Source organism: Aphelocoma coerulescens, chromosome 5 (genome assembly GCF_041296385.1).
Source record: "Aphelocoma coerulescens isolate FSJ_1873_10779 chromosome 5, UR_Acoe_1.0, whole genome shotgun sequence".
NCBI classification, from domain to species: domain Eukaryota; kingdom Metazoa; phylum Chordata; class Aves; order Passeriformes; family Corvidae; genus Aphelocoma; species Aphelocoma coerulescens.
Window position 1 is genome coordinate 4,108,146 of NC_091019.1, and position 143,106 is coordinate 4,251,251.

A 143,106-nucleotide genomic window follows, 5' to 3' on the forward strand; every position below is an offset into this window, starting at 1 on the left:
GACCTCTTACACTTGAGACAACAGCTTCATGGTTATTGTCTGGCTTGTGGTTTGGAGCCACACTGGAAGGTTTGGATTTCTTACCCAGCTCCTTTCCCTGCCCCAGCCTGTTTTATTAACATCAGCGAAGACCAGGCATATGTTTCAGACAAATTCTGAAGTGCCTCCTTCACAGCTACCAATGGATTTAGGCCCATCTCTGCTTGCTGCACAATTCCTTTGTCCCCTGTTGTAGCCTGGCATTTCTGCAGTGTGATGAAATGAATTCAGATGAAGAGCACGGCTACTGACGTGCTGCCCACCCCGAGTGACTCGGGCACATTCAGCTTTGTTACTGTGACCTCCCAAGCCCCCTGGATCTATCTTTGTAGACAACACCATCACGAGGCATCAAAAAGTGCAAGGAATGTGCTGTGTTTCAGAAACTTTTTTTTTTTCCTTTTAACTGCAAGCAAAGGGTTGTAATAAGAAAGTATTACATTGCATTAACAGGCATGTCACTGCAAGCAAAACCAGTTTCACGTCTTGGGTAGTTTGAGAAGCAGACAAATACCGTGACTGTCTTTTCCTTCTTGATGTCCTTGTATAATTGATCTTGAGCAAGGAACTTTGCATTCCAGCAGAAGCCTGGATTAAAAACCTAGACCAACAACAGTCAGCCATCAATCTTGAGGCAATCTATCCTATCTGCAGCCATTTGTATCACCCATTAGCTATTCAGTAACTCAGGAAGAGATCATCTTTCAAAGAGAATAAACTCTCAGCGCATATCCCCATTCATTCCTCCTATTCTTTTGCTAATTCCCATCTATTACTCCCTCAGCACTTGCAGTGAAATCCCATGCTCATTGCTTTGGTCATATTTATATAACACATGACTGAGCATCAGAAAAGAAGAAATAACTGCTTTGTTTTTTTCCACATACAATTTCCAGTAAAGATTTGAGGGAGAATTTTCCAAAAATATTGCAGACCAGGATGCAATAATAACCTCCAGCATGCATCCATACCTATGCGATTCTCACCTTAATCCATTTCTCCTGACATTGTTCCTGAAGTGCAATGTGGTACCAGGAGAAACAGAATTAAATTAAATTAAATTAAATTAAATTAAATTAAATTAAATTAAATTAGACAGCACACTGTCACTGTGAGGGTCCTTTCTCACTGCCAAAGAAGAGTAAAATGAGAGGTTAGGTAAGATAAAGGAGACAAAGGCTTTGTATTCAAAAAGGCATCTCTGCAGAAGATCCTCCTCTTCAAAAACTTTGGAGCTGTCTTTCCTGTGTCTGAAAATACTCTCATTTTACACACATACATTTTACTGAGAAAACATTCAAAATTCACCTTGAAAGTCAGTTATGCTGCATGCCTGCATGGACCAAGGGCTGGGAGAAGGGATGCCCATTGCTGGATTTTTTTACTGCACCCTTGCCTCATCTAAAGACCCAAAACAGCCCCAAAACAGCCCCATCAGACAAGTTTCTGGCTGGAGTTGAGTCAGGATTGCAAACTCAGCCTGAATGTCTGCTCCTCTGTTCGTACATCAGTACAGAAGAAGAAAGAAACTATTCCCCTTTCCTGGGCTGAGACAGACTCCTTGGAGCCCGCTGGACACCAGCACATTATCCAGTCTGTGTCTTTAGAGCCAACCTAGAGCATCCACAGCCTGCTGGACTTCCTAAATAATTCTATTACTCAACACAGTCTTCTTAATTGTTTAGGTAGATTTTTCCAATTGTTAGCACTCCTCTGGGGTATTCCCATTGGAATTCTTGTTCCTGAAGATCAACAATAGACTAAAGCAACTTTTATTACTTTGGGACTGGTCATTAAGGTTGTTACATTGTTCTTCCTTCTTTTCAGATAGCAATTACAGGCTGTGGAGTGTTATTAGTTTGGGGTTTTTTGGTTCTTGTTTTTAGTACACTGCACTGAAGATCTTCCTGACCACATGAAGATTACAATTAAGTGGCTCATGATCTTTCACTTAGTGAACTTGGTTAACCACATCACATTCAGAACTCCAACTACATTTCTAAGCCACCAGGTTCACAGCACTTCATGTTAAAGCCAATAAATTGTTTCAAGAGATGCTTCTTCCCTTTTTATAAATTGAAGTCAACTTGATCAAGCCACAAGAGATGCAATTTTCCAAGTCCAGGGAAATAGTTTGGTGCCTAATCATGGCAGAAGAGTCAACCCTTACAGGCTCCTCTTTAAATTCCTAGTCTAAACAGTCATATTTCTTAGCCAGAAACAGCAACACCGAAATAAAAAGGTGTAAGTTATTTGACAGGGTTTATTTCTAATATAAAAAACGGGAATTAATTTATTTTTTTTTAATTTAAGAAGCATGCATTTTCTGGCTAGCTTCACTTTAAAAGAATTTCATATGCACAATTAAGATATTAAGCATGGGCCCAACCATGTTATGAATTTAAGTGTGCCAGTACAGACAAATCATTGGCACTTAACATTTCTGTCTTTAAAATCATCATAATTTGACTTCAGAGCACTGCAAAAAGCTAAAAAAAGATTTTAAGAGCTGGAAAATGACTTTTCTTTCCAGACTGTTCAGAGAACTGTACATTCATTGTACTTTTGAAAGCAATGTGACTTGTGAAACTGGCAACCTTCCCATCCATAGCGTCTTAGAGATGTTTATAGCACACGATATTTTAATTGCCTGGTGACAAAATTATTTGGAAATAGATCAGTTTCACAATGCATTTGCTCCATATTTTAAACAAAAAAAAAAGCATGAGGTCTGAATATTGCCAAGGTCTGGACATAAGCCTGACAAAACAACACAAATGTTGGGGGAAGATGTCCCTAGTCCATCACCCTTAGTGCATCCATGAATCCATACACACGAGCTTAGGTGTGGGTAGGGATTCACTCTGGCCAATAATTATCCAGGTGCATCACAGGCTCATAACCTCATGAGGGCCTGAAGTTTAACCCAGGCCATGTCTTCTTAAGGATGGTCTTCCCAAGTGAGCAGTGGCTGACCCAGACCAGTATTTCTCTTTTTAATTTTTTTTTTGGTGAATAAATCCATGGTAGCTTCTAAACAACTACTGCTATTTGAAATGGGGAGCTACTGGACAAAGAAGAGAGAGTTACTCAAAAAATGTATTAAGTCATTTTACAGTCAAATTACAACACTGTGGTCTGATTTGCATAAACCAGGCCACAGAATTCCATCCAGCAGAAAAACTGGTATTTTTTTGTGCATGTATGGAGGAATATTTATAACCTGGAGTCTCTCCCTGAACCCACAGGACTGACTGGATGTGAATGGTGTGTCTGCTGCCTTCTAAGCCAGATTTGCCATCTTGGTTTTGCATGTATAAAATATTCAAATGGCTTTGGATACACCTACTTGGGGGACTGGCTTTGACTCCATGTGGAACATTTAAACCTGGACTCTTCCTTAACAGAACCAGTATCGGACGTGGCCGTGTAGCCAAACTCCTGCAGCTTTGGAATTTATGCCTCACTTTCTCTAAGCCCATGCACATAAAAAATCCAATCTGTCAACCACAACACCAACAAATTTGCTCTTTACATCCCACCTTTTTAAGAGGTAGTCAGAAAGGCTGATTCACTTGGTGAGCACGTTCAGCAGAGAGGGGAAAAGAATAAAGTGGTTTTATGCTTTTCATTGCCACTTTTTAATTTGGAAGGTCCTTCCATTTCCCAAGATTTTGGGTTTTTTGGTCTTATTTTCAAGTTACCTTACCAGGACTCACAAGTAACCTTACAAGGCATTTTGAAGTTAAAAATCAGGGAAAAAAAGTCTCTTCAGTACAATCCAGAGCTTTAGACTCTTGAAACTGTGTGCAAAGGCTAAGTTTTTTTGGTTTATTTTTTATTTTACAAAGCACATGAAATATACACTGTACTTGATAAATGCACAACTCAGGGCATTTGATCCAAGTCCCATTTACTGCACTTGGCTACTTACAAACTTAGGTCCTGCTGAAATATCTGAAAGCTAACCCTCTCATGAGCATGAATTTGATTTACAGCAGCTGAAGTTCTAACCTGTAGAAGAGCCTCTCAAATATTTGTATATAGGAAAAACGTGGGCCCCACTCCTAAACTGGGATTTTACTGGAATGGCGTGGTGGAAAAGGAGTTGCACCAGTGTTCCTCGCCGTATTAGAGATCATGTTTTGTCAATGGGGACTGACCTTTAGCTGTACCAACACTAGTAGGTGTCACTGTAATTTATTCCTTCATGGGATTTCCTCCCTGGTACTTCCCCAGCTCCGTGGCCTTGTTCATCAGCTCAGTAGTGCTTGTAACGAAACATGCCCATATATTCCACGTCACATCCTTACCTGGAGCAAGGGGAGCCAGACACCCTGAAATATGGAATGTGCATTAGCAAGCATGCTCCATAAAATTTCAAAGCCTGAGATCTTTTCACAGCCTGACAGATTTTCCCATCTAGCTTTCCACATTCCTGGTGTAACCCAATACAGGCACTGCAGGCTGAATGATAAACAGAGACTCCTTCAGGAAACCTTGGGAAAGTGGAGCCTCAGAATATTACACTTTGCTCTGACTATTCCACAGGTGACTGAAGGCTGCACAGCCCATTTTCTGAAAAGACAGGCAGAAGAATTAAAAATGGGACCAAAAAAGTAACTAAAAGTATCTGGCAATGACATAGCACCACCCTCAAACACTATCTTTTATGAAAAATAAAAGTATTTCAGTACTTTCCGATCCTGGAAAAAGCAGAAGCAACATCTCAGCAGACACATGATTTAATATCAGTTTTGCATTAGCTGCATCAATGCATTTTATTGTAAATAAATAAAACTTAACTGCAAACCATGAGAAGCATGAAGAGACATTTCTGCTAATTGACTCACTCCTAGTTTTGCTATTTACCAGCTGTGGCTTATACATATATATTACTGCCGGCCTGGGCCCTAGGGTATATCACCGTGTCCCGCAGCCATAGGGAGGAGGAGGAGAGAAGATCCAGCAGGCAGGAATTGTGCAGCAAGACTGATTTATTTAATTATTTTACAAACTATTTTATAGACCTTTTTCTTCATAGTCTAATTAGACAAAGGATCAGCCACCCCTTGGGGTGATTGGCTAAAATCCTAAAACATCCATTGTCAAAATATTTTTCTACTATACCATAAACAAGACTTTTCAAGGTTGCAGGTGGTTTGGTTGTTTACATTCCCTGCCACCTCTTCTGTGAGAGAGAAAAGTCTCTCATGGACTTAGAAACTAGCAAGAAAATCCTTGCTAGCAGCATTTTTGTATCTACACATATACCCACTGCAGCCACAGGCAATGTGCATCCAGAACTCAGAAAGCACTCAGAAAACTTGAGCCTTGCCACGGCCAGCACACACCCACTGAGCCAGGCTCTGAGCAGTGCTCAAACCACACAGAAACATCCCAGAGTGGAGCCAGGGCAGGTACCCACTGCCAGGCTCCTCCAGGTCAAACCCCAGGGGAAAGCAGAGCATCTTCAGAGCTGCTCCGCTTCCCTTCAGCTCTCGGTGGCTCAGAGCTGGCACAGGTTTCAGGCATTGTTGGGATATTTTGACCACACTTATGGCTTTGCACCCTTTGGAGCACAGGAACAGAGGGGCAGCAGAGGATTGCCTCAGTCATAAAGTGACTTTTGTGGTGCAAATCCAAAGCAAAACCTCCAACAGCACAGGCAGGAGCCCGGGCCAGGATGACTAATAAGGACCTTCCGAGCAGCCACTGCACATAGTGAGAGCACAAAGCACACAGGCTTTTCAAACAAAATTGTGCATAATGGGCCACAGCCACGGTGCCCACGTTAGAGCTGGGAAAGCTTCAGCTGGTACTGTTTGCAGTAGCTGTTGGGATCAAAAGGGGGAATGCATAGTTCCCAATCTTACAAAAACCTGTCGCATCCGTTATTCCATATTATCTGCTAAAAACAAACAGGCAGCCAGGTTTCTGGCCATGGGCTTGGGCAAAGCACTGGACTGGGACATGCTCTCATCAGCTGTTATCCTTGTTTATGGCTGGACAGCAAAACCAGATCCTACTGCCTCTGCTCCCTCCTCACGCTACACTGTGACACCAACAAGATGACAGAACAGTATTTCCAGGCTGGATCTTTAAGCAGCCAAAATCTGCAGATTATTTTTAAGATTTCTGCTGCTTTTGGTGATTAAAAAAAAAAAAATGCTTGCAGGAAACAAACTGAAATGCTGTCATCCAAAAAAAATTGATGTCGTGTTCTTTAGATTCACCTAATTTAAAATTCCATGCAAATGGAGAAAACAGGTTTGTTAATTAATAGATACCAAGTACAACGTGACATCCACTCTATTGAGGTCAAGGTGCTACATGGCTAAGCCAAAATTCTGATACTTAGTACAAACCATAGGCGTGTCAACACTTGATTTAATCTGGGAAATTATATCCCCTGTACTACAAAACAAAACAAAACAAAACAAACAAACAAAAAAATTATTTCCACTGGTGGAAGTAAATATTGGGAAGTAACTGACAATTCAGGAGACCACATTTTTCAGTGATTTTCACCTACATAATGCAATGAGCTATGAGTTGCATAAGAACTTTGAGGATTTCTAGCTCTCCTATAAATGAAATCAGTGTGATCTGAAGACAAGGAAAAAAATAGGTCCTGGAAAGGTTTCTCCCTTTCCACACACATCACCAGCAGCGTTGATCCTAGCCAGTGATGTATTTCTGGGAGATACAATTCCCAGGTAATGGGCTGAGGGGGAGCTTGGAAAGAACCAGGACCCCAGTTCTGCTGAAAAAATATTAATATTTAAGAGAAGAAAACTTCTTTTACTTCACAAAGATATCTTTACAGTTTTGATCTAAAGAAACTGATAGAGACACAGATTGCCCAGAACACATTTCTACAGAAGATCCATTTCTACATATAATTACATCAAAAGGTTATACATTTCATTGTCATTATCTGTAGAACTCATTTTCTTGTTAATAACACTAACACTTAGATGACAGAAACTGAATTCATCACTGATAATCACGTACTATTTTGCACCACAAATAAATTTATCTGGTTTTAAGGTAGAGAACTACACTTTGAATAACTCTACATTTTTGGAATCCAGCCTGAAACCTTGAAATTTTTTTCCAAAATATAACTATGTCAATAAAAATCTCAAACTAATCAGCACAGAAGTTACACAAACTCTTAGCTACAGACAAACATCATGAGTAGAATTTGGAGGGAGACTAATTCCCCCAAGCACACCAGAAAAGTGGTAAGCATCTTTATCTTCATGTCCAGTAAATCTTTTCCTGACTTACCGAAGAATAATCATTCTTGCACGATTGAAATAAATTTGAAATAACTTTTTTTCTTTTTTTCTGTTTTTTTTTTTTTAAGTAAGCCACAACTTGAACTTTCCAATTAATTCCCGGGAGCCACGAAAATGCCTGATGTAACACTGCAATTTTAAAATCATCTGTGGTCACTGAAGCTGACCAAGCCACCATGTGTGCACACAATCTCCACCAGCAGTTGAAGACCAAGCTGCAGAACAGGTGATGTCACCATGTGGAGGCCTTGACTGCTAAATGAGGTCAACTGACAGGCATTATTCTGAAGGAGGGGGACAAAGTGGGAAGAAGAGCCAAGGTTGGAGAGGAAGCTTTAGGAGGCTGAGCAGCAGCTTCACGGGCAAGCTTCTATTGTGCTCAGAAACAGAAGGAATTTGACATATGACCTCTCCTAGCAGAAACCCAAGCAGCATCTCCAAAGTAGGCAGTGAAGCATGGAAGTGCACTGGCCACACGACAAAGAGCAGATAAACCAAGACACACCGGATAAACAGATAAACAGGGGCTTCCTGGGTGTCTCTGGGAAACACCCAAAGATCCATGCTTTGAGAAACAGTGCTCAGATATCCTGCGGAAAGTTCTGAACCATCACTGAGACTGCTCCAAAACCCTCCAAATTCACAGATCTTTTTAGAGTTTTGTGACCTGCTACAAGCCTGATTCTTGTATCAAGCCACATTCATGTTCCCCTCCCTCTTTATCTGGGTAGGTGTCATTTTCTATTGTGCCCATTTGTGGCCAAACAGGCCGTTTCTACTTCAAAAGAGCAGTTAATGAACACTTTCCCCCATTATTATGGCTGCTAAAGGCCTCAGTCCAGAAGCAGAGGTGGAAGCATTGATGACAGCCATTCCCAGCACAGGGAGTGAATCTCCAAAACATCAGGGTTAATCCGGAATGACTGCTTGCTCCAGCTGCATCCAGTGAAATGGGCAGCTTTGCTTACCAACAACTCCCCAGACAGACACTCCCCATTCAACAGATTTGTGCAGTAGGGAATGCTTTGCTTGTGTGGAACACTTACCACCACATTGCTCCAAGTTTCCTTTTTGAACTTCACCCGCTGTGTGCAAGCTGAGCATCTTTAGCTCCTCTGAAAAACAGCTTGGGTACTTGAATTCTAAAAACAAATAATACCTGAGCCTCTGGAAGCCTGCTCAAGCAAGTCTATCCAGTCGATAAAACAATCTGAGCAGAATCCCGAGTTGTCTCCTTGCCCGGTTTTGGACCAGCAAAGAATGAACAATCGAACTCCATTACCCAGGGATTTGAAAAAACAGTCTTCAAAATGGGGTGGATCTGAAAGTGGTTTCCCTTCACCAATACCTTGACTAGTGGCTTCTTCTGCCAATTATATGACTCAGAGGCAGGTGAAGGGGAAAGACCTGACTGACCTGAGACCACTAACAATGAATCCTGTCGAATGGATACTTCGTAATAAATTTCTCCTGGTTGCATTGTAAACTCTCACATGCAGCCTGAGGAGAGGTAAGTAGGTTTCTTTCCTTTTTTTCTAGTTGGCAGAGGATCCTACTCATGGTCAGTTGCTCGGTAACAAGTTTCTCTGGCTACAAAATAAATATTCCACATCTGAAATATTTGAGAAAACACTGTTTTTCCTAACTACATTCCACAGTATTTGGACCATGGGGTTTCCCAGAATAGTCTAAAATGTTAACAGGGTTACACAAAGGACGACCTCCAATTAGATTATTGCTCTAAGAGAGATACAGATCCGTCCCCTCTGCTCACATACTCTTTAAATAGTATGTTAAACCTACTCCAGGGTCTGGAGCTCATGTAAAGAAGTTTAACTGTCTAGGAACAAATTAGCTGGCTGGATCCTGTGCCCTTTTAAACGTAGGCGTGGTGGAAGACATTTTGCAGGGACTGAAAATCTGGAAGTCGCTGTGCTCGGTCTGAGGCGCCCGCCAAGGAAAGCACGTCTAAGGAAAGAGACAAGAGAGCAAGACACAAAACCAGATATCCCATCACTAGGGATGCTCCTGGAAAAACCTGCTCTGGGATCAGCATAGAAAGTGTGGAAGTCACATGTCTGCAGGCAGCTCCCAGTTCTCCCTGCTGTCCTCCTCTCCCATCCTTTTAGCACAACACTGCTCTGTCCAGGACACAGCCAATAGAAGCCAGCTCTTCCAACCCTCTGAAAACATTTGTCCCAGTGACCTATTCTAAATAACATAATGGACAGATTCTTATTGTTCAAATGCAAAGAGAAATACTGTAGCAGAGAAGAACCCTGCAGAATCAGCTAACTCTGCACCCTTTCCCATCATAATGACAGGGGATGTCTACAAAGAGACTAAGAATAGGACAAGCATTTGGTGATGCTTCTTTAATATCCTTTTCAGCTCTCAGCACTCTCTAGCACAAGGATTTCCTGCACTTAATAGCCCTTGATGAATCCTTCTTCCATGAATTTGTCTTCATACAATGACTAGGGAGGAGAAACAACTAATTCTAGGTTTTATGATTTGGTAATAATTCCCAGGAAAGAGCACTAATTATTTGGAGGTTTTTTATAACCTAGTGGCAAAGAAAAAGACATTATTGAAAGAACAAAATAGAGACTCTCCACCTCATAAGCATCAGTTAGAAACTTGGCTGAAGAGTTGTAAGGCTGACAATTCTCGAAGGGCAGGCAGTCAGGAAATGGTTCTAAACTCACACAGGATAGACCTAGGTTCAAATATTCCTTTAAATACAGGACCCAGGTTTCAAACTCACCTGGGCCTTTCCAAAAAGAAAAAAGAGATTTAGACATGTACCACTGATATGTGGTCTGAGGATCTAAGGCCAACACGCAAAATTAAAAGCCTCCCACACATGCCTAAATGCTGTGGGTGTTTCCATTCTAAATAAATGTATTTAAATTTCTTCACACACCCAGAGCACTCACATCTCAGAGATGGAAGCTCCACATCTATGGGATAGTCAGCTATGAAAAGGGTCTGGAAAATAAGTGGGACTATGCATATCTGGGCACTCATTAGCACCTTAGAGACAAGCAACTATTGATTTCTTCACATACCTATGGGGAGGTAAAGATACTTTCCCTCCATTTTGCTATACTCATTTGCCAAGGAGATTAGTTTTCCAAGATATTCCTGCCACATTTGCTGGACAGGATGGTCAGTGCTTGCTTAATAAGTTCTCACGTTTTCTTCTTTATCAGCACTTTCTCCTCCTCACAGAAATAATTTCCTTCTAATTTTCTTCCATAATGTGTGTGTGTTTTGCAAATGTTGATTAACACTTTTCCCATATCTGCATTATCTCATTTTGCAATTAAAAAAAAAAAAAAAGGTACAGGGGAATTCCTCCTTTTGAATCTACTTATTTTACATGTCTTACTTCAGATTCTCAGAATGTGGTTTCTCAGTGTACCAGTTAGTTTGTTAAACTGGCACTACTTTATTTGTTAAACTGACAAGCTGCAGTTTATGGTCCTTAGCAAATAGCAAACTAGCAAATAAGCAAATTAGACCCAGGATCTTCAGGTAAGCAGCATCAAAGCAAAGAATAAATATCTCTAAGTGTTTTCACTTAGAACTCAATGATGGACAAAGACAGGATTAATTTCCTCAACACTGTACTCAAAACTTAAGTCTTCCTAAGCTCTGTATTTCATAGTCTATCACTCTATTTCTGGGATATTCAAAGCATTGCTCCTGCAAGCTTCAGACCCAGAGCATTTCATCCTGTGCAACAAATGAGCAAAAGAAGCTGTCATGATACTCAGGGAACAGAGCAGAAGTTGTATACAAATCCTTAATTCTATTACTTTCTTAATGTCAGTGCTCAGCTCTGTTGCATCCTATTAGTACAGCCCTCTAGATGCTCAGCACACAATGCTTCACCAGCCAAAACAAAAATTTGCTGACAGGCAAAAAAAAGGATGATACTTAGGTTCCAGGATTTATATCAATGTTTTAAAAGAATAGTGATTCAAGCAAACGTTTTATGCAGTTCTTATCCCCTTGACAGTTCCCTGGACTTCCTTGTTCCAAGTAAAAGCACTTTGCTAAATAAGTGTTAGCCTCCTGATTTCAGTCTGGTCATAGAGTCATAGAATGTTTTAGGTCATAGATTTCCCAACTCCACTTTCATCCTGTCCAAAATATCCTGATTTCATCTAGTGTGCCTTCACTCTCACTCACTCCTAGAGCCAGTTCTCCTACATGGTGCAGTCCAGATTGCCTTTCACTAACTATGCATGGCCCACTTACCCTCTTTACCTAAAACCTTACTGTAATTCCTTTTTCTCCCTGCCAGTTTCTTTATCCTCATTTCCCCACGTCATATCTGATCTTCTACCCCTTGAATCTGTGGTAGGTAGCTACAAAATTTTCTTGATGTGAACAAGAGTTACATATCCCTGACAGGGCTCAGTAAAAATTTTCTCCCAGAGTGGGACAACTACAACTTTTCAGGAAAAAAAGTATTGCCAATATTTTTGTAGCATGGGTAAAACAATGTGTTTTCCCCTAGTCTTGTTCTTGGAAGACATTAAACTGTTCTGGCTGAAACTGTCTGAAGAGAATTCAGACGGAGGCAGACACCAAATGAAACATGGAAAAATTTAGTTTGAAAAGCTACTTTGACAAAGTTGTGAACAGCTGAAAATAGGCCTTTAGGGCTGGAAGGGCCTGGCAGCCTTAGCAGTAGATGCTGTTACAAGCCCTGCCTGCAGTGAAAGGGCCACCCTCTCAGGTCACCCACTTTGGTGGCAAACAAGCATAACCCAACCGCCTTTCTGGAGTAACTCCGTGTCCCTGCTAACTAACCAGGACAGGACTTCTGCCATTTAATTGTCCAGCAGTTTGACACCTACATGAATCCTGACAGGGAGACCCTAACAATACTTTCCCATTCCCTAGGGCCGTGACACGGAACATGAACACGGGTTAAGAGATTTCCCGGTTTATGAGGTGGCAGTTCATTGAAACAGTTGGTGACTGGGCCCCCAGATGTCCAGATTCCCTCTGTGAGAGTCAGTCATAGCCCTACTTGTGTCTTCAGCTTCTCCTCCCCGAATTTGGCTGCAATGGACCTACCTAAAGTAATTAGGCCACCTGTTGCATCGCCAGATCCGTTTAAGGAAACCCTTCAGCACTCTGGTTTACACAGTTTGACAGGAATTGTTTAAGTGGGTACCAGTGTAATGGAACTGAAAAATGAAATCATGGAATTATTTTAATCAATAAATATAATTACGTGCTCAGATGACCATGAGCTTGTCTGTAATTAGTCCTCCATACCATAATGCAGTGCGTAAAATGCCGACTTTTTGCACATTACACAATGTGGGATGGGAATTGCATTTGCAGATGAACAGGATATTTACAACCAACTGAGTTTTTACAGCTTAGAAAGATCTTTCAGCCCTAGTTAAAGGGAAAAAAAAAAGAGCATCAACACTGGAACTTGAAAATGCATCAACACTGGACAATGAAAATTTGGTTTTATTGGTACTATTGGTACCACGAAAACAGTTGCCATAAATTAGCACAGCCCTAAAACAGACCAGTTCTGCATCCATACATCATACAGTTTTATTTTTGGTTTATATGTATGAACATAGTCTATTTTAATATATATTCATATACATATATATATATATGTGTATCTAACCCCATCTTAAAGGTTCTTCAAAATAATGTCTTCAAGAAAAGAGTGGGGTTTCTTCTCAGTAGGTTACATAGTCATTCTGGCAACTGCTTGGCATGTTAATGATATAAATTATTAAAACATACCAAATACATTAACATACAGTAGATTTTAATCTATATATAAAAAATACAATTAATTTTACATTAGCAAGGATTTAAATATCGCAGTATTTCACTTTTATTTTTCTCTTTCTTTACACATACCATTGTTTCATGTCTTGAAAGGGGGCTCCACCCTGCAATCTTCATTCACACTGTCCACAGCTCAAACCTGACATTAAGCACTTATTTATTTTTAAATACATATCCTAAAGGCAAAAAAATCAATAGTGCATAAATATCTTTTAAATGTCTAAATCTCAGCAGAGTGCTCCATAGGATCCCACCAGGAAATACCAGTGGACAATTTCACATCATACCACACTTAAAGGGCTTAGATTTTTATTATCTGCATGAAAAGAGAGAGGGCAAAGACCTATGGGAATAAAGAGGAAGATCTCAATCTCCTTTATATTTTGCACTCTTGGAAGTCTGATAGTCCGAATTTTGTAATGCAGGATAAACAGGGATGGCTTTCCACATCCTGCAGGATGGGATAACAACTATATGAATGCACAGAAATTAACCAAGTTTCTGTTAAAACTGCTTTGAATGCATGAGGATTTTACAGGCATCAAGATCTAAATTAACTCTTCCGTCAAAATTTTTTATAATTATTAAATTAATTAAGTGTGCCTCAAAACATGGATGTTCTAATAAATTTGGCCAGACCACCCTTATAATTAGAGTGCAACTCACGTGACTCAAGTAAGGTCCAAATCAAATGTTCTAGATACACAAATACCAATGGAACCAGTCCATAGGATATGGTCCATTACAGGACCACATGCTCTGATTTACAGGGGAAATTTGAAATCCTGTCCTGCAGGGATAAACAAATCAAAGTTGTGAATTCCCTACCGGTGTCAGTTCCAACATCCCCAAATGTTAAAGGCAGTAAGCCACAACTTCACCTGTAGCCCTTCTCATTACATCCACACTTTTAAACAATTAATACAAACATGACACTGCCAAATGCAACTTCAATGTGACAGAAATAAAGAATTTAAAGATTTATTTCTTAAAGGCAGTATCAATTTCTCCACAAGCTTTGTTTTGCACACAACAGCTCAGAATAGCGATGATTAACTGAAAGAAGAAAAATGGATCACTGTGCCTATTTTTCCAGTTACTCATTATCAAAGGTATGTCTGCACATAAAGTAGACAACATTTCACTTTCCCTTTGTGGCTTGCTGGTGTTGGGGAAGCAGAAAAAGGACAGAATTATCATTAAAATTAAGAATCACAGAAACAGACAAGGGGTTAGTTACATCTACATATAATTTATTGTCATCTGGCAGGATTTCAAACTCATGACATGCACCTTCAAGCATTACAGGCTGTTTTGTAGACTGGTCATCCACCATAAATAAAATCTGAGGCTGAAATCAATTGACCTGACATTTACCCTGTTCCACTGCCTAAGCACATACCAGCTTTCATGTCTGATTTTTAGGAGGCTTTAAAATACAAAATGATAAGAGCTGATGAACAGTTACTAATGACAAGCCTGTAGGAGTGTGTGAGTCATAAATGGGCCAGAAACTCTGTATGGGAATACTGTAGGCTTTTACCTAGCTGAACTCTGATATCATCATGTGAGCTACCAAGAGACACAGAAATAAGTATATGAAGCAGTAAAGCAGTAACCTTCATTTTCACATGAGATAGAAGATGATCAAACAAAAAAAGGACTTTTTTTAAGAGTGACTGGGCCAAGGATAGTGCATTTCTCAGGCAAGGTAATACAATTTTCCTATCTTTACTGTAGAAAAATTCAGTTCTCAAAAGACAGTATTACACTGAGTTGCCATGAGATTTAGGTTTGACTTAATATAACTATTTTAAGTTATTTTGAAGAAGACAATTTACTCAGAAAAATTTATTTCCTTTTGCCAAGGAACTTAACCAAGAACGTTCAAGTCACTTTGTCCTTGGGCAAGTAGTCAAATCCTCCAGTGTCCAAGCAGGGTGCTTATTTAAGGCTAGAGATGAAGGCCCCTTGCAGGGCTTTGGTGTCAAAACTCACTCATTTTGTCACCCCATCTGTTGTTGGTGCTGAAGCACAGCCAGAGTCCATCAGACGATCTCTGAGACACAAATCCATGGAACAGATTATTCTGGTGGTATCCACCTTGTACTGGTACTCAGATATATCTCTTGCTAAGAAATGTGAATATTTGGCAGGTTATGGTCAGCTAAAGCCATTCAGTCAGTTTCAGATCTGACTGGGAAGAGCCATGAGGAATTTGGTAACAAATCAACCAGCCAGCTAAAAACCCGCTCCTGCCGGCCCACAGGGTGGCACGTGGACACTGAGCACTCTTGGGTTGCCCAGGAAGAGGGCTCCTTCCAGCTTGTCCATATCATTTAATTGGCAGAAGTCCACAAGTCTGTTCCCAACAGTAAATTCATTCCAAAGTTGGATAGGAAGTCATTTGACTCAATCAGTTGTCATCCCTTCCCCTCCGTCAGCGTGAGGCTTTCTGCAGAATCTTCACTTGGCTGGAGTCTCAACAGGTCATTTCTCTCTCATCAGATCCCAAGGTAAAAGCTGCTCTAGCTCCATTTACCTTATCCAGCTCTCCCCATTGTCAATTCAAATCTGAACGAGGCTTTTGAAGTCCCTTAGTCCTCTTTTCTTGTGTCAGGAAACCTTCGGGACAGTTTATAATCTATATAAGCACTAAGACAGGACCACAAAATGAATCGTATTAATATAATTACAACCAGTAAAACCATCAAAAGGACTGATTCCATATTTAAGCTAGAATAATGAGGTAATGTGAAAAAAATACTCTGGGAGATCTAATTATATAATGCAGTATTCAGTTCTGCACGGCCAGCCCAGCAATTCCTCTAACATTCCAATCAAAGTGATCTCACTAGCATGTGAGAGAAGAGTCCAGCTGACAGATTTGGGACATGTAACGTACTATTTAGTCAAGAGGCCCCATGTGCTATTCATAAAGAATTAACAACTCTTATATTGACAATGACAGTATTGTCAGAAGACCTTTGGAAGGGGGAAAAAAACCTCCATAAACTCCGTCTCTGTGAAGTTGGACTTTTTTTTTTTTTTTGGCCCCTTTTTTCCAATGCTGATGTAATCTCCAAACATCTCCAGCAGCAGCTGCTCAGCGAAACCAGGCACCTTCTCCCTAGTCCCTTTCAGCAGCACACGCAGCACTTTCCAGCTCCCTCAAGACAATCAGGGCCTTTCTTTCACCAATTAGCTATCACTTCAAGAGTCCTGCGCTGTCCAACGAGCTCTTAAGAATGGTCTTTGCAGGAAACAACACTGGAGGAGCTTTTTTTTCCCCCCTAGACAAATGAAAAGGGGAAGAAGGGGGGGGAGGGGGAGACAAAAAAGCACAAGAAAACAAATCAGAACACAGAAGCTGTCCAAAATGCATCGCTCATTTAGTACATTGACAAATGCAGAAATGTCCTCGAGAGCCAAGGCTAGAGCAAAGCACACACACACACACACACAAATGTTCCTGCTTTCTTTAGGAGATAGTTTGTTTAGTCGAATATGTTAAAAAGGTTTCATAGAAAGAAGTGCTCTTGTTACAGCAAGTCTGAGCCGTGCAAACTAAAAGGGAACAAAACTCCTGTAAGATTATGCTCTGTTTCCTTATTTGGCTCTCCAAATGTAAAGCAGCATTATTTGAAGTAGACATTATAGGAAAGAACTCGGTTTAGCTCACTTTAAATATGGATGGGTTGATAAAATGAGTAATTACTGGAACTGCTAAGATCTTTTCAGACTTACTAACCAGCAAGCTTCTTTCCCCAGAAACTGCACTTTCCGTCTAAAAAGAAATTAAAGCCTGATTTGGAGACGTAAAGCTTTGGGAATTCTACATTCTTTTTCCCTTAAATTCAGGGAATAGGTACAGTAATACCTTGAGGTCCTTGTAGATGCCAAGTCCTCATTAGAATTAGTACAAACTCCAGGACCCAGTTCAAGAAGAAAACAAGGAACTTTGATGTTTAAGCAATTCATTGCCTGGGCCTGGACATGTAGAGTTGTGAAGGCAAAATTGGGAAGGATCAGCAGTAAGTGAAGTGACTTGGATGTGGTTCAAGCAACAGCCCGGAGTCAGAGTTGCTTCCCTGATTTTCAGAAATTCTGCATTAAACCAAATGTCAAACCAAAATACTGACTGTCAGTATCCTCTCAGAGTATCACTTTCTGGTCAAATTTGTCCTGGATTGGGGTAACCTCATGAAAGCCAACACCTTGCCTTCTACGCAGCCAACAGAAACAGATTTACACTGCAGTTTGAAAAAAATAAAATAGTCTGTTCCCTTTTTTTGGCTGTGTATCAGAAGCAAAGCCCTGGGCTTTGTAAGCAGTTAAATGGCAGAGCAAAGCAAATACTTTCAGGGGTTTCAGGAGTTTGTTCACACTAATGGGTGCTCTCAACTACCACATGGATTCTTTCATGGAGGTGGAAAGTGTCAGAACTGGTCAGATTGCTTAAAAGGAAAGAAAGTCTGACATATTGCCCTGCATGCATTTATGAAGGAATGGGAATCAACTCAAATTCCTCCGCACAGGAAGGTTCAACCAAGGGATGAGTACACACAATCATGACTAAGAAGGAATCTTTGAGGAGGTGCACCAAACAATGCCTTTTTATACCTACAGATTCCAAAAGCTGCTGGGTTTAAAGGAGCTGCTCCATTCAACTAGCAAAGATTTTGCTGAAAGAATGCAGCAGGCTGGACAGAACAGATAAATATATATATATATGTTACTAGGGTCATCTATGGCTACAGGAAAAAGGATGAAAAGGGCCCAAAAGGTCTACCAGCTTGCCCTAAAGTAAGATCGACTATGTCATCCCTGACAGCTGTTCCTCTAACCTGCTCTTTTAAGATACCTACGCCCACACAAATGAGAAGAAAGGAAATCGCCATCTCGTCTGAAAGGGATTTCAGCAGGAAAAACACTTGGACGAACTGTTCAGTGGCTCTATCTGCTGCAACACAACCCCTGCAAGACAGGAGCTCTACATTATTTACTCGCTTGGGCAACTGGCTCATTTTGTAGCTGTACAATTAATTACTGGTTGAGGCAACAGTATGTGAATTTTTTTTAGAGAAGCAGTAACTTTGTGTTGGCCCATCTGGATGGGTCCAATGAAAGCACATCTTTTGTGACAGCCCTCTTCCTCCAGCCTGGTGCAGTGCTGCTGTCTGTGCTCCAGCAGGATTACTGAAAACCACCGATTTCAGCATTAGCTGTAATCCAGCACATCCCACGCCTTGGCCACCAGCTCCAGCTCAGTCTGTTAGCGCCCAGAAGCCCGGCAGCTATTTAAGGGCACGCCAGGCATGAATTGGGGCTTCATTCCAGTGCCAAGGGAACAACAGGTGCCTCCTGCTCCCCGGGCCCATCAGTGGTTCTCAGCTCCGCCGGCTCCGGCGATCCCCGCGAGGTGTCAAAGCCGGAACAGAGGCGGCACATCCCTGGCGCCTGGCACCGGGATGCGCCTGGGACAGGCTGACACAAAGCCAGGGGAGCTTCCACGCCGGCTGCCCGGGCAATGGCAGCTCCCTGGCTCCGCATGCCACGGCTGTCAGCTTGGCACTCTGCATTTATTCACACACAGGAATGCTGCCCAAGATGGAAGGACAGTGCTTTCCTGCTTGGATTTCACTTCTTGGGACAGATTTCCTCCCACGGAAAATTAATGGCACGGCATGAGCAAGGCGAATTTAAATGCCAGATGAAAGCTGGTGTGGCTGGATTTTAGAAAATGCAGTTTAACATGGGTAGTTGTTCTTCCCCTCTTTGCAAAGTATTTTGAGAATGAGTGAGGAAAAGCACTATGTAAAGCCTACACATTGAGCATTATTATTTGGATTTTCCCAAATTTACTTTTTCACACAACAGATGTTCCTAATGTCTGGCACCATTTTTAATGATGTGCCTTTTTTGAAGAATGTGTGCTGTATCACCCATAAAAGCATCCTCTCTGTTCAGAGTTTATTTTGTTAAAATCGTTTTTCAGCTAGTCATCTCTCTAGGGAGCAATGACATGATAGAACAGTATTTCTGACGGGTGATATTTTATTACTCACATATGTTTTCATCACATAACCAACATTACTACCCTATTCTGCTGTAAATATTTATTAAAACCCTCTAATTTGAAACTACTTCCAAGACAAATTTTGTATTTTGTTTTTAAATTATCACATAATTAATTGTCCTGGTAAATGCCCATTGAAGAGCAGTTCAGGAAAAAAAAAGTACATATTATGCAGTCTTGTTGGCTTTTAAAATGTAAGGCAACAGATTTCACATCTCATTTTCAAATTCCCTTATAAAGGAATCTCCTAAAATGTCACTACATTCCCAAAATTTTAAAATAACAAGTAAAGTTACAAGCGACAAAGCAGATGATACAACAAGAACCATAAAACACCCACTGTTATCACCAGTTTGAAATAGATCCCAAAATATAAGTAAACTAGAATTAAAAAATAGAATATTTGACTTACTGCATTTTCCACACGTTCAAAAGTCAGGATATCTACCAAAGGAAACAGCAAAGGGTTGCAGGTGTCGGCAAGGCTAATAAGAAGTTCTGGGTTCTTTGTTAAATAAGAAAAAAGGAAAAATTCAAGACCAGCACTTATCTGTCTGAATCACGTGCCTTCTGTAGTTATCAGAGTCAAAAAGGCACCTTGCTCCAGGTTACGTATGTGAAACCTCCTGAGCAAGCATTCTATATCACACTGAAAACAAAATACCACTTAAAAAGAGCCAGATCAAGTAGCCACCGCTTTAGAGGACAAAATCTGACATTCAGAGTCAATTATTGCTCCACATAAGTTGTGATAACGTGCACATATCAAGATCACTCAGTGTTGCATAGAGTCAAAGCAAAGTCAACACCTGCCCCACTGGTTTTCTTCTGGAAAATCCCCAGCAAACACACTCCTCCCACCACAATGAGTTCGGTATGCCCATTTCCATAACCACGGAAAACAAGGCCAGAAAGAAGATACCTCATTTGTTACATATTTCTTCCCTTAAGACTAAGTTCAGCCTCCATAAAACCACAAGTGTTTGTAAAACTCCAGCTCATCCTCAAAGGTGTCAAAAGTGAGATTTAAATGCAACAAAAGAGCACAGATTGCAGGAAACAGCAATAAAAGTGAAGGAAAAGGACTAGAAGGAAATGAAACAAAACCTTATAAATCAGTCTTAAAAGTGATTACCTGAAGACATCTGTATTTCCAAAAAGACTTGATGAGACTTCTGCTGTCATTCCATGACCACCTCCATGTGCTGCTGGGTGGGGTGATGGTCAGCAGGAGACATCTTGGTTCCCTTTCTTTTATGGGAATTTTTACTAGGAATTGGAGCAGAACATGACCCAGCAGCACCAGAAGAGGTCACATAGATGCCATGATACCTAGTCACACCAATCAATTAAAAGACCAGTAATGTCCAGAATGTCCACCTAATTGTGAACAAACATAAAAATACAGAAATACTTGGTGACTCAATGGAAAAAAAACAGCCATAAATATTTAAGACTGATGTTACAAAGTTCAGAACAGCTTGTTATGGAGCAATTATTATCTCCTTAGTGATCAAAGAGACCATACACAGTTCACTATGTTTTCACACTCAGCTAGATGCCTAATTTTGGGGGTAGAAAGAACCTCAGGGGTTCTTGCTGGGGAAATTAAGGAATTATCACCAAATTTGACCAGGCACATTGATCTAGCCCTAAGCCAACCTTTCCTAGTGCTCTCCTTGCATCAGTAGATTTCCCCCCCCCCCCCACTGAATTCACAGAATTCACATCAACACAGCAGAGAATTTAATGAGTACTATTTTTGACAGAACAATGTTGCCACAAAATGCCAGTTTTTCAACACAGAAAACTGGCAAAACATGCTTCAGTTTTGACAAAGTATTTGTCAAGAGCCGCTTTTCAGATCCCTGAAACTCCAGATCGGTACAAACCAGAGAGATCACAGCCTTCAAACATTATGCAGTCGAGGCACTCATGCATAAAAGCACAGTTTGAGCCTTTTGACGAGTGCTATGGTCACCTATCTCTGGGCTATTCCCAAGCTTCCCTTGACTTAAAACCCTTGTTTCCTTTTCACTGGGTACAAACCAGACTGTGACTTTCAGAAATGTCACAGGATGGAAAACTCCCTTCCCTGTCATCTGTAACTCCATGTCTTTGGCACATCAGATCACTTGGACGATGCTTCACCTGTGCTCTACCAAAACAAGCTCAGATCCAAACCTGCCTCTGGTTTACAACTAAATTTGGGTGTTTCGGTCATCCTTTGTTTTGACAGCACAAACCAGTACAGATAGAAGCAAACAATGACACAGCTGCCATTTGCCTACAAGGTCCACCATGTGACAAACTTAACAACTAAAGAAAAATCCAAACTTTCTAAAACTTACCATAAGCAAAATGTGCTTTGGCGAATTACAGACCTTGGAAACGACTTGAAGATTATATCACCCCACTCATAAAATGCATTTATTGAAAAGAACTGTAATCCTTTATTAGTGATGGAAGGCAAACATTTCACATGCTGCACTGACACTGCTCCAAACCTCCTTTTTTCTATTCAAGAATGAAAGTCGGGCTTTCAGCAAACTACGTTGTGTTTTGAAGAAGTTTTTCATTCTACTAACAGGTTATCCTGCTTACTTTGAAAGTCTCTTTGCACACAAAAAGAAGGGGAGCTGGGGCAAAGAAGGAAAGAAAAGAGTCCATTTGAAAAAATTACACTGCTAGATTACAAGAGTTGAAAGCTGGTATGTAACTTTGCTCCGGGTGATCAAACTGCTAATCAGGAATGCTGTCGGGAACAGAATGGAATTCCAAATAAATTAGCCATGTCCAAGAAGCCAATACAACACAGGATTAAGGCTCACAAAGAAAACAAATTTATTCAGCCTACTTTATCAGAATTCTTAATAATGTGTACTACTTTTTCTCATCGCAGTCTGAGCTCTTCCATTGGAACAGTGTGGAGAAGGAAAAATGAGTCACACTTCATAAATCTCCTACTCATACAGACACCTAAAAAATGTTACATAGAGCAAGACACACAATGCCATTATATATATAAATACATATGCTTATCACAGCCACAGTAGAAATGTGCAGATTTATTTCTCCGACTTTATTTCCGAGGTACCTGACCAAAGAAAAGACGCTACACACTTCTGTGAAAATCTACAAAGCTGAAGGAAAAGGTCAGAACTTCATTGGCCTCCAAGCTAAAATGAGTTTCAATACCATATTGAATAACTAACTACAAAAATAAATCTCTCTCCTCTATGACAATCCCATTGCATCATGTTTTTTACCAAGTATAACAAGAAAAGTTTGCAGCACCGTGGCTGAGGTACTGTCTGCAACTCAGAGCATGTTCTGTTTTCACCTCCAGAGAAACTCTTCATAACAGCCTATGCCAAAATCACAGGAACATTAAAAGATGGGCTTAAGCTTCTGCCTCTCCTTGAACTGGAACTTTAATCTTTATCAGGCTGGTTTTCCTCATCTGCGAAACAGAGATTGTAATAGGCTCTTACTGTACAATAATTTGAAGACAGTGCTAATTTTTTGAAGCATTTTTGTAGCAATAACATTAAAAACAATAAAAAAGGAGATCAAATACTCACAAGAAGTACTTCATGCAGAATCTAGACACATAGAGAGAAATCTTCCTATGATAGAAGTGCATGTATCATCTTGGCTTCTGAACGAAAGAGGTAAACCATAAACATATCCTCACTTCAAGCCATACATTGCCCAATACTCTCATTCACTGAAAACTGAGAGTGAGGACAGTACCACTTACATTTACACAACTTTGCCATATTTCCCTGAGAATCTGTTCATGCAGGGATTTCCTATTAAAAAAATTCATCAAGAAAACCACCAGCTGAGCGTGAGTGTTGGAGATTCATTTGGTTCCCAGCCATGGCACTGCCCTGCCTTCCAAATGACCAAACTGCACGAGCCATTTCATATCCATGGTTGGCGTGTTAGGTATTTTCCAAAGAATTTTTGTCCCAGCTAAGGGGGACTCCCTGTAAGACACCAGTTGCCTCCACTCCCCTTCCCATAATGAAACAAATTAAATGCTATTTACCATTACCACTGTATCTAGTATTTTATTCAAGCACAAAAGTATGTTTTATCAAGTGTGACTTACATTTATTTTTTTGTCAAGTGTTTTCTCCTCCCTGTAAGAAGATATTTGCATAAATATGGAAAGAAAAGCATATATTCCCAAATCCCCTTCTCTGGAACGGCACCTCCAGAGAGTGAGGGTCTGATGATGAAAGCCATTGCTGTACCATCAAGATATGTGACTGGAAGGGTTCTGTCTATACCTCAATGCCTCCATTAAATGCACATTAAAAAATGTTTGATTTGAACAAAATATTTTAAATTAAACGATGCTGTTTGCTCAGAAAAATAAACCAAGAAAGCAACAAGCACAAACAAAACTTTGCATGAAGACCAAGGAAGAGTGCTGATTGCCATTTTTAAAAGGGTCTCCTTGAATAGAAACCAAATTTTTATGATTAACTACTGAAAGAAATGTTTTGATTCAGGGACCAGCAGGACAAGACATTTTCCCAGAGCTTTGGAACACGTCAATAAACTGCTTCATGTCATTTGAGAAAACAATTGTGGCAAATGAACTAGTGGTCTAAGAAATGCTACCTTGTTCTACCTTGACCTGCCAAACAGGGCTGTGTACACTCTGCATTAATGGGCGATTCATGGGCTCGAGCTGAGCACACGTGCAAGTCCTTGAAGAGTCGGGGTGGATTTCTGCATTTCCAGGATACAGACCCCGGGTTTCTGAGGGAAGAAAAAGAGGATGGTTGCTGGCAATGAGCAGCACTGCTCCACTGACTGGCTCTTGGCTGATCGCAGGCCAAGGAGATGCATTCTGGGTTGCCACATTAAATATTTGGCTCTACAAAATAATACCCTAAGTTACAGTTCAATCAGCAAGTGCACTCCTCTTGTACCCTGAAAACAGCATGACAGAGGCACATCTGAGATTTAAAAAAAAAACAAAACCACAGAAAATAAAGCAAGTAGGTGAAAGGTAACTGTATCACTTTACAGACACAAGCTACCCTCTGATTACAACTAATTGAGATATTCAGCAGCCTTAAAACAATACCTTTTTTTAATCAATGTACCCAGACGGCATTCACAGCTTTTTGTGATGACAAATGCCCTTTGAAAGAGTTAATAGGCAAAGGTTTGTACTGGCAATGAATAGGGCTACCTTTAATTGATCCAAGAGCCTTAGAGAGCCGTCTTATAGCGTGATGATGTATTTGGGTTGCAAGTAGGCCAAAATAAGCATAAAGAAAATCTGTAAGACCATGAGACCTTTCATTTTTTCATTGCAGGGAGGGAAAGGGGGGGAACTGCTGAGGAAAATGAGAGAACTATGATGGGGTTATCTTTGTGCTCTGGCACTTAAAATAGATAAAACGACAGAAATTTTGAGGAAAAGAGAGGAAGTGATCAGGCCATAATTCTGAGAATAAACGTCAAGATGTACGGAAATGTACAAAACAAGGCTTCTTCAGAATAAAAAAAAAAAGCCATGAAAAAAGAGGAGATGACCTAATGGTATAAAGAAACATTGATTAAAGAAATACCCAGAGGGAGAAAGATATTCCATCAGCTTTAACAACCACTGCATGGCCATGCATTCCCTCTTAACTTCTCAAGTAAGGGGAGAAAAAAATATCTGTAGAAGAGGCAGTCACATGGATCCATTTATAATTTTCCCCCTTATTCTCTGCTCACCTTTTGCACAGTTTTGCTCAAGATGTACAGGAAATGTGCACACTAAAAGTGACTCACAAAACTAAACACGATGGGTTAGTAGTAAACATTTTACCCTGCGTAGCCAAAGAAGAAACAAAACAATCATTTTTACAAGGAATATAAAATCCATTTAGTCATATTTTTTCTTTATGAGACTGATTATACACTAGTATTACCTAGTAATGAAGGAAACAGTCTATCCATGCTTACACTAGTCTTTCATCAGAAACTCAGTTTTGGCAGAATCCCTCCCTCACACAGCAAAAGCTAAACAGATTTCCTTGAACTTTCACAGGTGCAAACTTTATGTCAAGGTAGAATTTTCTGGAAAGTCTGAGGCAAATCAGACGAGAAAATTCCTAGACTAAAAGACTATTTTCAAATGGAATTACTGTGCGAGTGTACTATCAACAACTCTGTTAAAAAAAATCAAATAGAAAGATGTTGGCCTCTGATATTTTCTTAGAAGACAGACATGGGAGGAGCTAGGAAAAAAAAGTTGACATTGCTCCTTAAAAATAAAGAAGCAGAGCAATAAAATATCCTGCTCCCATATATGCATCCAGATGCATTAGGAAAAGTAAGTCAAATCCAGTTTCAACCTGGAACAGGGAACAGACAAGCTGTTCTCAAATTCCGCTCACGTTGGTCATCCCAGAGCCATGAACGAGCCCTCTCTAACAGACACTAAACAGAGAAAGGTACAGAGTCTTCACTGTGGTCTGGGAAAAAATGAGGAATGAACTTACCTCTCCAAAGCAAAAGAACTCAGACAGGGTTCTCAAAACAGCAAAACAGCAATTTGCCTCCTGTGAGTCTTCCCTTACGGTACAAAGCTCTGAGGAAAAGAACAGATAAAAACTTCACATCACAACTTCCAGACATTTTCCCGATTAACCATCCTAAGCCCACATCAGCAACCACCACAGAATTACAACCACACCAAGGTGAGCACCAGCTGCATCCTTCACAAAACCCCTCACTTCAGGCACAAACATCAGTAGACAAGGAGAACCAGGACATGTGAACAGTGGCAACCTACTATGGAAAGTGGAGACGAGCTGTGCACAGCCTTGCTTACTTCGGTATGAAGAGGCTCAAAATACTGTGCTGTGTTTTGAGTTGCTTTCATTTAAAAAAAAATAATAATAATTTTGAGGAAGTCTTCTCTCCTTGTTCCACTCACTTTCAATTCAGACTCCTAGAATCTTCCGTTGTAGTTTAAAGCCAAAAGATTTCCTTCCACCTTATCAAGTTACATGTAAATTCTAGCTACCATGAGTTTTCTGAAAAGTAAACAAATAAATAAAAAATTAGGATATACAAGGATGTCTAAAGGATATCAAGTTCTCCAGGAACACTTCAAAATCAACTGCTTTTTGTGCAGAGGACAGCAGATGGATTGCCCATCCCGCTCCTCCCAAGCATGGTGAAGCACCAGTGTTTCATAAAATAGAAGTCAATCGTATCACAAAATAACTATGTCCAGTAGCTTCCTATCTGACAGAAAAAAATGGCCTTCAAAGGTCCCTTCCAATCTACTTTATGATTCCATTCTATGAACTGGTACAATCAGCTTAGTCGAGGGGCATTCCATACTACTGAAGATAGTATTTCTACTGCTGCCCTTGTGGACAGCCTACAGAAAAAGAGCCAATATTCAGATCCCGTTCACACACGTTCCATTTCACCAGAGAACACACTGAGGAGGGCACTTTGGTGGCACACACCAGCAAAACCTGAGCCATTTTCCCAAATGAAGCTTAAAGGGTGTTTACAGGTCTGTTTGTTTACACAGAGACAAAACACATCGCACCTGGAAGCACGAGTGGGAGCCAACAGAGCCCTACCAGGATGGCATCTCCCTACGGACTCAAACTGACCATCAATGCCAAAATTGTAAGAATCCCATATCCACGTGCTTATCTTCGACCGAGAAAATACTATACTGATGAGAAACCAAGGCACAGAAAGTCTGAATAGAAATGAACCCAGATTTTCCAAGGGGCATCTATTTTACAGCTGCCTCATAAAACTAAGAGAAACAACGTATTTTTAAAGCCAGCTCATGCTGTACTCTTGAAGGAATTTCTGTATGTGGTTAATTTTCACCCCTGCTCACACGTGCACATGCACACACCTTGAACAGTCGAAACAAAGACTTAAAGGTGGGGAAAGCTGATGAAGAAAGAGAAACAGGTTTTCTAGTGCCAGAGATGGACTCAGTTTCAGAGGGAAGATTAAAACTTATTAGTTTTTGGCCCTCATGCCAATGCTCACAAAAAAGTTTCCCAGGTTCCTTATAAACAGAAATACCCCTCCTGAATAATTTATATCTTTTAAAAGTGGTCTCCAGCAAGCTTTACCTTAGAGCTAGTTGAGTCTCTTTGCAAAACGTGCTGTTTAACTGAGATTTAACTAGACTGCCGTCTACAGGCTCAAACACAGGGAAATAAAACCCACAACGTTTTCCCAAAGGAGGCAGAAGGAGTTTTCATGCTGTATCCTAAGAGGCAACAGGTACAGATAAAGTTGTGCTTTCAGCTCTACCAGTATAAATCCTCAGGAACTCCACGCTGACAGAAACCTCCACCCTAAACTCTCCAAGGACTCTCCTCAGCTCAGCTGGGATACTAATGAAGCAAACTTTGATCCTCTTTTTTTCTAGAAATCTGCTTCACAATTCAACATCTTTGATGTAAATCTTTTAAAAGACTGTGATGGCATCAAGTCAGGGACAGGATGGAGGGAAATGTGTTTCTGACTCCTCTGTGGGGGGACCATTAGGAGGAGGGTTAATAGCCCTGGGCATGCGATCAAATTAAGGTTTGTGCCAGTTCCCCCCAGGCTTTCCCTTGCCATCACCAGCTTCTCCAGGCTGGGCAGCTCACCCTCATCTCACCAAAGACGGCTCTTAAACAGGAGCACGGCAGTCTGCTGGAAGGAAACAGAAAGATAATCACACAACTAACTTATATGGACAAAGTATGAAACAGGCCGAGGGAAGGGAGGGAGGGAGAGAGGGAGGGAGCCTTTGATACCTTCACCTTGGGAGCGATACAAACTTCATGTACATCCAGCTTAAAAGCTGGGAGGTGGGGGGAGCTGGAATTCGGACCTTCCCAACATGTGGATTGCAGCACTGAGGCAGCACCGAGTCTAAACAAGGCTGGAGTTAGCATTCAGAGCACACAGCCCGGCAGAGTATGGGAAAGGGATAGAGCAGCCCAAAGAGCTGGCGCCACGAACTGACGAGCAGAGCGCAAGTGATAAAGATTTACTGCGAGAGAGGAGGAAACAGTCCGCTGGCCCGATTAGAGCTGTGAATACCGAGTTGTTCAGGGAGGATTTTGCAGCTGACTGATCACAGGCTGTCGGAGCAGGCCTCGGACAACAGCTGCAAGGCTTGCTGGGCTGCAGAAACAAAAGGCGCCTAGCACGGTGCAAAGAAAGAGTTGACAGGTTGTTGTTAGCAGTGGCAAATGTGTGAGGTATGTCACTGTGTGTGAGACGGGCTGGGCTGGGGTGGTGGGGATGAAGGAGGGCAAGAAGCACAGGCAGCACTCAGAAAAAGGGGGGAGCGTCGCGGGGGAGGGAGCAGGGACACAGGCTTGGTCAAAGCGTTTTCCTAAAATCAGGCCGGTGTTTGTACGGAGGACAATCGCAAGGTCTGTTTACTGCTGCCAAGATGAATTAGCCCATCGTCTCATTTATAGGACGAATCCGGTGGCACAGACTATAAGGTGCATGGCATTAAAGGGACTAATTAGACGATTCCGGCAAATCTGAATTAAGACCCTTTCTTTCTTTGAAAGCTGGGAAGCATTTCTCAGGACTCCAGTCAGATGGCTTAGGTTTTGTTTGGGCTTTTTCTTTCTCTTCTGAGAAGGGGTGTCTTGTGCAATTCCCTAACTCATCAGGGTCTGCTCTAAATTCTGCTCTGAGCTTCAAAAACAGTTGTTAGGAAGCTGCTGGCATTTACATCATATCTAAAAAGGTCCAAACGAAAATCCCGGATTCTGCAGGAATTCAGGTCCCAGTCCATGGACAAACTTTACAGCTGGTCCCTCCTGTTAAGAGTGGGCTAAACCAGAAGCCCACATGAGAACATACCTGAGCTAAGAGCCTGCAGCTGAATTCTCACTCACACACACAAAACAAGCGAGGTCTTTCAAAAGCTGGCTTCTAATCTGACACCCACCCCCTTCAAATCCAGTGATTGCAGCCAAGCGCTTTTCCCAAGCAGCTCCAAGCTTTCTGGAGCCATGGTTCACTAAGCGTGTGAGTGCTGGGCAGGAATGTATCAATGAAACTCCGGAGATGATCAAAGACAGGAGCTGGAGAACAGGAGACCTTACTTTCAGCTCCCTGTTTGGCAAGTTTAGGATTCAGTTCTTGAAGTCTGGCAACATTTTACTCCAATTGTGACCAAAACAAAGTGTTCCAAACACCTCTGAAGCAGTGGTGCATGCTGTTTGCACACAACCACTATATTACAGTGGTCACTATTAAAATGTTTTACAAGCAGTTAAGGTTACCATGGCATTCACTGCATACTCATAGAAGGAAATACCATGAAAATCACAGAAACATCCAGCACTGCAAGCTGCAAATATCAGATGTTTCATAGTAATTAGTGACACTTTGTAAAGCATAGGCTTCTTGCATTTTAGCACACTTATCTATCACCAACGAATAGGAGACACTAAGAAAGTGCAGTGGCCTTTATAGTGTCCAATCAATTATACAAACAAACTTTATTTTGATTTTTCTCTTCTAAATGGTCTCTGGGACCCAGTTAGTCTAGTCCCAACGGGCAGCACTTGATACACTGTAAAGGGAATTCAGAACAAGAGGCATTTCAAGCCTTCTAACACAGCTCCTTTCTCCCAAAATATATATACAAAAACCAACCCAGTGTGCAGAATACTCCATCTAGGGGCAGAAATGTGACTCAAAATTTCCTTAGCCTTTGCTTTGACATGTGTTAACCTCATTCTACCAGGTCTGAGTGCATGAGAAATAATCAGACATTTCACAGAGGTTCCAAATAGCTCTTCCTCAGTATGAGTCCATAGATTTTTATTTTTTATTATTTTAAATACAGAGCTTCCAGCTTGAGTTTCTGCTTAAGAGTGATGAAGAACACAGGCACCACTTTTGTACATCTACTAGCAACTGGACTATACTTTAAATTACAAATATTATCCTAGGAACAATTTATAATCCATCATCCCCATATGCTCAAAGTTTTCAGCTGAATAAGGGTGGCCAGTGAGCTCAACTGCAAAGAATAATGAAATGCCTGAAGGACTACTTGTGTAACTATATTTTTGTATGTAATTGTGCTTCTACTGGAGTCAAAGCAAAGTCTGAATTTGACTGCCATGGGAGCAGAAATAATTTGTGGCAGAAGTATATTTCTGAATCACAAATTCTCTCTGTAGCTGGATAATTCAATATCATTTATGATTAATGTTAGCACGTGGAATTTGTTCACCAAATGTACTTGAGAGCAATGCATACAGTAGACAGAAGCAACAATTCACAGGCTCTGAGAAAACCCTGAAAATACAAAATAGTGCCTGTTAAGAACTTTTTTCTTTTTAGGGAAAAAATTAGTTGCAGAAGTATATCAAGCCTTGCCTTCCAGTGGTGTTTTCTTTATACAAATCGCTTTCAGCTGACAAGTCCTCACTGATTTTCCATAGTCAGCAATAGGTTACGGCTTGTCCGTAATGTCACAGCTTTCCACGGCACTGTGTCTTGCTCTTTGTCTCTCTGGTACAGAGAGGCTGCTTCTGAGGCTGCTGTAACACTTTGGAAAGTAATCAAATTACTTCCTACATTTGCTCTCCTTAAACACCTCTGCTTGATCCCCTCCACTCTTCCTGTTCAGCCTCTCAGTCGCGAACTTCATACTTCATAAATGCAGAGGTTAGAATTTTCTAGACACCACTTTAATTTTTCAAATAGCAATCCAATTACTGAGCAAATTGGCACATGTGCCTGGTTACATAGTGACTTGGCACTGCCTCCACTCGCTGCTGGCAGTGATGAATGTGTTCCCCCTCAGCCCTCCTCATCTATCTGCTCCAGCCTCAGAGCCAACACCAGTGACCACATAAGGAGAGTGCCTGGCAGCTGCAAGCCCGAGGTGCCAAGAGGCAGATTGTGTTCTGTAGCAGCAGGATCTGGGTCTGTGACTGGCTTCCTGGCTAGTCTTTTGTAAGACCTTTTCCATGGCCTCTAGGTTGGCTCTAATGAAGCCTGTAGAAATGCCTGCAGGGAGCTGGTATAGAAGTGAGTTAAGTCAAAGGTTTAATTTAGTTTCTAAAGTGAAGTGAATGTATATTGGCCTTCTCTTTCCACCCTGCAATTATATTCCTGCCACATTTATGTGAAAATACAGTATTCAGTCAACAATAGGAGTGCATTCCTGGGTATGTCTGCACCGCACATTGGGGCAAAGATCCCCAAGCCAGCCTCAATTAACTTCGCTGCAGAAGCAGGAGCAATATAGCCGTGTTTGCTCGCTGTGACACCCGAGCTAATTAACTATGTATGGCAGTAACAGAGCTTTACTGTTTCTGGCACCGACACTGCTGTCCCTGTGTGGCAAACTGCTACAGACATGCCAGCTCACTTGGAGGTAACCAGAGGGCTCCCCAGTCCAGTGCTGCTTTGCACTGCCCAGATACGTTTAGGAATACTCCAGGAACTGGCAGGAATTTGCTGGCCATCATGTGAGAGTGGCGAGGCTACAGATGTGGTTACAGTAAATGTGGACTGTTCCACTTCCATCCCATTCACATTCTTTCATTGCTCGCAACATGATGGTCACAGAGCATCTTTAAGTAATGTGCTGAGCATCTTGAGCAGCATCTGTCACATGTGCTGCTTTCTAAATATCTCACTTCCTCCTCTTGGGGCAAAAAGCTGGGCAAAGATACTTTAAAGTATTTCTCACACTTGGTTTGGTTTTTTTTTCCCCCCCCCAACAAATTTGGGTCTTAGCCATAAGTGAACTTCTTTAGACTATTTAAAAAGCCATTTTCAATTATTTCAATGAAGCAGATAAGGACTTTCCCACAACAGGATAGCTTCTCCCCATCTGTTTTTTTTATGATCCCCAAGAAATTAACTTTCTTAAAATAAACGAGTGCAGGTTCCAACAACCAGAGATGCACTATGATCCCTGTAATTCAAACAGGCTTTGGCGAAGGTAAAAACAAAACACAACTTGCCTCTTTCGGAATTCCACCTCAGGCATACCAAGAAGCTACTGGAGAGAATCAGAGTTATTTGTCCAGCAAATTTCTGATGCAGATGATAGTCTGGAAGATATCTGAGTGGACTCTGAACTGCACACACAAGAATTTTTCACCAAGTTTGCTTGCTTGGACTTTACTGTATGAGTTGGACTTTATGGGTACAGTTGTTTGTTACTGATGGAATTTTTCCTTTCCCTTTATATTTCTTCTCCTGAATCAGGTATTTTGACAGAGGTGCTTAATGAGATCCAAGTGGTTAGATTATATTTAATTAAATTATCCATGTTTATAATTTAAGAGCCTTGACCAGTGTCCATCATTTGAAATCTGTGGGTAGATAAGAAGCCCAAAGTCTTCTGTTGGCTTCCTAGATAAATAAGCCATGATCTAATTCCAAGAACCACCAAAAGTATACAAGGACTTTCTCTCCAAACCTAATCAATCACCCCAGCTCTCAAGACTGACTTTTCACAAAATACCAAACACAATGATAAATTTTAACACGTGTACCCCTTGAGCTATACCTCTGTACAAACACCCACAACTGTGATGCAGCAGTGTGGATTTTAATTGAGTATTTGATATCTGAGCATGACGTTTTTCCTCTGTGCTCTCAGTCTTTGCCACACCTTTGCATGGGTTACTTGGAGTCGCTTTAAACAAACACCACTAAATTCTGCACAGGCACCAGGCGAGGTAAAGTTACACACATTGCTGGTAGGCTTCATACCAGTTTTCAGGAGTTTCTACCTCTGCATTTCAGTGACGTTCAAGAGAAGCAAGAAAACCCCGGAGCTGTCGATGAAGTGCAACCCTACTGCCATCTTCAGTACCTTCTACGGGAGCAGGACACCGGACCCACACTCCTGGCCACAGGCCTGTAGGGCACAAGGAAGAGTTAGTTATGCAGAAGGGCACATGAGCATGTGCCTCTCACCAGGCATGTGAACGCCCCGCACATGCCAAAGTTAGCAACAAAGTTAGCCAAGCTGTGCTAGAGCTAAGCATGCACTTAAGAGCTTTGCTGGATGGCAGCCATTTACAGATCCACAATCAGTACAGAGACAAGGAGGCAGAGACTTCCTTTAATTGGTCCTCTGAATTCTCTTCCTGAAGACATATGCTTGGTTATTTCAATTAACATGTTCAGAAAAACAAATACTCTTCTTCTGATTACATCTCAGACACTGGCACATGTATCATTTTTCCTGGACTCCTTAATTTACCACACTTCCTAAAGATTCAGGGCCAGACAAACAACTGAAAATCAAGTGCAGAAAGCAGCTGGATTCTGAGAAGACAGAACTCCCAGTTCCTGTTTCCCTCTTGCGTTATCCTTGGTTTGTTTGAAGATGCTGGTGGGTGCTTGCCTGCATGTAATGATAACTACTAACAGCAGCTTGATGAATAAGAGAAGAGAAAGTGGAAAAGGAAACAATAGGAAAGGCATTAAGGGCACTAAGTCATTCTTTAAGGGATGGGCATTAGACATATGTTCGCTACTCCAGTCCCAGCGCAATCAAAGCTGTCCTGTGCCACTGCCAAAAACTGTAACAGGTGCCAGAAGATTACAGCATTGGTTAAATCCACTCTTAAGGCACCAGCTCAGGGAGTGATCCAAATCCCAGGAGCCAATGAACATCTTCCCCCAGATGTCAATTGTTTTCAAATAGCTCCACTCTTATTTCCAGTGTGATGCTGGGGAGGGGCAGGGGAATAAATAAATTTGGCTGCCAGGAGGCAATCCTCTGATTTCACCACTGCCAGCCTGGACAGGTGCCAAAGCCATGCACAGCCTCTCAAACACATTTGTAAGGCAATTAATATTTTATATTCACAATAATAAGAGAGCCTCATTCACACAGAACTATTAAGACAGTTTCTGGTTCCATTCTTCCCAGCACATTACAACGCCAACTCCATGCCAGCAGCAGCCACATGGCCTAAAGGTGCCAAGCTGGCAAGGATACTCTCTCTCAGCATTTGGCATCTAAACCCCTTGGCAAAGCCCTCAGCAGTTGTGCTTGGCTGGCTTCAGATTCGTCATGTGGTCAGGCTGCTGATAGCATGGGAGGGTGCTGCGTCCTCTGGGCACCATTTCACTTTAACACCTGTCTGATTCAGAGGAATGCGCGCACATGCAGAGCAAGATCCCTGCACAAATCCTCCCGGAGACCCAGAGCACATGCTCCATTTGTTACTGAAAGGGGTCGTTTCCTCAGAACCACTGTGCCTTTTTTTTTTTCCCCTCCCCTCTCCCCCTCCTCTTCCCCTTCACATATCTGTATACAGCCCTTGGAGGGTCCGACATCCTGCCATGCATTCCACATGTGTTGGAGGTTTCCTCTGTGAACCAGGAATACAAAACATTTTTGTATATAATGAAATCTCATATTTTACTGTGCTCATATAAAACCATTTCTTTGTGAATAAGACTCCTTTTATTTGTGACATTTTAATGATCTACAAATGTTTGGTATAGATGAAAGGAAATTATTATTTCCAGGTCACCTTGCAGTAATACTTTTTGATAGGCACCATAATTCCAATTAAATTGAGTAATAAGTGAGGGGGAAAGCCTTCAAATATTTAAAGTGCCACTGAAGCAGAAATATTTTGAAAGGAAAACATAAAAACAAGCATACATCTTTTACCACAAGCTACAGAATATCAGAGGAGCATAGATAAGAAAATTCAAAGCCTTTTTTCCACTGGGGACCACTCAAACTAATGCAGACCATAAGAATGCGACTCTGTGCCCCACAAACAGCACAGTTTTGTGTCACAGGATTGGGGCTGACTTGGTCACAAATTTATTGAAATAATCCCAAGACTGGTCCCTCAGAGATACCTGTCAAAAGCACAACTACCACCTTGGCAGAGGCAGCTCCCCGGAACGGCAGAGAAGTGCGTTGAGATGTCGCAGGGCACCTCCCCAAATCCCTGCCTGTCCCAAAGCACTACACCCACGAGCCTGCACTGGTTCTTCTGGTACATTCTGACACCTTTGAGCACAGTTATCTTTGGGTCAGACACCCTGAAGCCTGTGAAATACACGCAAGCCTTGGGTTGCTAAGCTCACATCACAAAATAGCTGCTATCGCTCGCTCTGGAGGGAAGGCTCAGCGTGCCCATCCCACCCCAGCTGGAACATCCAAACACAAGCCACGACTCCCGTGTTCCCCCTCAAGCCATACCCCTCTGCCTGTCACCTTGTACCGTGGCTTTTGGTTTCTATCAAGCTCAGGGCCCACAGACACCAGCCAGGGCCTCCCTGTTCTAGCACACAAACCCTGCTTGCTGCACGTAGTATGCATCTATCAGTACTCCTGTGTTTAGCCACGTGAGCTTTGCTTTTTTTAAATAAAATTTTTTTTAATTGCTTTGAGGGAGCTGATTTTTGTTGTTTTGTTGGGGTTTTTTTTACCTTCTTGAACAGTTCTTCGTTATTCAATCAGGAAAAAATCTTATCTCCCCCCCTCCTCTGATACACATGTTTTCTTCAGAACACTAGGGCAATATGTAGGATGGACACTGGGACCACGGCAAATTTAAGATCCAGCATCTTGGAGGCTTTCCTGGCCATAAGCCAAACCTTTCTGGAATGGAAAAAAGCTTTTTAATATGGCATTTTCAGTAAGAAATTCACTAGTTAACCCCGGGGAGGTAAGGAAATACCCCAACTTAAAATTATTATTCAGTTGCATATAAAAATGTTATTTTAGTTCATTTTTAGGACTTGCTGTAATTGCATTATTTTCCATTTCTTTTTCTCCATGACCTGGGCAGTGGATTTCATTGTGATTAAAGCACCTGGCTTTTGGAGCAAGGGAGACAAAAAATAAGTACCAAATAAACATATAAAACTCTCAAGCAACATTCCTGGAATAGTTCTTCTGTAAAGTACATGGCATGTTCAGAACACATGATTTCCTGGTACAAAGATTTTATTGGCTTCGCTGCTCAGTGTGGTCATCTCAGATGCATGCCAAATAAACCTTTCACACCATATTGACATTTATTTTTCATCTCTGGCTACACATCTACTCTTTCTAAAAAGCAAGTTCCCGACTCCTGCAGGAATTCCCAAGCTGAATGTTTTATCATCTCCCCTGGAAAAATGATAACCTGGAAGACAGCACTGCATGTTACTCTTGGCAACTAAAGTGGAAAGGAGTAAGTACAGGATTTTAGAAGATGCAACCAAAGAACAACAGCTGGGGAGGAGGGTTTGCCTCCATCAGGTTCCTGGCACCTTGTTTTGGCAGCATCCCAGCACCAGGTACCAGGAGCAGACTTGTTCTCAAACGAGGGCCAGTCAGAGTGAGCCCTGGAATGAGGGCACCCTACAGCATGGCTTGTATACAAGCCATGTGGAAGAGCAAGGAATGGAAAAAAAATTGATGTCAAGGTCAGAAAAGCCTCCAGTTTCAATACATACACGTAAACCTACATGGACAGACCTTGCCAGGTGTTTCCTTATCATAATGCACTTCCCCCTGTTAACGTGACTAAATAAATACAACTTACCCAAATCAAATCCTGACCATTTCCCCCTTTTAATCTTAATGAACTTTCTCAGGCTTATGCACTTTTTCAGCATGCAACGTAAAGTCAAGAGCTTCTTCATGAGAATGTGCCTGACTGGGAACTTTATTTTTTTAGAACAGTTACTGTGCCGTGACACAAGGGTAGAACACTGCTTTAAAGGGCTGCTGACTCTGGACAATTTATATGCTAATTCCAGAAATGATTCCTCCTACATTAAATAAGGAGCTGAGGAATGTTCCAAAGGTCTAGACAGACCATGCCATTAACAGATTGGGTAAATCAACATTAATACTGCCCACAGTATATTACACCGTGTGAACTTTCTTCACTGCCCACACTTTACTAATTTTAGTTCCGCGTGGTTCCTCAGCTGACTGGCCAAAATATAAACTACATCAGCTCCCTAAAGCCTCCCTGTGCCCATCTTGGCCTTGGACTCGCCTTTAATATTAAACTTGAGAAAAAAAATCCTGAATGGTCACACTTTTTTATTCAGGGTACGTTTATAGATGGTTTATAAAGGGTTAATAAATGATTAATAGATTATGAAAATATCAAAGAAGTATGGACAACTACAAACACTAAGAATAGCTGTCTGACACCCAATACTAACCAATCAGCCATTTAGGACATACATTCTAGCCCAAACTCCATCAGTGTGACGGCCGAGCCTGGCAAATAATTCAAATATCTTCAAGCTTGCTTGAGCATTGACAAGTTCTCCAGCATTTATTAGTAGTGTTCTGAGGCTATTAGACAAACCTGTCTCTGAATTTAGACTTTGAACAAACAAGCTGTTATAAAACCTTAGGCTACCAGAAAAATTTCCAGTTTTTATTTTACTTTCAATAAAAATGAGATTTACACAAATTTTCATATGGCATATGTAATGCCAATAACACAGAATTGAAAAACTCAAAATGCAACAAGCATCACTAAATGGATCATAAAGTAATAAGGTCAATTTAATTTTTAAAATTCCTTCTGTTTTTTGTACCTCAGCTTAATAGCTATGCTGCTAAAACAAGGCATTGATGCAAAGCATGATGCTAAGTGCCTAGTTGTCACAGAAAATAAATTTCATCTCATTTGGGACAAAATTTTGGGTTTAGAAATAAATCAGCATGCAAAGCATTTACAGCATTTTGTGCATTATCACGATGTGATGAGTTCTTGCAGTGTCACTCCCTGATAAACCCTAAGGCAGTAAATACTGTGAGGCACCTTCACATGACAAAAATCTGATTTCTTTGCAACTGAAGCAAGAGCTGCTGATAGGCTTTTCTTTCTTCTGCCCTCACCTACCTCCCTCCCCTTTTTTTTCTTCTATCTACTTAACTGAGGACTATACCAAATGCATGTGAATGACACAATCTCATAACTTTCTTAACAGACATTGCAACATTTTGGGGGCACAGAGCTGAATATGAAGTCAAAAGAGCACTGGGGAGGTACCTCCTCTCATTGAACTCAATAGCTGAACTTCCATTGAGTGCCAGGGGACTGAATTAGGTCTGTTTATAGTGTGGGTGCCAGCAAACTCTTTGTGCTTCATCACACACATCCCCCTAACCAATCACTGCACTATGATTTAATTATTTCATAGGAGCCACCTCTTAGCAAAGCACAGCCAGGTATGGAGTGCAAAAAAACCTACTGAAAACCAGTCCCAGCAGGACCCCAAGACCTGACAGAGGTAATAAATGCATCACACACAGCAAGAAAATGCTTTGCTATACCTGAGACACCTCAGCCAAATGACTCCTGATAATGATCAATGATGGCAAATTGGCAGCCGGGCTACTGGAAAAATTCCAAGTTTCACCTTCCAGCTACAGGAATGAGGAGGATATATGTGAATGTGATCTTTGGCAGGGAAAGGTACATTGTTTCATTGCTGTGGGAAAAATGCTTATTGCTCAAACATTTCCTTAAAATAAGATTACAATGAAACATTAGAGGTAGCATTATTAACAATAATCAACTTTCCTGGCTAAATGAAGAAAAAAAAAACCAAAACCTTTTCAAAACCTATCTCCAATCTGCAGGAAGAAAAAAAATGAAATCTAGTGTTTCACCCCTCGCTTTTTTTCTGATCACTTCAGCAGAGATGCTACTGCAAAGAGAATAGGCCTTTGTGTGCTTTGGGTTTTAAAAATCAAGGCAACCTGTTCTCTTTCCCCATCAACAAATGAGGAGGAGATTAATTGAAATTTTGAGGCTAGACTGTAACACCTGATATACTGAAAACAAGAACCCTCACACCTCAAATTTATTTCTGAATGGTGAACCTTGCACAGGAAACAGCTCGTGTCTGAAGAGAGACACAAAATGCATATGGCTTTAAAAAGGATTTGGGGATATGAGAATCCGAAATTGTTGCTGTGCTCCATGGAACAGAGAAAAACCTGAATGGGCTTTATAACCTTTGCATCAAAACCTAGTGAAAAGAACGTTGCTAAATACTCAAACAGGTGCTCTTCCTGAGAAACCACTAGTGAAGCTCATGCAGATGTCTGCTCCTAAGCACGCATGAACACGTATGTTTTACACAAATGTGTAAAACACCCTATGCTCCTCAACAGGAAGAAAATCATTCCAGAGTCAGAGCTCATCCAGAGGCTCTGACTCATCACTGTCCATCCAGTTTAGAGCCACCTTTCTCCCCTCCTTTCTCAGTCTTTTACCTCAGCTTCCTTCCAACATCCTTTACCTCCTGTGAAGGTTCAGCCAGCTTCTTTCCTCCATCAATCCTCTTAGTTTCCCCCAGAACATACCTTATCTCAACAGGAAAACAAAACACTGGAATTAATGTTATTTTGTCTTCCCTGTATGTCCCTCTCCTCATGCTGCCTTTTTAGGTTAAAGTTTCTTTATGACAGGGATTATTTACTGTTCTGTGTACTCATACACCACAGGCTGGAACTTAACCAGCCTCAAACCACTACTGAAAGAAATTGAGAATAAAAAGAGACTGCCTTTGTCCTAGGTAAATGCTCTCCAGAGTGATATCAATCATATTTATCCATCTTTGCAAAAGGAACCCCAGAAAGCACATAACAAACATGCCAAACATTATAGAACCTAAATCACCAGTTCTTTTGAAAAATATTTATTTTAAACAATTTGTGTAGCATGAAATGGAATTACGTTTATTCTAGGCATCTCTGATTAAATCATGGTGGAAATCTTATTTTTGAGTGTTGATCATTTATCTTTTCAGGGTCCTTAGGAGTAAATTCTACCTGTTCACAATTACTCCTTTCTCTTCATTGAGCTGCCTGAATACAATTAGAAAAACATTCAAATTGCAAAAATTTTCCTATGAAAGACCATAACTGGATATAGAAAAATTTCAAAATACTCAGGCAGACACCCATAAAAACATTTTTAAAATTGCTTCTGAACACGTTTAGCATCTAAATATTTTTTTACTGATAATTTGACAGCAACCATGTACTTCATTTTCTTAGTGGCAAAGCTCTTGGAAAATCCAGAAGGTTAGGCTACAGGTTTGTTGCCAATCTGTGTTTATCATAGAATCCTAGAAGAGTCTGGGTTGGAAGGCACCTTAAAGATCATCTCATGTCAAGCTCCCTGCTCTGAGCAGGGACACCTTTCACTACCCCAGGTTGCTCAGAGCCCCATCCAACCTGGCCTTGGACATTTCCAGGGATGGGGCAGACACAGCTTCTCTGGGCAGCCTGTGCCAGGGTCTCACCACTCAACAGTAAAGAATTCTTTTTAATATCTAATCTAAATCTACTCTCAGTCTGAATCTGTTCCCCCTTGTCCTGTCACACCATGCTCTTGTAAAAAGTCTCTCTCCATCTTTCTTGTAGGCTCTGTTCAGGTGCTGGAGGCCACAGTTAGGTCATCCCTAAGCCTTTTCTTCTCCAGGCTGAACAATCCCAATTCTCTCAGCCTTCCCTCCCAGGAGAGGTGCTGCATTACCTTGGTGTCCCACTTCTGGACTCACTCCAGCAGCTCCATGTCCTTCCTGTGCTGGGGCTGCAGAGCTGGATGCAGCACTGCAGGTGGGAGCTCACCAGAGTAGAGGAGCAGAATCCCCTCCCTCTACTGCTGCCCACGGGGCTTTGGATGCAGCCCAGGACATGGGTGGCTTTCTAGGCTGCAACTGCACATTCCCAGCTCATGTCCAGCCTGTCACCCACCAGCACCTCCAAATCCTTCTCAGCAGGGCTACTCTGGATCTGTTCATCCTCAGCCAGGATTGACACCAAGGGCTGACCTGACCCAGGTGCAGCACCAGGACTTGGTCTTGTTTAACCTCATGAGATCCCCAAGGACCCACTCCTCAAGCTTCTCCAGGTCCCTCTGGATAGCATCCCATTCCTCAGGTGTGTCACCACACTGAGCTTGGTGTCACTTGGAAGTTTGCTTTAGGGTCAAAGAAAGCCACAGTGACAGTCCCTGTTGTTTTCATAACACATCCCAGGCCTGACCAAAGGCCACTGAAACCAGGAGAAATCTTTCAGACCTTTAAGTGGACTTAGAATGAAGAAATAATTCACTCTGCTGCAGAACAGATAAAAGGCAATTTAACCACAAATTCTGCAGAGTAGGAGCTGAATTTCTACCACTCCTAAGGAAGTGGGAACTCAGAATCCCAGCCTTCTCATTGCAGGGAAAGCATGGGGTTATTGCAAGAACTAACCCATTCTGACATGCCAAAAGGATCTATTTTCTTTCCATGAAGCTCAGGTTTCCACCTTTGGCTACATTCTCAGAATGCAAAGTTCTATTTTTGACCCAACTCAGTAGGGCATGCAACGAGGAGAGTGGGAGAACTTTCCTGAATGTGCACCGAGCAGTCAGCCAAGGCTTCTGTGGAAAGAGACATCAGTTTCAGATCAAGATGGGCCATTACAGCCACCTTATCTAATCATCATCCCTCACACAGACCAGAAACCATCAGGCAGATCTAAAACGCTTAAAGCTGCACATTCCAGAAAGGCATCCACTTGGCAGCTCTGAAGTACAACAACAGTGCTTCAAAATGCCACACTTCCTTGGGAAGGGACATCTGATAATTTTGCTGTGAGCACTACTCAGCTCTGGAGAGGATGGACCAGCAAGGTTTGCAGCCCATAACATGAATTCAGATAGCACAGAGTGACAAACCCTGGCAGGAACAGCACAGTTTGAGTACTTCAGCTGTGAATTCAAGCTAAATGAAGTAGGTGATCAATCTTTCAGCCCTCTGCAGGTGAATTGAGGGAAACAAAACAGACAAAATGATTGAAGCACAACTTTATGAATAATACATAATCATTTCCTTTTATATAGGAATGAACTACATGAAGTTCCAGAGGTCTGTGGTACACTGGAAAGGAGGTGTAAACCCCTGATTTGTAACAAAGTGCCCCAAAAATGCATGAATGCTTTGATGACTTCAGGTACCCTCCTTCACAAGTACCTTCTTCCTTCTTCATTTGCTCAAGAATTTGGGTAGGGTCTTCCCTAATTGAAGGCTTTCTAGCTAAAACGAACTTTTGTGAAAATGGGCAAGTCATTGAGCCCAAAATTCAGCCTTTTAAACATGTGAGGTTTGGATGCACTTTTGCTGAATCCACAGCAGATCTGAAGGAACATCCAGAAATTCCTGCTAGCATTACTAGCAGGAATGGCCTTTGGTTGCAGTCACTTACAGAGGTTGTAAGGGCTCTGCAGTCAGTGCTGACCTTACAGATCCTCATGTTATTTTTTTAACATGATGGTTTCATGTCTCTTGGAGATTTGCCCTAAGATACATCCTTTGAAACAGGTACACGTGGAATTATCAGCCTGCAAACTGCCCTTCTCCCCAGCCCCTGGAAATGATCAAATATCTTTGACATGGGGAAGCTGAACTGGGAGGAAATGGTGATTATCCTCTTGAAGCAACCCCTAGAGAAGATGAGGATGTTATTGCAAACATGTGGGAAAAAGCAAGTTTTCCCATTGTCAGCATGCAAAATAGGCACAGGACAATAGGCACCATGATTTTTCTGTAGTCAGGTTGGCAAATCCTTGAATGCGAAGAAAATGAAAGCCAGAGGCAGTGTGTTCCAAAGAACTATTAATTAACTAAGGGTTATAAAGCTGAGATTTAGGCAGCTGACTCCTCAAAGAGACAGAAGCAGCCCAGAGTCTTGAAAAGAACATGAAACCTCAGTGTTAGAACAGGTATAATGTATTTCTCTAATAAAAGAAGTTTTTCCAGTATCAGCCTCTTTCCTCAAGCAGTGTCTTTGTCCAAAAGAAAATAAGAAAATTTTGCTACATGTATTCCAAATGAAAAAATGAGAACACTCCCATTAGTACATTTTCTATCACCATAATCCCAAAGTGGCCTCTAATAAATTCTCTTCAGATAAAAAGCTCAGATGTTGTTTCTACCGTCACATTCTCACGGATTACTGCATTCCTAGGTTAGACATTAGTGCCAAAGTGGGGTATCCTAAGAGTTTGTACATTTGACCTTCAGTACCACAGTTCCTGTCATTTCCAGTCCAACACCTGAATGTTCTGCAAAAGGTACACAAAACATGGAAGCAAATAATGAAACACTGCATAAGGGGACATTTCACCCATGTATAGGCAAATAAAAATAACCCCAGAGCTGTGTGGGTGCAACAATTAACAAGGGAGTTACTTAAACTAATAAGAGAAAAATTCAGGAATGAACTGAATTCACTGTAATTAAATCACTGCAGATAGAACAAGGATGATCTAATGTAATAACCTCATGACATCCGGTCCAAATACAAAGAGCCTTCCTATGACTGAACAGGTTTCTTTTCTCACATTGATTCTTACCTAATTTTCCAAGCTTTTCAGGACAAGGGACGTCTTAGTTACTAAAAGCTGAGAATCTCTTGCAATGATCTGTGCAAACAAAATAGCAATATCATTTTAGAGATACCTTTCTTCAGAGAGTTCCCAACAGTACTCACGCATGGTACAAAAACAGGCTTTATTAAACTCTGCAGGAGCCAAAAGCTTTATTCCTTGAAGAGGCCATATGCCACCAGTGAACAAGGGTTTAGGGCTCCTAGGGAGCTGGGATCCAGAAAATGCTGCCTCTTACTGGTGCAAGATCATAACTTTTGGAGATACAGAAGCAAGCACTGAATCCTGAGCTCAGTGAGAGCTTAGAAACAGGGCAGCTCTTGTTCAGAGCTTGTTCTTGTTTCTATGGGCTGTGAGCCTTGGTCTTGAACTAAACAGAAATCAGTGTAGTTCAGAAAAACCTCAGCATTAAGGCAAGATCTTCAGGCCAGACTGTAAGGACTGGTACCTGACATTCGGTGCTCATTAGGAGCAGTGAACCACAGAGGTCCCTCCCTATTTCAGGGACAAGCAATTCCCAAAGCCAGCCCATCCCTGATGCCTGCAGGAAGTCCATGGAGACAGTTTTAACTTCCTTATTCCCAGGCGAAGTAGCAAGAGAAAGATGTGAAATTCCTTCCAGTCACCGAGTTTCCACATTTGCAGTGACACTGCCCATAAAGTGGGGGACTGATGGCATTTCCATGGTGGTGACAGCAGAATGGGCAGTTAGAAGGTAAGAGATTTCCTTACAATAGGCAGCAACTCACTATTTTAAAAAAGCTAGCAAGCAAAGATGTAACTCCATAAAGGAAACAGGCATGTTCCTATGTATGCCTGCTGCAGTTTGTGTTCTCTTTACAGCCATGACACATTCCTTTGTGTTAGCTACATGGTGAGGTGCTAAAGGAAAACAAAAAACAAATAAAAACAAATGCTCTATCTCTTCACCCAAAACACACTTAGCTCTTAGTTCCAAAAATAGGATAGATTTTTGAAGTGCTTCAAGCACCATCCACATTATCCAAAAAGCCTAAATACTCACACTGTAGAACAAATATGGAGAGGTGAACTTCTTCCTAAAAGGATACAAATACTGTCCTGCTTGTCATACTTTCACTACAGAAAACCAAACATTACTAATAAAAACTATCACTTCTTCTGGCCACATTCACAGACCCACTTGATTCTTCCCAGTAGAAAAATTAATTTAGAACTTTAACGTGGCTTTATTCACACCAGCACCAAGATGTATCTCTTGGGAACAAGCTTGGTCTGTCAGGGATAGTTGCAGTAATCACATTAAAGCTCCTCACTATCACAGAGCAAACCTCACCTGCAGAGACACAGCCTTTATGTTTACATGTACATGCAGGTTTATGTATAAATATATATTTTTACATATATACACAGACACATACTCACATGCAAACACACTTTTGGAGAGAAATCTTGTGTCTCAAACACAAAAGGCCGTCTCACCACAAGTACCATTCTGAGATCTCATCTGCAGTTACCTACATCACAAACATGCAGAACTTCAGTTCTTTCTGGCTTTATTTTGCTGGGATGCCATGGCAAGTGGTAAATGCTCTGCTGCCACCCAATGACGTTTCCTGGGATTGTCCATTTCCCAAGACCCTTTTCTCCTACTCTACAACCAGGTTTTAAAAAAAAAAAAAAAAATCAGGTTAAATTAAAGGCAGCACTTAAAGCTGAAGCACTTTGCATACCTGTGGTGGCTTGGCCTCTGGAGAACACAGGACATCTCCACCTCTCTTCACCTGTATGCAAATGGCCCCAGTCCTTTTCATCATTCCGCCAACAGCGGCAAAACTTTATCTGAATTCCCAGTCACAAAACCATCATTGTGCTGCAGCAGTTAATTTTTACTGGTTTACAATGTACTTTCCTTTGCACAAGAGATAATGCCAGCTAAGCACAGCAAACCTTTCACCCAGCTGTTATTATGCTTTATAGGCCATCAAAGCGTTGATTTCGCAGCACTGTGTCAATGCCAGACACGCCGATTCCCCTCGCTGTTTCCACTGCTCAGCTCCTTTCTTTGCCCTCCTGACAAAGCACAACTTGTTTTAGTCCTTACTACTACATCTAAATTTAGTTTGCAATGCTGTATAAACACAAGTGGGAGCCCGCCAGGTTTAAGTGGAAAAGGGGAAATGCTGTAACGTGGGTCTTGAGGTTCACCCCACCTATAACTAAGTCCTCAGAAGTCTGAACACTTCAGCTTTCCTTGCAGTAAAAATAGACATTTGTAGAGTGCCAGTTTAAGGAAATCCAAGAAACTAGCCAAGTAATTTTTATCAATATGTATTTGCACACAAGAACAAGCTGTTCAGTTCTGAAGAATCTGCCCAGAGTTCCAGGGCAGCAACATGCGCATCTGCTCAAATTAGTATTATTTAACATTTGTCAGCCCAGAGTATACAATGAATTACTTTCAAATGTGGTTTACATTTTCAGTTATCAGCTTGAGCTAGTATAAAAGACCCTGACTGCTCAGTTGAGAATTTATTGTCACAGAGGAACCACAATTACAGGTTTAAAGGAAGCCCAGCAGTGCTTGATTTATTTTCACCTATTTCATTACTATTCTTGTTTTGGCACACAAGTATGTTCCTCTCACCAGAATATACAGGTTGTAGAATAATACACTAAAAACCTACAGGAAGGAAGAATTAACTTCTTTCCCAATAACCATCTACAAGAAAATGTGATCACTGCATTGAAAGCTAGACATTATTTCCAAAGCATTCTGTCCGCTGCTGCTCTCTGGGGTTCTCAAAGATCACAGATTGTTCTGAGACTCATTAGTGGTTAATGGTATTTAACTGTGAGACAACAAAACTAGACTTGGCACTTTATAAGAAGTGCCACTTTCATAAGCTTACATTTTCATACTCCAAGCACAGAGCAGAAGTGTTACAGATACAAACATTTTGGTACAAACAGATCTGTATTCTTGATAATTCACTGCCTCAAAAGATACCTTTTTATGTTTTGCCACTAAAAAACAAAACCCGATTGTATTCCAACCCCCTTGATTCAGGCCCCAGCACTTAACTATGCTGAGAATGTTCCATTAAGTGCATCCAGAAGTGCTGACCACACAGCCCAGCTTGCACGGTCAGTGTAAAATGGGGGCTCGAACTCCCTCTGCTGGCTAAAAACACAGCTAGAGAGTTTTTAAAAAGCCTCCCACAGAAAAAAAAAAAAAAAAAAAAAGTACATAAAAAAACTTCTTAAAAAATAAAATAAAGATAATCTTTATCTCTTCTTTGGGAATTTTCATCTTTTTAGTTGTTGGCACCTCAAAGTGATTTTGCAGTACCTGAAAAGAAAACTCCTGACCTCCCGTTTGTTGCTCCCATGAAACACCAGTCTGTGACTAGGAAGCTCTGCAGATAAATCCTGCACAACTTCCTTCTTTGTCAACAGATCACAGAGAGGATGGCAGCTGTGATGAAACACCAACCAGTCTGTACAAAAAAGACGGGAGAACTGCTGGGAAAAAAAAAATCCATCAACACAGTAGCAAATTAAGATGTATTTGACAAGAACCAAAATTACAAATTTAGGTCAAATTTACTGAGGAGAAAGGTCTACTAGAGGTAATGGAGTGGCAAATGGAGTTCAGTCCCCAGTCCTGAGATAATTTTTTGTGCTTAAAGTCATTTTGTCTCAGTTTCTTCCCTGGAAAGTGTTCCTTGTCTTCATCTATCTCAATTTCCAGAGAGAGGATTTCTGCCCCAAGGAGCCTACAGAGCAGATTCTGTCCCTTCTGTTATAGGTCAGATAATCCAGTTTTTTAAAACTTATTCCAAAATTATTTTGAGAGTGCTGCATCTGACCTACCACTACCTCGCACAGGAGTATTCATTTCCACATCACAATTAACCAGCCAAGATGATATTGCACAGTTAGAAAGACTGTGACAGCAACCCTATAAAATGACCTAAAGCATAAAAAGTAAAGCAGCCCTTGCTGGACAGGGGGCTCCATCCCATTAACCCCACTGGTCAGCCCAGCTCTGCAGGGAACAAATTCAAATGGCAATATTTTACACATACTCTACTTGAGCCTGAACACCACCACAAGGTACAAGACAGATTTATGTTTCCATGTTTTGATGGCTGCAGTATTTCCCTCAGCCATATAATGTAACAGTGGAGTCATTACCAAAAGTTATGGAAAAGCAGTGTCAAGGAGCACCATAACACCCCTCCATAGCCCCTCCTAAGGACACAAACCAGTGTAAATTTGCTGGAGGAGAAATTATTGTAGCAATGAAATAACAGAGCTAGATCCTCACAAATATTCCATCAACAGTTTGTTCTGTAAAATGATACAGCACAATGGTCCCTAAAGCATTAGTTCTGCTTTCTGGCAAGTTTGTTACCACACCAACCCGCTGGTGGCCACAGAAAATATAGCTGTCATATAACATAGTTGGGACAAATCTTTCAAAATTCCTTTACACAATGGAATTGCCTTCCTCTCAGTGGGATTCAGACATACATTGATGGGTCACAAACCTTTTAATCCAAACCACCATTTTATCTGTGTGGGATTGGGATTTAATTCAGCTCTTCCTCCTTTAATGAACTAGATGTGGTCCTCCCCAAACACCTGTTCATGAGTGTCTGGTGAAAAGCCAGGTAACACCTCTCTGTGCAGATCAGAAATGACACACGTGAAAATTTGGTGCAGAACTGCGTATGAGGTGGCTCAGACCTACATTCCACGATGTCCACCTATATAACGCATTCGAGCCTTAGAATATTTAAGCCTGAACCCAAACTTTCCTCATACCTCACTTTCCAATGTCTAGGCTATTCAGAAGTAGAGGATGCTGCTTTACAGATCTCCAGAGGACTGCGTCAGGGTCGCTCAGGAGATGAGAAGAGAACCAAGGGCTTTGGAAAACGTCAGAGGCAAAAGTTAATAGTCACTGTGGAGGGTCTCAAACAAGCAGATGTTTCAAACATGTGCCTAATTTTTAAGTGCTGAGTTTGATGGCAGTAGATGTTACAGTGGGCACCAACCCAAGACAGAGCTAAGGAGGAAAGGCTAGTGGACAAAACAGGAAGAAAAGCAGAGCATGAAAAACATTTTTTCACATGCTTTCTTAGTTTGTGTAATCTACCCTAGAGAGGCCTCAGCAAGCAAGTTAACTTCAGACCTTAATTACAACATGTGGGCAACATTATTGCCCAACAAAAAGTACATTAGACATTTATAATCTCATTTTATTAAATTTTCCTCCTCGTGGCATTTACTATTGGGTGTGTATGTGTGTGAGGTTAATACAAAAATCTATATTATATTTGTATATTAACAAGATTAAAAGCTCATCTGCGTGGCAGGTGTTGCTGTGGGCACACGCTTGGATTATGGATTAACCAACTCCTATCAAAAACTGGGGTCTACCACCAAATCTAAAGCAAGGAAGGCAGGTGCTTTTCCTGCTGATCATCCAGCTGAGGGCTCTGATTCAATTACATCAGGAAAGAATAGCTTTGCTTTCTTCATAAAATCTGATTACAGAAAGAAAGGGGCAACACCTCACACAACATAGTGAATCTTAAAGGACATCCTATTCCTCTATGGCTCCTTCTGCTGGCTACTTTGATCTAAGAGGTATTGTCTGGGCTTAACAACTTCACCTTTGATTTCACAGGGAACTTCTTTAGAGGTGTTTTCCTATAGCAGTTGTTCAAGTCTTTTCAGAGGAACTACCAATTATCCAGGATGCTGGGAACTAAACACTTGTAGTTTTGGTGAAACACAAGATTACTCTCACTGGTATTACAGGTATGGGAAGACACACTAAAGACTCAAGTTTTACTTTCTAAGATCAGTGCTTGCTAAAAAAAAAAAAAGAGCACTGTCAGCAGCTCAACATGTTTTGTGAGGAACCAATTCATTCCTAAAGGCAAGGAGACCTAACATAATGAAACCAGATTGGCTTCCCAGCTCACCTCAGAAGGAAAGCTCGATGTACAAGGCCATTGTTACACCACCACCACTAGCCAGTTCAATGCTATAGTGTTACAGTTTTTCAGCAGACACAAAAGCAGTTCTTTCCTAGGAGCTAACGAATCCAGTCTGCTTTTAGCCAGAATCCTCCACAATAACCCTAATTTTAAGCATAAAAATCAAAATCCCTTCTGGTCTTACCTAACGTGACAGGCTGTGTAACACAATCCTCACAATTCAACTCAGTAATTTCTGCATCCAGCCCAGCAACCTGTGGTCGTATTAGAGATCGTATTTCACATTACACAGACACACACACCTGCTACACAGCAGAACTTGGTCTTAAAAATGCACTCAATTTTCTATTTTGACATGAATTTCCACCTTCTCAAATGCTGATGATCCTTTGCCAGTGAGACTGTGCAGGGCAATTGGTCTCCTGGGCAGTTTTCCAAATTCAATATGATGCTGCAAGCACTCACCAGCTCTGACAAGTAAGACTGTTCACTCACCTCAAAGAGCAAAATACAAGAAGTACAAAGGAAGAGGAGGCTAAAAGCGTTTTTGAAGTGTGTTTCAGGTCCGACAGAAGACTGAAGCTGTTGTTTAGGATGATCATCCTGTATTTTTCCTGTAGTTTATACAGCTGAAGTAGTGACTTAATAACTAGAATCTATCAGTTTACTCCCCCTTACCAAACTTCCAGCACACATGCCAGCCTCAGCTCATCCCTACTAAATATTTATAAATAAGATGACAGATCAGTAATAGCCCTCCCTCCTCTTTTGATAAGATAGGAAATAAGTAGAGTTAGAAGTTCCGGGATTTTGGTTTGGTTTTTTTTTTAATTTTAAAACAAAGGAAAAAAGTTATATACAACAATAGGCAGCAGCAAAATTATAAACCAACTGATGTGGAAAAGTCAACATCATCTTCTAAACATGCAATTGAAGCTCACAGCTGGTGCAAAAAAAAAAAAGAAGGCAGTATTGTGTGTTAGCAAAGGCAGTGAGCAGGGACTGCAGGTTTTATTCTTAACTCTCCCACGGATTTCAAGCTCGGCTGTGGGCAGATCACCAAATATCTCAGCTGATCATCTACAAAATAAGGATAGCAATATTTTCCTATCCCAGCAGGATGTTTTCAGAAGAGTGCTTGGGAGGCACTCGCTGCAGTGATGGGGGCCTTGAAAGTCTCTGCACACAACAAAGACAACACCTGCTCAACTGGTTAATGGGAAAAAGATGACTGAGACTGTTACAAGGAATTTCTAGCATTAAAGGACAAGCTGCAATTGCCTCTGGCTTACAGTTAAGAAATTCAGCATCAGTGAACCATTTGCTTTATACAATTACTGTGAAAAAAAATTAAGTATAAGACTAGATAAGAAAATAATGCAAATAAACTACATAAGTGGCTGGAATTCTACATCAAAGGCACCATTTAGGTTTTAGGTTTATAGTGGGTAACACAGGTAGCTCATGACAAAACATCCTTTTGCTTCCTTTGGCAAACAAGTGCGTAGATGATGGAGGTAACTGCACATTACAGTTCTTCCTCCAGAATTGCAACAATTTTAGTTAACTAAGACACTTTGAAAAGCATTCATTATGCCTTGTGACTCCATTTTATACAGGCTTGAAGTTCTTCTCATATTCTCTGTGAAAGATAATGATAGGTGGCTCTTCCAGTGGCTTGCTGGACATATCCCTGTGTACTTAGTATTTGAAAAATGCCAGCTCAAGCTTGAGGGGGGTTTTTTCTGATCATCTTCTTTCCCATTATGCTGGGAAAATTGTAGCTCTACAAATATAGAAGAGGTCTTGAGTTCATAATGAAATATGAAGTTTATGATTAAGGAAGTCTGACGATCTGGTATCTATTCCTAAATTAGCAATAGATTTCCCGTGACCTTAACTTCATCATTAAATACTTCATGATCTATTTTATCTTTTAAAAAAAGAGATGGTAAGTCTGGAGGGTGCAGGAAAGAAATCAAGAAAGGCTTCAAATTCTACTCTGCCTTGGATCCAGGGAAACATCAGACCTACTTCAATTAACAAAATTAAACTTGTTAACTACTTCACCATTACCTTTGGTAAGGTAAGGTTTTGTAATATTAAGGTTAATTATTACATCATTGCTTTTTGTAAGGTTTTCTAGTTCTCCTAGGATTTTTGCAGCATCGGTCCCCTGGTAATAACTCTTGAATTCATTCACCAAACCAAGTTTGGAAGAAGACCTGAAGTGTCAGAGGTATGAGTGTCATGCATTTTGTGACATCTGGTAGCAGGCAGAGCAGAGTGCTCAAACTAAGTGTTCTTATCAAGGGAAAAATCAAATTATCCGACCTACTTGGCTTGTCAGTGAGCCAACACAAACTGGGAGAAGGGCAACACATACCCTCTTCTTGCCCAAAAAGCTAAGGGATGTAGAAATGAGATTAAAGGGAACCCAGCAGAGTGAACTGCATGGAGAACTACGGGGAGCTAGTGCAAGGTCAACTACCAGCAACACAGCACACACAACTCAAGCTCATCTTCCTGTGTGTAATGAGAAGCTGAAGGACCACAGTTTTGTTTTTGCTATCCCTACTTGTACAATACTTGCACGCTGTAAACATTTGTAAGCCATTAGCTGGATCCAGCAGCACATGCTGTAACAACAAAAGCTAGGTTTGTTACAGCCATGGGAATTCCTTCCAGTGAAACCACGGAGAGGTAGGCGGGACAGGATCTCAGGGAGCAGCAGAGCCACCACCACGCAGGGGCAGGTTCACAAACATCCAGACAAAGCTATAGCAGGTGACCATCAAATCCTTCCCAAAACAGCTCTCGAGCGAAGGGGAGTCTGCAACCTCCCAGATACAACGCTCAGCGTTAGGGAGCAGCCTCAAATCCAAACTACAGCTTCTCCTACAACCAGCAGAGATTACACAGCATCAACAGTTCACTCCTCTCAACCATTTACATATTTGAATATCGTATAAAAAACTATTTGCCTGTCTCTTGTTGATCTGAACAAATTATTTCCTCTGAAGTTCTTCTAAACTCACACCTTTCAGATGTCTTAAGACCTCTGTTACTGACCCGTGATGAACACCTTCTCCCAAATATTTAAAATGCAGGCCCCAAAACGGAAACAGCAGGGCCCTGACACTTTATTATGCCATAAATCGAGTCTCTCCTGATGGGAGAGAATTTGCTGAGAGTCCTTACAAGGCACTTAAAAGATAAAGCGAGACGTCTTCTGTAGTTTCAATGCTTCCAGATAGTTGTTTATTAAGTCTTATCAGAGGAACTGAGCCACTAGCGTGACCCAGGTACAGCATGGAAGGAGGAAAAGTAGGAATGAGAGCAAGAAAGCCTAATTATCAAGATTTACACAGCCTTTTAAAGACATTTTAACCAATAGTTACTAAATACGTACATTATTTTCACTTTCTTACCAATTATTCAGTAACACGACTAGGAACTGCGGAATTTTCTATCCAATCAATCCAAACTACTTTTACTGCAAAATATGGAGTGGTAGGAGAAGAAGATTTAGAGAACAACAACAATCCTCCATTTTGGTATTTTTTACTCTTATCTATATACTATAAAGAGGAGCCTAAAACCTCTAAAATTTTCACCCTGTGACAATCTTACATAGTAGTCTATCACCTAATTCACACCACTGTATTTTCTAGCTGTTGTCTGACTGTTGGTAATTTTTTCCAAGGTTTGAAGCTATACCAGTGTTGTCCAGGGGGGTAAAAACCCTTAAAAACAGGCAGAGAAATATTCTCGGCATTCTGGGTTCCTACAGGGCCCAAAGGGAAATGCTATTACAAATTACAGCAAAGCAATTCCTTTTGAGCTCTTTCAGATGATGTTAGCTCATTCAATTTGCATAATATTTGTCTTCTAATTCCACTTTTTCTCTGCTATGTACTGCTAAATTGTAACTGCATATTTATCTCTTAAATTTCACTTCAGTAATTTTGGTAATTTCCTCCAGTTTATTAAGGTCATTTTGAAACAGTGTCATAGAGTGTATTGCTTAGAGATGGATTACAAAGCCACCTTTACCCCTCCACCCACGAACCCCAAATTATTCCTACCCAGAGTTCACATAACAAAATGGCTCTGAATGTTTATAAAGACTGCAGATTAAGTCAAAACCATTGGTTCACTGAATCATTGACTTGTGGAAAGCTCCTAAGAGCTGTATGCATTTTTAATTAGACAAAAGTCTAGTGAAAGAAAAAAAAAATCATTAACACCTACATAAACAATGTAGGCAAACACCTGTTTTTATATTGTTTTCAATAAAACCCCAAGACAGAACACTGGAATGACTGGATCTGACTACAGCACAATGTTAAACTGCAAAAGCTGTGGTAACACCCTGTGGTACTCCTAATACACAGGCAAGTGAAAAGATAAACTATCTAGTAAGACAAGAGATAGCTCTAAAACATGAGGTGAAGGTAACTAATCTATAACCTGCATCATTTTCCTATAGGGCCTATTTTTTCTTCTAGCTTTATATGTTGTTTTTTATTTTTTTTTCCTGCACTTTAAGAAGTGTTGGAGGGATGCAAAGCAATATTCCCCAAAATGTGTCAAGTTCATAGTTAAGTGTGCCTGTGAGGTTCATCACTGTATTTCTGTATTTTTACTAAAAGAATTGAGAAGAATTCAGCTGAATCCTTCCTCTCCCTCCACTCCTAAATCTTAAAGCAATAAAAATTCATAGCAAATCAGGAAGGGGAAAAAAAAAATTACACGAGGAGTCTCAAATTAGCCTTAATTAGATGATTAAGGTCTTCCTTCAGAAGCTAGAAAAATCTGATCCCTGCTTTAATAACACAAGATGATCTTCTCTTTGCTTTGGCTTTCACATGCTCCACCTAAGCATCTGCAACAACCATTGTCAGAGACATCAGCTTGTTCCAGAACTGATTTTGTTCTGTCCTTCCTAAAACACCTTCTAAACCAGAACATGCTACCAAAGAATACCACAGACTCTGCTGAATTATGTGCAAAATCTGCCCCAGCTGAAATGCTGTGAGAATGCTTTTGCACTGATCTCTTGGGGAAAAGAGAGATGAAGGAATACCTGTTTTGCAGAGACTGAAAATGCAAATTAAAATCAACCTGCTCAAAACCACCAACGCTCAGTTCCAGTGAGATTTCACCTTAAAAACTGAGTGTATCAAGTACCCACAGAGGATGCTATGTGCCTCTAGAATTGGGAAGTAACAGAGCAGCATATCCTTTAGGTCTGCATATTGAAACCAAGCACTTGTATCCCACTTGCCTGTAACCTCCTCCAGGGGCCCAGCCTTTAAGTGGCAAAAACAATGGGAACAGAGATGCCGAGCACTGCAGGAATCAGTAGCGAGGTGTAGCAAGTAGAAAGGCAAAAACAAACCACAAGAATCACTTCAACACCCCAATTATTTTCACAGTTTAAGAAGAAAAAACTTTTTTAATAATGCAAACCCCAAATTTTACCTAATGATGTACATTCATTTTCATGATTTATACAATTATTGCATAAGATTTGTGGTCATTTACATCTTCCAGTTCAAGTGACATTAGGTAGCACAATTTTATATTAAATTCTAGTTACACTTCCAGTCAATTACACAAGTGTGAAACAAGAACAAGACAGACTAGTCCCTTCAGAATGCCTTCTCCACATTTTACCAGATGCAAACATGGCATAATGGAGACAGTTGTGATGTTTATGGTAATCCCACACCAATTTGTGTTGCTTTGGTAGATTGTAGTGTAATGTAATGGCAAAAAAAAAACAACAAAAAAAAACCAACAAAAAAAAAATCAACCACAAAATCCCGAACAACCTTAAGAGGCCATAAAAAATAGTGAAACTTGCAGGCTGATAAGAACAGGACACTTCCTTTTTGGCAAGGCAAAGCTACTTCAAGTATTCAGAAAAGTGGAAAACAAAAAAAAATTTTTTTTCGGTAAAAAGGTAAAATAAGACTGTTCAACCACTTATTAATAAGTCCCAATATACTGGTGGCAGTGGTTATAAATCATGCTAGAAGGAACTGAAACCATCCTGACATAAAGCCATACTGAACAAAACAAGCTCAAAACTAGAAAAACCGCATGCTGATGCCTTTACCGGCTTGCTGCGACGAGTGTTTTAAGTGCATGACTGAAAACAAGCATGATGATACCACTGAAACCAGGAACAGAGACAAGAGACTGCACACAGACAAGGGCATGTCTTAAGAGGCAGGATTGCAGAAGTAAAGAAAGATTGCAGGAGTAGCTCAGAACTCAGCTCACATTTGTTCTACACATACGAAAGCGACAACACATTTTGCTCCACAGCGCAAAGAAAATACAAGCAAAAGATAAAGAAACAGACAGGAATCATTAAGTAATTTGTGAACAGTGAGACCTCAAACACACCATCATCCTGGGTATTTTCCTCTCCTTCATCCAGGACAGAGAGAAAAGGCAAACAATGAAAAAAGAGGAAGAAAGGTACACAGGATGACTGCTTGGCACTCTTGAAAAATGTTTTTCAACTAAAAAAAATCAAGGGACTTAAGAATAGTAGCCAATTACCTCCCCCAAGCCTTTGTCAATACAGAGATGACCACAATAATGTGTATTTTGGTGACAAGTGTCTCAATGAGAAGGCAGTGCCCCAAAGGGCAGTTTCACTTTTACACATAAAAACAGTAGTTGTGGTAGATTCTATTCTTCATAGCAGTTTACAAATTGTGACAGAGATTCAAGCAAAAACACCTTTTTAGAGGAACACTATGGGATAATGAAAAGCATGTGGACACAGCTTACTGTGAATCCTCCATTTTGGATTTGCTGAGAAACTGATTTACCCAAAAAGTTTTACCCCGGGTGAAAGTTAGTGGTCCACAGCACGTGGTCCTTAAGCCATAAAAGAAAGTGATCCTGTAATACTGGTTGAGCACCTTCAACTCCCACAGGCTCAAATTAAAATTTCAACTGTTAAGCACTTTGATTATCCCATTCAACCTTTTTTTCCTCCCCTTCCCCCTTTAAGTGGGCGACTCCAGTGATCATGGTACAACATTCCAGCCAAAGCTCATTCCCCTCAGCTTTTTCATGGAATACGACACAGTGTAGAACAGGACTTGGAAAAAAGTAAAAGGAAGAGGTTCAGTAAAGAGCAACATGAGAACATTGACTCTAAAAGAGAGCTCAGTTTTACCACATTGAAAACCACGAGTGCAATTGCTCCAGCCCAGGTTCTGGCTGCTCTCAGTGACCAGAGTGGCACAGCCAGCATGAGCCCTCATGGAAAACAAAGAAAAACAGGGGATGTGCAAAGCAGGCAGTCCCTGTTGCTAAGCTGGAATCGATTGTGTTCCGACATGATTAACTCCTGAAAATTTGGTAGGATATGCTGGTGTCACATTACAATAAAAATAGTGTTTCAACTCTCACTACAGGAAGATTAAGGATTTTGTTCTGGTCCTGCCTAATCCATTCATGAATTGCAGGGCACAGCCCTTGCCACACTTGCCTGCCAGAAAAGGCAGCTCCATTTTCTTGTGCTGAAAAAAGTAGCAGGCTTAGTGGTTATAGAGTTCGTATTTTAAAGTGCACTGTCATTTTAAACAGACTTTCCCTATTAAAAAAAAAGAAAATAAAACCTTCTGATATCAACACTCTATAAAAATAACAGCTGCAATACTCCTTCTAAAATTGCAACTTAAAATCACGTCAGCCAGATCCAAATCTTTTCCAAAAAAAGATATGAACCCAAAATAAAAATCTTTCTGCAGAGAATTGCGAAGCAAAACCTCACATACTGTCCTACAAGCCCCTCTCCTAACAGCATCTCACAGAAAATCCATTCAGTTTCTTCCAGCTGACAACCTCAAGAAAACAGAGGTCTAAATAAATCAGTCCTTCCCACCAGTCACCTACATAACTGCAGGTGTGGGTGCTGGTGCAGTTTTTCCATCAACTCCTCCTCTGTAGGTTCTTCCAAAACATCTCTACAAAGAAAAAGCATGAGTTGTTAGGGGCAGCAAAGGGATCTTCCCAGTATTTGTTTCTGCAATGCACATACTGAGATGTAACGTGTGCTTGTTTCAAGAATGAAACAAGGAATTAAAATTACAATAAGCTGATGCTCCCTAAAGATGCATCTACTTGCAAGTGATCCATCCTCTACAGATGTGTCATGGAAACCAGCAGCTGTTTTCCCACAAGAAGCAGGGAAGCAATTTCCTGCACACAGTACAATACAACTGGAGGTCAGTGGATTTGTTTTCCTGAAAAAACTCCCAAATGAGAACATGCTCCCAGTGCTACTATTGAGTATCCAACGTGCACCAGAAGTTCCACTAATGCACAATCATCGAGTATCAACTCACCACCCACAATTTCATAATAAGCCAAGAACATGCATCACTTTCCTCATCATCCCTTTTCTTCTTTCCCTTGTTTTTTCCTCCCTCAGCAGTTGTTCCCCTCACCCCCAGCACCTCTTTTCCCATCCTGCTATAAGCATAAAGTATATGAAGGTTAGGCTACCAAATCAACTTAAAGCAGGCCTAACTAAAGCACTTGCTGAATTTCTCCAAACTAACAGATGAAACAGTTTGCTTCAGAGGGAGGAAACAGAAGACCTCTTGCAGCCAGCACACTTTTTTGAAAGCAGACAAACATACAAAACTACAGTGATTATCAAGTCCAGCCCAACTCACCTGAACATGAGTTCAACTGTCCTCTGGTATTCAATATCTGAAAGAGACTCTCGCTGGCAGCGACGGTCCCACTTGTGAATAAAGTTCTGAAATGTAAAAGGAACAGAAAAAAACATAAATGGTTCTTCTGATGGCACCAGAAAAGAGGTTATATCTGGTCACTATGTTTGCAGATAAGGTTTGAGAGGAGGGTGAGATTTGTTTTTACACAGTATCAGAGCACTGATTTATTCAGGCATCCCCTTATTTACTTGCTGCAGGTCACTACTTTACTCAGACCTTTGTTCAGCAATGAAGTAACTCTCTCATCACAAACTGAAAGAACAGCAGAGCAGAAGACAGCCCTGCTGCCTTCAGCTCCTAGCAAGGACTGCCTCCCCAAGACAACCGTGTGAACTACCCACGAGACTTCACCTGCTTTGAATTTCTTCCTCTTTAAAAACCCGACAATATATAAACATACTTCCAAGTCCAGGCATCACAACTTAAACTCAGCTACTGGTTTTGTCATGTTCCCTCATCCATTTTGAATAACTCTGACAAAAGAATACCTAGGGAGTAGGCATGCAGCTCAGGCAAAAAAAAAAAAAAAAAAAAGGAGAAAAGCAGTGATTTCCTGCTCTCCTGCTATGGAATGCAGCATCTTGGCTCTGCAACCAACCTTTGCCCATAGCCCTGCAGAAGCAAGCAGGTAGAAGATGTCCTAGACTGAAAGTTTGCCACTCTTCCTACTGCAATAAATTTTAATTCTCAGTAGAGTCAGCAATGGCAAGAACAGCTCCAAAAGAAACTTTCATAGGGTTTGAGATGGGGTGAGGTGCCCTCTACAGGTTCTCAGTTCCCTCCACTACCTATAAGAGAAGTCTACAGTGATGAACCCAGAGGAGATGGTTATGATTAGCATTCCCTTCATCATCAGAAATTTGGATTTGCAGGGAAGTATGCAATGAGAAACCAGCAGAACCACATGTTCTTCATGGCATTGTTTAGGCAACTGCACTCCCACAGCTTCTCTGAAAAGCTCTAGACTATGATCTCTTGAAAATAAGTAATCAGTTCCACTCCTCTAGCACAGAACCGAACAATGGTGGCGATTCAAACAGGGGTGGGAAGAAACACAGGAGAACCACATAAAATAGAAATTTTAAATTTAAATTGCTCCCTTCATTTGCTGACAAATTAAAATGCAAAAAGCCTGCAGCTTGAATAACTAATGTTGAATTTAAATGTTAAGGTACAAGAGACAAGCAATTTTACAATACTTTAAATATTTCTCACCTTTATAATAAAGAGTGATACAATGAAATTGCACACAGCCAATGAGACACAACCAGTTTTGTGACAAAATTGCAAACAAAACATACAATTCTCTAGGAAAAAGAAAATATTTCCTCAGCTCCTTGGGCATAGGGCAGCAAGGAGAAAGGTAAAGTAAGCACACACAAACCCAGCATAAAGTTTTCTGGGTTCTTCTCATTTCCTGCACAAATTAGAACCCATTTTCAGGATCTCACACCAAATAAACACACTTCCTCCTTACCTCCAGAAGTAAAGCTACGAAGAGATTAACCCAGATGACAGAGGAGATCAACCACCAGGCTACAAAATAGATCTTTGCCCACCTGCAGATCAGATGAACAGACAATATATAAAGGAGGTTGTAAATAACCTCAGCCTGAAAGTGAGCAGAGCACCATGAAATCACATTTTTTTCCTTGAAATATAATGTTACTACTTTCTTAATGGAAAAGGGAGTATGGATCAAAAAATTAAAAATAAAAAATGTTTGCTTTTCATTAAGTTAGCCAAACAGACTCATTGTCCTGGGTTAACCAGCTAAGGATCACTGGAACAGCTCAACCCAGGCACCATCCAGTTCATTCAAGCATTCCCATGAAGTCAGTAAATACAAATGAAAGATATGTCCAGGGTTTTACGTCTACAAGAAATTGCTCACCCACAGAGAAAACACAGAAGCATGAGGTTTATTTCCTATATACCTGAATTGATCCAAAAGAAAGGAAAGCAGTGTAAATACTTCTTGTTCAGGTACTTTACAAGCTGGATTTATACAGGACTTCTTCAGTATGATTACTGCTACTTACGGACTTGAATATCTTGAAAACGCATCCAGAAAGACTTGCCAGTTGTTCACCACCATCACATCCCACAGGGTTACCACTGCTGCCTAAATAACGTGAGTAGAACAGAGTTTAAGCAGCTGTACCACAGATTTAAGCCTCAGAAAATGAGGAGGAAAGACAAGCAGAGAGGGGAAGAAGGAGGGATTTCATCCATGATCAGACTCACAGCGAAATCATCGAAGTTGTTGGGCCAATATTCCAGCTGTTCGTAGGTCCCACACTGCAGAGTGTCATTGTCATTTGTTGTGTTGGCAGCACTGCAAGAGAAGTACAGGCTGATGTGAACACAGCTCCCTGTGAGCTCTGCTTTAGAACTCTTCTTGGAGAAAGTTAAGAGTATCTCATACAGGCAGAAAACAAGGGAAACAGTTCAAAAAAGTATTTCAGATTAAGCGGGGTAAAATTCCAAGCTACAGATAAGCATTCCTGCAACTTCAATGCAGCAAGAAGAAACAGAAGGAGCAACAGATAATGAAGTCTCGTGATTTAACATAAAAAGTAGGGTGGCTCCAAGAATGAGAGAAAAGAAAAACCCAACAAAACCAACCACAAACAGATCAGAGGTAAAAAGCTGCAGATGCTTTTGAAAAACAGATTCTTTCTGAGCAGTGATGTTTAGAATGTTACCTGGTATTTCCCAAGGGAACAACAGCACCTTGAAATAGCATTATGCCAGTTATAGCAAATGCATAGAAAACCACCTGGAAGGAACACAACCAACCATTAGCTTTGAATATTTCTGTCACTAAATAAGAAAGCAAAATGCAATTAACACAGAATTTACATTAGTACCACAGTTAAGGTAATTGCATCAAGAATGGTGCCTGAAGCTTTTAAAGTGAAAGTACTTCTCAACTGCTCACTCTTTTTAATATTCTACTTAGCTTTAAGTTGTTAAAATGCATTAAATCATTTTATTTCATCATCTGTTTTACTTCTCCGTGTCTCAGAATGCTGATATTTAACTATAAACATTGCAGAACAGTGACTTAAAACCAAAACTCAGTACCAGTATTTACTAAGAACAACATAAATATATGAGGAGTTTTCTGCTAGATTCAATAAAAGTAGGCTTTTACTAAGTTTAACTGAAAGACAAAGCTAAGTCAGTATTTTATATTCCATCAGCAACTTCCTTAAAAAATTCTAAAAATAAAGTTTTCTATAACACAAAGGATTTGGGAACTTCTGTCTTTTAATTGTTAGAAATGCAAACCCCTTTTTAAAGAGACACCTTTCTGTCTTTAGCAGTTGCCTAAGTGATTTTGCAATTTTTATCTTAAAAAGATTGTTCTAGAAATAACCTACAGCTTTGCTCCACGGAGAAGAAGCCATTTGTCCCAGGAAACCTTGAAGCAAGCTGAGTCTTCACACAAAAAGGAAATTTTTTTTTTTTTTTTTGTATTTTGCTACAAAACAAACCCAAGAATGGGAAGTCTGGAAGGAATAGAAGAGAACTGCCCTGACCTATGAACTTTGAAAACCACTGGAGTAAGCTGAAGCTGACATTTCACAGCCTGCCAGAAGATTGGGTATCTGGCCTGGCAATAAAATTAATTTTATTCTTTGAAAAAATATATATTTAAAACACTCACTGCCTGAGAAATTAGCTAATCAGTTACATTATTTTATCAGCATGTGTGTCCCAGGCTAACTTTAGGAAAGATATTTTGCATCAGCTGGCAATGGAGTCAGATTTCACTACAGCAGAAGCTCAGTGAGAGTTTCCATGTAGCCCCAATTAAAAGCAAATTAAATCAATGGAAGTGGCAAACACTGTGGCAGACTTGTCTCATAAGTGTGACTTAAACAGCACAACAAAGTTTTTACCACCTTAGTTTTCCCCAGCCAAGATCTTTATATCAAAGTGCAACATAAACCAGTTTAAGGCTTATCCTCTACAGATAAAAGCACAGATTATTCATGACAAAAATAGATATTCTAGTACAATTGCATGCTAGGTATATAGACAGAACAACAAATCATTGGTCTTCAACCACTCAAATTAAGGGACCCTACAAAAACCCATGAACAATAGCAAAACCAAACCCACCCACGCACTTCTTTACCCTACCAGGAAGACGTGGCTGCAAAGCCAGAAACTCGAGAGTAGGGAGAATTTATGTAATGGACACCACACATTGTGATCCACCCTTTAATCACATGTTTGCTGAGTCTATGTTCTACACAGACACACCTAAAACAGGAGAGCAGAGGCTCTTAAAAAATCCTGTCCAAACATGCCATCTCAAGACCTTCTCAACCAAAAACAAGTATATAGTTGTTTTGCTATTTAATTTAACATAAGCAAATCAGGGTAAGGAAACCTGGTCTACTTTTAGCATGGATGAAATTTTATTTGAACCCACACTACCCAAGCTAAGGCAAATGCTCAAAGGAAGCTTTAATCAATCTTTTAAAGATACTCCTGCTAAACGAGGCACTGCCACTGTGTGCTTGCCACCACAAACCAGCAGTTTATTGTGGCTTTCCAAGACATGCCCTGGGGAAGAACTAGCTAGTTAAGGTGAAATGTTACTGCTCATGGTGATTGTATAAGAACCTAGTTAACTTTGTTGGTGACATACCCTTATTATACCATAACAAAGGAAATTACAGTCTTGCATCATGACTTACCACAAGGATTCCTGCAAAGGCTCTTAAGTTTTTCACCAGATCCAGCAATGTAGTAACAACCAAAGCCATGAACTGAAACAGAGCAGAATCCTGTACATATGACATCCACCACACTTCCAACCCATATCAAATTTTTACTAAAAGGACAAAGAATCACATCAAGAGAACTTGCCTGCCCCCTCCTCACCAGAGAAAACCAGCTCAAGAGACAGTGATTTTGTGAGGGGCTGTGCAAAAGTCAGGACAGTTCGAGCTGAGCCATCCCACTCACGTGCAAGAGAAGTGCAACCTACACGTTATTGTGAAAGGCTCTAACAAAATTTATAGCTTGACCAACAAAGAAATCCGTGATGTGGAGGGAAAAGCAATCACCTTCATGTTGGGGATAATCCGCAGGAACCTGAACACAATCAACATGTTCACCAGTCGCACCATATCCCACAGGGACAACAAGCCCATGAACTCAGGTCTCCTAGAACGAGGGAAGAAAGTAACAAATCAGAGAAACAGCCCAGCACAGAAAGACACAGTCTACTGGGTTACAGGAAATGTAAGTACATTGATTTACTTAGCAGGAATCTCAGCTACAGTAAACTAATAACTGATGAAGGAAGGGAACCCCTTTAGCCTGGGCTCTTAAGTGTGCTTAGAGAGCTCTTTGAAGTGCATGTTTGTGCCTTCTGCTGGGGAGGAGGCACCAAAGAGGGTCCTTTCAGAAAACAAAGTGAATCAAAAGGACTGCTAGAGGGAGATGCTTCAGGAACTCATGCAAAGATGGGCATTAATCCTTCGGGGTATGCCTGCCTGAAGAAGGGCTTTGAAAACAGCATGAAGTTAAAAGAATGTCTTGTCAACCTTCTACCTTATATGTGTATATCATGGGAAATGGGCATACACTTCAAAATTCAGCCTGAATTTTAGCTTTTACATGAGCATGCTGAATGGTTCTTGGCTGGAAAGGAGGGCAGGTGGTGGGGGAGTAAAACAGCTAATGACAAAGGACCTTGGTAACAGGGATGCTAAATCATGATTTGTACCTCCAATATATTCATCTCTAATAACAAAAGAAATTATTTAAGATAACCCTGCATAGAAGGTATATTCTAGATAACAGCAACATCATTGTCCTGCCCTGAAGGTGGTGATTGCTTGGTCTGTGGGTGTAATACCACACACATCAGGACTCAGAGTGACTCCTCTGGGTTGTAATCTGTTTGCAGTGACTGACACAAAGACCTAACAAGAATTACTAGTGCTCCAAGATGATAGAGCAACCAATTGCCTACATTTAAGAATCAAAGGACAAAATCAAACCCAAACATAATGATAATATCAATAATTAACGTCATTAGTCTGTAGCAATTACTCTTCTGGCAACCATCACTGCTGGGTGATAGGAATACAAGTAGTATTCAAACAGAAACCCTTCTAAAACCATAAGGTCTGACTTGTCTAACCCTCTTCAGAGATTCTAGTGTAAATTAAGATAACTTCTTGATGGCAACATAACAAATATCCTGAAAAATCACGGACTGACAGTGTCTTAAGCATGAGCTTGTACAAAGACACAAAGTAACAGAATGTGTCATGAATCACCCGTGAAGATTCAGGAAATCTTCCAGAATTCCTTTGCTTTCCTCTTTTCTTGTGGAGGCAGTTTTCAAATTTTAAGATGAAGTAATGATTTTTATGTTTTTTACAACAAAAAAGAAATCAGGATAGTTATCCAAAAGCTGTTTGAACATAAAATCAAAGTACAACTGCTTGCTATTCTAATATAGACAAATAGTGTAAGTCCATGGGAATTTTCTTACTACATTTTGCATCATGAAGAAAACCTCAGCCTTCAATATACATACAGGGTTAAGAGGTTTCATCAGCTGTTTGGGAGTTCATATAACTGGATTTATGGACAATCTGATACTGAAACATATTAGGTTATAGATGGTTGTGTATGCTGTACCAAATTCCCACTCCTGCACCCCTGGTAAGCACAGATCTGCCAAGATATTATTTTAGATCAGATTACAATTAAAACAAATGCATCCTTCTCAGAAGAGCCATACAGAACTCTAAAATACTAGGGAAGAAAAAAATTCTTTCACTTATCCATATTGCATGCCTCATGGGACTACAAGGGTGAGAAATTCTATCAAATTTGGTAAATTAAAGACTGGACTGACAGTCACAGCATGATGACGTGTGAGTATGACAGTGTGTGTGTATTTCCTGATCCACCCCAGGCACTGAGCAAAGTGCAGCAGGTCACAGAGGTTACTCACCAGCCAGGGTGAGGAAATCCATACACAGCAAAAGTTGCAATCTCCAGTATCTTTAGCCAGGAAAGAAAAACAAAAAAAAAAAGTCAAAACTTTATTTTGTAATTCTGATTTCCCGAAATTATGTAAGCCTCTCAACAGGAAACATTTTCAAGAGCTTTAAGCCACTAATTTGACTCACTTTAAAGCTCTGAATTGTCATATTTGCCTAGTTATTCCCCAAATCAACCAAATGTACACAGAGCATCCAATAGTGACACATAAAAGGATACACAATGAATACCACTAACCATGAATTTGACCTCATCTGCCACAGGGGCGTCAGGCTTTGACTAAATAATTATTATAATAGCCTGATAAATTTTTTTTAATTTAAAGAGAAAAGTGGTTTTAAACCATGAAACAGAATGCCTCATGCAATTATTCCAAGAGCTGAACTTTTCCAAATGAAGTTTAAAAGGCTTCTTATCAGGAAAAGCACCTTTTCCGTGGATTTAAATAAGCCTATCTTCAGAACACAGACCCTAAGAGAACCATGCACCACCACATAAACTTTCAAGCCACATAAACCCACAGCACTGGCTCGTGTTGATCAGCTCAGCAGATCAGTGTTGAAAAAAAGCAATCCCACCAGCTCTTGTAGTTCCCTAACCTCCCTAGCCAACAAATCCAAGAATATGTAAGCTAACAAAACACTTACCAGCAAAATTACAGTCAGAAGTCCATCAAATCTATTGCTTGGGTAAGACAAGTATCTTTTCAAGCCCATTGCTAAGATTTTCAGCAACATTTCCAGCAGATAGTATAGGATGAAGAAGCAGTTGATAGCCTTCACCCCCCAAAATAAAAACAACCATTAGAATTACTGACATCTCAGGGAACAGCAATAACTGCATGGAATACTGTTGCATCTTACCCCCAGGAAGAAGTCATCTCTTTCAGATGGCTGCTTATCTGCATCCATCACCAAGACCACCTAAAACAAAAAATATTTTATTAGTTTACTGCTTTACTGCTACATAAAATCCATTTTAAAGCACAAGAACAGTTTTTCTTGCTTTGAACAGACCTTTTCAAGCAGTTCAAAATACATTTTTAACTGCAGGTATTTCCTCTTAAGACTTTGCATGTCTAAAGCATGCCAAAAACCCAACTGCTAGAAAAAGTAGTTATTTAAAGAGAAATTAAAGAACAAAAGCAGAAATTAAATTTGTAGCAGAGAAAAACCGAAAAACAATCACAAAAAGAAAAAAAAAAACCACTGCCCCACAACAAAAAAACCTTTACTTACACAAATAGAAATAATGTTTGCAAGGGCTACCACATTCCCCAAGTAGCCAAAGTAGGGATGGCCAAAGGCAAACTGCATTTTCTGCATAAAATGGGATTGGTACTCTGGACTGGGAGGGTGCTGAAAAGAACACAAAGGATTTGCTGAGTCATAAAGCATAAGCATTTTAACAATAATAAAATAATTTAAAAAACGTTCCCCATCTCAGATTTAAAAAACCCCAGACATTTTCAAAGCAAAACTTCAGGGCCACAGGCTAATTTTGACACTGCATCTGGAAAATGTTTTCCAGCTGTGGCTATTAGCAGCAAGAGACCATTCCTGATTATGGCACAACACAAGGTAATGGCAGAGAAGGGAGATAATTCAACCTCTCTCCAATGCCCCAAGCAGATAAATTAACATGAAGCTATTAATGGTATACCTCCCTTCCCCATTTCTCAACATTTAATTCAGAAGTCTTAATTACATGCAAACATAGAAGAGAACATTTCCTAGCCCTCAAATAGTTCAGTGTTTTGTTTTTCCTTTCTCTCTCCAAGAGAAAGAAAAAACTGCTTTCTGCCCATCTTCACCTGAACACTGAGAGAGAATCCACATTTTGCTCTTCCTTCAGGGACTGGAGGAAAAAGACTGAGCTATTTTGCCTGACCAACTCAGCATTGAAAACGATGAAAGAACAAGCAAAGATGCATTTTGTACATTTAACACCACCTGGTAATCCGAAACTAGTGCTGTAAAAGCCCCCAGAGCAATTTTGTTTGTGGCTATAAAAGCAGCTCATGAAAAGCTCAAAATCAATGCCATGTGATCACACCTTGTGTTCACGTGTTCCAAAGTTTGTTTATACACTGTATACAAGAGTACTCTCACTTATTATTGCACAAGACCAGGCAACTTCTGATGCTTTATAAATGATGGTCACATACATACTTGCTTAATGGCATCTTTGTCTAGTTCTTCAAAGAACTTCTGGAACTGGGCAGCTGACAGCTGGTCACAGGAGCACATTTTGAGCGACTTCACATGAAAGAGAAACATTCAGCTTAACATCTGCAATAGGTACATCTGCAAAGTTTGCTAAAACCCCTCAGACTACATTGGAAATCTAGGAATAAAGATGTAATTCAAGCTGTTAGAGTAAGGTTCAGTATTGCTCTGCTTTAACACAACACTGCCACATGACTGGAGGACGTGTCTGGCTGTTGGAGTGAAAGCTCCTCTGGACTCAGGCCCAGAGGGAAGCCAAAGCACAGGGGTTGAATTAAAACCTTTGGACAAGCTGAGATACATGAAGCCACACCAAAGTGAAATAGAAATATAGATTTTTAAACTTTCAGTAGAAATATATGCTAAGTGCCTTAAACATTAAAAAGCTGTAGCAGAGACCTTAAACACAGTTCTTGCTGCAGCAGTGTTACCTTTTCACAGAATTCTTTACTTCAGACAAAATATAGATAGAATTACACTGTTCACATTTTTTAGATAGAGTGTTCACATAAACAAGAAGAACTGATAGAAACTGTACATGCAAATCTGTGTAATACCTAGGTAGCACTTGTGTAAGACTTACGACTCTTAGAATTAGACCAGGATAGGTTAAGAAAAGGAAAACTAGAATCGTGTGTTAATCTTATTGGCCAATTAACAAATATAATCCACACTCCTGTGAGAAAAAATATAGAGTGTATAGAGTATATAGAGCATACAGAAGAAGCTGTTCTTGCCTGCTGTTGCTGCTGCTGTTTGGTCTTACCATGTAACCCCCCTCGAACTCTGCCTTCAAGAAAGCTATGAGACCACAAAATAAAGAACTCAGCAGAACAGCAGCCTCCTCTGCTCTGTTACCCTGGTCTGAGAAGGAAGGGTACCCCATCAAAAGCTCAACATCTGCCCTTTTCTATTTTCCCTCTCTGGGATCACATATTCTTTTGGCAAACTTAAATCTTCAGTCCCATACAGTAGTGCCCCTATTCTGTTATGATCCAAGGAATGCTGCAACAGAGGGCAGATCTCTGGATTTGCTAGTTAGGATTGACAGTCACCAACGTAAAGGCTAAGAAAATCCAGTTCTTACTCTCATGATGGCTTGCTTGCAGCGAGAATCCATCTCAGCTTTCTGAAGCACCTGTAATAAGGCCCCAACGCTGACACAGGACCTATTTAAAAGAAAACAGAATGGCAAAATGAGCAGTTCCCAAGTGCGTTTCTGCCCTTTTCTTCTTTTGAAAAGCAGATAAAATTACAAGTAGGAAAAAAAGGAAACAGACTCCATAAGAGTCCCAAACAGTGAACATCCAATTAAAGAAAAAATAAATAAATTAGATGAGCAACAAACTGCCACTTTCAAGAATGGATCCTAAGTAAATATATTAAAACAAGATGATCAAAAATCTACCCTGTTTTTTTGTTAGATTATCTACTGTTTCAAGACTCTTCACTTACTGTTGTGCACTAGCAGGAGTCTCTTTCAGGGAAGACAGCACCTCAAACGCAGCCCGGATTCCCAGCCGCCTCCTGAAGAGGGAGGACTGAACTGATTTCTGAGCAGTAAAAACACCACAGAGGAAACAATTTACTCACACTTCAGGCACTACTGTGTCCTATGGCCAGATAACATACTGATCCTCGGGCACACATCCCAGATTTGTGATTAGAGATCAGAACAGGAGACTGCCCTAGGCCTCACTCCCTCCAAGAACTCCGTGTACAAGGAGGACGGAAGCAAGTTAGCAAACAAGTCCCTGGAATTCAAGTAAACATCCAGGTTATGGTTTATTTTCAATTATGGAGTGCATAGGCATATGCCTGTTCCAGAGACACTGGCAACAGCAAAGCTCAAGCATTTACAGAAATTCACACTACTGTGCAGGGAGGGGATTAGAGAACTTGTCCAGCTCCAGCTTCTTGCCTAAAAGCACAAATCCAGAGCCATGGTTTTTCATGCATTTTTTTATTACAGTAATCACTTTCAAACTCAGTTACTTTATCAGCAGTCAGATTATGCCATGCTGTCATGTGACAAAGCAGAAAATTGAGAAAGAAGGGATGAAACAGAGGATGAGGAAAGGATTACCAAAAATCCTCTCTGCACCCATTCTGTTTACACAACCCTCTGTCACAAGAGGGTGGGGGCCATTCCTTCTGTGTAATATTGCCTTGGGCTCATTGTCCAACAAACTTCACCTTCTCTCTCAAACTCTACTGGAGAAGCTACTGGGCCAGTCTGGGTAAAGCCTTGAGTAACCTGGTGCAGTGAGAGGTGTCCCTGCCCATGGCAGGGGGGTTGGGACTGAACGATCTTTAAGGTCCCTTCCAACTCCTTAATATTCTATGATCTGCAACAACAGCTATTTAAACAGCACAGCAGATTTCCTTCTTTCCTTCCCAGAGACCAAGTTTAAGTTACTCATGTCCTTGTTCAGTCATACAACAGTTTCTTTTTTTTTTTTTCCCCCCGTAATAGTCAAAACTGCAGATCCACAGCACACATGGAAGCATGCAAGCAGGTCGTTTTGTCACAGAAGGGGATCAAGCTGTAACAGCACATAAAGGGAAAAGTACCTGCATCAAAGAACATTTAGTACCTTAAAACTGTATCTGCAACCAGAATGGGAGGGCTGCTTTAATAAACAGATGAAAATACTTCAAAGGTTCAAGGTTACAGCAGAACACAGAAATCAGGAATGCTTTACTCACCAGAAGGTACCCTCGAAACTGGTTGTATATTATTGCTGTAAGCAAATTCATCAAAAACAAGTTGCCTATTGAAGAAAAAGAGGCAGTAAAATTTATTGAAAAATATCTGTTTATCTGTTGAAAGAAGTTTCAATGTATGCATTAAACCAGATAGAAAACCAACCCTTTTTAAGTTTTACCATGTTTGATTTCCAAAATGTTTTTAATGTTTGAATACACTGTAATGCATCCATTCCCCTGTGCCATGTTATCAAAAATCTCCAAACCATAAGTCCCTTCCATGAAAATGATCTTACAGACACTACACAATCATTGGAAGAAACACAAAAACAGAGAAAATTCATGACTAAACTTTCCTAGGAAAATAAAACACTGTACATTGCTGAAGACAAGAGGTAACTTACCTAATACAGTGAAGAGGATGAAGAAGATTGAATATGCTCGATTCTTAGAATATGCAGGTATCATCACTGTATCAAATTTAACAAAAACAGGAAATAATACTTTAATGTTTGAGATGCACATTGGAGACCTCAATGAACTTGTGGCAATTGGTAAAAGCTCTCATACAGCTGGACTTTAGAGTGGCATATATAATTACACCCCAGAAAGGCAAGAATCAAGTCACTAAAGGCATGAAAAACCTTTACACAACCTTCCTCTGGCTGTACTAAGAACTACCAGCTGAAAAAATGGTTACAGTAGGCTGAACAGAGTGATCTTCCTCTGTTGTTCTTCAAAAGGAGAGGCAAGAGGTATTTCAGAAAGACTGCTCACCATCAGGATTATTTGCAGTAGTCAGCAAGACCAGCAGTGACGTCAGGGATTCCGGCAAATTCCGGAAATACACCACCCATTCCTTATCCTGCTGGTTATCCTAGGCAAAGAGATTGTCATTGTTAAGAGAAATACCAAGTAATCACTGTCTTACCAAGGAAGGGGGAAAAAAATTTCAATTTTTTAAAAAAAATTAACATCAGTCAACAATCAATTTCTTACACACATAATCAAATCCACCCCGTGGAAAAAGCAAAAGCCAAACATAAAAATTAAGAGAATGTGTATGAATACAGAGCAATCACGTCACTTATTAATAGCAATTAAAAAACACAAGGAAGAACAGGAAGCTCCACATGGAAGTTGTGCCTAGTTAGTACGTCAGACCCAGGAAGAACAATCACATCATAAACTCACAGTACAGTGAGTACTGAAGCAAGCCTGAATTGATAGAAAAAACATCACCTCTTAGTCTGCAAGAGATACTGAGATACTGCAGATAAAAGGACTCCCTGAATATGATTTTTAAAAAAATAAACAGAAAAACCAAAGAAACAAACCAGCTTCCTCACTAATGAAGAGGGGCCTCAATAACCACAAAAGATCCTGCCTATAAACTCCTCTCAAACACCTGCAGCTCTACCACCATACTCAGAGTGTCTCTCACTACCCCTTTGACTTCCAAATAGAAAACTTAACATCCTCTGAATTAGTTTTTTGTTACTAAAGTTACAGAAGTTACCACCACTACCCAAAACAGGGGTTTTCCCTTCCTCCTGCTATCCCCTGAGATATGTAACTAACTGTAACTAACATTTATGCACAGCACAGGAATTGCTGGGCAGGTAGGAAAAAGGCAACTGTTCTGTTTTGAAAAGAATGAAGATTTAAAATGCTGTGTTCAGTATCAATGAAAACATCACATAAAGCTTCAACATCGTGGGGAAAGGAAATTAGGAAAAAAAGATCAGTGCCACAGCACCCAAAAATATATTTGCAATTACTTTGGCAACTAAGGTCATCAAAATTATTCTGTGGCTCAGTGGAAACATCAAATCATCTGCAAAAGGCTCAGATAGTGTCAGAACCTTCATCAAAAACACACTGGGAGGCTGATCTTGGATCCTCCACAAATGTTTTTTTCCCTGAGGTCAAGAAGAGACGGGTAAAAAAGATGCAGAGTGCAAACAAAAGAAACATGAGTCAGGCAGCACAGGACAAGCAGCTTTTGAATCTGCTGCAATGACTGGAATATGTAACCCTAGAGGACATACACAAGACAAAGCAAAAATGCAGAGTCATGGATTTCATTAATAAACCTACTTTTAGAACTTGCCTGCAGTATTTTGCCGTGTTAGACAAAATTAATTTGTATGGAAGTCAGAGCAGCACACTGAAATAGGAAAGTCCACTCTCTAATTTGTTATTTTTTACCTCAATGTACACAAAAGTGACTGGTTTAGGTATACAAGTTATAAATATACATCTGCTGGGGAAGCTCATAACTGAAATTAGATGTGACAAATAGAGATAATACAAAGGAAGGCAACTAAACAAAGTGGGAAAACAGAGCTCTGCTTCTAATTCCAGAGATTCTGTAACATGGGAATTCAGGGAATTTGCTGATCATAAGGAAGACTAGAAGAAGGCCCAAGTGCAAATTACAGTGGAAACGAAGGTGCAAAACTGAGATTAAGGACAGGACCAAAATTACTGGGAGAAGTATGGAAGAAATTTTTGTGTTCACAGTAATATATTTATGGAAGGCCTTAAAAAGTAAGAACAAAAAAATACCCCAAATAATCTGAGTGTGATAAATTAAGATACAGGAAGCTTAGAAGAGAAGGAAGATACCAAGATTACTGGCACACAAAAATTATTTTAAGCACAAAATTTCAAATTTGCTTTTCAAAAGCAGGAAGAGAAAAACGAGAGGAAAACCCAAAGAGATCAGAAACCAAAACTAATACAGGCAAAAACCTACCAGGGCATGACCAGGGATACCAGTATTGAAAGGTGAGAAAACACAGAAGAAACTAAAGTTAGCAAAAAGCTAGATAGGGAGAAGAAAAAAAAAAGAAATGAGTGATAATATAAATGAAAAAGCGACGAGAGCTTTGGAGACAGAACAGCACAGAGAGTTTCAACAGAAGCAGAGAAAGCAACTCAAAGGATCAAACCAGGTAAATGCATAAGGAAGTCCCCAGCATGCATGAATACTGTGCACATGTTAGAACTCTCCAAATGGACTTCAAACTCATCTCAGCAAGTCTGACAAGGTAACACGACCTTTTCAGAGGAAATGAGTTTCACTAGTTTGACTGTAAAACTAGGCAAGAAGCAGCTGTGCAAGTACAGATAAAAGGCACCCAGATCTACCAAAGCAGCAATAGAATTGATTACCTTTGTTCGAGCAAAGAGCAGCATGGCAAACATGGTAAAGAGAGACAAATGAACAGCCAGCAGTAGAACAACACTGTTGGAGAGAAAATATATCACAGGTTAATAGTAACTTTATCTTATTCTTAATATCCCCTGCTGAAAATGCAAAATGATGCCAGATGAAGAGAACCAGGGGTATTTTTAAGAAGTTATATGGAGATAACAGGAGGAGATGTGAGTTTCGATTCAAAATAAAAATAACACTTGTGTGCCTCAGTTCTTCCCTTACAAGAGGGCTTACAAGAGCAGAATTAAAACCTCCCACTCGACTAGGACTAAAAAAACCTATGTCACATACACAGTCATGTCACAGTCTAGAGATCCTTTACAGACTAAAGGGAATCAAAAAGTTACCACAGCCTCCACCCACTGTGACCTGATCTCACTGAGCACTTAGGTACCCCATCCAGAAGGAAGCTGCTCAGATGCCCCACACCAGAACACAGACAATAACCTGCCTGCTGTGAAAGGATGTTTCCTGTGCCATTACCCACCTCGCCATTTCAGGCAACGTGCTGTTGATACTTTTTAACGTTTTCTTCATCATAGAAGAATTCTGGAGAAGAAAGAAGGGGCGAAGGATTCTTCTTATTCTCACACTCTGCAAAAACCAACGGATCAGACATTGAGCTCCCACAAGACTGGCAGCACAAATACTTTTAATGCAAGTTTGTCAAAAAGCACTGGCACACATTGACAAAGTCAACAGTGTAATAGGAAAAGAAGTGAGCTCTGCTCTTCTGAGCTCACAAAACACCAAAAGCGATTCCACACCTCATTAAAATGATGAGAGATTGCTTTAAAAACACACATTGACATTTCAATAGTCTCATCAGGCCACTAATTAGAAACAATCTAAGTTTATTGCTCACCAGACATAACAATCTGGCAAGAGATGCTATTTTTGTATTTTCTGCCAAGGTCCATCTCAAGAAAGGGATTAACAGAGAGCTACTTTCCATAAAAACAAATAACACATTCTAAAAATAAGTGCTTGACTTCAATTTTCAGGCTGTTTGTTTTATAACCAAAGGGCCTGCTTATTACTTAGCAACTTCTGTCTCTGACAAGACTCCAACTGCAATTGCTTCTTTTCCCCACAACACTACAGCAAATAATCTGTTTGATTCTTGCAGTCAAGACATTTGCAAGCCTTCAAGTTATTCCTGTTACTTATATGCTACTTCAAGTGTTTCAGCATCCTGCATTTCAGGACCAGTCTTCTGTGGGCTACACTTAGCAGCAAAGAAACATAAAAATCCCTTTCTTTATTGCTATTGTCTTGTTCATCCATCCCAGCAGTTCAACCGCTCCTTCTGCCACCGCTTTGTGCGGGAGGCTCCTGTTCAAACTACCTTGTTCACTACCACACCTCAAGATTTTACAACATTTTAAGATCATCTCTTTCTCATTCATTTCCCAGCATTTTTACCACATTAGAATTTTCTTAACAAGGTTGCAAGTGCACAACAACTAATTTAATGTAAATCTATGGCAAACAAAACCAACTAGGAGAGTGCATTATCACATCAAGGAGGGCATGTCTAGAACCATTTCACAAATCTGATGTGCCTCTCAGGACACAACTGTTTTGAACACAGCACAGCTTCAGGTTAGAAAGCAGCTGTTAAACTACATAATTAACTTTTTCTTATACAGCACTACAGAGGCTCTGCCATTCAGTCAAGTTAAGAATATAATTCTCCAACTGCACAACAAAATTGGTGCCAGGCAATGAGTTTTCCCTGCACTCTTTGACTGCTGAGACTAAAGCAATGAGTGCTATTTAATTTCACCAACAAACACAAAATTTACATTAAGAATCAAGCAGAATTCTTTGCTAAGCTACCTTACATCAAACTTTTTCTGTGTTTCAGTGCATTATCCAGCTATCAAAGACCAAAGTGAACCATCTCACCCTCCTCTTTTAATTCTCCAATACACCACATACACCCTGCTGACTCTCCCTTTGCGGGTTCTTCTCCTCTGCCACTCTCCACAATTAAGCTGCTGATTATTTCTGCAGAAAGCAGTTCTTACCTCTTTGCAGAAAAAACTCAGTGACACAATCCAATCAGTAAGGGAAACAATTAATGTCAGTATATAAGCCATTAGCCATTTATTTTTCCAAAATTCTTTCCATCCAATTAAATAACTCTGGACAAGGAAAAGAAAAGAACAACCAAAATTTACTTTAATAATAAAATCAAATCCCCTAATAAGTCAGCACCACTTGTTTTTCCCAAGTATTTGTAATTTCACATCACTGCTCTTAGAAAGCTCTCCAAAATCCAAACAAAAATACATTATTGAGAGATTTTTTTCTACAAAAAACTAAACAAAGGTCAGTAAAAGTGAGAGGTGCACGTAGGCCACAAGAGAGAAATCCTCTGAACACAAGAAAAATCACCACTTAATAAACGTAAAAAGGGATTTTCCAGAAATAAGTATCCCAAGAAAGGTCAGTTTCTGACTACTTTTATTTTGTATAAATGAACTGACACATATTTATTATATACCCTAATTTTATAGCCTAATACAAGCAGCTAAGCCAAAATAATTGCACTCTTAGCAAAATTTATTTCACTTATTCCAGACAATTAGGAAAATTACGTTAAAAAAAGGGAATAAATGCCTTAATTTAATAAATATACACTTGCTAATTTCTCCTGAAATGAGGCTCTAATAAAGCAAGGCAATTTCATCCGGCAAACACAAGATTTGAAAAACAATTCTACCACACACCTACTGTTCCATTCAATACCAGATGAAGGAGATGCTCACCTTCACAGATACATCAACCACGAAGACAAGGAAGCAGAGCAGCTCAATGCTCTCCGTGAGGCCACAGGGAGGATTCCAGGCAGGAAGGCGGTACCGGACATCCGACGTGACGGTGAGCGAGGAAGGTTCTTCAATGAAAGCCAAAGCCAAGATTACAGTAATGGTTAAGCTCAAAATCCTGTTTGAAGAGAGATGAAATTAAAAATAAAACCAACAAAACCATAAAAAAAAGAACAAAAAAAACCCCAAAACAAACCCCAAAAAACAGCCACAAAATGAGTCAAAAGAGTAACAAAATACTTCCAGTAAAGCAGTTTTTTTTGAAGTAAACCAAGCTTTATGATACCATACTTCACTCAAATGGGTTAGACCACAAGGCAGCACTTGCCTAGCATGTTGTTGCCCACATTGGTGATGTAACTGCTGACCACCAAATAACCTGAGGTGGCGTCCTTTTGAAACTTAGAGCAGCAAACAGTCTCGCTGTTAGCCAACATGTTTAGAAATAGACACTTTGAAAACTCTAAATGCACAGTGCTGTAAATCACGCCAATTAGTCCACTCATGCAACAGCCCTGTGGCTGTTCCAAAGAGCCATCTACGTCATCACACTTCAATAGAACTTGCTGCTTTCCACTTCCATCATGTTCACATGTGGTCAATCCCCTTGCTTCCCACGGTAAGCTCTTATAAAGATAAAAGCACAATTATCAAATAAGCAAGAAAGATGAAGAGTAATTTTTTTAAAAAGACTAACTTCTAAACAAAAAAGCAAAGAGAATAACCAAGTTCTTACCACTGGCAAGTCCTGGAATAGTACCATCGATAAAGCCACAGGGATTTGGAGTCCACACGGTGATTTATAGATCGATACTGAAGGCAGGAAGCAAAAAGGCTAATTTAAACGTTACATCCAGTCTGTCTCAAAGACAAAGATCAAGTTACCAAAGCAAAGCAAATCAGTACATGTTATTAAAGTATCAGGTCACCCATGACCACAGAGCTACTCTACATGTGTGAAAAGGGAAAGGTTTTAAACAAGTTCTCCTATCTAAGGACCATACAGCTGCTCAGATAATTAAACTGTGTGGCAGTCATCTGAAGCAAGCTCTGTCATCATTTCAAATGACAGCATTTGTAATATCTCAGTGACTATTCTATGTACTCGACAAAATGGTCCACCCACTTAATTCCCCTCTCCAACATTCATTCCACTCACAGATCTCGTTTTGTCTTTCTCTTCCAACAAGCCATAAGATGCAAACAAATTAATTCTGAATAGAAGAGACCTCAACCTATGTCTTTGAATAAAACGTGCTTTAAGATCAGGAAGTGTGATTCTTCAGGAATCCACAAAATCTGCTCCACCCCTCCTCTGCAACAGCTGCTGGGCTGCTCTTACTCTGCCACCACTGAGAAGTAGCTGCTTCCACACCTTAGATACATCTGACTCCCAGAAATCTCCCAACCAAAAGCCATCTAAAGGCAGCAAGAGAGCTCAAGAACGGCCCTTCAGCGTTCCCACTGCCTGCATCTACCAGCTGGGAGATAACAGGATCTAGGAACCTGCAGTAACAGCCAGTAAAGGAGAGACAAAGAGGGCACCAAGACTTCCAAAGGCACCAAGTTCAGCTGAAGCTGAAGGGTTCCAGCTTCACACTTGAAGCCAGCCTTAAACTCTTGAGCTTTTACCATCTCTTAAGATGTGCAAGTAGTGAGACTGGCAGGCAAATTACAGGGTTTGCTCAAATAGTTTCTCTTAGCAGTAGGTTAGTCACTGTCAAAACACTCACACTCAAACCAACCCAAACAAATAAACAAACAAAAAACCACCATGAAATTCACTCCACAAACCAGAATCTCTTCTGAACCCTTAAAGAGATTGCTTCACTGTGGGGAAAAATATATTTCTCCTAGGCAGAAGTTCACTGAGACTTGCATACCACAGGAATTTGAAATTCTGATTTTGCTTTGTGAATCAAGATGATGGTTTACAAAGGTTTCCTGAACACAGAAAAACTTAAAAACTGGCAGTGTGTGACAAACATCCAGCACGGGAAGCATAACAGCTAAGAAAAAATTAATACTTACTTGTATTGCATCTTCAATAAATACTATGGCTTGATTTATATAAAGGTCATTATCAGCTCCAGCACCTATGAAGTTAAAAAGAAATAAGAATCACTTGCTGTGTTTTGGACAAATAAACTTTGGATAAAACAGCTTATCAGTTAACAGAAGGTGCACAGTCACGGCTCTCATGACAAAGGGCACTGTACACACACAAAAGAAAGAGAGTTCCTGCCACATTTGCTCTGTTAGCAGCACTGTGCATTACGTTAAATAAGTAATAATAATGCCAAACACATCATGCATCTTTCTGTGTCTTGTTAAAAGGTTCTCTTTTAGGTTTAAGTAGCCAGACTACACTGATAGTTAAGTAACACAAAACTACACAGAGACAAGTCCTAACAGGCAAAATAATGGAATTTAAATTATTCTGTGAAAGAGTGTACAGTCAAGTGAAGCCAGAAAAATCAGGCACTACTACTATAGCAATTTTTATTTTTGTTTAATAAAGATACTGTGGTTTAAAATGATCTTGTTCCTCCAAAACCAACAGGAATCTCCAGTCATATGAGAACTAAATTAAGTGGTTTTTTAATTTGTTCTGAGAGTTACTATTACCATAGCAAACAGATCAGAGCTCAAGACACAGCAAGGGATGAAAGAACACAGATTGAAATAAAATACCACTAAATTAGTTACTATGACACTTTTCAAAACCCAGCATTAAGAAGTCTATGTGAAGATAGACACATGAAAAATAAAGGGCAGCCACTTGCATTTACTTGAAGTAAGACCTTTCAGGAAATAACCTGGCAATTGAGCCAAAAAGAGAAACAAAGGCAGTTAAGGTCAAAATAAGGAAGAAAAAAAAAAAAGAGATACAAAAAGAGATTTAAAAACTGAGGGGGACCCAAGATATGAAAAATATATGCTACTGTAACCTTCCCACAGAGGGGAAGAGTCCCAAGGAGCACTTCATACCATCTCCACCGAGGAGACAGCAATCACAACCCAGGATACAGCAGGAAAGAGTCCATCCCAGCAGTAGCACAGTGCTTTCCTCCAGACACCAAGCAATGCCAGCAACACCATTGATCAGAGTCACAGACAGTTTTATGTTCCACATGATTCAGTAGCATCAATCTCCTACAAAGACTGCAAACAGTTTTTAAATGTCGCCCTTTATCTGAGCATCAGCAACAACAGTTTTGTACTGATCCTGATATGAACCATGGTGCAAGAAAGACCTGAGCATAAACAGGAGACAAGCCAAGCAGTTAAGACATTATTTTTTTCATGACATCTCACACCAGTGAGATAAAAATAAAAGTTGCTTATAGGAACTATTAGTTTAAAGGACTGCAAGGACAGCAAAAGCTTTAGGTACTTGAAGCACACATCAAGCCACTGGTGTTGATGCCAAGGATTTTGGAAGGGCAGAATCTAAGCGACTGTTCAGAGTATAAAAATAAAACAGGGAAATTAGCCAAAAATGTTTACTTTAGCAATTTCTCCATGCATTCTACCACGGATATCCAATTTATTCTGCAAATCTTAGTCACAGCAAGTGACACTTAGTCACAAGTGATGATTAAAGCACTGCTTGGTTTGGGCAGGATCCACCCGAGACCCCGCTGCACTTCTGGCACTGCACAAAAGAGCAACAAAAAGCGAAGGTTCTCTTAGGTGATGCGATACCCTGCAAAGAGAGAACCTGAGGTCTCCAAAGGATTCCATCCTGGGGGAATTGAGATGTCAGACCTACGACAGCCACCGGGTTCGAGAAAAACTTGTCCGCACTTTAGAGAAAAACCCTAAAATTACATAAGGAACTAAGGACGCCTGGGGCTGCAGCAGCAGCGCAAGGCTCGCACCTGAGCCCAGCGATAGCGGCTCCCTCAGAGCCGTCCCCGCCAGAGCTGCCGAGAGCAGCCCGGGCGGGGCAGCCGAGCCCCGCCGAGCACCGAGAGCAGCCCGGGGGGCTCCCTGCCCCTCCCTCTCCCGGGAGCGCCCCAGCTCTGCGGGGAAGGCGAGAGCTCCGCCCGCTCCAGCGCCCCGGGCACTCACCGTCCTCGGCGGCCGAGCGGGCACCGCCGCGCTCCCGCCACAGCCCCCGGCCCGCCCGCCAGCGCCGCGGGGGCAGCAGCGGCTCCGCCTCAGCACCGGCCTCCATCGGCACCACCGACCGCGCTCCCGCCGCGCCGCCGCCGGGCTGCGATGGGGCAGGACGGGGTAGGAGGGGAGGGGACCGGGGGCGGGACGGGAGCGGGGCTCGGCCCGCCCCGGGCGGCTCCGCCCGCCGCATGTGACCGGCTGCGGGGGAGGGCGGGACCCGCGGCCCCACCGGGCTCCTCCCGCCGCGGCCGCGGGGCCCGGCGCTGCCCCCGGGGCGCCATTGCCCGCCCGCCCCTCTCGGGCTGGGGTGCTGAAGCAGGCGGGGTGTGATGAGAGACGCATGGTAATGTGGGGTAGAAAAGAGTTGGGTTTTCACCTGAACTTCCGAGGGGGGAGTCCCAGCGACATTTATGGTTTAAAAATATATATCCCTGACGAGGAGTTGCAGCTTTTTTGCTTCACGGCAGCTGCAGGCTCCTGGCTGGGTGCCTGAGGGCAGCTGCGGGGCCGTGAGGGTAGAAATTACCGCTTCCCGCATGTATCACAGTCCTAAATAACCACTGACATCCCTGGTCGCAGAAAGTACTTAATTTGTATTTAATCACCCGGGCATTCCATAAGCAACTGTGAACTTCACTCATGTTGCTTTTACTGTTAAAAGATGCTTCACTTGTGCTACTTGCCCGCTTTTCTCATGGTCCCCTTCACACGCCCTTCCACTGCTCAGTTTCATAAAGCTACAATTTCAAAAGAGGCATCAGGAAAATTTAACAATGTTTTTCTGCCACATACTGGGATCTATGGCAGCATAATGATGAACACAAGAGTGTATCAATCCCTCATTTTAGTATTCCAACCTGGGAAGTAAAAGTAGACCCATCCTTCACTCTTTAATTGAAGGTTACACATCATTTATCAAAGTGGGTGCTCTTTACTTCAGTGAATATTTTACACATTTACTAGTCAAGACTATTACAAGGTAACTCTTAAGTGCAAGAACTAGTTGAATTGCAAATAAAATCACGGTCAGGGAGCAATGTTCACTGTGGACAGTGATGTTGACACAGGGCAGCTCTCTTTTAGGGAGCTGGTGGTATGTAGGGATAACAACAACAGGCTCATAGTCATGATGTGTCACAAATTCAGCCAAACGACAAAAAAGTGACTGGTCTCTATGGGCCACCTTTATTTAACTCAGGAACATGCATAGTTTTATGTTTCATAAATAGCAATGGGGTAGCTTTTGCCTTCAGCTGCACCGCTGATGGGTCAAAAATGAGTTTTACACTGACTTTCAAATAAGTCAGGGCAATATCCAGCTGAAGATTAAAAAAAACAAAAACTCTTTGATGTTATCTTTACTGTAATAGTTGTGCAGTTGGTTGACCTGGGCTGCTCCATCACTCCCCTCCTCAGCTGGACATGGAGAGAAAATATGAGTTAAGGGCAAGGAGAGGTCACTCACCAAATATCATCACAGGCAAAACAGAACTGACATAGCAAAATTATTTGAATTCATTACCAATCATATCAGAAAAGGATAAAGAGAAATAAAGCAAATTCTAAAAATACCTCAGCGCTCCCTCCTTCCCGGGCTTAAATTTATTCCTGATTCTCTAACCCTCTCCCTGGCATAGCGAGACAGGGAGCGGGGTTATGGTCAGTTCACGTTGTTTCTGCCACTGCTTCCTCCTCAGGGCAACAAGTCCTTCCCCTCCCACACAGAACTGTCCCCCACAAACTTTTCCAACACGAGTCCTTCCCACAGGCTGCAGTTCTTCAGGAAGAGCCTGTTCTACTGTGGGTTCCCCGCAGTGCCACAAGTCCTACCAGGCAACCTGTTCCAGCATGGGCTCCTCTCTCCACGGGTCTGCAGGTCCCTGCCAGGACCCTGCTCCATATGGGCTTCCCACAGGTTCACAGACTCCTTTGAGCATCTACCTGCCCTGCAGTGGGCTCCTCCATGGGCTGCAGGTGGACCTGTGCATCCCTGTGGCCCTCCATGTGCTGCAGGGACACAGCTGCCTCACCACGGGCTGCAGGGGAATCTCAGCTCCAGCACCTGGAGCAGCTCCTGCTCCTCCTTCTTCACTGACCTGGGTGTCTGCAGGGCTGTTCCCCTCACATATTCTCACCCTGCTCTTCTCTGGCTGCAATTACTTCTGCACAATACCATATTCTCCTTCTTAAATCTGTTATCAGAGGCATTACTCCCATCACTGGTCGGCTTGGCCTTGGCCAGCGGTGGCTCCATCCTGGAGCCAGCTGGGATTGGCTCTGCTGGACACAGAGGAAGCTTCCAGGAACTTCTCAAAGAAGCCACCTCTGTAGCCCTCCCCCACTAAACCCTGGCCACACAAACCCAATACAAGTTGTCCCCAGTAAAAAGAGAACATCAGCAGCGACACCTTGGAATTATTTCCCATTCTCAGTAGGCAAAAATGCACTGATAAAATTGGAGTTAGTGTTGGTAACAGTTAAACTAGAGGCATCAGATGGAACAGACACAGTGAGGATTTCTGGATAGTAAAAGGATAATAGGGGGGGCCTGGTACAATCTGTAGTCAGCATTAGCAGGCAAGAAATAACATGTAATTGGTACACATGCTGTAAATGCCATTGCTAAGAGAGACAAGTGTCCCTTCACTAAGTGTCTGAAATAAGGTAACAACACTAACAGGAAACACATGTAAATACTGGGGGTTTTTTGCTATTAATTTATATTTGAATGAAAGCAAATGTCTCCTCTTTCCTCTTCTGTGATTGTCAAGAAAGAGCAGCCAGTAACTTCTGGAAGAAAGAAAGAAGTCTTCAAATGTACAACAACTTCTTGAACTTCTGCTCAAAATTCATCCACTCCCTCAGGCTGGAATGGGAAGTGGAGTGCCCAACTAACTGTGAAGGAAGGCAAATTCCAGCTGGGGTTTTCCATTCTTTGTACCAGCAGCACCCATTAAGGTAAGTTAGTTGTGCATTTAAATCAGTACCATATAACAAACACACAGTGAACAATGCAGCATCCTTAACTCCAAGTGAATCACTCCTGAGTTGTAGAAAACCAATGTGGAGAATGTGCCCTTTTTAGCAGACATTTTCCACTAACACAATGTAGGACTATTTTAACAGAAGTCTTACTGGACCTAAGATCTCCTGTTGTTGCAGTTAAAATGTTTTTTGCCCAGAACTGCAGAAATGTATTTCTAGTCTTCCCTATTAAAACTACACCTTTCAAATCAAGGTTTAAAAAAGAAATGGAAACAGCCAAACATTAAATGAAAAAGCAGAAAAGGGACTCAGGCAAAGGAACAAGCCTATCCTTTTTTATTGCTCCACAGCACTGAACACATTTAAAAGATCAGCTGAAGTCATGAAGCTAAAAATGAAGTTTTTGCAAGCTCTAGGTGGGATGTGGGTAACACTCTAATTGAGCTCAGAGGATGCTGGTTTTATACTTCATTCTGCAATATTCAAACAAAACAAGAAGCTGAACTCTAATTTTGATCCCATTAACATGGAGATTACCAATCTGCTTCAAGATAGACATGCTTCCAATGCGTTGCTGAGTTAGACATTATGTGGCCATTCAAAACACTGGACCAGTCCACAAAGCCAGTGCTAGGTAAATAAAAAACATGTAAAATAAGAACTGAGTCAATTAGCATGACAAAATTACAAGTTTATTGCAAAGTAAGGTGAGTATTTCCCCCTCAACAGCACATGCCAGAATTGTTAAAATTTTACACATTCAGTTGAATGTTACTCAAAAGTCATATCCAAATTATCAGAACCAAACAAAATACTACCCTGGATTTATTTATGATGGGTTTATCCAAATATTTTAAATGAAAGGCAATTAACTCAAGAAGTTGAAGAAAATCCTTAATAAATTATTCCTTAGCCAAACTACAGTTTTAAGTATATTGGGAGTAAAACAGAGAGTCAATAAAAAAAATTGATTACGATGGTCAGCTCAAGAATTGTTGAGTAGGTCATCCCTGCTCATTATCACAGTATAATCCAGTTTTGAACATTCTGTTTGGCAAATTAATTACCACAGTTAAATAGGACACAAAGTCAGTCCACATCTTCAACTACAGAAATTCCTTCCTTTTCTTCTAGCTTGGATACCTGCAAGTAAAAAGGAAACCAATTCAATAGCAAAAATAAGCTGATGCTTCCATCAGCATCTGCTACTGGTTGTAAAAGTGACACACAAAGATCAGGTTTTTATGAAGTGGATAAATCTTTTGGTTTGTCCAAATGCAGCTAATCTTGTGGTGTGACACTGGAAAACGCAGAAGAGAGCCTGCAGATAGCTCATCCTTTGGGTAGATGTGCCAGCTTTCTTTTGAGCTGCATCACAGTTCCTTCAAATTATGCCAGCTATTAAAATCCCAGTGAACATTTTGGCACCTGGAAGTGCATGCTCTGACCACAAATCCTTCACTTCAGACACAACTCCAAGGCAGAAGCTACAGACAGTGCTGCTGGAGTTCCTCGGGTTGCTCTAAGCCCCTTCAGCCAGGCAGAGCTGAATGACATTAAGACTCCAAGAACAAATCTGGCAATTCCCAGTAAATGCTATGATCTCAACTTCCTTTTACCCCTGTTCCTTCTGCAGCAAACACAAAGGGAATTTTGCACTAAAAATGAGTGGATAACTAAACTGGCTTGACTACACTACAGACATCCAAAGCAGAAAAGTACTTTCTACAAATCCAACAGATTTCTCTATCATTAGCACTCCAAATTGTTTCCATTTACAAATGAGCTCAAGCTGAAACATGACTCTCCCACAGGAAAACCTGGCATTACCTAACTAAAGGTGGGTTTTATGTCAAGTTTATGCCATATTTCCACAGTCCTGTTACTATGCCAGAAAAATCTTAAGTGCAGATTGAGTCCCAGGAGCAGAATGATGAGTGAGACACTGTCCAAGAGAGTGATTCTCTTCAGAATTACAATTGTGCTGAACATCTATGATCAGAGGCAGCTCTTACCCTATTCCATTTCTTGAATAGGGCAGATTTGACTCAAACCATTGCAAGTTATTATTTTCCAGTCTTGCAAAGAGCTGCAGGAGTTATCAGTTCAGATTACTGTTGCCTACACAATAAAATCTTCCCCAAACTTGTCTCCCAGTTTTCAGGAATAAGTTGCATAGCACAACTGCTATTACATACAAATCTAGTTAAAGAGTGTAACAATACCCTGCATCATTAAAAGACCTTAATCAAATTTACTGTAAGCATAATATCATTACATTTTGGTCCAGACCCTACAAAAACATTTTGCCTGACTCCCACAGAGGCCAAAAGAACTTTTGTCCTGGACTCCAGTGGGAAAAAGTCCAATATGATGTAAAAAATCTCCCACCATTCATACTTTACAATAAAGTACTGCACATGGTAGCTTTTATCCCAGGTTTCAAGGTAGTAAAACACTATTACAACATGTCTGGCATTTCTCAGATGAAGGAATTAATATTTTATTACATGTTTAAACATATTCTTAAAAGCAACTGGAGTGTAAAATCTCTGGCAGAAAAAAACTTCAAGGTGCTAAAATTCTTCACCCAGCACTTCTGCCATAAAAGAGGCATTAAAATGAGTTTGAAGGGGTGACTAAAAACTACAAAACGTTAAGCATGGTTCCAATAATTGCCTGAGCCCCTCCCCACCTCACAGTGCTCAAACTGAGCACGGTACCATTACTGCTGCTGTGTTTGAGCAAACACGTATTTGTGAGTCAACCACCTTGAGATTCAAAAAAGGAATTGTTGCAGAAGGAGGTGGGAGAAGCACTCACAGTGAATTGCTGCCTCTTACAGTGGCTTTCCCCATGCTGATGTAGGTCAAGTCTTAATTCTGCAATTAAGCAGATCCCTTCAGACAGGTCCTGAACTGAAACCAAAACACAAAAGCTTGTTTTTCCCATTAGCACAGGACTTCATGAGTCTGGGTACACCTATTAGTTTCTGGCCGCAGTACATCTATTCCTTTATTTTTTCTTTTTCTTGTTTTCATAGCAGGATAACAAAAAAGAACCCAAACAGCCTACACTGAAATCAGAGGATTTAGCCTCACAGTTATGTGAAAAGAACAATCACAGTCATTTCTGTAGTAACTACTACCCTAAATGCTAGCTGTCTTTTGCTGGAGATTCACTGGAAACAAGCTGGACCCACTGTGAATAATTTAAGTATAAAACCATCCCAGAAGCAGAGGGCATTTACCTGTTTATCTATACACCTGAACTGCCAGGACCATGAGGTGTTGTAGAGGAAAGGCCTCAGGTCAAATCGGTTGTCGTCTGGACTGTAGTTTTCAGCGTGGTAGGAAGGGGTGAGGGTGGTCATTTTGTGCCTGTTGACTGAATACATCCTGAAGAAATGCTTAACCTTGGATGCCACCTGGTGTACAAAGAATATAGGTTTTAATCAGATGAAGTTTCTTAGTATTTTAATTAAAAGATTTAGAGGAAAACAGTATTTTTGAGACTGTTTTCTCCCTTTACACAGTCTAGATATTCTTTCAAAGCAAGAGCCATCTTTTGTCTCAAGACATATAACCAAAGGCTTCAAGAGTAGTTGGTCATCTGTATTTCAGAGAAATATTTTCCCCTTGAGGTATAGTTCTGAAGTAATTATTTTCAAACTACCCAATTACTGTTTTAACAATTTGCAACACAAGACAACAAACTCCATTTAAGAGATGCAGACCAGCTTTTCCAGCATATTCTGCTGCAGCTGTAGAATAATCTCTAAACACAAAATAATGAAACTATTCCTTTCAGTTAAAAGGCACCTGACCTTTCTCCAAACATACTCTATTTTGGCAAAAACATTAAACAATTTGATTTTTTTTTTCTCTTTGGTATCTTACCTCTCTTGGAGTACAAATTTCCTTCCACATAGTAATCAGCTTACAGAACATACTGTATGGTCCAGCCTTTGCAATTTTCCTTAGTTTCCCATAGACTGAGAGCTCTGCATATGTCATCCCCATATCTGCCTGAAAACACACACACATACAAAGAAAGTCACTGAAAATCTTAACTATGCAAATTTTAATTAATACTTTTATGGGGCAATTAAAATAACCCAGTTAAATCAAAGAAACACCAAAATGAAGTTGTCAATGTCAAAAAGACATAGTAATATTATGAGCAGAAATAAAAAACCCCACTGGAATCTCTCCAAATTGGTAGATTGGAGCCCACAGAGGTAATTTTATCAGTCCTCTCTTTTCCAAAGGGACAGCAAAGAGAAGGGTGTGGGAAGAAGAGGGCTTTGCCACCAGTCATTTCCATAGCAGTAAGGCCCTGACTTTCTTTTGATATTAAAAAAAACTTAAAACAAACTGAATTTTACAACACCCTTCCTTCTAAGTGTCCAAAAATCTAAAATAATTCAAAAATGTTACTTTGCTGTTTTGGAAACTATTGTCAACACAGATAGGGCAGGTGTGGGAAACTAATGCCTTGTTGGCAGCTTTGAGACTGTTTATAACATGCTTGTCAATAAGCATGGATACATACAAGAGTAAACAACAGTTATTGGACAAAACCCAGATTTTGGGGTAAGGCTTACAAGATCATTTTAAAGGCACTGCCCATTACCTCATCAGTTTGAGCTACTTGTCCATCCACCAGGGGCTCCAACTCTGCCGTGGGTGGAGCTGACATGATACTGTAAGGGAGAGGGAAAAGGAAAGCCATGGATTCTATGCAGACTAATGAGTGCTGGTTTGTTACAGCAGTGCTTCATCGCCAAAACAAAGCAGCTGGCTCACACAGTTCCTGCAGTGGAATTAACAAACACAGTCACTGAATCACTGCTCACCTTCTGAGGGCTGTGAGCTGGAAGTTTTCAATGCAATACTGAATGAAGTTCTTCAAATCAGTCTTGCTGATGCCACCAATGGGGTTGATATCAGCACTGGAGCAGTCGTACTTGGTCAAGTAACCACGGAGACTGAGCAAGACAGGAAATTTTATCCAGCAAGAGTAAATAGTAATGTAACTGTAGCATAATATATAATCCTTGACACTATAGAGAATTTATATGTAGCATAAAGAAAGGGAGAAACAGACTGCAGATTGGTATAACATATTTATACCTAAAGGGCAAACATGTTTAATTGCAACAGGGCTATCCTAAAGCCATGAAATTCCCAGAAGATGATACTTTAAACAATCATAAAGCACTGCAAAACTGTCCATGATGAGACAGTATGTGCAAAACAACTAAAATACTGTGCTGACCAATTAAAACAATAAATCTCAAAACACCCACAGAACCAGCACACAGTAGTCTCACAGCTTTAGAGGTTACCACTCCCACAGTCTTACAGAGATTGCTCTAACCTTCAAATACTCAGCTCTAATAACAGTACTCCAGATTTTAAAGTCTGTTTTTCAGCTCAAAGTTCACATTTTAATTCCTAATACAGTAATTGAAAATACAACAAATTGGGAAGTTAGCCTAGTGAATGCACAAATAAGCTCTACTGAAAACAGCATTTTATGGCAGAGCTATAGCAATACTTTGGCTAAACCTCTGAAAAACACACAATTTCCCATTCAGGCTGATTCAACTGTTTTCACTGATTTCACTGTTACCGGTCTATTCTTAGGTTGTTACCGCTTCTGAGTAATAATCTGCACTGGGATTTGGTAGAGTTGCAATGAAATGACAGTGTCCTGCTCCACCTGGGTTTGGATTCCTAATTTTCACCAACCTCTCATCCACATTGGCTGATCCCAGCACCAGCAGTCCCCCTGGCATTCCACGAGCCCACAGTGTCAGCTGAGCAAAGAGGTAGGCGATGACCATTCTTATTCTAGCCTGCAAAGCAAAATGAAAAGGAAAGCAAAATCTACACAGCAGAGTGATTTCTCCCCAGTCACTTTTATTAATCAATTGTCTAAACAAACTCATGAAGAACAAACTGTGGGCAGGGTAAGTGTAACTTCAAGAAGGATGGTCTTGTGGAGAAAATGCTGAACACACACAGGAAATCTGGGTTCAGTATCTGCTACTGCCACAGACTGAGGAAGTTTCTCCTGGCCTGACCTGCAAACTGGGGAGTAGTTGCCATTTTCTATCTCCTACAAGCACTAAAAAGGAACCATGAGGGATGAAGTATGCAGACAAACCGTACTTTTTTATGGAGTAAATAAATCCCTCTGGTCTAATACACAACATTTGTAAAAAGTTTACTTTGCTTTTGTCCCCATTCTGAAACTCAGCTTTTTCTGAGGATGGCAGTAATACAAAACCAACCTGGGATCCAGCCTCCAGCTCCAGCCACAATTGTGGGTGATATTAAGGAAATACCCACACTCCTCTGTGACTAAAGCCTCTCCTGTTGCCAAAATGCTGATAAAGGATTCAATGTTTGTTTACAGAGCAAACAGCTGGATTTCTCCAGTAACAGAGGAATAAAGACCAAGTCCTCAAATTAACAAAAACTATCAAACAGGATAACCAACACTCAGAACTAAAGCAGAGTTGCTGGTTGGTTGGGAAAAACAAAAAAAAACAAACCAAAACCCACAAAACCAAAGGAGTCTGACCTGATTCAGCCTACAGGGCACACACCTGCACATTCTGGAGTGCCAGGCTCTCTCTGCTGCTCCCTCCATAGACAGAAAAACGGGGAGTTCGACCTGTCACCACACTGAAGATCCCCACGACAGCTTTCACAGCTGCATCAATGTTCAGGTTGATGTGATAGCTGAGAAGAATTCAAGCACAAGTGACTCAACTAGCACAATCTGACTATATAAAATACCACTAAAAAAAACCCCAAACAAATCCACCCATCAAATGAGGTTTTAAGGCCACTAAAATCTCAGATCTGGTACGAAGAAACTTAGGAAAGAATAACGCTTTTCAGAGTCTGTTTCCAAAATTCCATGTCCTTTGCCAAATGCTTCTAAGTTTGCCTGACTTTAACACTTAAGTAATAATATCTGTAACATTCCTACTTAACCCACCTCCTATTGCTCTCTCATTTTTTTCCCATTTTCAAGGTTGAACATTTTAGGTGCAAGTCCTTGCCAGAACATGATTTTTTTTCCCAGCACTTCACAGCTTGTACCTGCCTATTTGCTCAGCCAGCAGTTTAGCCCTGTTGCAGGTATCCTGGGAGGAGTTCTCACTAGCCATGTAGCACGTGGTGAAGACACGCTTGCACAATTCCCGAGGATCCTGAGGGATGTAGGTCTCATCATTCACAATCCTGCGTGCATCAGCCAGCACATCTGCATCTGAGGACAGAGCAAAAGAAACACAGGAGTGGAAATTATTGTGCTCCTCCTACCAAGGATATGCAAATATCTTGTGCATCCCTTGTATTCCAATTAAGCTTTACAGTGCACCTGACAAATAAGATGACTACATCTACCTCCCCAAAAAAAATTTCATCTATCAAATAAAAGAATTACTGATTTTGCTCCTGATTTTGAGCACAGAAATATTAAATCCATTTGATCTACTGAAGAATTTTCACAGAAAACACAATCCAGTATGTACAAAGACTTAGCTAAAAGCATAAAGTCTGCTTAAAGCCAGTTTAAGAACTTCAGCCATCCCTAACCATGTAGTGCTGGTTTTAATTAGAAGGGGAAAATTTTCAGAATAAACTGAAAACTACATCAGCCAACATTTGAACAATGCTCTAGACAGAAACTAGTCTAAGTTCCACATCCAATTCTTAAACCCAAAACAAAAACTACTAAGCCAATTCAGAGAATCTGGACACACATTTTTGCTGGAATTTCTGAAGAGATACAAAGAACTCCATTAGAACAACAGGAAAAAGGTCTGCCATTAATAAGCTCTTGCAGCTACTGCACCCAGCTAATATTAGCTTGTCCACAACCATTAGTGGGTATGGCTGGCCAGACACACAGATCTACTTACTGCCATTCTTGACTGCCAGGCAAACCTGGTGACACATGGAATACACGATGCAAGCTGTAGCAGAGCTGTCAATTCCACCACTCAGAGGTAGGAGAAATCCTGCCTTGAAAACAGAGCAAGGAAGAGGTTCCACATAGCAAAATTAGAAAAAAATATGTATTGTACTTCTCAGGAACACACTCCTGTAGAAGAGTGACAGGTGCATTGTTCAAGTTTGTTTATATTCTACTGGGGAAAAACAGAACAAACCACCCAGAGCAAATCCTCTTAAACTCTCATTAACTGGGTAATCAAACAAGTAGTCAGTGTAAAGCCCTTTGGCTAGAAAAAATTCCAGTTGTCTTCACCCTCTAGTAAGACAGAAAAGCTAATAAAAAGGATTGCATTTTTCATATATACTTTACTATTACACTGAATTACTACTTCACACCACTCTGGCACACTCAAGAAAGCACAATTCCTAAGGGAAGGGTGCACAGAGCATACTGAAGTCAGACTTGGAACACGATTTTTAAGTCTGAATGAGCTGCTTTAAAAGCTCAAACTCTGCACCTTGGACTAACACCAGTTTGGATTACCAGTAGCACAGGATGGCAATTTGGATTGTCCCTGTGGCACAAAAGAAGCTGTGTATGCCAAGGGAAAAACAAACCCAGTTGTTCTTACCTGTTTGCTGCGCCTTAAATAGTCCCAGAGCCAACATGCAGGTCCAAGGCTGAAATTACAGAACATGATTGTTTAAGAAGGTTGGGGAATAACACCTAAGCAAGTCAACATATTTACTGTGGTCTTCCAATCAGAGACTTCCTTTACTTAAATTTAAACAACATCTTATGTTTATCTCTTTCTTTGGTTTGTTTAAATTTTGGTTGGTTTTTTTTTTTTTTAATCAAAATAATTTTCAAGCAGCAGATTGAGTGTTTGATTACCTGATCTCCTCCTCGGGACTATGATGTCTCCACTGGATTGGCACACAAGTAGGAACAGCTACATCGTCAGGACACGACAGAGCAAAATTCACTTTTACCCTGGGATAAGGATTCACTTTACTTGCCTAAGCAATAGTACAGAAGAATTCAGAAGACACCAATTTTAATGTAGCATATACCTATAAAACATCACATCTCTAAGATACTGTGAAAATCAAGACAACGCAAACACTTTTTACATTCAGTAACTATTCAGACTTGGCACACCTTACAAACACAAGGAGTTCTCACCGCCAAGTTACGAGATGAAATCTCTGCTCTGTAACTTCGAACATCTTCCAGGTCCAGAGTGGCAACCAGCACCTCCTATGAAAAGGCTTTCAACATTAGATCACTCTACACAAACGATGCTTGGCAAAAGATTCAGCAACAGCTGTGGCAAAGGAAAAGGCAAGAAACTTTACTGGGGAAAGAGATGGATCTGGCACATATTGTGAGGAAACCTAGATGACAAATCTACCTTTTTCTGAAATCAAAGTGAAACCTTGTGTCTACAAAACTGGGTCATAATTAGAACATTGCAGTCTTTGCCCTTTCTTCCTTTAGATAAGGGAATGTAAATTAACAGGGTCTCTCCTCCTCATGGTGATTGCAAACAAAAATGTTTTCATGAAGTTATTCCACTATGACAGTTCTTCCTTCCTCACAAAAGCAGGAGAGCTACTGTAGGTAATTTGACTAGAAAAACACTTGGATCTAGCTGAATAGCATAATTAAATACACCCTTTTAAGTCTAGAGACATGGACCTATAGTCTGGAATGTCTGGGAAGCGTTGAGCACAAATGTACTAGCAGCTATAGGGTGGATACATTACCACATCATCGAGTGAAAACTGGGATCCTTGTGCAACTGTTTCTCCATTCATGGAAATCATGGCACAGCCATCGTAATACAGACGATCACCATCACAGCCTTTCTGGTTTGCTAAAATATATATCCCACCATTCTGCCAGGGAAACAAACATACAGGGAAAGAAAAAGGAAAAAAAAAGGCAGTTCAGAATATAGCACCTGACAGGATTTAAAAATCAAAATGTTACTTCTCTGTTCATGCTCTTTTTACACACTTCCTCTCCCTGTACATCATAAGTGATTTATGGCTGGGATTCTCTCTTGACAGGAGTCTCTGTTAGTAGCAAGAGTCATTCTGTTGCCTTCCCCTGGTCTTAAAATTAAGAACCAAACACGGTTTAAGGGAAAAGGGGTTTTTACTTCAGTATTTAATTAAGGATCCTTAGGTGCACAACTCCATCCAGGTGGAATGTGTCGAAATGCACACCGAAAATTCGCCCGAAATGCGCCCCCCGGAACGCACCCAAAATGCAGCCCCCAAAATGCACACACCGTGTATATACAACCTATAGACCTTGAAAATTAGCATATCTAACAAAGATTCCCCAATGAGAAGCTTAAATGAATAGCGTGATATCCCCCCATCCTGAGGAATTCCCCCTTGGATGGGCCTATCTTAGTTTGCAGGATGTATTCTAGAGAGGACCTTGGTTTCTCAGGATAGCATAGGACTTTCTGGCCCCAGCTGTGAGGCCTCCAGGATGTTTGGTCTCCTGGCTTAACGGAATATTAGGACTATGCTAAGTTATCAAGCTTAAGGAATTACAAACGTGCATGCTAAAAGCACTGAGGATACATAAAAGCTATATAAAAGGGTATATAAAAGAAAAGGCAAAAAATCGTCATGGCATCAATTCCTTCATGCCAAACAGAGAGCTGCACTTCTAAATTGAAATTCTGAGTTCAAATTGAGGTTGGGAAGAGCAGGAAGGTGATGACAGAAGCTGTGTTCGGATATCAGAGGAGAGAGCAGATACTGTTAAATATAAGCAAACCATGTTAAATTACAATGACAAAGCAGCTTTTTCACAGTGTAATGTACACTCGTTGCTTTATTTTTGTCCCCATCACTGTTAGATAGGATTACAGTCCAATTACTTAATGTCTTCTCATTTTTAAAACAAACAGAACTTTCAAAGTAGAAAAGTGCACACCTTTGCTGTGGCAGAATTCACCAGGTCCACCCGGGCATGAGCCTTCCGCAGCACGTGGTGACTCCCGGAAGAGTTGGTGAAAATTTCCACGCCGTCAAGTCCCATCTCAATGTGAGGGCTGTCAAAGCAAAAGGCACAAAAATAAATCACTACTGTGCTGTGGAAACTGCAAATATTACTAAAAATCACTGACAAACAGAAACATCTATGGCATTGTCAGTTTTCTGCATGCCTTAGCTCAAACAAGGATAGGGCTTTCAAAAATATGTTTTCTTGCATTGCACAACTCTTCTGTCAAAGACCAGCAGTGGCTGCAGAGGTCAGGAGGGCTTTTGCTCATTCTGTTCTAAATGAAATGCCTTCTACTCTTTAGAAGGCCAGGTCTCAAAGAAAGAGAGAATTAAAAATCTTGGTCTGAAAGGGCAACATGGATATACACTGCAAGGTCAGTTGTCCCATTTTCCTTTTCTCTTAGTAAATCCAAAAACAGAACCACAAGGAGAAGATTTTTACTGCTTTTTTTCTTTTTCCAATGTCATAAGAAAGAAATGCAAAAAAAAAAATCACATCTTTGACACACCACACCTTCTGCAGTTACAAGGAAATTAATGTAACTGGGAGACTTGGAAAAATATCAGGAATGTGAGCACTGTAGTTTCCTGTCATTTGTTTCCTTAGGTCACTCTTTTCATTCTGCTTCTTTTTGGTATTTCTCCCCTAGCCTCTGTTTTGAATTGGTTTCGTTTAACCACCTACATTTCTTTGCCATCCTGCACCCAGCCTAGTGAGGTCTTTCCCATGATGTATTCATTGCCCCTAATTACATTTTATTTTACTGGCAATTTCTGAAAGATAAATTACATAGAAGAATAATAAGCAGATCTTCTCAAACATTTATTTCAGGCAGCTCCAGGGTATGTTTTAGTTTACTTTTTATTTTCTCTTCTCCTTTACCTGTTTGGTGCCCAAAGTTCTTCACATATTTCTGCCCCTAGGCAGGTATCTTTGGTTGCTAGCACTGCATCCCCAAAAGGAACAGTTTCCTGAGGAAAAACAAGAACATTCTTACACACATGGAGTAGAACAAGCTATTCAATTCAAAAATTCAACTACAAATCTTAAGAAAATGTAAAAATCGAATGCTCACTTCTGTGAAATTAGTGACACGCTATCAATCACATTATACCTTCCTTCATTTTATACCAAGTCTGTGAAAAAAAAAAAAAAAACAAAAAAAAAAAAAACAAAAAAAAAAAACACAAAAAAAAACACAAAAAAAAAAAGCTCTGGACTGATTGAAATTTTGTGTTTTAATTTCAGTAGTATTCAGATCCAGTGCTTTGCTTAAGGACAGGAATTAAACAATCTACAAAACAGAAACTGTCTGTTGCTAGGAATCACACTCATGCTTTAGTGGGAACTAACATAAATTTTAGATCCTTCTGAATTTTTCTGAATTTAAACCTTCCTGAAGGTTTAAATGATTTTTTAATTTTTTTTAACCTAAAAACACACACTCAATTCTAGTCTCAAGCACAGATAAACTCAGTACCAAAATTGTGCAAAATATGGCAGTCAAGGTTCTGTATGTACAAACAACTGAGATTTAAAATTTACTTGCTTTGCTGCCACATACTAACACAAATAAGGTTAAATTATGCTCTCATTTTATATAACTTAGAACCACCTCTGAAACATATGAATCTACAACGTTGACTGGCAGCAGAATTTTGGGACCTACAGTGTTTAATTGCTGGATCTGGAAGATGCTACAGTTAAAAAAAAACAACTTACCTGTCCTGTCACTTCCTGAATTATCCTGGGTAGAAAATATTCCTCCACGTGCCTAAATCAAGTTTACACATTGTGAATATATCATTACATAAAGCACAGCATAAAAACTGGTTCTCATCTCACCTTCTAATGTTGGTTAAAGAAACTGTATTGAAGTTGTACAGGGCTGTGTGTGTTTAAAAAATGAAAAAAATACCATCATATTTTCTGTGGAATTTATCAGAAATGCCAACATTTTAAGATAGCAACATCTATGCTTCAGAAAGGCATGGTAAGCAATGCTTCCTCCTGGCTAGAAACCAGACCTAACAAAGAACACACCATGCAAGTCAAATGCCAGATGGAAATTCCTCTTTTTGCAGGGTTGCTACATGAGCAGCTCAGAACTGACCGGGGCTCAGAGGATGGACCAGACGTGCCTTACTGCGACCCTCAATTTGGAGGCATTCCCTGACTGCAGGATGAGTGCACAGCATCAGAGGTGAGTGCCAGGCATATTCTGCAGCATCATAAGGTAGGTAACTTTTACTCTCTGCAGTTGTTAAAGCTTTGACAGAGCTCATCCATTTCAGTGTTTGCCAGTTCAGTACTGGGCTTCAGCAATCCAGCAGACAAACACAGCCCCGTCCAGCCCTGAGCTGGGTGTTCTTAGAAAGCAGACACCAGGAAAATGACACTTTACACTGGTTGTAGGATAAAGCAGCCCCACTTTTTCTTCCAGCTCAGCAACTCAGAGTTTGACTGCTCAATAAGCTTCCTAACCAAGCTGCAACCATGTAGCTTGGCTGACTCTGTCTTGCTGCTCTCCCAGTAGCAGCCAATGATGGTTTGCTGTAGATATTTCAACCCTGCTGCTGTGGCTGCAAACGGCAAGCTGTGTTTTTTAACACAATTTTAACAGCTGACAGCATACCTTGCTTTACTCCATGGGGTGAACCATCTAAGTTCCCTGTAGTTTCCTCCATTTGCCAGTGATATTTTTGGTCTGATCAGAAGAATCTTCCTTAAATCACAAAACAAAACAGAAAAGCTGAGTTAAGACATGATGTACGGCCAAACAAGGCTATATACAAACACTGATTAATCCCTTTTTTTCTTTTATAATGTAACATTTTAAAAGTTTCTGTTTGCAGACTCAAGGGGTTTTTCTGAACTCTTTCAGAAAGCAGTGGGAATTTAGTTTCTACAAATTCAGAAAAGAAAAAACAGATAATGAAAAACCTTAGTTGTCTTTCTCAAAATTTAGCAAATAGGAAGATAAATCCATCATTCTAACGTAGCACTGAAGAATCTTGCTTGAAGGCCAAACTGGTGTCTGAAAAGATAACGTGTTACTTCACAAAACACATCAAGAACTACTTACTTATTTAAAAAGATCACTCGACAATTGTAACGAACATTCCTGTGCAGAACAGGCCTGTGAAAATAAGAAGCAAAATTAGCAGTGACTACACTCACTAAATGAAATTATAAAAAGCTACAGAATCTACTTTACTGCATAAAAACTATTTGTAAGACCTCACTAGAGGGAATCAAGCAAAACAATGTATCAAGTTTTAGCTTCTAATTTTTTAGTTAAAGTAGTTGTTCGAAAAAATCAGAGTTAGTGGCTGTGCTGTCAGTCTCAGATGTATCAACCACTACCTGAGCCTTAGGAACACGAGCAGACCAGAAGATTCCCCATGGCTGGGCCAGGTTATTTAATCAAACATGACCTCCTGTGATACTGCCAACCCAGTTCAAAAGCAAACTAGTTTTACACATTTATATCAATACTGACACGATAATTTTACAGACATAATTTACCACCCTTCCCTGTCAGCACAAGACTTACAATGGCTTCAGTGATTTTCACATACACTTATGTTGCTTTAAGATGTCTGCCAGTCAAAGAAGCCCCTACATTCCTCCAAAACAGTCAATTTATAAAGCCCCTTGAGTCTGACCTGTGGCAATAGGGCCCAGCCATTAATGTTTCCAATATATAACTGTAATTATTCTATCTCTCACTTGAAGGGCTCAGCCATCAGCAGTCTTTGAAAGGATTATCTTTCAGAAAGTGTTTTGCATGTTGCAGTCCTGGTCATGGTAATTAAAAGGGGAAAAGTAGTGCAGTTTCTAAGGTATGTTTAAAAGTTTGGTGCAGAGCCCTTGCTATCCAGAGCATGGCACAAGCAGCATTCCCTAACGACTTACCCCTTTATCACAGATACAAAAGAAAAAAAACTTACATTCCCACATCACAGATAATATCTTGAGTAGCTGGAGACTCCAAGAGCTTTTCCAGAACTTGAAACGAATGCAACAGTGTGTCTGACTCATAATAGTGATCTGAGCAGCCGTAACCACTGCATATAAAAACAAGAAATCAAAATTCAGCCAGACCAGCATCAGAGCCAAAGAACCAAAACTACTTCAGACAGGGAACATTTCACCCACACGGGTAATTTATATAGAAAATGAAGAAGCAGTGCTGTCAACATCATCCCTACTTACAGCATTTAAAACTCTGCGGCGTTTTATATCACCCCATGGGGATGATATATTCCTTTAAAGGACAGCAGCCTGGGCCCAGGCAGAAATCAAAGCACTACAGTTTCCCTGAGGGAAAACTCACTGAAATAGGTCAAAAAATTATCGCTACCAGTCAGGTTTCCAAGAGAAGAGACCCAATCCTGTGCTCACAACTACAGTGCTTTCTTTGCACGACAGCCGCATGCTGTAAGCACGGCTTTGGGCACTGCAGCACCACAGGGCTGATGCTCTTCCTGACTGTTCTCCCACAATTAAGTGGAATCGCACCAAATCCAGCGCCAGCAAAGCGCCCTTACCAGATTTCGAGCTCTGGACCAAGCCGGTACCGGGCTCCTTTTCTCTTGGCGATGTCGATACCTGGAAGAGTGTTGGGCGCGCAGTGCGTGAAACAGGCACGGGCTGCGCTGCTGCGCCCCTGGGAGGGAGGGAAGGAAGGAGGGAAGGAGGGAGCGGGAGAGGCTTCCTGACGGCCGGGGGCAACCAGCCATCTCGGCACTCACTTCTGAAAATCCTCTCCAGGTTGCCCTCAAAGTCCAGAGCCCACTGGTTGAGGGCGCAGCTGGCCACGGTCACGGCCCGACCCATGACGGCCCCGCCGCCTTCCCCGCTGCTTCCGGGGCGGAGCCAGGCCGGGGCTGCCGGTCCCTCCCCCGGCCGCTCCTCCCGGTCCCTCCTCCGGCCCCGGCAGCAGCACTTGCACCGTCAGCGCTTCAAGAATCCACTCCATCCAGACCCGGTATCCACCCCCGGTGTGGCTCCTCCGCCGGCGTGTGCTGCTGCACACCCGTACGCGGTTTTCGCAGTTTTTTCTCTCCAGAGCCCTGAATAACGGGAGTGCAGCCTTAGCCCCTTTCTTAGCCCTTTTTAAGAGGTGTCCCTCAAACCGAGTTCAGAGCGTGAGTGCTGAAAGTAACTGGAACAGGGTGCCGATGTTCTGCGTGTTGTTCACATTTCAGCATCATCCCGGCAGCTCTCAGGGTGCTGACCCCAGAGAGAGTGACTTCAAAGTCCAATCTCCTGTGTCCCTCATCACATACTTGGCTGCCGTGAGCCGCCTTACACACAGAATTCTAACTTCTTTCTGTACTAGAATCAGAATCATTTAGGTAGGAAAAGACCTTTAAGATCACTGAGTCCAACCACTAACACAGCACTGCCAAGCCCACCACTAAAGCATGTCCCCAAGTGCCACATCTATGCTCTACACGGCTTTTACCTCCAGCAATGGTGACACCACCACTGTCCTGGACAGTCCGTTCCAATGCCTGGCAGCACTTTCCATGAAGAAACTTTTTAATATCCGATCTAAACCAGCCTTGGCATGACTTGAGGCCATTTCCTCCTGTCCTGTCGCTTGTCTCTTGGGAGAAGAGCCTACAGGCTACAGCCTCCTTTCAGGGAGTTGTAGAGTGTAAGAAGATCCCCCCCCCCCTTAAACCTCCTTTTCTCCAGGCTGAGGCCCCCCCCTCTGCCCCCGCTCCCTCTGCTGCTCCTTGTGCTCCAGAACCTGCCCCAGATCCATTCCCTTCTCTGGACACACTCCTGCTCCTCAGTCTCTTGGATTAAGGTGCCCAAAACTGACCCCACGATCCGAGGTGGGGCCTCAGCGATGCCCAAAAAAGGGGGACAGTCACTGCCCTGGTCCTGCTGGCCGCACTGTTGCTGACCCAGGCCAGGATGCCAATGTCCTTCTTGGCCACCTGGGCACACCTGGGCTCGTGTTCAGCAGCTCTTGGCCACCACCCCCAGGTCTTTTTCTGCGGGGCCATTGGAAATTGCACAGAACGGTCAGTGCAATGTGGGGAGTTTAGTAACAACTGCAGGCAGCCCAGACTGATTTAGGGACTCTGTGGCCGCTTTGCTAACAAGTCAAGGCGGCCCAGTTCCCTTGAAGGGCTCTGTGGCCGCCTAAAGAAACCAGCCCGCAGCGCTGCAGGGGGATGTTGTGAGCCAAGTGCAGGTGTAAACGATGTCCTTGGACACCGATTCCCGCTCTTGCAGAACGTTTGGGTTTCTGCAGCGATCCCTCCCGCCCGGCGGCCGAAGCGCCTTCTGCGCGCCCGCGTTGCCGGCCGTGCTGGCGGCGCAGCCCCGGAGGAGCGGCCGCTCCGCGCGGGCCCCGCGGCCGCCGCTCCCCAGGGCCCGGCCGAGCGCTCGGCGCGCGCAGAGGGACAGGGGGCGGAGCCTGCGCCGCTCGCGCTCCTCGGCCCATGGGATGAGCGCGCGCCACCAATGGGGAGCCGCGGGACGGGCGGGGCTCGGCGGGGATTGGCCGGGGCCGTGGGGCGGGGGCGGGGCCCGGAGGGGCCGGGGCCGCTGAGGGGCCGCGGGGGCGGCAGAGCGGGAGCGGCGGCGGCGGCGGCGGCGCGGAGCGGGAGCGGGTTCGGGTTCTGGTTCTGGTTCTGGTTCTGGTTCTGGTTCTGGTTCTGGTTCTGGTTCTGGTTGGGGAGTGATCCCCGGCGAGGGAGTGACCGGCCTCCGGCGGGGGACTGACAGAGCCCCGGTGAGTGGCCCCGGGCGTGTGGGTAGGTGCGTTCCTTCCTTGCCGTGTGTGGGATCGGGCCTGGAAGGGAGCCAGCCGCGTGGGCAGAGGGGAGCGGCGAGCCGCCTTCCCCTCACATCGCTTCTGAAAAGAAGTCCACGGGGGGAGGACTAAAGGAAATGGCCTTATGGCGAGGCAGTGGAAATTCAGATTAGATACGAGACAATTTTTTTTCGCTGTTGGGGTGGCCAGGCGTTGGCACAGGTTGCCCAGGGAGGTGGTGGTTGCAGAGGGTACGGTCAGGCTCAGTCAATGTCCAGGTAAAGGATCAGGTTGGCGGCGATGAGGCACGTCGAGCCGGGAAGTCAGTCCGTATTCCAGATTATAGGATTATGATCTTTACCATAAGAAGTGTTTGATCAGACCGAAAGAAAGCTGTAGTGCATGTTGCACAGAGAGAATCAGGTGTTGCCGAGTAAGTCACTCTCCATTCCCACTGATTTTTTGCTTGGATAGGATTCTGTCTTGTTTTCTGTGGTGTAAATGACATATATGGAGCAAAGAGTCGGGGCAAAAGGATCCAATTGACAAGGTCCAGTACAGGTACTGTTGTAGCAGTAGCAATTTCTCAAGTTAAGAAAGGCAGTTAAATTACAGGACTTTATTTCCAGAGGTTTATGAGAATATGGTGAAACTTTTTTTCTCCTTTTGCCTGTATGTGCAAGTAATAAGCCATATGTTATCTGTGCATCTTAAAAGAAATTTCCAAGTAGCAAAAAGTTTACGGGATTACTTTGATATAACTGTTTTGGTTATGTTTTGCTGAATGTAAGTTCATAAGGAATTGGTAAGGATTTTTTGCCTCCTCTCCTCCACCCCCAAATTTCACATGGTCTATAGGCTATATAATAAATTTTAGTAACTTTTATTTGTGATTGTCTTGTAGAGACATAAGACTTACTGTGAACCAGCTGGAGTAATAGGATTCATATTTTCTTTCCTACAGGGCGTCATGGCAGCCCATCAGGAGAAAAAACTTGCTGAAGAAAGAAAACACCAAAACATGCAGAATGATACTAAAGCATCCCAAGGACAATGGGGAAGAGCATGGTGAGAGAAGCCAATGATCCTAACCAGTCCTTGTATTTCCAATTGCTTCATTCTTACTCTTAGAGATGCTGTATTCCTTTTAAACTTCCCTCTGTTAATAACAGATTGTTTTCTTGTCCTGCTCTGAAAGCTCGTGGATCATTTGCTGTAGCAACAGGGGCTGAAGAAGAGTTCTTCAAGTTTTTTAAGGCAGAGAGTTTGCTGGGTTGTTGAGGTTAAAACACAGTCCTTGCAAAACAGAAAAGCAAATCATAACACTTGGTAACATTTCTAGTTCCTTCAAGGAAAGAAATATTTCATGAGATCTGGAAAACAAGCATCCCAGCATCTGTGGCATTCCCAGCTGATCAGTCCCGCTGTAGCAAGATTGAGGATGCATCTCCCAGTTCTCCAAGAGCTGAGTAGGTATTAGTAGGGCATTGGACTGCAGCTGGGAACAGCAAAAGTGGCTGGCACAGCAAGTTCAATGTATGGCTGTCCAAGGTCTGTCTTTTGCAAGTTTCCAAGCTTTGCATCATGTTCTTGGGATTCCATTATCACTTTCAACCGAATACTCTACCAGTTAGAGCCATGATTGCCATCAAAAAGGTGAAGTCTGTAATAATAATCTGGTTTTTGGAGGGGAGATTTTCTCTCATCTCTTGCTCTGATCAGCTAGTGTAGTTTTAGAGGAGTTTGTGGTAAAGTCTGTTCTGTGCTGATTTTTTAATGGCTGTTTGACCACCAGACATGTCTGTGCCCTGAAGACATTTTCAGTTTTCATCCAGTTAGTCTAGAAGGTCCACTGAAAAAGTTATTTGATGTAACTCATCTCTCTGAAACCTGGGCAAACAAAATGCTCTGTTTTGGATTACAGGGAGGTGGACTGGTTTTCCTTGGCAAGCATCCTTTTCCTGCTCGTGTTTGCACCACTGATCGTGTATTACTTCATCATGTCCTGTGACCAGTACCAGTGCTCTCTGACTGACCCACTGCTGGACTTGCTGACAGGGAATAAACATCTGTCTGACATCTGGAACAGGACTCCCACACTGACCTATAGGGCTGCTGGCATCTATTCCCTTTGGGTCACTTTCCAGGTACATTCTTGAGTTATGATCTGGATGCCGGGTCTGGTTTCTCACACGGCTGTTGGATGAATCCTTTTGCACAAAGGATAGTGGAATGTTGAACTGGCATTTACTCTTTGGTGTTTCCCACTTTCCAGGGCTTTTTGGAATCCAAAGGAAGCTTATGTACTTGGAAAAGAAGCATGTAGGGAATATACGCAAATATTCCTTGTGTGACATATGCCTTAATGAGGTTTTGAAGAAAAAGCAACTTTATAGCAGTATCCGTTGGTTTTAAATTCATACACAAGAAATAGATAAAAATAAAACGACGAGGACCTGAATCTAGTTACCAACTGTCCTGCCTCCCCACCAAAAAAGGATGGCAGCCTTACATGAAGTACATCTTTGAGCTGTCTCAAAGCTTAGATGTATTACTAGTCTAAAATCCCAACAGCTAAATATTGCCATATTTGCTTACCCAATACTTAATAGAAACTTAATAGAAACATTCTATTTGGTATGTGTATGTAAGGAATAGTGTTTTGAGGGATTTTGTCTCGTCTGTATTTACTGTGAATACATCCTCTCTCTTCTAGGTGGTTTTGTACATGTCCATCCCTGACTTCTGCCATAAAGTTCTCCCTGGATATGTGGGAGGTGTACAAGAAGGTGCTGTCACCCCTGCTGGTAAGGTATTCCTTGGAATACACGGACACCGTGCAATCTTCTGAAATGATAGTATTTCTGTACCTAGAGTGTTTAATAGCCCATGTGTAGCCAGAGGAAACGTGGGCAGAAGTGCTCTCACCTTCCTCCCGTGTTCAGTTCAAACAAAAATAGAAAGCAATCGATGTCATCTTTTAGAAGAAGTGATAGCATTTCTATCTCTTAGAATTAGTATAACTGTTGATCTGGTAGGCACCATACCAGCAGTGAAAAAGTACTGGTTGATGACTTTGGCACTTGAAATTGTCAGTTGACTGTAGCTGTCCAGGACTATTGCTGGTATTCGACAAGATAGTTTTACCTGCTCAAGCTCCATGAAGCCAAGGGACTTGAACAAAATGTGGGATGTGAACTGTTAGGAGAAGTGGTTTGTTACTCTGGTCAGTTTTGGGGGAAAGCCTAAATTCAGTTTTGTGAGGAGAAAAACTCAGCCTAACAAAGCCTAATGGGTACAGCAGAGTTTAATGGAACACTCAGAAAAGTGCTTTAAGGTATTGAATTGGGAGGACGAGGAGAGAGAAGTTGTTTCATGAGCGCTTGATTGAGCTTCTGTGTATTCTGTGCATAGCCATGTGAATTAAAAGCTGCAGTAATGCGGGGTCAGTAACACTCGATTTTTTTTCTTCATCTTTTAGGTGTCGTGAATAAATATGAAATCAATGGACTTCAGGCCTGGATCATTACCCATGTGCTTTGGTTTGCAAATGCTTCTTGCTTCCACTTCTTCTCACCTACCATCATTTTTGACAATTGGATTCCTCTCCTGTGGTGTGCCAATATCTTGGGATATGCAGTGTCCACGTTTGCAATGATTAAAGGCTACTTTTTCCCTACCAATGCCAAAGACTGGTATGTGAATTTTAGTAATGAGAGAAGACGAGGTAATCCGAGATTAAAACTGTTAAATAAAAACCGGGTCTATCAATTGAATGACAGAATATATTTCACTGGCAGAGAGAGCTGAGCCAGTGTATGACAGTGGTTCTTTGCTTCACTAGCACCATCCCCTGTGTTTCATGCTGCACACCATGGGACTGGCAGCCTCAGTGTCACAGATACACCCATCCTAGAAATAGTGAGACTGTTCAGAAGTGTTAGCAAGAGTAAACTCGGGCACTTCTGAAACTCTACAACTTATGTCTATTAATGTAATACTTCAGCTGGGTCAGCTTCTGTTACCTTGCACAGCGTTACATGCTTTGATGATTTTTATTATCACTACATCAAATTAATCTGAATTGTGTAGTCAGAGCAGTAATTACCTGTATTTGTGTAGAACTCTGTACATTTCCAATTTTTTTATGTTTTACAGCAAATTCACTGGAAACTTCTTTTACGACTACATGATGGGGATTGAATTTAACCCTCGAATAGGGAAGTGGTTTGATTTCAAGCTGTTCTTCAATGGGCGCCCTGGGATTGTGGCCTGGACTCTGATCAATCTTTCCTTTGCTGCCAAACAAGAGGAGCTGTATGGCGAAGTGACAAACTCCATGATCCTTGTCAATGTCCTTCAGGTAAATTCCAAGGAGGAAATTAGGAAACCAGCTAGGAAGTAAACTAATATTAAAGTAGGAAAAGAAGTCCTTCTATGGAAATGAAAATGAAGTGTTTTTTCCTGGCCTGAAACAAGCTCATTCAGTGATGGTGTGCTGGGACTTCTTTGGATTTATTGCCTGATCTGTGGAAATGGAAGCCTGCTCAATAGGAGCTCTATCGGCCCTCTTTGTAACGCTGTGACTCTAAGCTGAAGAGAGATTGGGCTGATCAACTGTGAGTTCACTTCCCAAGCGTTTGTCCTTGAGTTGTACACTTGCCTTAGTCATCCTACTGTTGCTTTATCTGTGTAGATAGATAGATAGGTAGGTAGATATTGTGTATCCACATAGCTTGTATTTATGTGATAGTTCTTCCTAACTGTGTTCAGAAACGTCTGGTTTTGAAGTGCTAACATAAAAACACCAATGAGTTGTGAGATCACATCACAAGGCAGCACAGACATTAGGCTGATGCTGTTAAACAGGGTAACTGGTGACAGTGCTCTGTTATTACTGTGAAATTATTCTGTTGCAGGGTATCTATGTTCTGGACTTCTTTTGGAATGAAGCCTGGTACTTGAAAACCATTGATATCTGCCATGATCATTTCGGATGGTATTTGGGCTGGGGAGACTGTGTTTGGTTGCCTTACCTCTATACTTTGCAGGTAAAAATGTGTACACTGTGGATTTGGGCTAAGAGGAAGGAAACTTTGCAGAAACATTCTTCTCAGCATGTTAATGTGTACCTTGAATGTTCCTAGGCGGTTTGACTGTTGAGAAATCCTTGCAACATTCTTTGTAACAATTCCTGGGTAGGAAGGCTTCCTGTCCGTGCCCAGATTGGACATCTTTTCCTCTCCTGCCCTTCTTTTGTGCCTCTTTCTGTCACTGTCTGTTGTGTCTGTATACTTTTCTGAATCCTTTTGGTTTCCTTTTTTTCTAAATCCTTTCCGTTTCCTTTTTTTTTTACTCCTGCTTGTTGAGGGTCTTTTGGTTAGCGGTGGTTTGTTTGTGTTTTGTTCCTTGCTTTTTCCTTCTGTCCGGTTTGCATCCTTGCAACTTCTCTCTTCTTGTTTCAGGAAGAAGTGCAATTTTGGAGAGAGAAAGAGAGAAGGAAACTGTTGGATGCAGAGTTTTTTGAAAGTTTTCTGCAGTTTTACTGTTGCAGTAGATTTTTCTACTCTTTCTTCTGGTCTGTTGTGGGCCACTGTAGTCAAGGAATTGGTCTGGCATGCTGAGCCTCTGTTGGAAGTAAATGTCTGATTGTTTTTGTGCTCCCCAGGGTCTGTATTTGGTTTACCAGCCTGTCCAGCTGTGCACAGCCCATGCCGTAGGGGTCTTGATGCTGGGTTTGCTGGGCTATTCCATCTTCAGAATGACCAACCACCAGAAGGACCTCTTCCGTCGTACCAATGGCAAGTGCAGGATCTGGGGGAAGAAGCCAGAGTACATCGAGTGCTCCTACATGTCCGTGGATGGGACCAAGCACTACAGCAAGCTGATGACCTCTGGCTTTTGGGGCTGGGCACGTCATTTCAACTACACGGGAGACCTGATGGGCTCGCTGGCCTATTGCCTGGCTTGTGGCTTTGAGCACATCCTGCCTTACTTCTACATCGTTTACATGACCATTCTGCTCACCCACCGCTGCATTCGGGACGAGCACCGTTGTTGCAGCAAATATGGGAAGGACTGGAAGCACTACACTGCTGCAGTGCCCTACCGGCTCCTACCCGGCATATTTTAAGGCTAATGCAGGATCCAGGGGAAAGAAAAAAGAAGAAACATGCAGGCATGCCATGTTTAAAGTGTTTAAACTGAAGTGGGGCACTGAAATGTCCCCATTTTTTTAGAGGATTCTTTTAATTGGAATACCCCTCTTAATCTCCCCATTTCCACATTAACTTGGAGCTGGAGAAAAGTTACATATGTTGAGATTCCTGAGAAATCCCGAAGCTGGAAGATGGCTTTACCCTTGATTGTAGCAGGGTCCTGGAAGCAGTTTGCAGTGGCTCAGGAGAGGAGGAAAAGAGTTCTGTCATCTCTTTAGGAAAGAAGTTGTCTGATGTAGTTGTGACCACCAAAACCTACAATCAGGAACAATGACAAAGGAGGTTTGACTGTTGGCTGCTTGTCAAGAGATGAACGGTGGAAATGCTGAACTGCAGAACCTGGTCTGAAATGATTGTTATCATCTAAACCAAAAGTGAAAACCGTTACAAATTAGTGACATTTTCAGCACCTGACTATATGGAACATAACCAATTGAGTATTATTTTGGTACTGAAACCAGACTTAGTGAAGCTACTGAACTGCACTGGTTGGGCTGGAGTAGAGTTAATTGTTTTTTTTTCCCAGTAGCTGGTATGGGCGTAGTTTGGGATTTGAGCTGAGACAGTGTTGATAACACAGGGATGTTCTCAGTGTTGCTGAGCAGTGTTTACACAGCATCAAGGCCTTTTCTGCATCTCACCCCACCCACCAGCGAGTGGGCTGAGGGTGCACGAGGAGTTGGGAGGGGGGACACGGGCAGGACAGCTGACCCCAAGTGACCCGAGGAATATCTCATTCCATATGGCATCATGGTCAGCACATAAAGCTGGAGGAAGAAGGGAGTGGGGGATGTCAGGAGTGATGGTGTTTGTCATTCCAAGACACTCTTACATGGGATGGAGGCCTGCTTTCCTGGAGATGGCTGAACATCTGCCTGCAGGTGGCAAGTGGGGAATTGATTCCTTATTTTGCTTTGTTTGTGTGCAGAGTTTTTCCCTTTACCTATTAAATGAATGTGTTTATGTTAACCTGTGAGTTTTCTCCCTTTCCTGATTCTCTCCCCCATGCCACTGTGGGGGAGTGAGCGAGCAGCTGTGTGGGGCTGAGTTGCCAGCTGGGGTTAAACCATGACAGTCCTTTTTGGTGCCTAACATGGAGCTCGAAGGGTTTGAGATAACAGCATTGTTCCAGATTGACTGGAATGCATGGGATCGGATTTATAGCTGTTGCTGCTGTTGAGCTGTCAGGCTCCTGTGCTTGCCATGGGGCTCACTCTCTGCATATTGCAGGGCTCATTAGGGGCTTCATTTTGATTTTGCTGCTAGCTGTAGTGCTTCTCCTCTTCCTGGGCTGTGCCTGGGGACACTTTGATGACAGCCCTGGTGACACACCTGGGCTGGCAGGTGGCCAGGGCATCGCTGCTGTGTCTGTGCTGCTGGAACTCCAGTGCGAGCTCGAGTCGAGGGAACTGTGACCTGTGGATGAGCCCACACGGGAGCAGGACACCCCCAGGCATCAGTGGCTGGGAATCAGCCTGTGGTAGAGCAGGAACCTCTCAGAGCATCTGTGGCCGTGGTTATGTCCGTGCCCAGGAAGGGATCGTGGCCCAAGGATAAGCCTGAAGCCTCTGTGGCTGTGGATAAGGCCACGCTCAGCAGGTACCCCTTGAAACACCAGTGCCTGTGCGTGGGGTTGTGCTGGAGCACCTCAGAGCCAGGGCCATGGATAAACCCCTGGCAGAGCAGTTACAGCCTTGGAGGGACTGCATCTCTGGGTAAGGCCACATCCACTTCTTTAGTGTGGATGGAAAACTTCATTCCCTATTGTTTGTATAAAATCATGTTTGTAAAAATTTAAGATATCAATTCTTTGTTTCAGGACAAATTAAAAAATACTGCTAATTTTCCTTCAGCTATTTCTTTTCTTGTTCCATGGTTATCTTTCAGAATAACTAAAGGATGCAAAAGGAGCTCTTCAAAAGTTTGATTTCAAGAGCTCCTTGAAATTCTGTTTTCCAAGGTGAAACAAATAAAAAGAAAGAGGGACCATAGTAGGAACTATGCAGCTTGTAACAAGCTCAGTAGTTATGTCCAAGCTAAAACACTTAAAAAAAATTATTGTACCTAAATATACTGTTAGTTTTTAGAGTAAGTAGAAAAGTGTGTCAATTGATGCAGCTGAACGCACTGATCTTCATGGCAAGTTTGGATGAGTTGTGTTGGCAAGTGTGTGTTTTGGTTTTGTTGCAGTCATCCTGGAGAGGATGGTCTGGGCAGGAGAAGAAGGGTCTCTGCAAACCTAGAAAACAAATGTATCCTATAGCTGGGCTTTGTTTCAGAGCTAGATCAACACACATCCTTTTCCTATGTAGCCTTGGCATTTGCACTGCCACTTTGCTGTTAATGCCAAGGTTATTTAAATATTGCAAGATAATCTGGACTCTTAAATCATGGTGGCCTTGCACAGCACAGTGGGGTCCCGTCTGTTCTCTGAGAAATCTTGGATGTTCCATGGAAGAAATTACCCCTACAAAACCAATAAAAAAAATCATTTTATTCTGTAAGCTTCGTATTAAGATGAGCACTGTGTAAGCATTGCTCCAAGCAGTGTCCCACTGTTATAAACATATATTATAATATTGGCTTCTCGCAAAGTATAAAGGCAGATATTAGATAATGTTCGAAATGCTTTTTGCTGTGTGGATGTAGTTTTCTCTCTTTTTAGCAAGAATGTTAGCAAGTGTGAGCAAGTAAGATAACCTCCAAGCGAACAGAGGATGAGGCCCAAAGAGCTGCTAATCAACACTTTGTCCAGGGAACAAAAAGGCCTAAAGGCTACTCCGCCCGGAGAACGGGCGGCCAGGAGAGTCCGAGAGCCGCTATCACCGCTCTGCCCAGAGAGACGAAGAGGCCCAAAGCTGCAATCAGCCCTGACTGTCTGGAGAATGAAGAGATCCCCCCTACCATGACTCTTACCTAGCGGGCCCAACCCCAAGAATCAAGAGAAATAAAACCACAAGGCAGAAGACTACGCATTAAAGGATTATTAGAAGACCCCATAGGTACAGCTGAACAGTTGGACCAGTTCTTAGGTCCCAACATTTTCACTTGGGAAGAAATGCAATCAATAATGAAAATAATATTCTCCCAAGGAGAAAGAGAAATGATTAGAATTGCTGGAATAAAAATTTGGGAAAGAGAAAACCAACAAGGTCCACCCGGGGATCAGAAAATGCCCATTACACCTCCTAACTGGAACCAAAATGATGAAGCTGGGAGGGGACACATGAATGATTATCGTAATTTGATAATCAAGGGAATAAAAGAGGGGGCACCCCGAGGACAAAATGTCAGAAAGGCCTTTGAGGGGCAGCAAGGGAAGGAAGAAACCCCGACTGAGTGGCTGGAAAGGCTCCGAAAGAATATGAAACAATATTCTGGGATAGACCCGGAGTCCCTAGCAGGGCAAGCCCTGCTAAGAGTTAACTTTGTCCCTCATGCCTGGCCAGATATTAGAAAAAAATTGGAAAAAATAGAAGACTGGTATGAGAAACCATTACAAGACCTAGTAAGGGGAGCTCAAAAGACATATGTCCGGAGGGATGAAGAAAAAGCCAAAGTGGAAGCAAAGATCATGATAGCCACTATGCGAGAGAGTACCTTCCAAAAAAATCTAAAGCCCTCAGGTAACACTCCTAAACATTCAAGATTCAGAAATGGTGGAAAGGAGAAAAATAAAACCTCAGCACAGTCAAGATTCCAAGAACAACCCAGGGATGCCTGTTTCTATTGCAAGGAAGAAGGGCATTATAAAAGAGAATGCCCCCACCTGAGGAGGGATCTGAAAATATTTCAAGAGACACACACAGAAGAAAAATAGGGAAGTCATGGGCTCTATTTTTTGGGGGATAAATACCATCTGGAGCCTTTGATAACTTTAAAAGTAGGCCCCCAAGAGAAAGTATTAGAATTTACAGTTGACACTGGGGCAGAAAGGACTTGTGTGATGAATATTCCAAAAGGGTGTGATGTAAGTAATGATATGATAAAAGTAACGGGAGCAAAGGGGGAAGGATTTCAGGTCCCTGTCATTAAAGATGTGGTTATTGAAGGGGAAACAAAAATAGGGATAGGGGATGTTTTGTTAGTTCCTGGGGCTGGCAGCAATTTATTGGGAAGGGATTTACAAATTGTGAGGAATGAGACAACTCTTAGTAAAAATTAAAATAATTTATTAAACCGGAAAAATTGAAGTATTACAGAAATTAGAAAAATATAAAAATTTGGGATCCTAGTGGCTCAGGAAGTATGTCCCAGGAGCGCAGGGATTAGAGATCTTCAGGCTTAGACAGCACTGGGCCTCTGGTGGAAGAACTTGCAGTGCTGGGCTGACTTTTAGCTAATCCAAAAGTCAAAGGTAAAAATTATTAAAGGCTCCTTACAAGGAGTAAGGCTTAAGTACCCAGCACTGGCGCCCACTACAGCTGATCTCTGCGTGCGTCATTGTTTTATAGTGCCTTTGCTCCGCTCCAGTCCGCCCACAGCCCGCCCACAGCCCACCCACAGCACACCCCTTTGGTCCAAAGTGATTGGTGCTTTCCTTTTGACAGATCATCTCTGTCTACCAACAGCTCGTCGTTGTCAGGGGGGTGGTAACAGCTGAAGTAAGGGTGGTAACATGCCCTCATTAAGATTCAGGTTGCTATGGAGCTTACTTGCAGAATAACGGCTATGGGGCTACAAATAGCAATTGGCTGTTAGGACTGGGGTTTTGGAGTTAGTCCCGAGACTAAAGTGCAAAGCAAAACCCTAAAAAAATATTAAAATACATCTAATACCTCCCAAAACATCCACAAAAGCAGACAATGAACATAGGAGAAACAACTCTTACAGTGTACAAGTGGTTTAAAGTTTGAAAAAGGGATTTTTAACTAGGAAACTTTTAACTGGGACTAGTGCAAATGCACTGTTTTGAACAAGTGAAAACACTAATAATGAAGCTTGATAGTGAAAACCCTAATAATAAGGCTTGATTTTTGTACCTGGGTTGATGGGTTAACTTTATCATTCAATTAAAAGAGCTGTTTAACTCAAAATTAACTAATTAAGGCACTTAACATGCAAAGACCAAGCTAATTAGGGATTTCATGTATGACACAAATCCAACTGGGGATTGGAGTCATACCAGAAGAAGGGAAAATGACGGCCAAAGTGTTAAAACTTAGCCAAGAAGGTGAAAGAAAAATTAACAGAGAGGTTTGGGCTGGGGAAGGGAATAGGGGTGGACTAGATATTGACCCCATAAGGGTCACAATTGAAAGAGAAGAATGTCCCATTCGTGTACATCGGTACCCTATATCTTTAGAAGGGAGAAAAGGCTTAAAACCAGTGATAGAAGAATTAATAAAGGATGGGACACTAGAACCTTATAAATCCCCTCATGATACCCCTATTCTCACAGTAAAGAAATCTGATGGAAATTATAGATTAGTGCAAGATTTAAGGGAAGTAAACAAAAGAACACGGGCCTGCTACCCTATGGTTCCTAATCCCTACACTCTTTTAAGCAAAATTCCACCTCAGCATCAGTGGTTTAGTGTGGTGAATCTTAAAGATGCCTTTTGGGCCTGCCCACTGGCAGAGGAAAGTCGAAATATTTTTGCCTTTGAATGGGAAGATCCAAACACAGGGAAAAAGAACCAACTGAGGTGGACTAAACTGCCACAGGGGTATTGTGAGGCCCCAAATTTATTTGGGCAAGCCTTGGGAGAAATATTACAAACCTTCCCCACTCCCCCAGGAATACAAATTATCCAATATGTACATGATCTAATATCAGGAGAAGATGAAATTAAAGTTAAAGAAGCTACTATAAAGCTTCTAAATTTTCTTGGGGAAAAGGGACTAAGGGCATCAAAAAGGAAATTACAGTTCGTGGAATCAGAAGTAAAATATCTCGGCCACCTGATAAGCAAAGGTAGCTGAAAACTAAGTCCTGAAAGAATTACAGGGATTTTATCCCTCCCTCCTCCCTCTTCAAAAAAGGAGGTTAGGAGACTGCTGGGGCTACTGGGATATTGCAGATTATGGATTGAAGTATATACACAAGCAGTAAAATTTTTATATGAAAAATTAACAGGGGGAGACAATATACAATGGACCAAAGGTGATGATAATAAATTAGAAAAACTGAAATTGAAACTAGCCTCGGTACCAGCCCTAAGCTTACCCTCCCTAGAAAAACCCTTTCATTTATATGTGAATGCAGAAAATGGAGTAGCTCATGGTGTATTAGTCCAGGAATGGGGAGGGGTGAGAAGACCAATAGCTTATTTATCTAAACTATTGGACCCAGTAAGCCATGGCTGGCCAGTATGCATTCAAGCCATAGCAGCTACTGCTATTTTGGTGGAGGAGAACTTGAAGTAAACTGATTGTATACACAGCCCATGCGGTCCGAAATGTGCTAAATCAAAAAGCTGAAAAATGGTTAACAGACTCCAGGATATTAAAATATGAAGCAATTCTGATTGACAGTAATGATCTAACTATAGAAACAAGCAAAAGCCTTAATCCAGCCCAACTCCTGTACGGAGAACCAAAAGATGACCTGGCACATGATTGCTTAGAAATTATTCAATACCAAACAAAAGTTCAGGAAGATCTAGCTGAACAAGCCCTCTTAGAAGGGGAAAGAATATATGTGGATGGTTCATCCAGATGCTTGCAAGGAAAAAGAATGTCAGGATATGCCTTAGTCGATGGGATAAATATGCAGACCATCGAAAAAGGAAAACTACCTTCAAATTGGTCGGCGCAATCTTGTGAATTATATGCTCTAAAGAGAGCACTGGAGCATTTAGCACACAAAAAGGGGACCATCTATACTGATTCAAAGTATGCCTTTGGGGTAATACATACCTTTGGAAAGATCTGGGAAGAAAGGGGTTTACTAAATTCAGAGGGGAAGGAACTGATACATGAAGGCCTGATTTCAGAAGTGTTGGAGGCATTAAAATTGCCTGAAGAAATAGCCGTAGTGCATATCAAAGGACACCAAAAAGGGATGACCCCAGAAATAAGAGGGAATAATCTAGCAGACCAAGAAGCCAAAGATGCAGCAGAAAATGGGACTGAACGAATTATGTTAATCCTGACCCCAGAAAGGGGAGAATTGGAAATCCCCAATTTTAGTAAAGAAGAAGAAAAGGAATTATTTAAGATAGGGGGAGAACAAGATCAATCTGGAAAATGGAAACTCCCTGATGGGAGACAGTTACTTAATAAGCCACTCACTAAGAGAATATTAGAAGATACACATCAAAAAACTCATTGGGGTACTCAAGCTTTGTGTGATCATTTTCTAAGAAATTATAGGTGTATTGGAATCTTTGGGGTAGCAAAACAAATAACTGGGAACTGTATAACTTGCCAAAGAGTGAATAGGAAAATAATGAGAAAAACAACATTAGGAGGCCGTGAGTTAGCTCTGCAACCATTCCAAAGTATCCAAGTAGATTTCACTGAACTTCCTCAAGTACAGAGATGGAAGTTCCTATTAGTAATAGCGGACCACCTAACTCACTGGGTAGAAGCAGTTCCTGCTACTAGAGCTACAGCTAACGTAGTGTGCAAAACCCTTCTGGAACAAATTATTCCCAGATATGGAATGGTTAATAAAATAGACTCAGATAGAGGAACACATTTTACATCCAAAGTCTTACAACAAATAACTCAAGCCTTGGGAATAAAATGGGAATTACATACCCCCTGGCACCCACAAAGTTCAGGCCAAGTAGAAAGAATGAACCAGACTTTGAAAAAAGCTTCAACAAAATTAATGATTGAAACTCAAATGTCATAGGTAAAATGCTTACCTTTGGCTCTGTTGAGAGTCCGAACACAGCCCAGGTCAGACCTGGGAGTGTCTCCTTAGGAGATGATGTTCAGATTACCCTTCCTTACCACTCAACATGAAACAGCCACTTATGAAGTAGGAGAAGTGTCAGAAAACACGTCACCACAATTGCCAGAACACTTGAAAATTTGTGGCTGAAAGGAATGATCCCTCAAACCACAACTTTGGAGTTCAAAATTCATAATATCCATCCAGGAGAATGGGTACTAGTAAAAACATGGAAAGAACAATCTTTGACTCCACAATGGGAGGGTCCTTTTCAGGTACTGCTGACAACTGAGGCCGCAATCTGGACCAAGGAATGAGGGTGGATCCATGCCAGCAGAATCAAAGGACCTGTAAAAGAACCTGAAGAGTGGACTGTAATATCCAAACCAGGTGATACCAAATTGATTCTTAAACGGAGACCAGGTGGCAATGAACTAGAACAATCTAAATAATCCAAGGGATATGCAAAGAATCACACCTAACTGAGAAGTAAAAGCCAAATTTATATCAGTGGCCCCTGGACAAATTCTGGGACATCGTGGAGAAGAATATTCTGACTTCAAACAGGAAGGGTTGGGACTGAATCAAACAGGGAACTCCCATGTTCTGATTCTAGCCTGTGATTTGTATTAAGAAGGGGGAGAATCACAACTTCCATCAGTGCCACATCATATACCCTGTTTGAATCATTCTAACACAGGGCATGCCAGCCAGGTCAAATTTAAGTAATTAATCTGGAGGGAAATTGGCATTTCACACCATCGACACCCTAGTTGTAAAGGGTGTCAAGCACAAAATCGACCCCCTATCCAGACAAAATCATAAACAACAAAAGCAATAACTTTGCCCTGCAGATGGGAATTACTAGTGCCTGTTGAATGGGAAACACCTAAGATACGATAAGATACTACAGTTTAAAAAGGTGCCAAAAGAAATTTGCCTAAAAACTACAAAGGAAGTGACAAGGAAATAGAGGGCAAGACCGGGTTGGCCACTGCACTCGCCACCGAGAAGATCCAATACACCTGCTATGGGTTGCAACCTCATAGGCAAGGGAGGTGGGAGTATAAGCCATGCCAGACCTCTGTTATACCTTCTTTTGTCACTTCTCCTGGTCCCTTTCGGGACACCGGCAAGACCATGTTACAAATGCTATCGAAAGCTCTACATGGAAAGACACCGGGGCTTCTTTCTTATTACTCGTACCCATATCAACAGTCACTGTTATGACTCATCCAAATTAGGTATTTGCATGCATAAAGGGGAAAAATATTGGATTACAGAAAATTTGAGAACAAGTAGAAACAGACTAGGAAGTAATTGTCCAAAAGGAGAAAAATGGATTTGCTTCACAGCTGCCACCAGGGGAACAGTCCAAGATTTGGTAAAAGAACAAGTGGTAAGTAAAGATACAAAGCCAGCACAGCAACCTCACCCTATATTCACCTGACGCCAGGACCTGTATGCAAAGCTCAAACAACAGTTAAAAGAGGAAAAAACCCCAAGGTTAGGAAAAAACCTGTTTGTGGAATTGGGGGAGAGGATAGGTAAAGAACTTAACATAACCAACTGTTGGGTCTGTGGAGGAGCTTTACTGACAGAAGAATGGCCATGGAAAGGTAGCAGCGTAGGCCCGGTAGAACTCCTTAAATGGAACCGGACAAATATAAGAGGGGGGAACCGACCTGAGGGGTGGATTTTAAGTTCAACAGTGATAGGGGAAGAATGCCTCTGGCGAACTGGGAAAAACTTTCTTAATGAAGTAGGAAACACTCCCTGTAAAAGGTATAAAGTGAGTAACAAAACTTCAGCGTGGTGGGTCCCAGAAAAACCAACTTGGTATTGGGCTCAGAAAAGAGGAAAAGACTGTGTATATGATCATGAAGTTGGACTCTTTCAGTGTAATGACACAAGGAAAAATCCTTATTTTGGAATCCCAGAAATATCCAAATTTTGGGAGAATATAAATCAACAAGAAGGTGATTATTGGAAAGCACCAGATGGCTTATTTTGGATATGTGGGAAAAGGGCATACCCAAGACTCCCTTCACACTGGAAAGGGAGTTGTACACTAGGAATCATTCAACCAGGGTTTTTCCTTTTACCAGAACCAGAGGGAGATCAATTAGGAATACCTGTCTATGAAGACTTCAAAAGAAATAAAAGAGATTTAATTGGAGGATTCCAAAAATGGAAAGATAAGGAATGGCCCCCTGAACGAATATTAGAAACATATGGGCCAGCTGTCTGGGCACAAGATGGAAGTTGGGGATATCGAACCCCAATTTACATGCTGAATCGTATCATCAGACTCCAAGCTCTTGTAGAAATCATAACCAATGAAACAGCCGGAGCTATGGAATTAATAGTCAGCCAGCAAGGCCAAACCAGAGCTGCAATATATCAAAATAGGCTGGCTTTAGACTCTTTACTGGCTGAAAAAGAGGGTGTGTGCGGGAAGTTCAATACATTGGATTGTTGTTTAAAAATTGATGACAATGGAGATGCCATTCTAGATATGGCCAACAATATCAGAAAAAATAGCCCATGTACCGGTCCAAAAATGGGAATCAATGATGTTTGCTAACTAGTGAGATGGCATATTGGGGAAAGAATGGTGGAAGAAGCTAGGTTTCTTCCTCTTACGTGCTACAGCTGGTCTAATATTCCTCCCTTGCTTGATCCCCTGCTTTATTCAGCTAATCACCAGCGTAGTTCAAGGCATGCAAGTTGTGGCAATGCCTACTGACCCAAAGTAGGCTATGTCTGGAAAAGCACAAAAAATTATGGTATTAAAAAGACAAAGTGATGTAAAAGACCCTCTCGAAGAAGCCAAATTAATCGGTGAAAAGAACGAACAGACATTAGAAGCCAAGAAAAAAGAATTATTGCTCAAGCCAAATGATTTTTAAAACAGAAAAAGGGGGATTCTTATAAACATATGTTATAATATTGGCTTCTCGCAAAGTATAAAGGCAGATATTAGATAATGTTCGAAATGCTTTTTGCTGTGTGGATGTAGTTTTCTCTCTTTTTAGCAAGAATGTTAGCAAGTGTGAGCAAGTAAGATAACCTCCAAGCAGACAGAGGATGAGGCCCAAAGAGCTGCTAATTAACACTTTGTCCAGGGAACAAAAGGGCCTAAAGGCTACTCCGCCCGGAGAACTGGCGGCCAGGAGAGTCCGAGAGCCGATATCACCGCTCTGCCCGGAGGGACGAAGAGGCCCAAAGCTGCAATCAGCCCTGACTGTCTGGAGAATGAAGAGATCCCCCCTACCATGACTCTTACCTAACGGGCCCAACCCCAAGAATTAGAGAAATAAAACCACAAGGCAGAAGACTACGCATGCTCTAAAAAGGCGTAACCAAGGAGTGGCCATACAGAACAGCTCTGGGAAAAGTTTTAATATTAATAGAGAACAGACAGTAAAAATGGTATAAAAAGGACTCACCTCTAGCAGCAGCTGTGCTCTTGGAAGAGCGCCAAGGCACCCGGCCGTTACCCCTTTGCTTTATTTTATGTGTCTCTTATTATCATTATATTAAACCCTTTAAATTCTCACAGGAGAGTGAACCTCGTTTTTCACACCTTGGATAACACCCACAGGTGTCAAACACCCACAAGCTTCCCCGGTGAGGTGGGACCCTGGCAGCCCCCAGAGTGATGCCATCTCCTCTGGCCTGTGGACAAACCCCGGCATGGGGTGACCGGAGACCGCCAGCTCTCAATGGCTCTGGGCCTGGGCAGAGCAGGGCAGGGCCTGAGGTGTCCCAGGGCTGTGGAGGACGTGGGGGCCTCCTGCTCCTGGAGGAAACGTGCCACGGCTCTTGGAGAATTGGAAGTCATCACTCACAGGCCATCAGAAAAGGGATAATTATCACTCCCAGCTCAGCCTCCAGACCAGGGCTGACACACAGGACTCTCGCCGTCCCCTCACAGTGGGGTCCTGGCTGGAAGGATCACGGCCCAGGTCAGGCCTTCAGGTAGAGGCTTGGAGAGCCATTCAAGGCACAAGAGGGTCAGCAGCCCAAATACAAGGGAAGAGAATTGAAAGAGCAGGTGCATTTATGAATCGTGACGCAACCGGGCCAGGAGACACTTCAGAGACAGAGTCAGAGAAGCGGGTATTTGCTTTATTCGGCGCGCCGGGTGTGTGGGGATCGCTCCTCCAAACACACACCTGGTGCTCTCTACAACACAAGTATTATGGGTTAAATTAGGAATATTCATCACATTCCTTGGGACAGGTGTGGTTATACAAATTATTTCTCGGAAGTCATTAGCATATGGGCCACGCATGCGCTGTGTGTCCTGGTGGCCGCGCTGAGGAAGGCCTCTCCTCTTCCTCGGGGGTCTTTTCTGATGAAGGCCAGTAGTCTTCCTCTCAGTGAACTTTTTCACCTTTCTCCCTGGGCATGCGTAGTCCTTTGAGGAATGTTTCAGCGGTCTCTGAGATGATCCTTGTGCCCTCTATCTTGACAAGAGTAGGGCAAATTTGGTTTCTTAGGTTTTGTAATTACAGTCTGCTGTCTGAACTAACGTTTGCTGTCTCCCAATAGTTAACTCGTGCTTCCATGAGTTAGCTATTGACTGCCCCTTCCTCATTTCTGAAGAAGTATGTTTTTTTCCCAAAGCCTGTAGTGGTAGGTCAGGGCAGTAGACAGAAGGTGGCACAGGTTTGCAGCTGGCACCTGCCCACAGGGCCAGGGAAGGCACCTGGGTGCTTTCCTGTGGCTAGACTGGTTACTGCACTTTCCATCTCTACCAGTTGTTTTGAGGGTAGAGAAAGGTATTTTGAGGGCTGCAATGGGCCCAGCACCATGGGAGCAACTCCAGCATCTCAACATTTCCTGTGGGCTCCATGCCCATGGCTTACGAGGCTGCAGACCCAGCTGGTCAAAGGCGCAGCCCTGCCTCCCATTTCAGGGGAAGAAAGAGGAAGAGTTTTGTCAGGGCTCAATCTGAAATGACCTTTTGCCATTTCTGATTCTTCTCCCAGCATTGGAGAGGAGCAGCATCTCTGTCCCTGCCACCCGCTGGCCCTTGGAATGCACACATGAGCCCACGTATCACTTCAGGTGAAGCCAAGTGGCCGCCTCAGTTTGAAAGGGCGGCTGTTGTTTCACTGTTGCATTTCTTGGCTTGTTACAGCCCCTCCTGCCTGGACTACAGCCTGTGCTTGAAGACACAAAAGTGCCATGATGCCTGGAGGAAAGGCATCAAAAGCTTGACAAAGGCTGAAGGGAACACTCTGATCACCCCTTTTCCCAAGAGGGTTCTTTAGCTGAAGTTGCTAACCAGGAGCAGACTTGACACCCCGGCATGGGTTTGTGGTTCTTTTATTTCTCGAGTCCTCACTCCTGCGTGGGACTCGGCAACCGGGTGCTGCAGAGGCTCCGGCAAGGCATCAAAGACGCCCGCCCCGCAGCCAAGGGTGGCGCAAGATCTCCTCCAGCGCTGGCCTGTCCGCGGGGTGCTTGGACAAACACCAGCGGATCAGATGTTGGCACTCTGGGGAGAGAAGCCAGAAAGCGCCGGTCACTTGCAGAAGGCTCCTGCCCAGCTGCTCCCGGCGCCCGCAGGGCCCGGGCCGTGCTGCGTGTGCTCAGAGCTGTGCCGGCCTCCCGGCTGACTCTGCCCTTTGCGGGACAGCGGCACGGCAGGACACGCGCCACCTCCTGCAGCCAAGCGGGCCACACCGACCCCACCGTGGTCACGGGCCGCCGCCTGCGGCCAGCCCTTGAGGGCAGATCGACCTCCCGCGGAGCTGCGTGAGGGCCACGCTGGGCTGCGCGGTGCCATCTGCCAAAGCCTGCCTTCTTGAGGCCGGACACCAACCTGGAGAGACCTGCTGCCAGAAGAAGAGCTGCCCCGACACGATGCCACGGTCGTCCTGGAAGGGCTCGTTCCCGCAGACCATGACGTACAGCAGCACGCCCAGGGACCAGATGGTCGCCGAATGGCCGTGGTAGCAGCCAAGGCAGATCCACTCGGGTGGGCTGTACAGGTGTGTTCCTAGGGGACACAGGCGGCGCTGTCCAGGCGCAGGCTGCTGCCTTCCAGAGCCTGGTGCCAGCCTCCTGGCAGAAGCAGGGGCTGCACCAGTGGCCACAACTTCCCCCCGGGGCCAGCCGCCGTCCCCCAGCCAATTGGCCAAAGCCAGGAAACCGTTCTGCAAGGCAGACAAGGCCAGCGGAGCAGCCCAAGCCCTTGCGGGCCTGCCAAGCCGAGCGGCCGGGGCCTGGCTTTGGCAGCCCCCCTCTGTGGGCAGGGCCGGCAGCCGGCTCCTGGGGCACAGCATCTGGCCCGTGCCAAAGGGCAGCCGGCAGCCGGCTGAATGCCGCAGCCCGCAGCCCAGGAGGGAACGGGGCCGTGCAGTGCCTGGCACTGGGAGCGGGGCCCGGCCTGTGGGCTCACCGGCAAATTGCGTGAAGGCCTGCTCCTGGAGGAAGGTGCCGCAACCGAAGTCGATGAGCTTCAGGTCGCCACTCTCCGGGTCCACGAGGAGGTTCTCCGGCTTGATGTCCCGGTGCAGGACGCCGCAGGCGGTGCAGTGCCGCACGGCCTCCAGCACCTGGCAGAAAAGCCAGCGCGCCATCTCCTCGCACAGGAAGCCCTGCTCCAGCAGGAAGTCCAGGAGATCCTGCGATGACTCCGGACGCTCCATGACCAGCAGGAAGCTGTCAGGCAGCTCAAACCAGTCGAGGAGCTGGATGATGTTGTGGCAGCCAGAGCCCACCTTCTCCATGAGCACAATCTCCATGGGAACGCGGGTGCCGTCGGGCTGTGGGGAGGAGACAGTGCCTCCAGCAGGCCTGATGCTGCCCTGGGGCTGCTGTGCTGCCCCGTGCCTGGGATGCCCCAGTGCCCCCTTGGGCAGCCTCCCTGGTGCTTGGGCTTCCTCCCGCCCAGGGGATGCTTGGGGGGTGCCCCCCTGCCCGGCCCCACCACCGGTGTTTGGCATCCCCGGGCCCGCCCTGCTCCGGCTCGCACGCTGAGCCCACGCCCGCTCCCCCCGCCCTGCGCCGCCTCCCGCCCTCGGGGCCCGGCCTTATCCCTGCCCGCCACGCCCCGCTCTGGCGCTCTGGCGCCGTGGCCCCGCTCGCTCACTCACCAGCTCGTACCACTGCACCACGCTCTCCCGGGCCACGCGTTTGATGGCCACCTGCAAGCCCACGAGAGACGGGGCTGAGCTCAAGCCCTGCCCCGCCCCTGGCCCTCGTCCCGCGCCCCGCCGTCCCGGCCACTTACCGGGCTCCCGTCCGAGAGGCGGATGCCCGAGAAAACGGTGCCGAAGCCACCGCTGCCCAGCTGCGGGCCCAGCTGGTACAGCTCCTGCAGCTTCTTCTTTTGCCCTGCGACCGAGACCGAGCCATCAGCCTTGCGCCCAGGGCCCCCCCGGCCAAGTGCCCGCGAGTGAAGCGGGCCGAGCCACCGCGGGCCACCTTGCTCTGACCTGCTTCCTGCTGCGCGCCGGGCAGCGGCCACCGCCTTGCAGCCGTCGGGCTGGCGAGCGCCAGAGCTGGGGCAGGGGAGCGCGCAGAGGCGGCTGCAGGAGCCGGAGGGCAGCGGGGCAGGGCGGCACCGTCGCTGTCCCCGGCGTCGTGGGCTGGACTCTGCTCTTGAGGACTGCCGGGGCTACAGCCCGAGGACTCGCACAGGGGGGTGTCAGGAGCAGCTGCAAACCAGAGAGGGGTTTTTTGAAGCTGTGGCATCAGAAGCACTGGAAACAGCCAGGGACTCGGCTGCTCTCAAGGGCCCTGGCCTGGCCTGCGGATGCCCCTCAAGAGCCCCAAGGGAGCCTCAGAGAGCTCCTCAGATCTCACCTGCTACCAGCAAGGCCTTCCTGGTAGTCGGTGGCCGTCTCGGAGCAGCTTCCTGGAGATGGAGGAACCTCCTGGGTGTCTTGAGGCTCGTCTCCGCCACCAGGCAAGAGCTGTTGCCAGCTGGCGCAGCCGGCACAGCGTCCTGGGAGGTGTGGGCCGGCAACTGCTGGCTCCAGCTCACTCGCTGCTCCAGCACCTGCTCCTGACAAGGCTCCCCTGGATCGGGCTGGGCTCCCACTTGGACTTCTGGGCTTTCCCTGGCAACGTCAGTTGTCAGGGTTGTGCCCGTGTTGTTGAAGTCCATGAGTCCAAGGGAGCTGGGAGACCTGTGCACAGGCTCTGCACCTTCTGCAGGCTGACTGCAGGTCTCACGGAGCGTCTGCGGGCGATGGAGGCTGTCAGAGATAGCGGACGCTCCTGGCGGGATGGAGGATCTCTGACAGCCTGAGCTTCTTGCCTGGATGGCGGCTCTCTGATGGTGTGCCATCCTTGCAAGGCTTGAGGCTCTCCCAGGGATGGAGAATCTTGCTGGGAGCAGCCTCTTGAAGGGATGGAGGCTCCTGGAGGAGCTGGCCGAGCCACAGCAGGGCAGGTGGCCTCGCTTCAGCAGCTCCTCCAGTTCTTTCCACAAGGCCTGCCACATCCCAGAGTAGAGCGGCACCCATGTCCCATTGCGAGCCCAGAGCAGCAGCATCAGTTCCTGCAGCTCCTGGGCCACTGCCACGCAGGGGCTGCAGCTGCAGGGGCTGTCCAGGGGGCTCGCGGGAGCACGTGGCCGCTTGCGAGGGGTGGCCCGAGGCCTGGAGGACCTGGGAGCCGCAGGGGCTCCTCGCTTCCTCCGTGAGCCTCTGGGCTGCACCCCGGGGCGCTTGCGCCTCTTTGCTGTCCTTGTCTGCCGCCTCCGTGGTTGCCAGTGGCCAACGGCCCACCAGACAGCCACAGCGGCCAACAGCAGGACAAGCACAATCACTGGGACAACACCGTCACACATGGCTCCGGCACGTCCCATCGCGACTGCACTGGCAGCTGCAGGTGCTGGCCCGTGTTACATAGCGACTGCGCGGTGATGTCACAGTGCTGTGGGCCAGGACAGCCGGGTGACATCCCAGCCCCGCCTCTCGCCAGCGCTCAGCCCCTTTGTGCCGTCACAGCCCTGGGCCCACCTCAGGGATCAGCAGAACCAGCTCATGCCTAAGGATGCACATGGCCAGAAAAAGCCTGGCAGCAAGAACAGGAGCTCAGCCTGCTGCAGTGAATCATTCCCTGCAGCAAGTGGCACATCAGGAAGAGTGCTGCTGCCACCAGTGTCAAGCCCATGGCTCCCAGGACACTGCAGCGGTACCAACTGGCAACAGCCACTACTCCGTGCCTGCGAAGATCTTCCAGAGACAAAGGGAGTTGAAGTTCCTGTGTCTCTGGGGAGCTCTCCTGAACTGGCTGTCGAGGGCAGGAAGAGTTTTCTGTAACAGCTCACCGACTTCTGCGTTGCCTCTGTTCTAAACAAGTCAGGATTTCCCAAGGAGCGCTCATGGTGCTCTCACTGCTCTGGTTTTGACGGGCATAGGGTTCCTTTTTTCCCAGTTGCTGGCACACACTGGGTTCAGATGCACCATGGGAATGCTGTGGATCAAACAGGGGTGGTTTGCTTTCTGCTGAGCAGGGCTTGCCCTCTTCAGGGACTTTGCAGTGTCCCTTGGTACAGTGCACGTTTTCCACGGCGAAGGGAGGGAGGAGTGTTGAAGACAGAGGCAAAGAATGCATTAAACACCTGTGCTGTGTCCCTGGCCCTGTTTGTCAGGTGACCATCCACATCCTGGAAGGGGACAATGTTACTTCTACAGTGTTTCTTTCCATGCATATATTTAAAACCACTCTTTTTATTGGGCCCCACATTTCTGGCCACCTTCCTCTCCAGCTGAGCTTTCAGTGCGCCAAAGTTCTCCCTACAGTGGCGAGAAACATCTCTGGGGAAGGAATGAGAAGGAGGTGTCTTTACAAACTATCTGTGGGCCTGATGGTAGATAAAGCCAGATACTGATAGGTGAAAGAAGCAGCAAAGGGAGGAACCCTAAATTCCATAGGAATTCCACTAATTGACACAGACTGTTACTCACTCAAGACTCTGCTAATCCCTGGATTTAGAGAAAAAGAACAGAGACAGGAGCAAAAGAACTGGGGGGGGGAGGGGGGTAGACATTAGAAAGGGGGTTTGTATTAAGCCATTTGGGAAGTCTGTACCTCTCAAGTAGCTCAGCCAGTGGGGAAAGAGAGAGGGAAATGCAGCTGGGAAATTAGGAGAAAAAGGAAGCTGCGTCCTCTATCAACTTGAGAGATCCCGTGGGAAATGCCCATGACCTCTCCCTTTATTCGATCAAAGTAACAGGACTGCTCTGTCTCTTGTTTGGACGTACAGCTGTGGTGTTTGAGGACTAATTTTCCTGACATCCGTATTCTTCTTGTGACCTTGCTTCCACTGGGCACACAGCTTCCTTTTCCATCCTCTTTGCCAGAGAAGAAGCCTTCTGCCTCGCCTGCTTGGCTTTCGACATTTGGGAATCTCCTGCTGCTGTGCCCTTAGGAGGTGATGTTTCAAAATTGACCAGCACAGATGGACCCCAGCACCTGCAAAAACATTGTCCCTGGAGACCCTGCTTAGCAGTTCCCTGAGCAGTCTGAAGTCTGCTCTCCTCATGGCCCGAGCTGAGGTTTTGCTGGCCCTTTTCCTCTTGTCAGAGGTTTGAAACTCGATTGATTTGTGGTCGCTGTGGCCAAGACGGCCGCCAGTCCCCACCTGGCTCAGGGCACGTGGGACTCAGAGGGCGGCCTGGCTCCAGGGGGGCTGAGCTGGAGAGTCCTGGGCTGCGGGGGGCTTCCCGCTTTCCTGGGAGGAGACTCCCTGGGGAGGAAGAAGGGTCTGGCATGAGCCACAAGGCCCCTGGCCGAGGGACGGTAGCGGGGGACGTGTGCGTAGCGGATGCTGTCTGGGAGGAGCTGTGGCAAGGAGTGGGTGTGGGGCTGGGGGTGTCCCAGAGCTCAGTGAGGGTGTTCCCCCAGCCCAGCAGGCAGAAAGCCCCTGGCTCACAGCAGGAGCCAAGTTCCAGGTCACCAGGAACAGCCCCCGCCCTCACCAGTGCTCCCAGCCTCCCACAAAGGTTGGTTATGCCCATGGGTGCTGCCAAGGTTCCCCATGGGAACAGGGCTGGACACCCTAAAAAGGGGGGTCAACACCCCAGGGGCAAAGCCAGCGCAGGGGAGAATGAGTGGGATGAGTGTGAGAGGACCACCTCTACCCCTCCCATCCCGCACCAGGGAGCAGGGACCTTCCTGGGACAGCTCCAGGAGGATATTCAGGACCATCCTTGCCTGGGACAGGGGTGCCAAGGAGATCCAGGAGGGATCAGTGTCCAGCTCTGTGTCCTGGGACACCCTGCACCCTGTTCCCCATAGCCCTGATTTTCAGGAAGGAGCCACAGGAGCCTCCTGGCCATTGCTGGATTTTTCTTTCAGGAATTCGCTGTGGAGCTCGTTTGTCTTTTTTTGCCTCTTTCGGAGCTCCTGTAAACACGGCCTGGAGCTGGAAGGGGCGGGGCGGGGCGGGGCAGGGCGGAGAAGAGCCAGCTGGGGAAGTCTTGAGCGCTTCTGTGGCTCTGGCAGCCTGCTTTCCTCCTCTCCCTTTGGTGGAGGTGTGGGCTGGCAACGGAGCATCTTCCCCGGGTGGCCGCGGTGCCCCGGATCCCTGCCCTGAGCGGAGGGACAACACTGGGCGTCTCTGGCCTGCCGCACGCAGCCAGGCTGCCGCACAGAGCTCCTCGAAAGCCCTGCCCTTGGCCGCAGGGGGCCGAATTAGTGAGGCATTAAGGAGGGAGGAAGGAAGGGCGCTAATTAGGGAGGGGAGGGCGGGGAGCCGTTCCCAGCCGAGGGGGCGTGGCCAGGACGATGGGCGTGGGCAGGGCCTCAGCGGCGGCGAGGGGCCGTGGTCTGAGCGGGGCCGGGGCCAGCGCTGAGGGGAGCAAAGGGCGGGAAAAGGCTCGGTGCTGCTGAGGGGAAGCGTCGGGAAGGAGGGGACGGAGGGGATATCGTTGGGAAAAAGGGAGACACAAGAGCTCCTGGGGGCCTGAAACCACTAACAGTGGTGGAGGGGAGCCCAACACACTCCTCCTATGTATCCCTATGCTTTACAGAGGGGAAGGCGTGGCTAAAATCCAGGAGAAACAGTGCTGTGGATCCAAGGAATCAGAAGCAGGATCTGTGTGGAGGGCGTCCCTCACGGGAGGCACATGAATCGACCTGAGCGAGGCTGGGGCAGGAGGGTCACGGCCAGCAGAGAAGGGGGACCCTCTGTCCATGCCAAGGCCCAGGGCAGCCCTATCCCGGGAAGCGCGCAGGGAGCGGATCCTTGAGCTGCTGCACGTTGGCGCTGCCCTCGCTCAGCCGGCAGCCCCCTCATTGCCCAGGGGGAGCTGGTGGCAGTGGGGAGTGGGAGAGGGAAACATCTGTCCTACACCTCCATGGCTGCGGCACTGCCAAAGGTGAAGAACGTCAGAGAACTGCCAAACAAGATCCTCCAGCAGGAAAGGCAGACGTTCCCAGCTCCAGGGAATTCCCTGATGTCAGCAGTGGAGGAGCAGGATGAGGAAGATCTCCACGCTTGCGATACTTCTGGCAAGAGCCTCCGTCCCTGCCAGAGCCTCGGTGAGAGCTGCCGGAGCGCAGACGGAGGAAGGCCTTTGGACAGGTGCAAGGTATGAATGATGCACGGTCCCCAGTCGTGGTGTGAGCAGAAACATTTCTTCCAAGCACCTCTGGCTTTTAGAAGAGTTTCACTCTCAGGTTCGAATAGCGTGAGCCTGGAAAGCCAATAGTCGAAATGCTCCGATGTCTGCTACCCAATACTAGACATGAACTCGTGTCTCTCGTAGCAACATCAGGCTTTTTCCCTAAGCCAAGTGCTGGAAGGAGAATTTCTTCTGCAAAACTACTGTGCTTCTGCTGCTTGTTCCATTTTAGAAAGTTTCCTTCGTCGCCCCTGCCTTGATTGAACAGTCCTTTCTCTTCTAACTAGAAGCTCCAGGTTCTCTTCTTACAAGTTGTCTTTGTTTTCTTTGCCCACAGACAGGAGTCCCTGCTTCCCCAGAGCCACGTCGATCTGCAGAGCCTGCTTGTGGCTGAGGATGCAGATGGCCAGGAAAGGCCGGGAAGTAAAAATTGGTAACATTTCTAGTTCCTAGGAAAGAAATATTTCATGAGATCTGGAAAACAAGCATCCCAGCATCTGTGGCATTCCCAGCTGATCAGTCCCGCTGTAGCAAGATTGAGGATGCATCTCCCAGTTCTCCAAGAGCTGAGTAGGTATTAGTAGGGCATTGGACTGCAGCTGGGAACAGCAAAAGTGGCTGGCACAGCAAGTTCAATGTATGGCTGTCCAAGGTCTGTCTTTTGCAAGTTTCCAAGCTTTGCATCATGTTCTTGGGATTCCATTATCACTTTCAACCGAATACTCTACCAGTTAGAGCCATGATTGCCATCAAAAAGGTGAAGTCTGTAATAATAATCTGGTTTTTGGAGGGGAGATTTTCTCTCATCTCTTGCTCTGATCAGCTAGTGTAGTTTTAGAGGAGTTTGTGGTAAAGTCTGTTCTGTGCTGATTTTTTAATGGCTGTTTGACCACCAGACATGTCTGTGCCCTGAAGACATTTTCAGTTTTCATCCAGTTAGTCTAGAAGGTCCACTGAAAAAGTTATTTGATGTAACTCATCTCTCTGAAACCTGGGCAAACAAAATGCTCTGTTTTGGATTACAGGGAGGTGGACTGGTTTTCCTTGGCAAGCATCCTTTTCCTGCTCGTGTTTGCACCGCCGATCGTGTATTACTTCATCATGTCCTGTGACCAGTACCAGTGCTCTCTGACTGACCCACTGCTGGACTTGCTGACAGGGAATAAACATCTGTCTGACATCTGGAACAGGACTCCCACACTGACCTATAGGGCTGCTGGCATCTATTCCCTTTGGGTCACTTTCCAGGTACATTCTTGAGTTATGATCTGGATGCCGGGTCTGGTTTCTCACACGGCTGTTGGATGAATCCTTTTGCACAAAGGATAGTGGAATGTTGAACTGGCATTTACTCTTTGGTGTTTCCCACTTTCCAGGGCTTTTTGGAATCCAAAGGAAGCTTATGTACTTGGAAAAGAAGCATGTAGGGAATATACGCAAATATTCCTTGTGTGACATATGCCTTAATGAGGTTTTGAAGAAAAAGCAACTTTATAGCAGTATCCGTTGGTTTTAAATTCATACACAAGAAATGGATAAAAATAAAACGACGAGGACCTGAATCTAGTTACCAACTGTCCTGCCTCCCCACCAAAAAAGGATGGCAGCCTTACATGAAGTACATCTTTGAGCTGTCTCAAAGCTTAGATGTATTACTAGTCTAAAATCCCAACAGCTAAATATTGCCATATTTGCTTACCCAATACTTAATAGAAACTTAATAGAAACATTCTATTTGGTATGTGTATGTAAGGAATAGTGTTTTGAGGGATTTTGTCTCGTCTGTATTTACTGTGAATACATCCTCTCTCTTCTAGGTGGTTTTGTACATGTCCATCCCTGACTTCTGCCATAAAGTTCTCCCTGGATATGTGGGAGGTGTACAAGAAGGTGCTGTCACCCCTGCTGGTAAGGTATTCCTTGGAATACACGGACACCGTGCAATCTTCTGAAATGATAGTATTTCTGTACCTAGAGTGTTTAATAGCCCATGTGTAGCCAGAGGAAACGTGGGCAGAAGTGCTCTCACCTTCCTCCCGTGTTCAGTTCAAACAAAAATAGAAAGCAATCGATGTCATCTTTTAGAAGAAGTGACAGCATTTCTATCTCTTAGAATTCGTATAACTGTTGATCTGGTAGGCACCATACCAGCAGTGAAAAAGTACTGGTTGATGACTTTGGCACTTGAAATTGTCAGTTGACTGTAGCTGTCCAGGACTATTGCTGGTATTCGACAAGATAGTTTTACCTGCTCAAGCTCCATGAAGCCAAGGGACTTGAACAAAATGTGGGATGTGAACTGTTAGGAGAAGTGGTTTGTTACTCTGGTCAGTTTTGGGGGAAAGCCTAAATTCAGTTTTGTGAGGAGAAAAACTCAGCCTAACAAAGCCTAATGGGTACAGCAGAGTTTAATGGAACACTCAGAAAAGTGCTTTAAGGTATTGAATTGGGAGGACGAGGAGAGAGAAGTTGTTTCATGAGCGCTTGATTGAACTTCTGTGTATTCTGTGCATAGCCATGTGAATTAAAAGCTGCAGTAATGCGGGGTCAGTAACACTCAATTTTTTTTCTTCATCTTTTAGGTGTCGTGAATAAATATGAAAATCAATGGACTTCAGGCCTGGATCATGACCCATGTGCTTTGGTTTGCAAATGCTTCTTGCTTCCACTTCTTCTCACCTACCATCATTTTTGACAAGTAGATTCCTCTCCTGTGGTGTGCCAATAGCTTGGGATATGCAGTGTCCACGTTTGCAATGATTAAAGGCTACTTTTTCCCTCCCAATGCCAAAGAGTGGTATGTGAATTTTAGTAATGAGAGAAGACGAGGTAATCCGAGATTAAAACTGTTAAATAAAAACCGGGTCTATCAATTGAATGACAGAATATATTTCACTGGCAGAGAGAGCTGAGCCAGTGTATGACAGTGGTTCTTTGCTTCACTAGCACCATCCCCCGTGTTTCATGCTGCACACCATGGGACTGGCAGCCTCAGTGTCACAGATACACCCATCCTAGAAATAGTGAGACTGTTCAGAAGTGTTAGCAAGAGTAAACTCGGGCACTTCTGAAACTCTACAACTTATGTCTATTAATGTAATACTTCAGCTGGGTCAGCTTCTGTTACCTTGCACAGCGTTACATGCTTTGATGATTTTTATTATCACTACATCAAATTAATCTGAATTGTGTAGTCAGAGCAGTAATTACCTGTATTTGTGTAGAACTCTGTACATTTCCAATTTTTTTATGTTTTACAGCAAATTCACTGGAAACTTCTTTTACGACTACGTGATGGGGATTGAATTTAACCCTCGAATAGGGAAGTGGTTTGATTTCAAGCTCTTTCTTCAGTGGGTGCCCTGGGATTGTGGCCTGGACTCTGATCAACCTTTCCTTTGCTGCCAAACAAGAGGAGCTGTATGGCGAAGCGACAAACTCCATGATCCTTGTCAATGTCCTTCAGGTAAATTCCAAGGAGGAAATTAGGAAACCAGCTAGGAAGTAAACTAATATTAAAGTAGGAAAAGAAGTCCTTCTATGGAAATGAAAATGAAGTGTTTTTTCCTGGCCTGAAACAAGCTCATTCAGTGATGGTGTGCTGGGACTTCTTTGGATTTATTGCCTGATCTGTGGAAATGGAAGCCTGCTCAATAGGAGCTCTATCGGCCCTCTTTGTAACGCTGTGACTCTAAGCTGAAGAGAGATTGGGCTGATCAACTGTGAGTTCACTTCCCAAGCGTTCGTCCTTGAGTTGTACACTTGCCTTAGTCATCCTACTGTTGCTTTATCTGTGTAGATAGATAGATAGGTAGGTAGATATTGTGTATCCACATAGCTTGTATTTATGTGATAGTTCTTCCTAACTGTGTTCAGAAACGTCTGGTTTTGAAGTGCTAACATAAAAACACCAATGAGTTGTGAGATCACATCACAAGGCAGCACAGACATTAGGCTGATGCTGTTAAACAGGGTAACTGGTGACAGTGCTCTGTTATTACTGTGAAATTATTCTGTTGCAGGGTATTTTTGTTCTGGACTTCTTTTGGAATGAAGCCTGGTACTTGAAAACCATTGCTATCTGCCATGATCATTTGGGATGGTATTTGGGCTGGGGAGACTGTGTTTGGTTGCCTTCCCTCTCTACTTTGCAGGTAAAAATGTGGACACTGTGGATTTGGGCTAAGAGGAAGGAAACTTTGCAGAAACATTCTTCTCAGCAGGTTAATGTGCACCTTAAATGTTTCTAGGCGGTTTGACTGTTGAGAAATCCTTGCAACATTCTTTGTAACAATTCCTGGGTAGGAAGGCTTCCTGTCCGTGCCCAGATTGGACATCTTTTCCTCTCCTGCCCTTCTTTTGTGCCTCTTTCTGTCACTGTCTGTTGTGTCTGTATACTTTTCTGAATCCTTTTGGTTTCCTTTTTTTCTAAATCCTTTCCGTTTCCTTTTTTTTTAACTCCTGCTTGTTGAGGGTCTTTTGGTTAGCGGTGGTTTGTTTGTGTTTTGTTCCTTGCTTTTTCCTTCTGTCCGGTTTGCATCCTTGCAACTTCTCTCTTCTTGTTTCAGGAAGAAGTGCAATTTTGGAGAGAGAAAGAGAGAAGGAAACTGTTGGATGCAGAGTTTTTTGAAAGTTTTCTGCAGTTTTACTGTTGCAGTAGATTTTTCTACTCTTTCTTCTGGTCTGTTGTGGGCCACTGTAGTCGAGGAATTGGTCTGGCATGCTGAGCCTCTGTTGGAAGTAAATGTCTGATTGTTTTTGTGCTCCCCAGGGTCTGTATTTGGTTTACCAGCCTGTCCAGCTGTGCACAGCCCATGCCGTAGGGGTCTTGATGCTGGGCTTGCTGGGCTATTCCATCTTCAGAATGACCAACCACCAGAAGGACCTCTTCCGTCGTACCGATGGCAAGTGCAGGATCTGGGGGAAGAAGCCGGAGTCCATCGAGTGCTCCTACGTGTCCGTGGATGGGCCCAAGCACTACAGCAAGCTGATGACCTCTGGCTTTTGGGGCTGGGCACGTCATTTCAACTGCACGGGAGACCTGATGGGCTCGCTGGCCTATTGCCTGGCTTGTGGCTTTGAGCACATCCTGCCTTACTTCTACATCGTTTACATGACCACTCTGCTCACCCAGCGCTGCATTCGGGACGAGCACGGTTGTTGCAGCAAAGATGGGAAGGACTGGAAGCACTACACTGCTGCAGTGCCCTACCGGCTCTACCCGGCAGATTTTAAGGCTAATGCAGGATCCAGGGGAAAGAAAAAAGAAGAAACATGCAGGCATGCCATGTTTAAAGTGTTTAAACTGAAGTGGGGCACTGAAATGTCCCATTTTTTTAGAGGATTCTTTTAATTGGAATTGAATCATGCCGCAACCGGGCCAGGAGACACTTCAGAGACAGAGTCAGAGAAGCGGGTATTTGCTTTATTCGGCGCGCCGGGTGTGTGGGGATCGCTCCTCCAAACACACACCTGGTGCTCTCTACAACACAAGTATTATGGGTTAAATTAGGAATATTCATCACATTCCTTGGGACAGGTGTGGTTATACAAATTATTTCTCGGAAGTCATTAGCATATGGGCCACGCATGCGCTGTGTGTCCTGGTGGCCGCGCTGAGGAAGGCCTCTCCTCTTCCTCGGGGGTCTTTTCTGATGAAGGCCAGTAGTCTTCCTCTCAGTGAACTTTTTCACCTTTCTCCCTGGGCATGCGTAGTCCTTTGAGGAATGTTTCAGCGGTCTCTGAGATGATCCTTGTGCCCTCTATCTTGACAAGAGTAGGGCAAATTTGGTTTCTTAGGTTTTGTAATTACAGTCTGCTGTCTGAACTAACGTTTGCTGTCTCCCAATAGTTAACTCGTGCTTCCATGAGTTAGCTATTGACTGCCCCTTCCTCATTTCTGAAGAAGTATGTTTTTTTCCCAAAGCCTGTAGTGGTAGGTCAGGGCAGTAGACAGAAGGTGGCACAGGTTTGCAGCTGGCACCTGCCCACAGGGCCAGGGAAGGCACCTGGGTGCTTTCCTGTGGCTAGACTGGTTACTGCACTTTCCATCTCTACCAGTTGTTTTGAGGGTAGAGAAAGGTATTTTGAGGGCTGCAATGGGCCCAGCACCATGGGAGCAACTCCAGCATCTCAACATTTCCTGTGGGCTCCATGCCCATGGCTTACGAGGCTGCAGACCCAGCTGGTCAAAGGCGCAGCCCTGCCTCCCATTTCAGGGGAAGAAAGAGGAAGAGTTTTGTCAGGGCTCAACCTGAAATGACCTTTTGCCATTTCTGATTCTTCTCCCAGCATTGGAGAGGAGCAGCATCTCTGTCCCTGCCACCCGCTGGCCCTTGGAATGCACACATGAGCCCATGTATCACTTCAGGTGAAGCCAAGTGGCCGCCTCAGTTTGAAAGGGCGGCTGTTGTTTCACTGTTGCATTTCTTGGCTTGTTACAGCCCCTCCTGCCTGGACTACAGCCTGTGCTTGAAGACACAAAAGTGCCATGATGCCTGGAGGAAAGGCATCAAAAGCTTGACAAAGGCTGAAGGGAACACTCTGATCACCCCTTTTCCCAAGAGGGTTCTTTAGCTGAAGTTGCTAACCAGGAGCAGACTTGACACCCCGGCATGGGTTTGTGGTTCTTTTATTTCTCGAGTCCTCACTCCTGCGTGGGACTCGGCAACCGGGTGCTGCAGAGGCTCCGGCAAGGCATCAAAGACGCCCGCCCCGCAGCCAAGGGTGGCGCAAGATCTCCTCCAGCGCTGGCCTGTCCGCGGGGTGCTTGGACAAACACCAGCGGATCAGATGTTGGCACTCTGGGGAGAGAAGCCAGAAAGCGCCGGTCACTTGCAGAAGGCTCCTGCCCAGCTGCTCCCGGCGCCCGCAGGGCCCGGGCCGTGCTGCGTGTGCTCAGAGCTGTGCCGGCCTCCCGGCTGACTCTGCCCTTTGCGGGACAGCGGCACGGCAGGACACGCGCCACCTCCTGCAGCCAAGCGGGCCACACCGACCCCACCGTGGTCACGGGCCGCCGCCTGCGGCCAGCCCTTGAGGGCAGATCGACCTCCCGCGGAGCTGCGTGAGGGCCACGCTGGGCTGCGCGGTGCCATCTGCCAAAGCCTGCCTTCTTGAGGCCGGACACCAACCTGGAGAGACCTGCTGCCAGAAGAAGAGCTGCCCCGACACGATGCCACGGTCGTCCTGGAAGGGCTCGTTCCCGCAGACCATGACGTACAGCAGCACGCCCAGGGACCAGATGGTCGCCGAATGGCCGTGGTAGCAGCCAAGGCAGATCCACTCGGGTGGGCTGTACAGGTGTGTTCCTAGGGGACACAGGCGGCGCTGTCCAGGCGCAGGCTGCTGCCTTCCAGAGCCTGGTGCCAGCCTCCTGGCAGAAGCAGGGGCTGCACCAGTGGCCACAACTTCCCCCCGGGGCCAGCCGCCGTCCCCCAGCCAATTGGCCAAAGCCAGGAAACCGTTCTGCAAGGCAGACAAGGCCAGCGGAGCAGCCCAAGCCCTTGCGGGCCTGCCAAGCCGAGCGGCCGGGGCCTGGCTTTGGCAGCCCCCCTCTGTGGGCAGGGCCGGCAGCCGGCTCCTGGGGCACAGCATCTGGCCCGTGCCAAAGGGCAGCCGGCAGCCGGCTGAATGCCGCAGCCCGCAGCCCAGGAGGGAACGGGGCCGTGCAGTGCCTGGCACTGGGAGCGGGGCCCGGCCTGTGGGCTCACCGGCAAATTGCGTGAAGGCCTGCTCCTGGAGGAAGGTGCCGCAACCGAAGTCGATGAGCTTCAGGTCGCCACTCTCCGGGTCCACGAGGAGGTTCTCCGGCTTGATGTCCCGGTGCAGGACGCCGCAGGCGGTGCAGTGCCGCACGGCCTCCAGCACCTGGCAGAAAAGCCAGCGCGCCATCTCCTCGCACAGGAAGCCCTGCTCCAGCAGGAAGTCCAGGAGATCCTGCGATGACTCCGGACGCTCCATGACCAGCAGGAAGCTGTCAGGCAGCTCAAACCAGTCGAGGAGCTGGATGATGTTGTGGCAGCCAGAGCCCACCTTCTCCATGAGCACAATCTCCATGGGAACGCGGGTGCCGTCGGGCTGTGGGGAGGAGACAGTGCCTCCAGCAGGCCTGATGCTGCCCTGGGGCTGCTGTGCTGCCCCGTGCCTGGGATGCCCCAGTGCCCCCTTGGGCAGCCTCCCTGGTGCTTCGGCTTCCTCCCGCCCAGGGGATGCTTGGGGGGTGCCCCCCTGCCCGGCCCCACCACCGGTGTTTGGCATCCCCGGGCCCGCCCTGCTCCGGCTCGCACGCTGAGCCCACGCCCGCTCCCCCCGCCCTGCGCCGCCTCCCGCCTTCGGGGCCCGGCCTTATCCCTGCCCGCCACGCCCCGCTCTGGCGCTCTGGCGCCGTGGCCCCGCTCACTCACTCACCAGCTCGTACCACTGCACCACGCTCTCCCGGGCCACGCGTTTGATGGCCACCTGCAAGCCCACGAGAGACGGGGCTGAGCTCAAGCCCTGCCCCGCCCCTGGCCCTCGTCCCGCGCCCCGCCGTCCCGGCCACTTACCGGGCTCCCGTCCGAGAGGCGGATGCCCGAGAAAACGGTGCCGAAGCCACCGCTGCCCAGCTGCGGGCCCAGCTGGTACAGCTCCTGCAGCTTCTTCTTTTGCCCTGCGACCGAGACCGAGCCATCAGCCTTGCGCCCAGGGCCCCCCCGGCCAAGTGCCCGCGAGTGAAGCGGGCCGAGCCACCGCGGGCCACCTTGCTCTGACCTGCTTCCTGCTGCGCGCCGGGCAGCGGCCACCGCCTTGCAGCCGTCGGGCTGGCGAGCGCCAGAGCTGGGGCAGGGGAGCGCGCAGAGGCAGCTGCAGGAGCCGGAGGGCAGCGGGGCAGGGCGGCACCGTCGCTGTCCCCGGCGTCGTGGGCTGGACTCTGCTCTTGAGGACTGCCGGGGCTACAGCCCGAGGACTCGCACAGGGGGGTGTCAGGAGCAGCTGCAAACCAGAGAGGGGTTTTTTGAAGCTGTGGCATCAGAAGCACTGGAAACAGCCAGGGACTCGGCTGCTCTCAAGGGCCCTGGCCTGGCCTGCGGATGCCCCTCAAGAGCCCCAAGGGAGCCTCAGAGAGCTCCTCAGATCTCACCTGCTACCAGCAAGGCCTTCCTGGTAGTCGGTGGCCGTCTCGGAGCAGCTTCCTGGAGATGGAGGAACCTCCTGGGTGTCTTGAGGCTCGTCTCCGCCACCAGGCAAGAGCTGTTGCCAGCTGGCGCAGCCGGCACAGCGTCCTGGGAGCTGTGGGCCGGCAACTGCTGGCTCCAGCTCACTCGCTGCTCCAGCACCTGCTCCTGACAAGGCTCCCCTGGATCGGGCTGGGCTCCCACTTGGACTTCTGGGCTTTCCCTGGCAACGTCAGTTGTCAGGGTTGTGCCCGTGTTGTTGAAGTCCATGAGTCCAAGGGAGCTGGGAGACCTGTGCACAGGCTCTGCACTTTCTGCAGGCTGACTGCAGGTCTCACGGAGCGTCTGCGGGCGATGGAGGCTGTCAGAGATAGCGGACGCTCCTGGCGGGATGGAGGATCTCTGACAGCCTGAGCTTCTTGCCTGGATGGCGGCTCTCTGATGGTGTGCCATCCTTGCAAGGCTTGAGGCTCTCCCAGGGATGGAGAATCTTGCTGGGAGCAGCCTCTTGAAGGGATGGAGGCTCCTGGAGGAGCTGGCCGAGCCACAGCAGGGCAGGTGGCCTCGCTTCAGCAGCTCCTCCAGTTCTTTCCACAAGGCCTGCCACATCCCAGAGTAGAGCGGCACCCATGTCCCATTGCGAGCCCAGAGCAGCAGCATCAGTTCCTGCAGCTCCTGGGCCACTGCCACGCAGGGGCCGCAGCTGCAGGGGCTGTCCAGGGGGCTCGCGGGAGCACGTGGCCGCTTGCGAGGGGTGGCCCGAGGCCTGGAGGACCTGGGAGCCGCAGAGGCTCCTCGCTTCCTCCGTGAGCCTCTGGGCTGCACCCCGGGGCGCTTGCGCCTCTTCGCTGTCCTTGTCTGCCGCCTCCGTGGTTGCCAGTGGCCAACGGCCCACCAGACAGCCACAGCGGCCAACAGCAGGACAAGCACAATCACTGGGACAACACCGTCACACATGGCTCCGGCACGTCCCATCGCGACTGCACTGGCAGCTGCAGGTGCTGGCCCGTGTTACATAGCGACTGCGCGGTGATGTCACAGTGCTGTGGGCCAGGACAGCCGGGTGACATCCCAGCCCCGCCTCTCACCAGCGCTCAGCCCCTTTGTGCCGTCATAGCCCTGGGCCCACCTCAGGGATCAGCAGAACCAGCTCATGCCTAAGGATGCACATGGCCAGAAAAAGCCTGGCAGCAAGAACAGGAGCTCAGCCTGCTGCAGTGAATCATTCCCTGCAGCAAGTGGCACATCAGGAAGAGTGCTGCTGCCACCAGTGTCAAGCCCATGGCTCCCAGGACACTGCAGCGGTACCAACTGGCAACAGCCACTACTCTGTGCCTGCGAAGATCTTCCAGAGACAAAGGGAGTTGAAGTTCCTGTGTCTCTGGGGAGCTCTCCTGAACTGGCTGTCGAGGGCAGGAAGAGTTTTCTGTAACAGCTCACCGACTTCTGCGTTGCCTCTGTTCTAAACAAGTCAGGATTTCCCAAGGAGCGCTCATGGTGCTCTCACTGCTCTGGTTTTGACGGGCATAGGGTTCCTTTTTTCCCAGTTGCTGGCACACACTGGGTTCAGATGCACCATGGGAATGCTGTGGATCAAACAGGGGTGGTTTGCTTTCTGCTGAGCAGGGCTTGCCCTCTTCAGGGACTTTGCAGTGTCCCTTGGTACAGTGCACGTTTTCCACGGCGAAGGGAGGGAAGAGTGTTGAAGACAGAGGCAAAGAATGCATTAAACACCTGTGCTGTGTCCCTGGCCCTGTTTGTCAGGTGACCATCCACATCCTGGAAGGGGACAATGTTACTTCTACAATGTTTCTTTCCATGCATATATTTAAAACCACTCTTTTTATTGGGCCCCACATTTCTGGCCACCTTCCTCTCCAGCTGAGCTTTCAGTGCACCAAAGTTCTCCGTACAGTGGCGAGAAACATCTCTGGGGAAGGAATGAGAAGGAGGTGTCTTTACAAACTATCTGTGGGCCTGATGGTAGATAAAGCCAGATACTGATAGGTGAAAGAAGCAGCAAAGGGAGGAACCCTAAATTCCATAGGAATTCCACTAATTGACACAGACTGTTACTCACTCAAGACTCTGCTAATCCCTGGATTTAGAGAAAAAGAACAGAGACAGGAGCAAAAGAATGGGGGGGGGGGGGAGGGGGGTAGACATTAGAAAGGGGGTTTGTATTAAGCCATTTGGGAAGTCTGTACCTCTCAAGTAGCTCAGCCAGTGGGGAAAGAGAGAGGGAAATGCAGCTGGGAAATTAGGAGATAAAGGAAGCTGCGTCCTCTATCAACTTGAGAGATCCCGTGGGAAATGCCCATGACCTCTCCCTTTATTCGATCAAAGTAACAGGACTGCTCTGTCTCTTGTTTGGACGTACAGCTGTGGTGTTTGAGGACTAATTTTCCTGACATCCGTATTCTTCTTGTGACCTTGCTTCCACTGGGCACACAGCTTCCTTTTCCATCCTCTTTGCCAGAGAAGAAGCCTTCTGCCTCGCCTGCTTGGCTTTCGACATTTGGGAATCTCCTGCTGCTGTGCCCTTAGGAGGTGATGTTTCAAAATTGACCAGCACGGATGGACCCCAGCACCTGCAAAAACATTGTCCCTGGAGACCCTGCTTAGCAGTTCCCTGAGCAGTCTGAAGTCTGCTCTCCTCATGGCCCGAGCTGAGGTTTTGCTGGCCCTTTTCCTCTTGTCAGAGGTTTGAAACTCGATTGATTTGTGGTCGCTGTGGCCAAGACGGCCGCCAGTCCCCACCTGGCTCAGGGCACGTGGGACTCAGAGGGCGGCCTGGCTCCAGGGGGGCTGAGCTGGAGAGTCCTGGGCTGCGGGGGGCTTCCCGCTTTCCTGGGAGGAGACTCCCTGGGGAGGAAGAAGGGTCTGGCATGAGCCACAAGGCCCCTGGCCAAGGGACGGTAGCGGGGGACGTGTGCGTAGCGGATGCTGTCTGGGAGGAGCTGTGGCAAGGAGTGGGTGTGGGGCTGGGGGTGTCCCAGAGCTCAGTGAGGGTGTTCCCCCAGCCCAGCAGGCAGAAAGCCCCTGGCTCACAGCAGGAGCCAAGTTCCAGGTCACCAGGAACAGCCCCCGCCCTCACCAGTGCTCCCAGCCTCCCACAAAGGTTGGTTATGCCCATGGGTGCTGCCAAGGTTCCCCATGGGAACAGGGCTGGACACCCTAAAAAGGGGGGTCAACACCCCAGGGGCAAAGCCAGCGCAGGGGAGAATGAGTGGGATGAGTGTGAGAGGACCACCTCTACCCCTCCCATCCCGCACCAGGGAGCAGGGACTTTCCTGGGACAGCTCCAGGAGGATATTCAGGACCATCCTTGCCTGGGACAGGGGTGCCAAGGAGATCCAGGAGGGATCAGTGTCCAGCTCTGTGTCCTGGGACACCCTGCACCCTGTTCCCCATAGCCCTGATTTTCAGGAAGGAGCCACAGGAGCCTCCTGGCCATTGCTGGATTTTTCTTTCAGGAATTCGCTGTGGAGCTCGTTTGTCTTTTTTTGCCTCTTTCGGAGCTCCTGTAAAAACGGCCTTGGAGCTGGAAGGGGCGGGGCGGGGCAGGGCGGAGAAGAGCCAGCTGGGGAAGTCTTGAGGGCTTCTGTGGCTCTGGCAGCCTGCTTTCCTCCTCTCCCTTTGGTGGAGGTGTGGGCTGGCAACGGAGCATCTTCCCCGGGTGGCCGCGGTGCCCCGGATCCCTGCCCTGAGCGGAGGGACAACACTGGGCGTCTCTGGCCTGCCGCACGCAGCCAGGCTGCCGCACAGAGCTCCTCCAAAGCCCTGCCCTTGGCCGCAGGGGGCCGAATTAGTGAGGCATTAAGGAGGGAGGAAGGAAGGGCGCTAATTAGGGAGGGGAGGGCGGGGAGCCGTTCCCAGCCGAGGGGGCGTGGCCAGGACGATGGGCGTGGGCAGGGCCTCAGCGGCGGCGAGGGGCCGTGGTCTGAGCGGGGCCGGGGCCAGCGCTGAGGGGAGCAAAGGGCGGGAAAAGGCTCGGTGCTGCTGAGGGGAAGCGTCGGGAAGGAGGGGACGGAGGGGATATCGTTGGGAAAAAGGGAGACACAAGAGCTCCTGGGGGCCTGAAACCACTAACAGTGGTGGAGGGGAGCCCAACACACTCCTCCTATGTATCCCTATGCTTTACAGAGGGGAAGGCGTGGCTAAAATCCAGGAGAAACAGTGCTGTGGATCCAAGGAATCAGAAGCAGGATCTGTGTGGAGGGCGTCCCTCACGGGAGGCACATGAATCGACCTGAGCGAGGCTGGGGCAGGAGGGTCACGGCCAGCAGAGAAGGGGGACCCTCTGTCCATGCCAAGGCCCAGGGCAGCCCTATCCCGGGAAGCGCGCAGGGAGCGGATCCTTGAGCTGCTGCACGTTGGCGCTGCCCTCGCTCAGCCGGCAGCCCCCTCATTGCCCAGGGGGAGCTGGTGGCAGTGGGGAGTGGGAGAGGGAAACATCTGTCCTACACCTCCATGGCTGCGGCACTGCCAAAGGTGAAGAACGTCAGAGAACTGCCAAACAAGATCCTCCAGCAGGAAAGGCAGACGTTCCCAGCTCCAGGGAATTCCCTGATGTCAGCAGTGGAGGAGCAGGATGAGGAAGATCTCCACGCTTGCGATACTTCTGGCAAGAGCCTCCGTCCCTGCCAGAGCCTCGGTGAGAGCTGCCGGAGCGCAGACGGAGGAAGGCCTTTGGACAGGTGCAAGGTATGAATGATGCACGGTCCCCAGTCGTGGTGTGAGCAGAAACATTTCTTCCAAGCACCTCTGGCTTTTAGAAGAGTTTCACTCTCAGGTTCGAATAGCGTGAGCCTGGAAAGCCAATAGTCGAAATGCTCCGATGTCTGCTACCCAATACTAGACATGAACTCGTGTCTCTCGTAGCAACATCAGGCTTTTTCCCTAAGCCAAGTGCTGGAAGGAGAATTTCTTCTGCAAAACTACTGTGCTTCTGCTGCTTGTTCCATTTTAGAAAGTTTCCTTCGTCGCCCCTGCCTTGATTGAACAGTCCTTTCTCTTCTAACTAGAAGCTCCAGGTTCTCTTCTTACAAGTTGTCTTTGTTTTCTTTGCCCACAGACAGGAGTCCCTGCTTCCCCAGAGCCACGTCGATCTGCAGAGCCTGCTTGTGGCTGAGGATGCAGATGGCCAGGAAAGGCCGGGAAGTAAAAATTGGTAACATTTCTAGTTCCTAGGAAAGAAATATTTCATGAGATCTGGAAAACAAGCATCCCAGCATCTGTGGCATTCCCAGCTGATCAGTCCCGCTGTAGCAAGATTGAGGATGCATCTCCCAGTTCTCCAAGAGCTGAGTAGGTATTAGTAGGGCATTGGACTGCAGCTGGGAACAGCAAAAGTGGCTGGCACAGCAAGTTCAATGTATGGCTGTCCAAGGTCTGTCTTTTGCAAGTTTCCAAGCTTTGCATCATGTTCTTGGGATTCCATTATCACTTTCAACCGAATACTCTACCAGTTAGAGCCATGATTGCCATCAAAAAGGTGAAGTCTGTAATAATAATCTGGTTTTTGGAGGGGAGATTTTCTCTCATCTCTTGCTCTGATCAGCTAGTGTAGTTTTAGAGGAGTTTGTGGTAAAGTCTGTTCTGTGCTGATTTTTTAATGGCTGTTTGACCACCAGACATGTCTGTGCCCTGAAGACATTTTCAGTTTTCATCCAGTTAGTCTAGAAGGTCCACTGAAAAAGTTATTTGATGTAACTCATCTCTCTGAAACCTGGGCAAACAAAATGCTCTGTTTTGGATTACAGGGAGGTGGACTGGTTTTCCTTGGCAAGCATCCTTTTCCTGCTCGTGTTTGCACCGCCGATCGTGTATTACTTCAT

General features: G+C 43.9%; 4 protein-coding genes and 2 pseudogenes across 12 annotated transcripts; 3 read left to right on the forward strand and 3 right to left on the reverse strand.

The window, feature by feature from the left end:
- Positions 1-12,828: 12,828 nt before the first annotated feature.
- On the reverse strand, positions 12,829-20,659 carry SMIM38 (small integral membrane protein 38). Of its 2 annotated transcripts, none has more exons than XM_069016427.1 (2): positions 20,377-20,659; positions 12,829-16,483 (listed from the first exon to the last, which is right to left on the reverse strand). In XM_069016427.1, the coding sequence occupies exon 2, from the start codon at positions 15,917-15,919 to the stop codon at positions 15,788-15,790; it is 132 nt and encodes a 43-aa protein (XP_068872528.1). In that variant the 5' UTR covers positions 15,920-16,483; positions 20,377-20,659; the 3' UTR covers positions 12,829-15,787. The 2 variants fall into 2 exon arrangements, with proteins under 2 accessions (XP_068872528.1, XP_068872527.1); XM_069016426.1 differs by lacking the exon at positions 20,377-20,659 and adding an exon at positions 19,682-20,358.
- Positions 20,660-21,735: 1,076 nt separating this feature from the next.
- TPCN2 (two pore segment channel 2) lies at positions 21,736-80,771 on the reverse strand. Of its 7 annotated transcripts, none has more exons than XM_069016421.1 (27): positions 80,622-80,771; positions 78,576-78,640; positions 77,281-77,357; positions 76,485-76,662; positions 75,741-75,857; positions 74,195-74,301; positions 73,662-73,734; positions 71,259-71,358; positions 70,886-70,951; positions 70,482-70,546; positions 69,228-69,325; positions 68,860-68,941; positions 67,716-67,802; positions 66,783-66,902; positions 66,408-66,467; positions 66,192-66,320; positions 65,495-65,544; positions 63,585-63,684; positions 63,213-63,284; positions 61,203-61,276; positions 60,742-60,832; positions 60,537-60,619; positions 59,972-60,053; positions 58,432-58,517; positions 25,791-25,879; positions 23,908-24,048; positions 21,736-22,930 (listed from the first exon to the last, which is right to left on the reverse strand). In XM_069016421.1, exons 1-25 carry the CDS (start codon positions 80,725-80,727, stop codon positions 25,810-25,812), a joined length of 2,238 nt encoding a protein of 745 aa, XP_068872522.1. In that variant the 5' UTR covers positions 80,728-80,771; the 3' UTR covers positions 21,736-22,930; positions 23,908-24,048; positions 25,791-25,809. The 7 variants fall into 7 exon arrangements, with proteins under 7 accessions (XP_068872522.1, XP_068872524.1, XP_068872521.1 ...); XM_069016423.1 differs by lacking the exons at positions 21,736-22,930; positions 23,908-24,048 and adding exons at positions 26,228-26,327; positions 33,066-33,193 and having other exon boundaries at positions 25,793-25,879; XM_069016420.1 differs by lacking the exons at positions 21,736-22,930; positions 23,908-24,048 and adding exons at positions 26,228-26,327; positions 57,647-57,717 and having other exon boundaries at positions 25,793-25,879.
- A 3,553-nt stretch (positions 80,772-84,324) lies between these two features.
- On the reverse strand, positions 84,325-99,528 carry NADSYN1 (NAD synthetase 1). Of its 2 annotated transcripts, XR_011151260.1 has the most exons (22): positions 99,425-99,528; positions 99,221-99,281; positions 98,621-98,737; positions 97,753-97,806; positions 97,303-97,392; positions 96,390-96,441; positions 95,550-95,638; positions 94,596-94,713; positions 93,404-93,535; positions 92,820-92,894; positions 92,529-92,653; positions 92,266-92,314; positions 91,600-91,702; positions 90,776-90,944; positions 90,274-90,409; positions 89,411-89,517; positions 88,513-88,644; positions 88,290-88,359; positions 87,554-87,682; positions 86,905-87,081; positions 86,478-86,572; positions 84,325-84,797 (listed from the first exon to the last, which is right to left on the reverse strand). XR_011151260.1 is itself a non-coding variant. In XM_069016429.1 (21 exons), the coding sequence occupies exons 1-21, from the start codon at positions 99,507-99,509 to the stop codon at positions 84,744-84,746; spliced, it is 2,124 nt and encodes a 707-aa protein (XP_068872530.1). In that variant the 5' UTR covers positions 99,510-99,528; the 3' UTR covers positions 84,325-84,743. The 2 variants fall into 2 exon arrangements, 1 of the variants encoding a protein (XP_068872530.1); XM_069016429.1 differs by lacking the exon at positions 86,478-86,572.
- Positions 99,529-101,261: 1,733 nt separating this feature from the next.
- Positions 101,262-108,635, forward strand: DHCR7 (7-dehydrocholesterol reductase). The gene is made up of 8 exons (XM_069016430.1): positions 101,262-101,427; positions 102,413-102,516; positions 103,373-103,595; positions 104,165-104,255; positions 104,930-105,143; positions 105,607-105,811; positions 106,368-106,499; positions 107,117-108,635. The coding sequence occupies exons 2-8, from the start codon at positions 102,419-102,421 to the stop codon at positions 107,579-107,581; spliced, it is 1,428 nt and encodes a 475-aa protein (XP_068872531.1). The 5' UTR covers positions 101,262-101,427; positions 102,413-102,418; the 3' UTR covers positions 107,582-108,635.
- A 20,511-nt stretch (positions 108,636-129,146) lies between these two features.
- LOC138110937 (7-dehydrocholesterol reductase-like) lies at positions 129,147-133,341 on the forward strand (annotated as a pseudogene).
- A 9,697-nt stretch (positions 133,342-143,038) lies between these two features.
- Positions 143,039-143,106, forward strand: part of LOC138110938 (7-dehydrocholesterol reductase-like) — a 4,196-nt pseudogene continuing 4,128 nt past the window's right edge.

Bases quoted from the DNA above. Each gene is read 5' to 3' on its own strand.
- SMIM38 (XM_069016427.1), bottom strand. From the start codon at position 15,919: ATGGAATCAGTCCTTTTGATGGTTTTACTGGTTGTAATTATATTAATA.
- TPCN2 (XM_069016419.1), bottom strand. From the start codon at position 80,727: ATGGAGGCCGGTGCTGAGGCGGAGCCGCTGCTGCCCCCGCGGCGCTGG. The intron at 69,326-70,481 runs GTGAGTAAAGCA...TTTACTGCTCAG, and splicing joins AGTTTCGAGGGTACCTTCTG to AAATCAGTTCAGTCCTCCCT. The intron at 63,685-65,494 runs GTGAGTAACCTC...CCCTCGTTCTAG, and splicing joins GGATTTCCTCACCCTGGCTG to GAGACCTGAGTTCATGGGCT.
- NADSYN1 (XM_069016429.1), bottom strand. From the start codon at position 99,509: ATGGGTCGGGCCGTGACCGTGGCCAGCTGCGCCCTCAACCAGTGGGCT. The intron at 93,536-94,595 runs GTGTGCACTTTT...TTTCCCTGGCAG, and splicing joins TGAATTCTGCCACAGCAAAG to AATGGTGGGATATATATTTT. The intron at 90,410-90,775 runs GTACAAGCTGTG...AATTCTTCTCAG, and splicing joins CTGGCTGAGCAAATAGGCAG to CTATCACATCAACCTGAACA.
- DHCR7 (XM_069016430.1), top strand. From the start codon at position 102,419: ATGGCAGCCCATCAGGAGAAAAAACTTGCTGAAGAAAGAAAACACCAA. The intron at 105,812-106,367 runs GTAAATTCCAAG...ATTCTGTTGCAG, and splicing joins TCCTTGTCAATGTCCTTCAG to GGTATCTATGTTCTGGACTT. The intron at 106,500-107,116 runs GTAAAAATGTGT...TGTGCTCCCCAG, and splicing joins CTTACCTCTATACTTTGCAG to GGTCTGTATTTGGTTTACCA.